The sequence below is a fragment of the Polypterus senegalus genome, chromosome 10 (genome assembly GCF_016835505.1).
Source record: "Polypterus senegalus isolate Bchr_013 chromosome 10, ASM1683550v1, whole genome shotgun sequence".
In the NCBI taxonomy this organism is placed as follows: domain Eukaryota; kingdom Metazoa; phylum Chordata; class Cladistia; order Polypteriformes; family Polypteridae; genus Polypterus; species Polypterus senegalus.
In genome coordinates, this window is record NC_053163.1 from 71,642,685 (window position 1) to 71,768,360 (window position 125,676).

The 125,676-nt window shown below is 38.3% G+C and overlaps 1 protein-coding gene across 2 annotated transcripts; it reads right to left on the reverse strand.

Annotated features, from left to right (window-relative positions):
- Window positions 1-37,242: 37,242 nt before the first annotated feature.
- LOC120537198 (transmembrane protein 182-like) lies at window positions 37,243-115,831 on the reverse strand. Of its 2 annotated transcripts, none has more exons than XM_039765956.1 (5): window positions 115,561-115,830; window positions 104,577-104,709; window positions 103,431-103,529; window positions 94,004-94,141; window positions 37,243-37,283 (listed from the first exon to the last, which is right to left on the reverse strand). In XM_039765956.1, exons 1-5 carry the CDS (start codon window positions 115,741-115,743, stop codon window positions 37,258-37,260), a joined length of 579 nt encoding a protein of 192 aa, XP_039621890.1. In that variant the 5' UTR covers window positions 115,744-115,830; the 3' UTR covers window positions 37,243-37,257. The 2 variants fall into 2 exon arrangements, with proteins under 2 accessions (XP_039621890.1, XP_039621889.1); XM_039765955.1 differs by lacking the exon at window positions 37,243-37,283 and adding an exon at window positions 82,329-83,107 and having other exon boundaries at window positions 115,561-115,831.
- Between the last annotated feature and the right edge of the window lie 9,845 nt (window positions 115,832-125,676).

Consider the following 125,676-nt stretch of genomic DNA (forward strand, 5'->3'; position numbering starts at 1 on the left):
TTTGGGTGCCTTTTCATCTGAAAGGATTTCTGCAGAGGTGCCATCTGAACTCAGAGTTACACTTTTGTTATCAGATGAAGTACAAACTGACCCAATTGATAGTAGAACCAAACTTCAGCCATTCACTTAGTGTTTACTCTGGAATGCTGGTGAGGGTGCAGCTGAATTTCTGCATCTCTCTTAAATCTGCTGTCTTAACAGGCCTTGTGTGCCACTAAAAGCCTTGCCAAATGGGCAATGCCTACTTTGTCCTACATCATCACGAATTGTTTCAATTTTCAAAAATATTTAACGGATAATTGTATTGCAATAAAATCAAAATGATTACTTATTAAAACACTCAATGCTTGTAATATATATATATACATATATTATGAAAATATTGTAGCACCCATTTTTATGTAAAATTTCCAATCCACTTTAATAAAAATTTTATATGAAAAAAAATCAGCACTCTACACTTAATCTACTATTTGTTTTAACACACGGGTCAGTAAATAAAAGAGCAAAAAGAATCAAAATAATTTGTTTATTGATATTTTATATTTTATTAAATTTAAGTTATTAAACCAATACAAACAGCTTAGCCAAGTACTGTCCTTTAATCAAAACCATTTAATTTAATGATAATGCTGATAGGGTTTTAACTGTATAGTGAATTAAATTTACTGATATATATAGAACAGTCATCAGCTGCCAGCAATTTAACTGTTAAATTATGGTCATTTTTTAATATAATAATGTTAATTTCACATTATATTCGAAATGAAAGATATTATTGTTAGGTTAATGTGCCCTTATCATTTTCTTCTTCTTCTTTCGCCTGCTCCCGTTAGGGGTTGTCACAGTGGATCATCCTCCTCTCTCAACACATTCATAAACGCCTTCCTCTTTTCCTCTTCCCTGGCAGCTCTATCTTAAGCATCCTTCTCCCAATATACTCAGCATCTCTCCTCTGCACATGTCCAAACCAGCGCAATCTCTCCTCTCTGACTTTGTCTCCAAACTGTCCAACCTGAGCTAACCCTTTTATGTACTCATTCCTAATCCTATCCATCCTCTTCACATCCAGTGCAAATCTTAGCATCTTTAATTCTGCCACCTCCAGCTCTGTCTTCTGCTTTCTGGTCAGTGCCACCGTCTCAAACCCATATAACATAGCTGGTCTCACTACCATCCTGTAGACCTTCCCTTTCACTCTTGCTGATAAACCATCTGTCACAAATCACTCCTGACACTCTTCTCCACTCATTCCACCCTGCCTGCACTCTCTTCTTCACCTCTCTTCCACAATGCCCATTACTCTGTACTTTTGATCCCAAGTATCTAAACTCATCCACCTTTGCCAACTCTACTCCTTGCATCCTCACTATTCCACTGACCTCCTTCTCATTTACAAACATGTATTCTGTCTTGGTCCTACTGACCTTCATTCCTCTCTTTTCTGGAGCAAATTTTCACCTCTCCAGGGTCTCCTCAACCTGCTCCCTACTCTTGCTACAGATCACAATGTCATCAGCAAACATCATAGTCCACGGGGACTCCTGTCTAATCTCGTCTGTCAACCTCTCCATCACCATTGCAATAAGAAAGGGCTCAGAGCCGATCCCTGATGTAATCCCACCTCCACGTTGAGGTATGGAAATCTGTATTTTTGTCTGCATATTGATCTGGCAAAATTTTATACCGGATGCCCTTCCTGACGTAACCCTTCCCATTGATCTGGCTTGGGACTGGCACAAAGAAACACACTGGTTTGTGCATCCCCTTTGGCTGGGTTTTAAAGTGCCCTTATCGAGTCTGCTAAAATAATTTTTATTTCTTTGATAAAAGAAAAAACAACAAAGTCTGCATGTACATAGGCTGTTATGATATGTAAATCTGCCATTGTTCCCTAGTATTGTTGAGACCGAACCAGTGTCCAGTTGTCTAAAAGGATAAGCAATGATAACAGACAATATTTTGAAAATGACTCTCCCCTTCAGGATATAATGCAGAAGTGAGGTGCATTCAGCCAGTACATCGTTACCTGCATCCGTGCCACAATGTTTTCCAAAATGTACTATACAGGTCATAAAATGAATAATTCCATCCATCCATTTTCTAACCCGCCGAATCCAAAAACAGGGTCACGGGGGTCTGCTGGTGCCAATCCCAGCCAACACAGGGCACAAGGCAGGAACCAATCCTGGGCAGGGTGCCAACCCACCACAGGACACACACAAACACCAAGTACACACTAGGGCCAATTTAGAATCACCAATCCACCTAACCTGCATGTCTTTGGATTGTGGGAGGAAACCGGAGCGCCGGAGGAAACCCACGCAGACACGGGAGAACATGCAAACTCCACGCAGGGAGGACCCGGGAAGCGAACCCGGGTCTCCTAACTGCGAGGCAGCAGCACTACCACTGCACCACTGTGCCGCCCCGTGAATAATTCCAAATATCATATTTACATATGTCTCTCTTTTTTTTTTTGGACATCATAGACCATAAGATGCATACAAATTCAGCGTGAGCAGGAACACTCAATGAAACTAAATAAAAAAAAAACAAGTGACGGTGAGATACGAAGAAGGCAGATTCGCCAGCGTGTGTCAGCTTTTATCCCTCCATATCAGAGAATGTCCAGTTCCATTGCCTCAAAACACCACTCACATCTACAGTTTTTCCCAGTTTCAAATAAAAACTAACAGCATCAGATCCCTAGGGTGTATCGTGATCGTGACTGAGAGAATAAAAGTGAGAAAAATAATGGTAACTTTCACAAGTACTATAAATGTACACCGTCTGTTGCAGACGCAAACCAAATGTATGTGTGTACTGTATAATATTAACAATAAGAGCAGCTTACTACTGAAAACAGCAAATATAGGAGACAGTCAGGATCGAACCGGGAACCCTTGATTACAAGTCAGCAAATCTTACCGCTATGCCACAGAAGCTATTGTCTTATCCTTGAACCTTTTGTGAAAGTGTTTATTTGATCTTTGGACTTCAGGCTTCACACATTATATAGTTTATGCCAACATTTTGTCATTTAGTGCTAAATTATGAAAAACGTTTCTTTTTAAACAATGTGTTTACATAGATTATTGTAGAAACGGAACACACATAAAATGGATGTGTTCCAAATAACGATCTATTATTTCCACTCTAAAACTCCAGCACTTCCCCCCAGATAATCAATCAAGGCATGAGCTGGGAAAACTTTGTGCACATTCTGCAGTGGTGGGGGGATGGAATAGCAGGCTGCTTTCTGCTTGTCTTAATCTGCACATATACAGGACAAAAGACGTTGGCAGAGAGGTGCGATGGGATTTAAGGTGAGCCGGATCTACAAGTTTTTTCGTAGGCTCTGGTAATTCTAGTGTTAAACTTAAAGCCTATTAAAATAATTTCAAGATAAAACTGGGTGGCGTAGTCAGATATTTTAACTGTGTTTAGGTTAGATTACCTATAATTGTGACCTAAACACCCTTCACATTATACTGTATACTGAAACTAAAAGAGCAAAATTCAAAACCCTTTGCTGTCTCTTTTTACTTTTTGTATCCTACTGCAGTAGAACACTGCACTGTAATATTATTAAAGTTACCCAATGATGTAACTCCAGAATCATCAGCCTTAGCAATTTCATAACAGAAAATGACTTGGATAAACTCTGATTTGACAGAATGCCTGGGGGGGCTCAGGTTTGGCTTTGTTTAAATAGTTTATGTATCCATGAACTACTAAAGACCACTAGCCTCAAGTCATTTACTTTCTTGGGATCATGTTAACTTCCTTTACTGTTGTAATGAATCTATTACTTGAGCCTTTATAGGATTAACAAGTTTTAACAACTTTTAAGTTAGTTTATAAAATTGTCGCGTTTAATTATTGTTCTTATTATTATTACTAGTTTTATATGATTTCTCAAGAAAATTTTAGTAGAACCCATTTTTATCTGTATGATCATTTTTAACTTAAGGTATATTCTATTGAAATTTTTACAAAATGCTTTGACTTTCATTCGATAGATAAAACGTCCAAAATAAATAAATTTATTATTATTATTATTATTATTATTATTATTATTATTATTTCAAGATTACTAAGAGAAAAGAGTCACAGGCATTAGCTTTTGCTTGTAAGAATTTGCAGACTCTTCTGCTCAAAAGAAAAGAGCTAATCAGGAGATGACATGAAAATACTGTACATTTAGGCTCTATGAGCTACCAGTTACATGGCACTCATCTCTTCTGTTTTGTCAGTAGCATTAATTTTACACACAAGACATCTTACCAGACTGTTCCAAGTATACAGTATTTACAGTTATTTTATTGTATCTAGCTACATCCCATGATACTTTTATTATTGTTATGTTGTGTGTTTTTATAAAATCCTATTGTCATAGAAGATATGGGTTGTCTGATATCCTGGCTGCTGTGGATGGTTCCTTACCCATAATAATAAAATGAAAATGATGGACAGGCATCCTGACTGGGTTGGTAAGTGGTACCTAAGGGAAAGACACAGGAAGACTGCCTCAAAAGGGCTTTGTGTTTCCCCAGTACATTGGGTGATAGTATCCCTCTGGTATTGCCTGCATTTAGACACCTGCAGGGCTGCAGGGAAGTTGTTACTATTCTAAACAATCAGTCTGTTTGCGCTGAGTTTTCAGTAACGCTAACGATGTTAATAGCAACGTTGAAAAATTTTCAGCTAAAGTAAGAGCTGCAGCTGACATACAGTAGTTGTCACTCAAAATACAATTAAGAAATCCTCCAGCATTGTTATACCCTGGAAAACCCAAAGAGTGTTTGATTTAAAGAGACCATGTCGGAGAGCTAAGCATAAATGGGGAAAAACTAAACTGATAGTCCACTATGAAATACTGAAGGCAAAAATAACTGAATATTACAACTTAGTCTGCCTTGAGAGGCAGTCCTATTTCTCTAAAATTATAAATGATCATGCTGGTAATCCAAGAGTTTTATTCTCGTCTTCTAAACCCTACTCACTCATTGGAAGGCCTCTTAAAAACGTTTAGTGAAACTTCTGAGACTTTCGCTATATTTTTTAAACACAAAATTAATGACATTAGAAATAATATATTACATCCACCAAAGTTAATCCGACTGAATCCCAGTATTCCATTTTAAGTGAATTCAATTATTTCTTCTCAAACTACGTAGAATCATTTCTCAAGTGAATCCCTCCCCCTGCACCCTTGACCCAGTCTTCCCTGACTGTCTTAAGACTGTTGTTGTCAAGCCCCTGCTCAAGAAAAAAATCTTGAATCCTCAATTTTTGACAATTTTAGACCAATATCTATCCTACCTTTTTAAATTAAAATTCTAGAAAAGGCAGTCAATATGCAGTTAAATGATTACTTCCATATTCATTTTGTTCTTGACAAGTTAAGTTTTAGAACAAATCACAGACCAGAACCACATTGGTTAACTGTGTTAATTTTGTTGATAAAAAGTTTTTTCTGTTAAGAAAATGTATCAAAAACTAAATAAAAATGCTCCTTTAATGACAAAAACTAAGATGAATGCTTTTAAAACCGCAGAATAAAAATGTTACAAACAGACAACCAGTCAAACATGACACTGTCCACCAACAAATAACAAGCATGAATGCTGTGGTGCAATTAAAAAAAAAAACTTCTATGCACGCTTGTGATTGGATAACATTAGTTTGGATATCATAGGGAAATCATCACATCAGCCAGAATCCTGCACCACTCCACTCCATTATATGTATGAACATACAGTAACTGTTGGGCGAAAAAGGTGGTCAGACATATGGACCAACTTTAATTACAATGCTGACCAAAATAAAACCCAGTGTAAGCCATGTGAAATGAAGCTTAAAGAAAGAACACCACAAACCTGAGAGGCTTCTAGGTGTTGATTTGCCTGACGCCAATACCATTACCTCCAGCACTTGTTCACCCTGGTAATACTAATGCGTCAAGTGTGATTGAGAAAAACATTCCTATTAAAGAGGGTTTAGAGTGGGGAGGAAGCTGGAGGAGAGGAGGAAAGTAAAGAGAGTGGAACTGAGGGTAGGAACTTTGAATGTTAAGGGGAGAGAGTTAGCAGATATGATGGAGAGAAATAAGGTTGATATATTGTGCGTGCAAGAGACTAAATGGAAGGGGAGTAAGGCCAGGTGGATTGGAGGTGGATTCAAATTGTTCTATCATGGTGTGGATGGGAGGAGAAGTGGTGTAGGAGTTATTCTGAAGGAACAGTATGTCAAGAGTGTTTTGGAGGTGAAAAGAGTGTCAGACAGAGTAATGATTATGAAGCTGGAAATTGGAGGTGTGATGATAAATGTTGTTAGTGTATATGCACCACAAGTTGGGTGTGCAATGGGTAAGAAAGAAGATTTTTGGAGTGAGTTGGATGAAGTGATGAATAGTGTACCCAAGGGACAGAAAGTGGTGATTGGAGCAGATTTCAATGGACATGTTGGTGAAGGGAACAGAGGAGACGAGAAGGCGATGGGTAGGTATGGTGTCAAGGAGAGGAATGAAAAAGGTCAGAGGATAGTGGAATTTGCCAAAAAGATGGACATGGCTGTGGTGAGAATGTATTTTAAGAAGAGAGTGGAACATAGGGTTACTTACCAGAGTGGAGGAAATACAGGAGAGTATACAGAGGAAGAGGATGGCAAAGAAGAAGTGGGATAGTCAGAGAGATGCAGAAAGTAGACAAGAATGTGGTGTTATGGGTCCACAGCTCGTTGAGAAAAGGCCATTCATTTTAAATAAATAATCACCGCACCCGAGGCGGCCGTGAGGGCGTTGTTTAGCGAGCAGCGGGGCAGTCGTCGATGTGGGCGTTTCTCACCGTGTGCACAGGTGAGGAACTGCCCACATTCGTGATTGCTCCCGTGGCTAATGCTACAGCTGTGATGGCCCCTCACGTTTTAAAAAGAAGCGCGAGTCGGTTGTGGGAGGTGTAAAAAAATGGAGAGAGGAGAAAGGAGATGAGGAAAGAGGACGGAGGTTACAGGGAGCGAGGAAGCATGCGGTGCAAGAGAGACGGACAGGCGGTGTGTGCGTGTGGTGAGCGCACGCTCTTGGACAGCTGCGTGGAAGCTGGGTGTTAGGCCGACACCCAGGTGTTTGTGTTGATGTCGCTCCCGCTGAGCGATCAGGTAGCGGGAGTGACCAAGGGAAGGCGACTGGCCGCAGAGAGGCCATGGAAAGGCAGCGGAAGTCGGAGACTTGGTGCTGGAATCCCCAACGTGGGCGACCTGGCCGTTGTGGGAAACCAAGTCTCGGGGACTGGGATGAATGCCATACCGGAGCCAGGGATCGGGAGGTCTCCAGTCTCGCGAAAGTGTAGAGGAGTGCAGCTGCAGAGAGCGTCTTGCCTGCTGCTTGGCCCAAACGGAATAAGCAGGTGAGACGCTACCAGAAAAGCACCGGATTTGTTATTGTTTTAAAGACTGCTTCCTAAAGAAGATTTTAACCTCTCGTTTTAAAGGATTGTTTTTTTCTATTTATTGTTATATTAACCTCCACGTTCTTTTATTGGATTATTTAATGGAAACTACTGCACTATTTATGGAACACTGTTTTGATTGTTTGTTTCTTTTAATAAAAGCACTGTTGCCCTTTCAACCATCCCCTTGCTCAGATGCTCAGTAATTTGCCTCCATTGACTAGCTCACTCGGTAACATTATCGACGGTGTTGGGTTCAAGGGTTCCCAAACAGCCATGGAAGCGTGGAGCCAGAACCCACATCGTCACAAAGAATACAAGGAGATAAGGCAGGAGGTGAAGAGAGAGGTGACAAAGGCTAAAGAAAAGGCATATGATGAGTTGTATGAGAGGTTGGACACTAAGGAGGGAGAAAAGGACCTATACCGATTGGCTAGACAGGGGGACCGAGCTGGGAAAGATGTGCAGCAGGTTAGGGTAATAAAAGATAAAGATGAAAACGTACTCACAAGTGAGGAGAGTGTGTTGAGCAGATGGAAACAGTACTTTGAGAGGCTGATGAATGAAGAGAATGAGAGAGAGAAGAGGTTGGATGATGTGGAGATAGTGAATCAGGAAGTGCAACGGATTAGCAAGGAGGAAGTAAGGACAGCTATGAAGAGGATGAAAAATGGAAAGGCCGTTGATCCAGATGACATACCTATGGAAGCATGGAGGTGTCTAGGAGAGATGGCAGTGGAGTTTTTAACCAGATTGTTTAATGGAATCTTGGAAAGTGAGAGGATGCCTGAGGAGTGGAGAAGAAGTGTACTGGTGCCGATATTTAAGAATAAGAATGCTTGAAGAACTGCAGTAACTACAGGGGAAATAAATTGATGAGACACAGCATGAAATTATGGGAAAGAGTAATGGAAGCTAGATTAAGAAGTGAGGTGATGATTGGTAAGCAGCAGTACAGTTTAATGCCAAAAAAGAGCACCAGAGATGCAATGTTTGCTCTGAGGATGTTGATGGAGAAGTTTAGAGAAGGCCAGAAGGAGCTGCATTGCATCTTTGTGGACCTGGAGAAAGCATATGACAGGGTGCCTTGAGAGGAGCTGTAATATTGTATGAGGAAGTTGGGAGCGGCAGAGAAGTACGTAAGAGTTGTACAGGATATGTACGACGGATGTGTGACAGTGGTGAGGTCTGCGGTAGGAGTGACAGGTGCATTCAAGTTGGAGGTGGAATTACATCAGGGATCGGCTCTGAGCCTTTTCTTATTTGCAATGGTCATGGACAGGTTGACAGACGAGATTAGACAGGAGTCCTCATGGATTATGATATTTGCTGATGACATTGTGATCTGTAGCAATAGTAGGGAGCAGGTTGAGGAGACCCTGGAGAGGTGAAAATATGTTCTAGAGAGGAGAGGAATGAAGGTCAGTAGGAACGAGACAGAATACATGTGTGTAAATGAGAGGGAGGTCAGTGGAATGGTGAGGATGCAGGGAGTAGAGTTGACGAAGGAGGATGAGTTTAAATACCTGGGATCAACAGTAAAGAGTAATGAAGATTGTAGAAGAGAGGTTAAAAAGAGAGTGCAGGTAGGTTGGAATGGGTAGAGAAGAGTGTCAGGAGTAATTTGTGACAGACGGGTATCAGCAAGAGTGAAAGGGAAGGTCTGAAGAATGGTAGTGAGACCAGCTGTGTAGAGGAGAGATGCTGGGTATATGGGAGAAGGATGCTAAGGATAGAGCTGCCAGGGAAGAGGAAAAGAGGAAGGCCTAAGCAAAATTTGATGGATGTGGTGAGAGAGGAAATGCAGGTGATGGGTGTAACAGAGCAAGATGCAGAGGACAGAAAGATATGGAAGAAGATGATCTGCTGTGGCAACCCCTAATGGGAGCAGCCGAAAGAAGAAGAAGAGTGGGGAGGAAGTGGACAAGTCTTCCTTGGAGGAGAGTGATGGTAGACGGAAAATGGAAAGGAATTGTGACATTAAATTACCAGGTGATAAAAACCTGTGAGAGGTAATTTGTTTAATAAAATATTTTTATTTGAATTTGTGACTGTGTGGTTTGATTGTGTCCAAGTTTTTAGGGGTATTGATGCACCTCCTACAGCTCACACTATGAATAGCAGAATACATCCATAATATTCCTGTATCGTAGTCTGCTTCACGTCTGTCACTTCAATATGGCTATATCTGTAGATTTTTCAGGAATTGATGCTTTCATTGCTTTTTATTTGATGATTCTGACATAAATAAGTGAAGGGAGAAGGGAGAAGTAAATCCCCAAAAATGAACATAGCTGCATCACTTTCTAACAGTAATTATATTGCAGCATTTCGTCAATTGCTTTGGAATTTTCTTTTAGCTTCCAATACATTTCCTGTTCGTTAGCTGCAAAGAGGTGAACATTTTCTTTTTTTTATAACCTGCTCTTGATGATCTGACTCTCATGTTTTCACTCCATCTTCTTTTCTTGTCTGTTTTTCATCTGCATCATTTCCCTCTTTTCTTTGGTGAATACAGTTTCCTTAGAGTGACAGAGAATGTTTTATGTTACCATTAACAGAACTATCTTTTTGACCATGTTCATTCTGTTTTTTGTAAAGTAATTTGAATTTTCTCTCTACTGTTAACCTTCAGTCTTTATTTTCTGCTAATCATCGTCTCACCACCAAATGTATCGATATTCAGTCTTGGTACTTCTGTCCAGCCAGGTTTATCATTAACAGCTTAACAGTACTTTACCATGCTGCAGTGCTCTGACTTTTCCTGGTGATATCCTCAACCTTCACTTCTTTTGAAAGTATGCACTTTGTGTTTTTGTTCAAAATCATCATATGTCATTCTAATATCCGATTGTATACTTGTAGTTCCCTCCACAATTATTGGCACCCCTGGGAAAGATGAATAAAAAGTATCATAAAAAATGTACCTTTTAGTGAATTTCTTTAATCTCAGAAAACAGAGGTTCTTCCTCCACTCTGCACAGCACTCACAGTACCAGTGTACTACTGGCCATGATATTCAGCAACATTTGGGAGATCCTGTGAAGTCTCAGGATGTCCAGCAGGGAAACTCGATTAACAAATATCAACAAAGGCTGCAAAGAAACTCTGTCAATATTTGCGTTTACACACCATGAGAACCATCAGTGCCAGCATGCGCTCAATGGTAAATGTCTTAGGTGTAAAACCAGACTGCTTCAGTTGCTGCTAGGTGAGCAAGTGCTCACAGATCCAACTGAGGGTGACCCTAGCTAGGACCTTACCCGGTGCTGAGAGCAGTTTTATCTCCCAGTAGTTGCCACAATCCAGGCGATCACCCATCCCTTTCCAGATAGGGACGACAAGTTGCAGTGCAAGGAGAACAGCCTTGCCACCAGCCTGGAGAAATTTACTTCGGATACCACAGATCCCTGCAGCCTTCCCTACTCTCAGCTTGCTCACCACCCGTGTAATCTCAGTCAGATTGGGTATGATGATATCCAGGGTGCTCTGTAAAATGAAACATCTCCTTCTGGGAACACCAACACAACCCTAAGCAACCTTCAGGGTCTTTCTAGTTGATTCTGGGTTTCATCAGGGGTGTGTTCTTGATCCTACTCTGTTCAGTGCTTGCATGACTGGGTGTTGGCCAGGGTTGTAATGTCCAGTGGCTATGGTGCATCTGTTGGTGATGAAAGATTCACTGATCTTGACTTTGCTGACGATGCTGTGAACTTCGCGGAATCAATGAAGATTCTGATCGGGGCTCAAAGAGAGACTTGGTAAGGAGTCTGAGTTTCTGGGCTTGTGAGTGTCCTGGGTGAAAATCAAGATCCTGGCCTTTAATGACCTCTTGGAAACATCCATCAGGAGTGTGTCTGTCAGCGGAGAGAGTCGACCTTGTTGAGAGGATTATTTACCTCAACAGGAACATTCATGTCCCTGGTGGCTCTTCCTATGAGTCAGTAGATGGATATATATGTGTTATATGTGATATATATATATTGTGAACATTGCCCTGGACACAGACAGGCTGACACGCTCAAGTCACCAAGCACACTTTTATTTTCCATTATTTTCACAGTTCTGTGCTCACCAATCCCCAACACCCCTCAGTCCAGGCCAATCCAATGCCTTTTCTCTCTCTTCTTCTCTTCTTCAGGCCGCATCTTGCCTCCTCCACAGACCTTGTCACTCTTCCACCTGTCTCTTCTCCTCTCTGAAGGGAGGCAGCCCCTTTAAATAAGGTGTGTTTCCGGCAATCTCCCAGAGACACGCCCCAGTGTGGCGGAAGTGCCGGTTGTCTCCCCAGAAGCACTCTGGGTGTCCCTGTTTCTCTTCCCCCCAGCACTTTCTGGTGTGGCGGAAGTGCTGAGGTCCAGGGTCTTCCTGGTATTGGGGTCCCCCTGGTGGTAACCCTGGGTCCCTACAGGGTTGAGCTTCCCAGTTCTTTACCCGCGGCCCCCAGGGCGGTCGCCCCCTCGAGGTCTGGGGAGGCACCAGCCCTCCTCCTGTCTTCTCAGACGTCCTGGGTACCACCTCCATCCGGGTATGACTATATATATATATATATATATATATATATATATATGTATACTGTATATATACACAGTATCTGACAAAAGTGAGTACACCCCTCACATTACTGCCAGCGGTTTAAACATTAATGGCTGAGTGTTAAGTTATTTTAAGGGGACAAGCAAATTTACACTGTTATACAAACTGTACACAGACTACTTTACATAGTATGAAAGTGTCATATCTTCAGTGTTGTCCCATGAAAAGATATAATAAAAAATTTACAAGAATGTGAGGGGTGTACTCACTTTCACACATGATGGAAAAAGTCTTAAACCTTACCAAGTAGATTAATTTCTCAAGCCAAAAATGTTATTGAGTGTTGATCCGCATCTTGAAATTATACACATATTGCAAAACAGTGTATCTATGAAAGAGAAAAGCAAAAAGAGACCGGCTCATACAGTATGTCTGCCAACTTCCCGGTTCATCTTGATCCACCCTATACTTGCTCTCTCTGCTCAGTAGACAGCTACACAATAATAATGGAAAAAAATCACGCTTGTGATTGCATTTATTCTTTCACTATAAGGAAGATACTGTCTGCTCTATCTGGACTGATAAAGCATGTGTGTGCTTCAATGAGAGAGAATACTGAGTTCATGTAGCAGGCAATTAAGCGAAAAGAACTGACCGGACAGGAAAAAGACAGTATACCTTAGACCAATGGGGGAAATAGATCTTAACACCTGCCCCCAAACCATAGGTTAAACATTCTGGCTTCCTTGCGGGTGGTTGAAAGACTTTAGCAGAGAAACACTCGCCAAACTGGTTTAAGACACATCTCCGAAATCCTGTCGTAACATTACAAAGAGACTTAGTCGTAAGGGTGGGGCAAACACGAATGCCTCTCACCAAAGTAACACTAAATTACATTGCTTTGCCTAAATTATATATAAAGACATACAAAACATTTATCAAGTTATATGCAAAATCTTACATCACAACAACTGATAATATATCTGTTTTTTATTTTCAGGTCAGCAAAAATCTAGTCAATTGCTTAAAACATCCCATACATGATCATTAGATTATGATTTTTTAAATATGGGAGCGGTAGGGTTTAGTGCGCACAGTTAACTCAAATCTTTTTAAGCCTCTGTGACCAAGAAAGGTGTCCTGCTAAAGGGTGTCAGTTTTTTTATTGACAGCATCACCACTTGACCAGTTATTGCTACTATTCCCTCTTCGGAACATCAAAATGTAAGTTTGTAATGACATTGAGGCTAACCACAAACCTTAACCTACAACATTTGACTAATTCATGAATTACTCATTAATAATTAATAATAAAGCAAAAAACTTCAACTTAATTATACAAGAAATTATTTTTTATTAACTAACTAATTAGGAATAATTGTAACACAAAGCTAGAATTATCCGACCAAAAGACATAAAGAGGAAGAGGAAAATAATAACTATTTTAGTAGCAAATGATCAGATGTAATAAAATAAATAATTCAAAACAAATGTAATTAATAAACAAAAGAAATGGCAATTACAAAAAATCAAAAAATAAGTACTTGGAAACTGTAAAAAAAAGTCAAAAACAGGTAACTAGAACAAAAATAACTGAGTGCTTAAACTCTAACCTTAGAAAGAATACGTTTGGTATTTTTCAAGACTAAATTATTCATAATTTGCCACATACAACTGTGTATTTTTTGTAAATTTTAATAATACTTTGTTCTTGCAGATTTCGATGGGGATCTATTAACCCACCTACAGTACAATATACACACATGATGGAAAAAGTCTTAAACCTTACCAACTAAATTAATTTCTCAAGCCAAAAATGTTATTGAGTGTTGATCCGCATCTTGAAATTATACACATATTGCAAAACAGTCTATCTATGAAGGAGAAAAGCAAAAAGAAACCGGCTTATACAGTATGTCTGCCAACTTCCCGGTTCATTTTGATCCACCCTATACTTGCTCTCTCTGCTCAGTAGACAGCTACACAATAATAATGGAAAAAAATCACGCTTGTGATTGCATTTATTCTTTCACTATAAGGAAGATACTGTCTGCTCTATCTGGACTGATAAAGCATGTGTGTGCTTCAATGAGAGAGAATACTGAGTTCATGTAGCAGGCAATTAAGCGACAAGAACTGACCGGACAGGAAAAAGTCAGTATAGTATACCAGTGCATACTGCCCACTTGAAGCCCTGCATGCATCTGTCTTCCCAACCCGCTTATCTAGGGTGAGTTTGTGGTCCAGCTGAAGCCTATCCCAGCAAGCATCAGACACAAGGCAGGAACAATCTCTGGAAAGGGTGCCAGTCACCACACACTATTGGGCCAATTTAGCAATGCCAATTCATCTAAATTTAGTCAGACTGAAGTTTAGAGAATTCAGGGCAGATGTTTGAATACAGTATACACAGAGTGGGATGTCATTCCTGCTACACAACGCTATGTTCTACATGAAGTCGGTATGTGTTTACAGATTGTTTGGCATGAAGGTCAATGAATTTATTCACTCAAAAACATTGAGTGTATAGTATTAGCAAGACTGGCTCATCAACTCTTAAAAAATAAAATTAATAATGTTTTGTGGTGCTTCGATCTGCTATGTTGTATACTCTGCCTTTTGCTGTGGGTTTTTTTGGTTATGCATGTGCAAGACATGAAATGGAAAAAGTGGCTTAGCTCTTTGCAACAAAATCTAAACCTTTTATTAAAGATACAACACATTGTAATTATTTCAGTTTAGATTTATTGTTTGTGAGGGACAGCCAGCATTCTTGCCAGGCCAGGACACCCATGAAATGGAAAAGATAGGGGAAGGTAGCTTCTGTTTGGCACTGCCCCACCACCCAAAGGGTTGCAAAGTTGTCCTGGATTCCCACATGGCATCATTGGACTTGTCTGAGCCTTTGTGTCTGGTGTTTGGGGAGCTGGAGCACACCCCTTGCTGTCCACAAGTATAAAATGAATAAGATGATTTATTTTGAGAATGAGTTTCCCACAGCACAGTCACGGTACAAAGCACCAGCAATAAAGTACAATACTGACTTCTTCTTCCTTTTCTCTTTTTCTCTCTCTGTCCTGGTCACTGCCTCCACTTCTCCCAGCAAGCTTCCTCACTACTCTGGCTCCTGGAGCTGAGGCAGCTGATCTGTTTTATGTAGCGCCCAGGAGTACTTCCAGCGTCCGAAACGATTGGTCCAGGAGCAATTTTGGAGGAACTGGGAGCACGACCAAATAAAGTTCCCCAGCTCCTGCAGCACGCCCAGGTGGCACCCACAGAACCCAACAGGGGTGGGGTGGCAAACTCTAAGTCCAATGATGCTGTGTGGAAATCCAGGGCACCACTGCCACCAGTAGAGTTGTCACCTAGCAGTTTGGGGGACAAAAGCTGCCTTCCCCCACATTATATGTACAAAGTGCAAGAAAAGCTCAATGTGGTTTTTTTTTATGACGCTGATACTCCCTGTGCATCTCAATTCATGGAATATATAAATAATTGCACATAACTGTAATGGGGGACGGGGCCAGCATTGCATTGTTATAACTCCATGGCCAATGCTAGCACACAAATGAGCAAGAAATGTATTCTTACCTTGAGAAAATAGAACCAAGAATCTGTGATAAAATTATTATTTCTTGTTTCCATCTGTTATCACAAGGATACCTCATAAACATGGAAGGTGCATTTTGCAAAATCAAAATTTTTGCCACTTAAAAGTGGAAGTATCTGATAAGTTTAAGGTTTTTTTTTATCACATATGGACATGGGATTCTATAGAGCCCTATGGCAAGCGGCAAGAACAGACAAAAGTACTTCTAAAATGTATTCAAAAGCGCTTATTTTTAAACACAGTTTTATGTGACAGATTAGTATATACCGTGATTGTAAAGAAAAAAGTTTGACTAGAAAAATACCAAATTTATCCTTTAACAAATTAAAACTATACAAAACTGGAATTTTTCTTACGAGTTAAGTCACTGCAGTGACACACAGTGTCTCAGTGAAGTACGGAGGCTGCAGGAACTTCGTTTAGAGGGCTTCAGGATGACTCCCATATGTGGCTGTTCCCCTCAACACTTAACAATTGGTGACATTATCCTTGAGCTCAATCTGAAACAAACACAGGAAAATAATGAAAAAACTAAAAGTATAAACAGATAAAAGAAGGAAAGACAAGAAGTGAGACGAAGCTCCAACCAAAACCTAACAGTTATTGCCAGTTTAAAATGACAAAAGACTTTCCTTAGACTATTCTCAAACAAAAGTATACGCAGATAATGAGGATGTTCCTCTGTAACTGTATGTACAGTGCAGTCATCTACAGTGCTAAAGGTAACGTTCTGCAAACTGATGGCATGATGAAGGGTATAACACTTCCCATTTGACATTGAAAGAAATATGGAACAGAAAAATATGTAATATCAAGTTGACTTACTTCAATGAACAGATTAGAGAAGAGAAATCTTCTGCTACGACAAGTGACTGATTTATCAATGCAATTATGGTCACATAATCAGACTTTCCATATATCCATGTAACTAACTTGCAAGAGCACATCTTATGACATATGTGCAGTGTCATGTGGTGCTAATGATGTTTCTCCTCCTTAGCTCTAGATCTCCTCTCAAACACGGGCATAACTCAAGTACACCTCACTTGAGCAACTCTTTGACATGAAGCAATTGACCACTATATAAGAACAGTTATAAAGCTATTTTTTTAAAAATACAGCATCAGACTGTATGGCGGGGTCAGTTACCTCCAGTGTTTATTATTTAACACAATCAGTGCGCCCATGTCTCTGTGTCTCTCATGTCCAGGTCAAAAAGGCACCTGCCGATCAGCACACAAAAATGTGCATTTTCTAATTAACTCTCCTACATTCACTAACAATTAAGATAAAAATTCAATTACCTTACTTGTACACAGATGACTTCTTTTTTGGGCAGTATTAAAGGGAATGTGAGGAAAAAACAAAATGCATGCTAGAATGTGGCACTACATTTTACAACACATGATGCTCATAGCATTGTCATTTGATTTTTTGCCTCTTTAAATCTAATTCCTTATGAGCTGTAAATTACAAGGAACAAAATATTAATGTAGATATCATACATTTAATTACAAAACTTCCTAGACGCTATAAGAGAAATGAGAGGATAACGATAAAGAGTTGGGAGTTTTTGCAAAGCAAAAGTAAAAACACTCAATAATTGCAGAGACATCTTTTCAGATATGAACTCAGGATAGAACTGACAAAGATGGCGGGAGCTTGCAGCATTCGGTCCTTCCCGCAGGATGAGGCGGGTCCACATGGGCACACAGCGGAAGTGACATCATAAGTGTTATAACCATCAATCATCCTGTCTGCAGAGGGAGGAAGAAAAAAGGCATTAGGACACAACGGCAACCACTGCAGCGGCGGTAGAATTGCAGTCCGTAGAGTCCTTCAGTTGTCTCCCTATGTGCATGCGTATGACAACACATATTGCAGTTCACTCTGTTAACATAATATTTTAATTTACATTTCAACGTAAAAGTATAACGTAATTTTTTTATTTCTTAGTAAATACAAAGTGCAAAAGTAAAATGAACTATCATTTAATGTCATAAAATGCTATGCATGTTTTTGTAAAGATCTGACAGCGTCGTAAATTCAGTTTATTTTATACCTGCATGAAAATAGAGCCAATGTAAATGCGAATCTGGCAAGGATGCAGACTGAATAACCACACTCGCCTCCTCAAATATTGTGTGAAGTGGAATGCATGCCCTTCAAAGACATTTAAAATATTTACATACTATTTGTTTAGAAACATCTAAGTAGCCAGTAGTCAGTAACTGCAATGTGATAGAATAATTTCACGTCTAATGCGTTACACTACTTCATTACTGGAAAATGTAATTAGATTACAGCAAAGTGTTACCTTCATTTGTTCTTACCAATTATTATACTGAACCTGACAGGATGACTCTAATATCAGTTTAGTACTCCTTACTGCTGTGAAATGGCAGTAGTCTGCACCATGTAAAGCCTTTTGAAATAATATAAGCAGTAGTACTCAGTTTGAAGTGTGTATTTTTCCTATTAGTGAAGGACATATATCTTGAAGGTGTACATGTGAACAGTCTTCTAGATAGATAGTGTGGGGTACAGCCCGGACACAGACAGGCAGACATGTTGGTTCACCACACACGTGTTTATTTACAATATATTTACAAATAAAGTGCACTAACCCAGTGCCGCAGCACCAATTGCCCCTTACAGTCCTGGCCGCACAACAATGCCTTACTCAGTCCTCAGACCGCCTCCACTCCTCTCCTCCGAGCTCCGTCCACTTCCACCCGACTCTTGCTGTCGACTGGAGGGAGGCAGCCCCTTTTATGTATGCCCGGATGGGCTCCAGGTGCTTCCTGAGGAGCTTCTGCCGACACACCCCTGTGTGGCGGAAGCACCAACCATGTAGCCGGAAGTCCTCTGGGTGTTCCTGGTCCTCTTCCCCCCAGCACTTCCTGGTGTGGCGGAAGTGCTGGGCTCCAGGCTTCTTCAGGCACTGGGGCGCCGCCTGGCGGTGGCCACGGGCCCCTACAGGGCGGTCGCCCCCTCACGGTCTGGGGAAGGTACAAGCCCTCCTCCGGTCCTCCTGGGCATCCCGGCTGCACTCCACCCCAAGCCGCCTGTGACAATAGATAGATAGATAGATAGATAGATAGATAGATAGATAGATAGATAGATAGATAGATAGATAGATAGATAGATAAGGCCATTAAATTAATAGAGATAGGATGGTTGTGCTTCTTGGTCAGAGTCATCCCAGCCAGAAGCAGAGTTCAGCAACACATACTGATGTGTAAGTAAAATCAGGAACTTAGGAAAGGTACAGTTTAAAGCCATGGAGCAAACTGAAAGCAGACCATGTACTTCAAAAAAAGTAGCCCAAAGCAGCAACGGCAGAGGTGGCTGTTGCAGAATCCCACATTAGAAATAAATGGCAGCAAGCTGAATTCAGCAGCATCATTGACTCAAGGATGTCAGGCCTAGTGGTACCTTTTAATTGATGACGTCCTTGTCACTAGTAGATGGTTAACAAGTGCCTTTAAAATGGAGAAATGACAAAGTAAATGACTCTACGTTAAGATCACAAGATTTAGAAAAGTAAAATCTTTATTCCAAAAGCCATAGCTAAAGATGTGATAGACAGTGAGTACCACAGTATGTTAGATTCCAATACAAGGCTCTAGCTGAATCATTGCCATCTACGTGTGTCCTTCCTTTAATACTGAACACCAGTTGTCACTTGATGGAGAGCCAGTTGGTAGCAAAGAGCAATGTCTGCATCATGCTGTGATAAATTTGATTTGACCTGACAGGATGTGAATCACAAGAAACCAACACTTCACCACTGACTTACCAGCTTATTTTGTGGTGTTCTTTACCAGATGTGTGTTTTAGGGCTTTTGAATTCTTTTTTTTTTTTGCCTGTTTTTTTTATTTTGAGCGGTTTTAGATTTTTATTTTGTTCCCATTTTGGTCTGGTTATTCTCTTTCTGAAAGTGTCTCAGAAATGATCCACCTCTCACTCATGAGGTGTGCATTCCTTCATTCTGCAGTATGTCCACTGGCTCAGTGAATCTAAACTGGGCACCACAGCACACAAGGGTCCCACTTCAATGTGAAGCCTCTGGCTGCTTACATTTGTTGAAGAGTTTGACGGAACAAACAACTAAGGATGGTCGTTTCTACCAATGGTCACTATACTTTACCTAAATAAGACTCCAAGATCTTTGTCATTCATGGTGTTCATTCATTAAAGAGCAAGTAATGCAGAGTCATGCTGTGATGGGTAATAGGAAAGAAGGGATTTGATCAGAGATGTATGACTGCAGATGAGACTCAAAGAGAAGCACAAAGGGTCAGCCTATTAGAAGCCAAGACATTCTATAAGGCCCAATACAATATGGTACTGTAAAGAGAAGAGGCTTGATAAAGAGATAATAATCCCTAACTCAGTAGTTTTCATACTCTGTCATCTCTCCCAGTACAGCTTCTGAGAATATTTGACAATTACTGTAACTGCTTAGATATTTCAAATGAATAGCAAATTAGTATCATTGTGTTTTGTTTTGTTTTTCTATTCTCACAGCAAAACCAATGCAACAAGTGTGGCCAAAAGTCTGTAAAATACTAAATAAAAAAAAAATTAAATTAAATTCCACTTGCCTTTGACAAGACTTTCAATGTCCTTAGAGTGCTTACTTTGGAGTACAACTTTATTAACGGTCAGAGTTGGTGATAATATCAACTGTTTTAACATTAGATAAATTATAATAACACCCTTACCATTAATCCTGACACAGCCTAAGTATTGCTACAGAGTTTCAGGTCTTTCCATGATACAGATTCCACTAATTCTGAAAAGAAGTTGTGAACTCCATTTCCATTCATTGATCCAACAAGCATAATCATGTCAGCACTGGAGACAAGGCATAAACCATGGAATTAGTGGCAGATCCTTCTCACTCACTTACATACCAAGGAAACTGAGACTGAGCCAGAAATCAAACCTAGAACTCTGGAGCTACTGTATAAGATAACATTCATAACTACTGCACTGCTGTGTCGCCGATATGGCACTAGAGAAGCAAGAACAACAAAGAATAAAACAGGTTTCTAAAATATATCTAATAATCCTTTCTTTCTTATGTACAAAAAGTGAATTCTTCCTTGAAACAGTTAAACTTAATTTCACAACCCTGTTCAGAGTCACAGGTAAATAGAGTCTATCACAACGGCATCAGGCACAGGGCAGTTACCAATCCTGGATCGAGAACCAGTCCATCACAGGCCACACTCATATATGAACCCATACTCATATGTACAAAGATAATTTGGAGTTACAGATTAATCTAACAGGTATTTCTTTAGGATGAAAGAGAAAAAAAAATACTGCCGACAGAACATGCAAAGTCCACATGAGCAGTACGCTGGTCTGGATTCAGAGCCAAGACCCGGGAGTGGTAAGTCAGCAGCAGCAGGCACTGTGAGAGAAACAGAAATGAAGCAAATTATATTTAAATAATATAGTGAAATATATTACTCAGACAATATTTATTCTGATACATAACCATCAATCCAAAGTCAAAATGTGAGTAATATGTATTTTTTCTAAACTTGTTTTGTCAGTCAAAACAGTGCATGCATTGAGCTGAGGCCTGAGGATGAGTGTATTCCTATCTATTACCCTGTGGTTTAGATCTTCTCCGCTTCATTTGTTCACCAGATGGGAAGAGTCCAAAGGTTGGGAAGCCGGAGGCAGACCAATGGTTGGAAAGACAAGTGTATTCAAAAAGGAAATTAAAATAATAATAATAAACATTCCATGCTATTGTCATTGCAAGAAAAATGAATGAAAGAAAAAAGGCTTTAAAAAAATTGAAGGGCTGTCCATTTGTCTGCCTGCCCTTTAAATGGTCAGAACTCACATTGGAAACAATCTGGCTAAAGATGTTTCTTACATATCCTATATGCATCCTTACTTAACTGAAAATTAAATGTAGAATAGCAGGAAAGAAAATTACTAGTAATGGTATAAAGCCATTTCAGGCCCTGCAAATGTGCTTACCAATTATGTAGTACTGGCACTGCCTTTCACTTTGCTTCGTCACCATTTGTCTTCTCTGAAAATCTTAGCATCTCTCAATATGTGTAGCTTTCGAAAAATGAAACAAATCTATCTATTATATTGTGCCTTTCACATCTATCTATCTATCTATCTATCTATCTATGTATCTATCTATCTATCTATCTATCTATCTATCTATCTATCTATCTATCTATCATAAGAACATCAGAGGTTTAATACGCAGGAATAGACCATCTGGTCCACACATTCATTTGTTAAGCTAAACTGTACCTATATCTCATTCAGATACTTTTTAAAAGTTGTCAGAAGGTTTCCATTTCTAGTAAATGACCTAATAGTTTTTCTTTATATTCCTGGGTGCTTCCTGACCTTGGTCTCACTGTAAACATAGTTCCCCCTATTTCCACTGATGTCTTTGAGTATTTGTTATTCACTATTAGTCTAAAGTCTATCTGGAATATAGTGCCCTTAACATCTGTCTGTCTCGTACATGACATCTGGAATATCCTGCCCTTCAGATCTATACATCTATCCATTTGGTATATAGCACCTTTCACATCTATCTGTCAGCCCATTAATCATGAACTGCTGAATATTTAAGAATTTATTTTGATAAAAACTCTAAGAAATTGATTTAGTAATCTATCAAAAGCATCATACAACCTTTAGGACAGCATCATCCCCTAGTGAAGGAATGTTTCTTGTAAAAATGTGTTAATTTATTTATTCTTTCACCACTATTAATTCAATGAAACATTCCATTTATTTCCTCTCCATCGTGTATATTTCACAAACTGTCACCCTTACATATACAGATGAATACAAAAACACATCAACATCACAAATACTTTTTTTCTCAGAGTGAATTTATGCATTTTATGACTTGTAGACCTTTTAAATATCATTAAATGTCTTTCTGATGAGAAAACACCACTTTTTGTCTAATTTTATTTATTTATTTTTTTTGTGGATTTTTAAAATCATATTTCCATTCTTTTTATGCATTTGAGTAGATGTTGTAGATATTTAGAAAGCCAAACCCTGCCCTGTAATAAATTAACGAATTTACATTATTTAACCATAAACTTGCCGGTAGTGCAAGATTACATACATTTACATTCTGTAATCCCCTCATTTCAGAGTTTTACCCTTACAGTTATTTTTTAATGTTGCATATACTGTACTACATTGCATATTATCTGCATTAAATTATAAAATCATTCTTGAAATAAAAAAGTCAGAGAAGTTGTCCACCTTCTCTAGCTGAAGTTATGGATGTGCTCTAAAAAGTCGTGTTAGTGATTAATATTTGGTAACTGAATTTCAGTAAGTGAGCTCACTATTTGGCAATGAATAAAGACCTGTTCATTTTGGGGTTCCAGCCAGACATTCTGACACGCAATGAGAAGAATCAATCAAGCAGTCAATCATCTATGCAAGGCCGTTTGCAGTGCACTTTGATTGAAATTAGAAAGGTGATGGCTGCAAATTCAGCAAAACGCAGGAGGTATCAACAAGCAAAGAAAAGAAGCACCTGAAGAACTTTTGCATGAACATTCTCATAAACATGACTATGTTTAGTATTTCTGCAGTTCAGTGTGCCTGACATAAATCTACTAGAGTATCATGTACTACAAAGGAAACTGCAGATCCTTTACAGTGGTCTCGGTTGTGTTCTGTTATTTCAGTCATCTGCCGTAAATAACCACAGGCCCTTTGGTAAGTTCACTGCATTACGTTTGTGATTAGTGACTGAATGGATGAACAAAATACAAAGCAAACAAACAGGAAAACATTTCTTGGCAGTGCACAAACCACAACTCGGCCTCCTCCCAGCTTTGAAATGACTCCTGGAAAGCAGAGCAAGAGAGCCCCCTGCTGGAGCTTGTGCGTCAGTTTGCAGAAGCAGATTTCCGAGAAGCTTTTCCACCTGTGCTACTGCTGACCACTACTGGAAACACAGGGCGACCTGGGAAGCCTAAGATCAGCAGTTTGGAATAAGATTTCTGGGAGCTTTAGAATTGGAATAAAATGTGTATTCTTAGGGTGAGACCTTCTCCTTTTATGTGTTTTTATTCTTTAAGTTACAAAAAGCATAGAGCTAAACTTGGCAAAGCTGTTTATAATTTAAAGTCAAGCCTTTTTTCATCAGGTCATTAAAACTGTCTTCTTAAGAAGATTCTGATCACTACTGTTATAATATAAAATCACTTAGATGTTATTCATTGAGATTTACAGTAATTAATGACACAAAGTATTGTGGACTACATCATTACAAAATCAAGTGTTTTAAGAAAGGTTTAATCATTTTGTTTGCATATAATCCATTTAAAACTTTCCCTAAATATAAAGTAATTTATTGAGTTTGTCTTCTTTCAATCGCATCTGCATGTGTTGTTTGTTAACAAAGTGATTTATTTAACTGGAATAAAGACCATTGCTAAATAGTTAATTAGCCAAGTTAAAAATGTACTGTCCTTATACGTCTTTCAAGATGTGTATTTTACCTTGCACTATTGCATAATTAGATCTGACAGTAAAAAGAAATATAAATGAATACACAAGCCCGCCACCATCAAAAGAAATCATAAAAAACAAAATGCATGAGCATAATGATGGATAATTTCCTACTGAAATCTGAAAACTGACCCTAGAAGGCATTCTATTATTCAAACACACGCTGCATTTTCAAGCTTCAAATGTCTGGCGTCTCACGTTATAATCAGGTAGTCCTTATTTTATGTAGCACCTTTTTGTGATACTATAAGTCTACAGCTCAAGTTTCCTTGTATATTTTTTCCAATTGCAGTACTAGCAAGTCCTGAGGATTAATTACGCTGGAACTATATTTAAATTATATCATAAAATGATACACTCGCTATTTATATCAAGTAGGTAGTACAGTATACATGTCTGTAAGGGAATGTACACTCACAAATTTAAAAGGACACCTGTACACTTCTTTATCCATGTATTTATCTAATCAGCCAATCATGTGACAGCAGCACAATGCATAAAATCATGCAGATACAAGTGTGGAGTTTCAGTTAATGATAAAATCAAACACCCGAATGGGGACAAAATATGATCTCAGGGATTTCGACTGTAACCTAATTATTAGTGCCAAACAGGATGGTTTGAGGGTTCTGTAAATGCAAGGGATTTTCACATGTAAACAGTTTGTAGAGTTTACCCAGAATGGAGTGAAAAACAAAAGGAATATCCAGTCAGTGGAAGATCCCAGACTGGTTTGAGCTTACAGATAGGCTATGGAAACTCAGATAACTACTCTGTACAACTATGTTGAGCAGAAACGCATTTCAGAACCCTCAATGTGTTGTACATTGAGGCAGATGGGCTGCAATGGCAGAAGACCATGCCGAGTTCCACTTCTGTCAGCCAAAAACGCAAAGCTGAGGTCACTGTGGGCACAGGCGCACCAAACTGGACAGCTGAAGACTGGAAAAACGTAGCCTGGTCTGATGAATCTCAATTTATGGTGAGGCACACAAATGTTAGGGTATGAATTTGGCCAACAGCATAAATCCATACACCCAATATGTCTCGTGTCAACAGTCCGGGCTGGTGGTAGTGTTGCAGGTGGGTGTAATAGTGTGGGAAATGTTTTTATGGCATTCTTTGGGCCCATTGATACCAATCAATCATCACTGGACTGACATAGTCTATCTCATTATCGTTGCTGACAATGTGCATCCTTTCATGACTGCAATTTACCCATCTTCTAATGGCACCATGTCACAAAGCAAAAGTGGTCAGAAACAGGTTTCATGAACATGACAATTAGATCAGTGTTCTTCAGTGGTTTTCTCAGTCACTGGATCTGAATCCAATAGAACACCTTTGGGATGTGGTAGGATGGGAGATTCACAGTGTAAATGTGCATTACAAGATGCAATCATATCTACATGGACTAGCATCTTAAATCAATGTTTCTAACATATTGTGGAATCCACATGACAAAGAATGGTGGGGGTTTTCAGAGTATAATTTGCTCAGTGAATGTATAAAGTACAGAATAAAGGTAGTAGTCTAGTGATAGTCCTTATTTTTTTGTGTCCTGAAACCTATTTGGATTTTTTACTATAAATTTATAGTGAAAAAATATTGACAATTAAGTCAAATATGTTTTTTATGTAAATGAAAACTAAGAAGCAGATAACTCAGTGCTAAAAGAAGCACAAGAAACTGTTTTAGTGTCAGAGCCACTCATCTGCTCATTGATATATAATGGACTAAATAATTAGAACATTTGGAAAATCAAAATAAAAATCATGGTGATGATAAAAATCTCAAAAACCAAGTTACAACTTTAACAACATGTAACCTTAAACTTAAAAAATCTGACCCCAAACCACAGACACTGGTAAATAACAGCTTGATCAATTAGACCAGGAGTCCAATTCAAAGCTGAAATTGGCTTGAACAAAAACCTGCAGCCAACTAGGGGTCACCAGGATTGAGTCTGAGAACCATTGAATTAGTGCTTTGGAAACTTTTATACCATTTATTTGTTTTTGTAACCTCAACTTGATTTTAACTTTTTTATAGATAGATAGATAGATAGATAGATAGATAGATAGATAGATAGATAGATAGATAGATAGATAGATAGATAGATAGATAGATAGATAGATCAGTGATTATACAGTTAAATGACTACCTCAATAAACATACTATTCTTGATAAATTTCAGTCAGGTTTTAGAACAAATCACAGCACAGAAACGGCACTCGTTAAAGTAGTAAATGATTTGCGGGTAAATGCAGACAGAGGCCATTTATCTGTTCTCATCCTCTTAGATCTGAGTGCTGCATTTGACACCATTGATCACAATATTCTTAGAAATCGCCTTAGTCAATGGGTGGGCCTCTCTGGCAGTATCTTAAATTGGTTTGAATCCTACCTGACAGGGTGAAAATTCTTTGTTAGCTGTGGTAATTACAACTCAAAGACACATGATATCCGATATGGTGTTCCACAAGGCTCTATCCTGGGTCCGCTGCTGTTCTCAATCTACATGCTTCCGTTAGGTCAGATTATCTCAGGTTACAACGTGAGCTACCACAGCTATGCTGATGACACACAGCTGTACTTATCAATATCACCGGATGACTCCGACTCTCTCGATTCTCTAACACAATGTCTGACTTGTATCTCAGAATGGATGAATAGTAATTTTCTCAAGTTAAATAAAGAGAAAACTGAAATTTTAGTGATTGGCAATAATGGATTCAATGAGGTTATCAGAAACAAACTTGATGCATTAGGATTAAAAGTCAAGACAGAAGTAAAAGTCTTAGGGGTAACTGTTGACTGTAATCTGAATTTTAAATCGCATATTCATCAGACCACTAGGATAGCGTTTTTTTTCACTTAAGAAACACAGCAAAAGTTAGACCTCTTATATCATTGAAAGATGCTAAGAAATTAGTTCACGCTTTTGTTTTCAGTCGCTTAGATTACTGTAACGCACTCCTCTCAGGACTACCCAAAAAAGACATAAATCGTTTGCAACGAGTGCAGAATGCAGCTGCTAGAATCCTAACTAGGAAAAGAAAATCCAAACACATTTCTCCAGTTTTGATGTCACTACACTGGTTACCTGTGTCATTCAGGATTGACTTTAAAATTCTGCTTATGGTTTATAAAGCCTTAAATAATCTCGCCCCATCTTAAATATCGGAATGTCTGACACCTTATATTCTAAATCGTAACCTTAGATCCTCAAAGTATCTCCTTATTATTATAATATTATTATTATTATTATTATTATTATTATTCCAAGAACAAAACTTAAAAGAAGTGGTGAGGCGGCCTTCTGCTGTTATGCACCTAAAATCTGGAATAGCCTGCCAATATGAATTCACCAGGCTAATACGGTGGAGCACTTTAAAATACTGCTGAAAACACATTACTTTAACATGGCCTTCTCATAACCTCATTTTAATTTAATCCTGATACTCTGTATGTTCATTTCATTATAATAACTATTCATGGTGGCTCTAAATTCCGTACTAACCCCTACTCTCTCCTCTGTTTCTTTTTCCGGTTTCTTTGTAGTGGCGGTCTGCGCCAACACCACCTACTTAAAGCATTATGATGCTCCAACATTGATGGACTAAAAGCCAGAAGTCTACATGACCATCATCATCAAGTACTTCCGTGAGAACCCAAAATACAAAGAAGACTGTGTCATTTATGTGAGGTAGAATGCCCAGAAGGGCATGGACGGTCTAATGGTCTGGAACCCCTGCAGATTTTATTTTTTTCTCCAGCCGTCTGGAGTTTTTTTTTTTTGTTTTTTCTGTCCTCCCTGGTCATCGGACCTTACTTTTATTCTATGTTAATTAATGTTGACTTATTTTATTTTCTTACTGTGTCTTTTATTTTTATACTAGCAGAATACCCGCGCTTCACAGCGGAGAAGTAGTGTGTTAAAGAAGTTATGAAAAAGAAAAGAAAAAATTTTATAAATAACGTAACATGATTGTTAATGCAATTGTTTGGTCATTGATATGAGTGTTGTTCTCATATCTATACATATATATATATATATATTTATTTATATATCTATATAGCAAAATACCCGCATCGCAACGTAGAAGTAGTGTGTTGTCAATGTAATTGTTTTGTCACTGTTGTGAGTGATGTGATGAGTGTTGCTGTCATATATATATCTATATATATATATATATATATACATATATATATATATACACACACACACATATATATACATATATATATATATACATACATCCACATATATATACATATCTACATATACACACATACATATACATACACACAAATACATATATATATACATAAACACAGATATATAAACATATATATACATATACATACATATCTACATATACACACACACACACACACATTAAGAAAGATGCGTTAGTCGTGAAATTATTACCGACATTAAAACACATTATCAACGTCGACAGAATAAAATAAAGTTTCACAGAATGATGAACGTACCTGAAAGTGATGCACGGGCTTCATCTTGGGCTTTTTTTTTTCTTTCGTTTCTCGGTGCCGGACTGTTGATATCTCTTTCCAGGACCAGGCATATTGTTCAATTATTATCATTTTTGGCCAAATAGGCAGCCGTAACAGAGGTGAGGGAGCGCCGTGCGCGTCATGACGTTTGCTCAGCCTACTCTGCATTCACCGTAAAATGCAATATATACATTTATATTTTTGTTTATTTGTATATGTATATTATTAATATTAATTTATTATTATAATATATAAAAATTATTTTTTTGAGCAGCTGCGATGGTGCCCCCCTGGGAGTTGGTGCCCTACACAGACTGCGTACTCTGTGTATAGGGAGCGGCGGTACTGCGAGCAACTGTTGCTGGGGGTGCCAGAATCCATCAAGGAAGAAAAATGAAAAACATTATTTGTACAAAATCTTAATTTATTATCCATTCCTAAATAATTAAATGGGCAGGCTATTTCGTATCAGTACAATACGCTGTTTGTTAAAACGGATGACTCCCGCTCTTACGTGCAAGTCTGCGTGGAAATTATGAACTATCATTTCTGTTCAAGTTCTATTTAAATTTTAAACAGAAGGAATTTTTATTTAGTCGACAGAAATATCTTTGATAGGAATGTAAGTTAAATGTAGGCATCATTGCATAAATTTTTCTTGGCCATACAAATGTAAAGAGTAGATTTGCCTTACATTCCAACCAAAGATATTTGTGTCGAGTAAATAGAACTTGAAAAGATATATTTTTTCGAATCTGATCACGCAATTCAGATCGAGTTGATGCGCACTACATTGAGCTCGCGTGCTATTGTGGTTTCACCTGCGTGCCTCAATAAGTCACCCTCCCCTCGCTCTTACTTTTTTACCGTTCATCTAATGAATACACTGAGTATGGCTTTACCAAAACAATCATTGATGGCGAATAAAGTATTAATTATTCATAAAGCTTCAATTGGTGATCTGTCTTTCTGCGTTAACCGCATATTTTTTCATACGTCTCAAACCAAGGGGATGCAAGGGTAAAATAAATTGGTAAGCGCGCGTACATACTCGGTGCACCCCTTCTCGGGAATCGAACCTCAGATGTCAGCGCTAGAGGCAAAGCCTCTACCACTGCGCCACGGCGTGTGGTTGTTTCTTAATGCATCAGTAAACAGCTCGTCTTCCTCTTTATCTGAGATGTGACACACTGCATGCACGGGTTTTTTTTTACACTGTCTTCCTTTAGCGTGACATTGACTTTTTCCACCCCACGGCTGTATTTAATGTCAGCTAAGTTTCTCTCGCAGTTTCGCCGAGTTTGTGCCAAACACCACCCTGACCATCTCATCTTCCCCTGCATAAGCGCAGTCCTTCACCCGTGAATATTTAGCGGCAGTGTTTCTTCTTTCTTTTTTTTTTTTATTAATTTTATTATAATCCATACAAAGCAATCAAGTTTTTACAAAAAAAGAATTAGTTAAGAACAGATCGATCCCCACCCTGAGAGAGAGAGCAAGCCAAACGTGTAAAATTTAAGGCTTGTAAAATACCTAAATTAATAAATTCTCTGTGCTTTATAAACTTATTTTAAAATATTACTGATTAGATCCTGCCATGTTTTGAAAAAGTCTGTACAGATCCTCTAACTGAGTATTTGATTTTTCCAATTTCAAATAATATAACACATCAGTTTCCCACTGACTTAAAAGAGGAGAGTTTGGGTTCTTCCAGTTTATCAGAATGAGTCTGCGTGCCAACAGTGTAGTGAATGCAATCACAATTTGTTTGTCCTTCTCCACTTTAAGCCCTCTGGAAGAACCCCAAACACAGCTGTTAATGGGTTAGGAGGGATTGTGAGTCCAAGGCTGTCTGAGAGGTAATTAAAAATTTTTGTCCAGAATAATGTTAATTTGGTGCAGGCCCAGAACATGTGACCCAGTGAGGCTGGGGCTTGGTTGCAACGTTCGCAGGTTGGATCATGCCCTGGAAACATTTTGAGAGTTTTAGTCGAGACAGATGTGCTCGATATATAATTTTGAGTTGTATAATTGTATGCTTTGCATATGGAGCTTGAGTGAATTCTCTGCATTGCTACTTTCCACTCCTTTTCTGATATATTAATTGAGAGATCTTTTCCCAGTGTCCTCTTGGATCTTTGAAAGGAAGGGATTGTAAAATGATTTTATATATTGTAGAGATGGAGTCTAACTCCTTGAAATTGAGCAATATTTTTCCAGCGTGGATGAGGGTGCAAGATGAGGAAAATCTGGAAGGTTCTGTTTAACAAAGTTCCTGATTTGAAGATAGTGAAAGAAATGTGTAGCTGGAATGTTAAATTTGGAATGTAATTGTTCATAGGATGCAAAGACGTTGTCTATATAAAGATCTCTAAGCAAGTTAATTCCAAATTTTTCCAGATATTAAAACTGCATATGTTTGTGAAGGTTGAAAGAGGTGGTTCTCTTGCAGGGTGCCACAGAAAGAAGCTTCTCCGTCTTAAAATGCTTTCTACATTGGTTCCAGATTCTAAGTGAGTGGAGCACAATTGGGTTATTAGTGTATTGCCGATAGCGTGTGTTTATTGGAGCACAGAGCAAGGAATACAAAGAAGTACTGCAGGATTTTACTTCTATTGCGGTCCATGCCTGTGTATGTTCTTCTATTTGTGTCCAGGTTCTTATCGCCTGTATATTTGCTGCCCAGTAATAAAACTGGAAGTTAGGTAGAGCCATGCCGCCTTCTGCCTTTTGTCTTTGTAGGGTCGCTCTTTTGATGCGTGGATGTTTTGAATTCCAAATAAATGAGGTTATTGTTGAATCTAATTGCTTAAAGAATGATTTATTAATGTATATTGGTATGTTTTGAAATAAAAAGGAGCTTAGGAAGAATATTCATCTTAACAGTGTTAATTCTTCCAGCTAGTGTGAGATGAAGGGTTGACCATCTATGCAAGTCTTGTTTAATTTTTTCCATGCAGACGCGAAATTTTGTTGATAAAGAGCTTTATGTTTACTTGTGATGTTTACCCAGGTATTTAAACTGTTCTGCAATGATAAAAGGTAGGGTGTCTAATCTAATATTATATGCTTGAGAATTCACTGGAAAGAGTACACTTTTATTCAGATTAATTCTGAGACCAGAGATTTTGAAATTCTGTGAGTGCTGCTAAGACTGCAGGCACAGAATTTTCTGGTCATATATACAGTACCATGTCATCTGCATATAATGAAATTTTCTGTTCCAGTCCTTCTCTGCTAATCCCCTTTATCTGATCAGTATTTCGACAATGTATTGCCAGTGGTTCATCCTTGTCTTGTGCCACGTTCTAGTTTAAAGTAGTCTGAGCAAATGTTATTGATGCAAACTGAAGCTTCTGGGTTAGTATACAGTAATTTAATCCATGCACAAATGTTGGGCCAAACCCAAACTTCTCCAAAATAGTAAAAGGTATTTCCATTCAATCATGTCGAATGCTTTTCTGCATCCAATGATAATAATATTTCTGGGGTGTTTGATTTAGTTGGTGAGTATATTACATTAAACAGGCGTCGAAGATTTGAAGATAAGTGTCGGCCCCTAATAAATCCAGTTTGGTCTTGTGATATTACGAGGGAGCACTTTCTCCATCCTTCTAGCTATGATTTTAGAGAGTATTTTAACGTCGTTATTCAGAAGTGAAATTGGTCTGTATGATGCACATTGTAATAAGTCCTTATTTTGTTTTGGAAAGACAGTGATTAGTGCTTGGCGAAAGGTTTGTGGAAGAGATTGGTTATCTCTGGCTTCTGTAAATGTTGCTAATAGGAGGGAGCTAGCTGAGCGGAGAATTTCTTGTAAAACTCTGCAGGGTAGCCATCAGGGCCTGCTGCTTTTCCACCTTGGAGTGACTTTATAGCATCTAGTAATTCTGATAATGACAGAGATTTATCAAGTTCCTCCACACTAAAAGCGTCAATTTGTGGTATCTGTAATGTATCCAGAAATGCATTAGATTGTATATTGTCTTCTTTAAACTCAGTAGTATATAGGGATTTATAGTAGTCTCTAAAGTGTGCATTATATTTTTGTGTTCATGATTTTATCTCCGTTATGTTAGTGATTACGAGATTGCGTTGCACTTCTTGCTTGTGAATTTGTTGAGCTAAAAGCTTATTAGCTTTCTCTCCATGTTCATAATAATGATGTCTGGATTTGTAAATTAGTTGTTCAGTTTCTTTAGTTGTCAAGAGGTTTAATTCTGAATGTAGAGCCTGCCTCCTCTATGTAGAGTCTCGCTTGGTAGTCTGGCATGTTCTTCATCTATTTTAGTAATTTCGCTTTTTATCTCTGCTACTTTCTTGCTTGGATTTATTTCTGTGGGAAAGATATGAGATAATCTGTCCTCTTAAGAAGGCCTTAAGAGTTTCCCAGAGTATTCCTGCAGAGATCTCAGGGGATGTATTTGTCTCTAGAAAGAATTTGATTTGTTTGGATATAAATTCAGTACAATTCTCGTCAGCTAATAGAAGCGGTTGAGGCCATCTGCGGGGTGAGTGTATGGGGCTTAGTAATTTCAGCTCCAAGATCATAGGTGCATGGTCAAATAACAATAGCATCGTATTTACAAGATTTAATCTTAGGCAAGAAGTTATTATCTATAAAGAAGTAATCAATCCTTGAGTAGCAATGATGTACTGGTGAGTAGAAAGAATATGTTCTTGAATTTGGGTTTAAAACCTCCAGGGATCTGATAAGTTGTGATCAGTTATAAACTTTGTAATTATCTTTGCGGTGTTAGTTGCGTTCCCCTGTGGAGGAAGTCTTATCTAAAAGTGGATTTAGAACACAATTAAAGTCCCCAGCCATTATAAGTTTATGAGTGTTCAGATTGGGAATGGATGCAAATAAATTTTGTATAAATTCCTTATCATCAACATTAGGTGCATAAACATTTATCAAAATCATTTTACAGTTAGATAAGTCTCCCATGACCATTACATATCTCCCTTCAGGATCCAATACTACATCTGATGCTACAAATGGTACTGTTCTATGTATGAGAATTCCCACCCTCTAGTTTTCTTTGTAAAACTAGAATGGAACATTTGGCCAGTCCAGTCTTTTGCAGCGGAACTGATCCTTGCTTAGTAAGTGGGTTTCCTGTAAAAATACTATTTTAGCATTTAGACCTGTTAGGTGAGAAAGTACTTTCTTTCTCTTTAATTCGTGATTCAGGCCTTTAACATTCCAGCTTACGAAGTTAACTGTCCCATCATGGAGACACTGATTCTGAGTTTTTGATGTCATTTTATAGTCTTAACTGGAAGTGAGATAGTTTAGGTCTTAATTTCCTATTCCCCAAGAGTTGTTGCCATGCAGCTTATTATTACGTTGATAGTTATAATTATAAAGATTGAGATGATAGATTAGGTATAGATCAAGCCTGCTCTCTTTCTCTCCCCTTAACCCCCCACCCTCCCTTTTTGCCTCCCCAGTGAGGCTAAAACCCACTTCACACAGTCCCAGTCCTCTGACATACCCAGAGACAGAGCACGTCCAAAGCACAACAAGCCACCATGCAGTGCGCTTTAGGTTAAAAGATAGAGATATCTGTTACCAATATAGTCTTTAAAAGAGAAAAAAAAAAAGAATTTTGCACTTAAAATATATATATAGTCTTCAGCAATTTTAGTGCATTAAGATGATACACCCAGATAATAAACCCAGGTGATGGTGTTAAAGATGTGTCCAAAATAAGCATAACAAGTCTTAATGCAGTAATAGCAATAACAGTAAACCAAGGGTATGATATTGAACAGTCTCGTTTAGGGTACACATGAAATAATTAGAAAAGAAAAAGAGAAAAAAAAAAGTAATTAAGCACAATAAAACATAAACAGATAGCGCCCTAGTAATACTAAGTAATAATAAGAATATATGAGAATATATGCTGATAATAAAACCCGCGGCAGTGTTTCTATTGGATTGCCGCTGACGGACGGCCTTATATGGGCAGGCACTAAATTTGGGAGTTACGCCTCCCACGGGCATCGAGCAGAAGTCTATTATAGTATATGGACAAAAAAATAGGTTCCAGTTATCACCATTACGCGTAGAATTTCGAAATGAAACCTGCCCAACTTTTGTAAGTAAGCTGCCAAATTTCAGCCTTCTACCTACAAGGGAAGTTGGAGAATTAGTGATAAGTCAGTGAGTGAGTGAGTGAGTGAGTGAGTGAGTGAGGGCTTTGCCCTTTATTAGTATAGATTCTTCATTATGTAAAACACTTTTAACTACATTTTTTGCATGAAAATGCGCAATATAAATAAATAAATGTTGTTGTTGTAGATAGATAGCTAGATAGATAGCTAGATAGATAGCTAGATAGATAGATAGATAGATAGATAGATAGATAGATAGATAGATAGATAGATAGATAGATAGATAGATAGATAGATAGCGGCCCGGACACACACAGGCGGACACCATTTGCTCCATCACCCATGTTTATTTACACAATTATATACAAAGTCAAGTGCACCTCCACCAAACCTCCCAAAGCCTAGGCTCTCAATAGCCACTCCAAAGTCTAGGCTTTCAATAGCCACTTTCTTCACACACACACACACAACACACGGGCCTCTCCTCACCTCCTCTGCCTCGACCTTGTCTTCCTCCTCACCCGACTCCATCCTTGATTGCAGCGTGGCGACTCCTTAAGTAGGTGGCTGATTGGTGACCACACCCAGCCACCTGCGACAATAGATAGATAGATAGATGTTCTCCTTTACATATAAACCTTTTCATAACTAATGACATTAGTAAAGTATTTATAATATTTATTGAATTTAATATCAGTTGCAAATTTGAAGTTTTCTTTTACTTCCTGTACTTGTTTTTTCTCACATGAATAGCTTTCCTAAAAAGTGCCTTATGCAATGGGAAGTCCTATATATTAGTGTTAAGGTTATGCTCAGCAGACCGTTGCTTCTCTTTGGCTGCTCAGATTAAAAGAACTGTCAAAATCCGACAACAGTTATCAAAACTGCCCTGCCGCAGGCTGCCTGTCAGTGATAGGATGGCCAAATGTTCCACATGCACTACAATCAAACCATTGGCGTTGGGTTTGAGAGCTTGCAAAGAAAACCTGTCAGCTGAGAAATAAGGCTGGAGTTGCCTGCAGCCACTGATCCAATTATAATGCCCTGCTCATATCGTTCACTTGTATTTTTTCCACTTCTTATTCTTTTAAAAAAAATCAATTTTCTTGTTATAGCTTAAGGGTTATTAGAATAAATGAAGGGCAACTCTTAAAAGTCTTCAAACATGTTGAACATACATTATCTTAAAAAGTACTAAAATTCAAGAGAAAAGTAAATGGGATTACATGACATACACTATGTACCCTACAGTATGTCCTGATGCTTAGCAAATGAACATGGCGGACTGTGTATGTATACTGTAAAGAGGTGGCAGACAAGGACTGGCACAGCAGGGCAGAGAGGTTGCCACATGACACAGTGAAATTCAGGGGGTCCTATAAACACCAGCATTTATTATCATGTTAAGGCAAGAGACAGAATGCAGCTGGACAGGTATATAGGAAAATGATGTTGGGTCAAAACAGGGCAGGCTGATTACCTGATGATGCCCAGGCCGCTAGACATAAGATCCTTCAAGTAATATAAGAAACTCTGCTACACATTGGAAAGGGGCAGCCACCCCAACAAGTGGAAAGTGTTTTCATAGAGAGGTCACAGTTGTTTATTAGTTTCCTTATATACTTTATATTATCTTGAATCTGTGTTTAATGTGTGTGTGTGGTATTTTTAAGTAAATCATTATTTTATGGTAATCTTTGCCTCCTTGGCATTATTTTGGATTCTTATCTATCATATTTACTGAACATTTATTTTGTGAATCTAACCAACCATTACTAAATCTCAAGAGCACTGAGTGTAAGACAGGTGTCAGTCCTAAAAGGGGTGAACTCAACCTCACTCACTCATTTCAGATTAATTTATATTCACCATTATCCTAACCTGTATTACTCTAGGATGTAAAATGAAATGTAGAGAAGATATTGAGACAATGCACAACTAACAGACAACCGTTTGGTTAAAGTTTCATGCCAGGACTCTTTACCTCTTTAGCTCTGATCAACACTGCACCTCTTGGTTGTCCTCCATGGAACACACTCATGTAAAAAGTGCACTTTACCTAATAGATTTCATTAAGTACAGAAATGCCATAATAGTGCTCTGTCATTATCTTTAAGACCAAGTGATGCTTCTGCTGTAGCATCACTGGATGTTGACTATTTGCAACATAAAACAGTATCATGTAAAGTAGGATGAACAGGAGTTCTCTAGACAGTGCGTACAAATATGGAGGGATTGTAGAAACTTCACACAGCTTGTGATGGAACCTTGAATTAAATCCCAGATGTACAAACAATCTGCATTTCACCTTTCTTTTATGCTGATATCAGCTGATGAACAATTTTTACAAGACATAAAGTCAATTGAAGTTTATGGACAAGCATGGATATGAACTTATTGTGGGAGATAACACTCTCTATCTTCTGACTGATACCAGTTCAATTTGCCCATGTTGCAGGTGTTGATCAAAGCTTCATGATGAAGTATCCATCTGTAAAAAAGTAACATTTCCAGTTTGGTACGTAATACAGAGTGCCTACAGTAATACTATGCATATGTAAATATATGATGCTGTTATGAATGTTAAGCTCCCATAATTAGCATGGATTCACATTAAAAGCTTTAGAGATTTCAAAGAATATTTGTGATTATTTTAGTGAAGAATGGGTTGAGGCACTCCACCTGACAGAGAGGGTTATCAGAACCTACACTGTTAATAAAAAGTATTCCCCACCCCTTATAAATGTTTTGTTGTTACTGTATACAACTTTGAATCACAGTGGTTTGGTATGGCTTTTCTGACACTAATCAACAGAAAAACACTTTTAATGTCAACGTGAAAACAGATCTCTACATAGCAATCTAAGTTATTCGCAAATATAAAACATAAAATTATTGATTGCATAAGAATTTAATACGACACACCTAAATCATCAGAAGTGCAGCTGACTGGTTTTAGAAATTGTTTCATTAGTTAAATGGAGATCATCTGTCTGTAGTCAGGGAGTATAGATCGATGGCTGCATAAATGACATGTCTGGAAGGTCCTACTTGTGGTGAGGCAGTGTCATGGCCTAACATGCACAATGAAGACAAAAGAATACCAAGCAACTACAGGGAAAAGATGACTGAAAAACACAAGTCATGGAATTAATAAAAGAAAACATCAAAATTACTAATTATCCATTTGGGACCAAGTAAATTCAATCATATAAAACTAAAAGATTATGGCACAGCTGTAAATCTGCCTAGAGGAGGCCATCCACAAAGCTGAATAATCCTGACAGAGCCCACCGAGAGAACTCTGATAACTGTCAAGAAGTTACAAGTTGCAGTGGTTGAGTCTGAAGAGCCTGGCCATGCAAGACATTGTTGCCCAGATGCTTCACTAGTCACAGCTTTATGGGAGAGTGGCAAGAGAAAGCCACTGTTAAAAAAATTCACATGACATCTTGGAGGCCCTGAAGTCACATGGGAGAAGGTTCTATGGTCTGATGAGATCAAAATTAACCTTTTTTTCAATTAGACTAAACTCAATATCTGAAGTAAGTCCAACTTCGCACATTACCAATAAAACACCCTCACCCCCATGAAGCACAGAGATGACTATATCATGCTGTGAGAATGCTGCTTTTTAGCAGGCCATGGAAGACTTGTGAGTGTAGCAGGTAAAATGAGTGCAACAAAATGCAAAGAAATCTTGGAGGAGAATGTGAAAAAAAATGCACCTTAGGAGAAGATTTGTTTTCCGGCAAGACAACATACCCACAGGAATGGCTTAAAAACAACAATGTTAATGTCCTGGGGCCTCATGCATAACGCTGAGCGCAGAATTCGCACTATAACTTGACGTAAGCACAAAAGCGGAAATGTGCTTACGCACAAAAAAATCCAGATACATAAATCTGTGCGAATGTCAGCTTCCACGTTCTTCCTCTCCATAAATCCCGGTCAGCATAAAAATTAACGCACGTGCAGGCGCCTGCTGTCCCACCCCAACTCCTCCCAGAGTTACGCATCTTTGAATATGTAAATCAAATATAAAATTATATTTTCGATCAGTGTCAAAAGACAAATTTAATCCACAATGATGTTAAAAGTTTTATTGTTGTATAACAATAAATTCTGAAAACTTTGAATACTTTTTAAAGACAATGTATATGGAATGTTTCTGTAAAGAAATGGATTTTAGACTGCTCATTCCCATTTATATGCGTATTGTAGTCCCTTAGTATTGCTCTCTCCACATGTGGTAAACGTCTCAAGTGTTCAAGTTAAAATTTAAATTAGACAATTGATTGGTATTCCACTTGTAGGTCTCTTTTTCCAACACATGTGGTATTTAATACGAAAATGGCATCACCACAAAACAACATAAGACATAAAATGAAAGGTTTATTTTTTTATGCTCCAAGTATTTGTTCGTCCTAGTTGTAAAGTTTCCAGTGATTTTGGAAACAACAGCAGTGTGTCTGCTTCAACAATATGGCCAGGCAGCCTTTCCAGACTCCTACCCCATATGTGTAAAGTATCAGTTCCCAATTTCTGTCTTTAAGATACCTCATCTCAGTTTTCACAAGTGTTCTCAAGTGCAAGCTTCAATATTTAGCTCAAATACATCTGCTGTATTCAATTTGCTGACGCCTTACAAAATGTTGAGCCCTTGGATTCTGTTTTCCTCAAAATTGAAGAACCTGAGTCCTTTAAACATGTTATTTTGAGGATACACCTGATCGCTTAGCACTGGGCAGATTTTAAAGCAGCACAATTATTTTCATTTGCAAACATACCTTTATTAGTGCTTTTCTTAATAGAGAAAACATGTTCAAAAGTTAAAGGGAAATGTTGTCTTAACATTTAAATGAATGTTATCAAGATGCAACCTTGTCTCAAAAAGGTTGAGTTAGATCCTGGAGTGTTAGCCAATTTTGCTCGGTTTTTCAGTTGCCTTATTTGGCCAAAACATTAGAAAGAATTATTTATGAACAATTGGTCGATCAATATAATTCTAAAAATGTACGTGAGATCTACCAATCTGGCTTTAGGCATTATAATGGGGTTGAGACTGCCCTCCTAAAAGTATTTAATAACATCTCTTTTATTACCGACTCAGGTCGGGCAGCAGTCCTTGTCCTTTTAGATCTTTCAGCAGCATTTCATACTCTCGATCCTGAGACACTGCTGTTGCGGCTTGAGCATGTGGTGGGGCTTAAAAGGGTTACTGTTGATTGGTTCAGGTCATATATTACTGGTAGATATTTTTCAGTGACTCTCAATTCCTCTTTTTCGTCTACTGCTCCTTTTAAAGGTGGTGTTCCTCAGGCATCCATTTTATTTTCTATATATCTTCATCCTATATAGGTTACTTTTAGAAAGCTTAATGTTTCTTTTCATTGTTATGCTGATGATACATAGGTTTGTATTCTTGTGTGTAATTCTGCAATGAATCTGTTGCATAGCTGTCTGGAAAAACTAAGATCCTGGATGGCTGACAATTTTCTTGATCGTAATCATAATAAAACGGAAGTGTTGATAATTGGTTGTGCAACCAAAGCTCATGTTGGATTTTAATTTCCTGGCACTTTTACTGACTTCTGTAAACCTCAAGTTTGGAATTTTGGGGTTCTTTTTGACAGTAACTTCACTTCTGAGAAACAGATTAATTGTGTCATCAAGAGTTGTTTTTTTCCAGTTTCGTCTTTTAGCCAAGGTTAAGCCTTTTCTATCTCCTAGGGAGCTTAAGAAAGCTACTCATGGTTTTATTTTTTTCTCAGTTTGATTTTTGTATTCAGAGATCAGAAAATCCCTGATACACAGGTTGCAGTTGGTTCAGAATGTAGCTGCTCAATTTTTGATTCAGACAGGAACGTTTGCCTCGACATCCCCATTTTGGCCTTGTTACCCTGGTTGCCAGTTAGTTTTAGAATTGATTTTAAAATTTTGCTGCTGGTTTTTAAATCTTTACATGGGCCTGCTCCCACCTATTAATCTAAACTGTGTGTTTTACGTCAGCCATCTAGAGAGTTTAGGTTTACCGGTCGGTGGTCTCTTGTTGTTCCACGCACTAAGTATAAAACTAAGGGTGATAGGGCTTTTGCAGCCACTGTGCCACATTTTCTATGCACTTTCAACTGATCTGTTTATAACTAGACTGAAGACTTATTTTTATCCTTTAGCTTTTCATGATCTTCAGTGATACTAGTAATCCTACCTTTTTACTTAGTGGTTTGTTTCAGTTTATTGCTGGATGTATTATGTTTTATGTATTCTATGTTCTATGTAAAGCATTTTGGCTACAGCATTACTGATGTCGTATTAAATGTTCTCTATAAATAAATTGACAGAATTGTATTTAATTTTTATTTTAAATTATCTCACATGTTCTGCATCTAAAGGATTTTTATTCTGATAACATCTCTAAAATCTAAATTGTACACTTGCACCTTCATCCTGTGGATCCTAGCCATCCCAGTTTGCACACATGTATGGATCGGAGGCAGCAAAAGGCATACTGCTGTTAGCTTCAAAAAACACATAGAAGCAATACATTTTTTATAATCTGCTGCATTTGTATGCTAAAATGCCAACAGTATTATTGATTGGTTTATTTATCTTTTTCTTTGCAAAAATGTACATTATCTGCTTCTGCAAGAACAGCACCCCAGTACAGTGACTTGCTGGCTGAATCACCTGGCCTTTTTAATAACATATTTTATGATGTCAAGGTACAGTGAGTAGGAGGTAGCCAGTTTTGATTTAAAATGAACTGAAGAAGAGAATATTTTCAATCAGGTAAGAACCTCACCTTCCACTCTTAACACTTCACACAGAAAATTGATATTGACTTGTGTGAGAGTGGTCTTGTGACATTTGAACCTGTTCCACGTGACTGGTTTCTTCTTCTGTTATTACTTCACTTGATGGTTTGTTTGTTATGAAAATGCTGAAAAAATATTTACTGCACCTATTGAACTGGCATCTTTCATATAACTGTCTTTTGAAAAACTAACATTTTGTGCAAATAGAGAACTCCACCTGCTGAAGTGGCATGAACATTGGTTAGTGATACAAAACAGTTTTGTGTATGTGAGTCAGAATAGTTGGATGGGAAATGACTGAGGAGCCAATTGGTGCAAAAATAAAGATATCGGATTATCATATCATGTAACAACACAGGCAAAAAGCCTCAAATAATGAATGGGCAGAATCCATAAAAATAATGGAAAAGAAAAGAAAGGTCAGAATCAAAGGTCCTAAACAAAAGAGGTTAGGCTGGAAGAAGAAGACAACTTGCAGGGATCTTAAGATAGTTGTTTCCTAAACAAATTACAAATGAGCTCTTGAACTTTGGTGACTTCTTGTTTACCAGATATGGTTGTTTAAAGAAGGCTGATTTGACACAAGGAGAAATTCAGGTATCTACAAGACTCACAAACCTTTGCCATTTATGAGTAACCCTTACAATGAGACTCTTTCAAGCAGTTATGTCATTTTCATGATTCCAGTAAAGTAGTATGCGTTTAAGAATGTGTGGCAAGAAGGCCTAACATTGCTGAGAGTTATTGCCTGTCTAAGTATGCCTTTGACTTGTTATGTTTTTCCATTTTTGACACTCACACAACTTATTTTTTCTATTGTTATTTAGTTTTTGTACTATAACAGTGGCATCATTTTATCACTATTTTGAATTTAACTTTTCTACTATTGCTGATATTCTGAGTGGTCCTAACACAGTCATTGCTATTTTGTGAATTGGATTAAGGGGCATCTCCATATTGTTTGAGGCAGTGGTAGTGTTGTTAGTCATGTGGCGTATGAACTGTGACATCATCTTACATCCGCTTGTCACATAAGCAAGTTGTGAGAGCTCTGGAAGAGCATGTATGGGGAATGTAAGTGGGGTTGCACTGTCTGTAACTGATTCCCATTTGTTTACCTCATCCCAGAGGACTGCTATGGAGATGAACCATGACAAAACATCTGGACTTGTGATCCTGAGCCTGCCCCTTTAACACTGGGACTAATTTAAGAGTCAATGTGACTAGAAGGCCATCGTCATTCCCTATGTGACTCTCAAAAATGTTACCTGCGAGAAGCAAGATAATACTGAGAACAGCTTTATTGGACCACCAGCCCTATATGTTTGTTCTGTTTAGCACCTGACTGTGTATTAAAGGGGACTACTAAGCACCCCAAACTGCTAACGCTCTTGATAATTCTCTGCACCATACAAAAGAAGGCGGTACCCATTGCTTTATGTCCAATCTTCGGATTTGCCATAAAATAATATCATAAAACAAAATAACAATTTTAGTGATAGCTTAAGGGTTAAAATAAAGTTATTACCTTTTGCTACAAAAAACCAGTTCACCTGATCGCCTGTGTCAAGCTTAAGGTATTAGTTAGTATGAATTTTCAGCCAGAATTATTGAGATAATAATAGTATCTGTTGGAAACACAGTGGAAAATTGGGCTAGTAGCAGTACTTGACTAAAAAATTCCATCAACAGAAAAATACATTTTGAGATGTTCTCCAGGAATCATAATAAGGTAAATAAACACAAGAAAATCAATCGTCAAATGCAAAACATAAGCCAAATAAATCATAGTCACAATTCAAAACCAAATCCCTAGTCTATAACCCTTACTCCAAATAACAAGTGCAAGAAGTTAAATTGAGTCTGTTACTTTTAATCAAACACTTGGGCAGCACAGACGAGGTGCCAGCATCGTTTTAAGCGTCAGCATCATGATGTCACACCTTGTCATGATGAAGACACATGACTAGCAACAGAGCCTGTTTCTCCAAGCAACATTGCTACAACTTCTCTAAAAAAACACTACCACAAAATGGCAACACAATGACTATACTCTCGTAATCATTAAAATAAACAACAGATGAACAGAATTTAACACTACATTAAATTAATCCTTTCAGTAATAACAATAATATTCCACCGATACATTATATAAACCATGCATTGAGGAAACATAGCCACAGCTAACGTATAGGTTATGACCATACAAACTCACATTTCTTATTGTAAGTACTGAGTACTTTGAGTATCATCTCTAGTAGTAATCAAATCAAGAAAAAAAAACATTGAATTGGATTTATTTTCCATTTAAAAAAAATGTCCACTTATAAAAGAGAAGAAAATGAACCAGAAAGTTTCACTACATACTATTCTCCTACCCAGAATGCCTCTGGCTCAGTCCTCTTCAGCCCTAGTGTACAATTCCTACTGTAAGAGAAAAGACCCTTACACCATCCTTTGTCATGACCACATCCACATCCTCTTCAAAATCTTTGCCTTCTGCTTTCTCCATTTTAGACACGTTCACACAACCGCCCACACTTCTCCAAACCATCCTGTCCACCAAGAGATGGAAAAGCATAATATTTCAGTATTTAACATTTAGTCTAGACGCATTACACAACTACAATAATTATTCCTGCTATTTCCATGTCTTTTGTCTACTCCTCCACATACTGCCCTTGTCTGGCCTATATTACAAAGTTTAACTTTTTCAGAAAACCAACCTGAAGGCATTTTGTAAGGATTTGTTTTCAGTTCACCCTACTTTTGATATTAGTTAAATTTTTATGCTAAAAAGAATTGCTTTTAATAAACAGTGTGAACTTACAAAATACTGTCTTACACAAAGATACAAATTAAATAAATGAAGGTCTGTATTAACCATGACCAGCAATGCCAATTGAGCAAAGGTGAGACGTGATTAAGGAGCAGAAAAATGTTGACTGTCCAACTTCAGGAAGTGCTCTGAACCAAATTAAAGCCAAAATGGAAAGGTTCAAAACAATCCTGTTTAGCTAAATGAGTTACAGGTTGCTCAGTACAATACAATACAGTTTATTTTTGTATAGCCCAAAATCACACAGGAAGTGCCACAATGGGCTTTAACAGCCCCCCAGTCTTGACTCTCTGAGAAGACAAGGAAAAGCTCCCAATAAAAACCTTGTAGGGAAAAATGGAAGAAACCTCGGGAAAGGCAGTTCAAAGAGAGACCCCTTTCCAGGTAGGTTGGGCGTGCAGTGGGTGTCAAAAGTAGGGGGTCAATAAAATACAATGCACAGAACAGAACAATGTGACAATCCTTTCCAGCACTTTTTCAAGGAATGGGGATTTTGAGATGGATCAAGATCAGGTTCCTTGAGAGAAGCAGTTGTAAGTTAAAATGGAACACATCAAAAGCTAGAGTGATATTAATAAGATGAGAAATGGGATCAGGACTAAATGAGGCACAGTGCCTAAAATGAGAAGTAGGAGTAAGATCAAGTTGTGAGATGGAGTTTCATTTAATGGTTAACTAAGAGATACAGAAATGATCAATAGTGGAAAAAAATCAATCAATAAAAGCTTAGAAACATCAGAGGGGTTGTTATGGGAAATTGAAAAGCAAGTAATTGGGAAGAACTACTGATGGATGTAACTGTCTCTGTCTCTTACAAAATCTCTGAGTAGAAAATTTGTTCTGTTCCTGTATGATTGGAGTCCATGATTCCTGGGTTGGAACCATAAACTCTGCTTCTTTGTACTTCCTGGTTTAGTGTGGTTTCATGAATTGATGCTAAATCCCACATTAATGAGCTGTGTGGCTTGCTGAATAATTGAATCCATGAACAGAAGGACTGGAGGAATTGGGGTTCACAGATATCGCTATAAGTCTCTATATTATTACAGGAGGCAGTACCAGTGGCCGTATTCTATAATGATATAATAACAAATTTAAAGTTCATTCATTCAATGTTTACAGTATGTAAAATTGCTACAAATCACAACGCTGCATTGGCATCAAGGCGTCATCATAAAATGGATCTACCTTCAAGAAACAGTAAAAGTTACTAACACTGGTTGTTCTCTTTTTATACTAAACAGTGACTTGAAACGAGATAGAAATGGTCTCTCATTCTGTTTTATTATGGCTTATCTGTATCACACTTTGTAATGATATGCAGGTGTCCAATAGCTTTGGCCTTTTTAAAATCTAAGGTTTTGCTTTGATAAAAAAATGTAGTGTCATCAACTCATTCAGGAGTTATTATGTCCACAGTGCAGTGAAATTCCTATCTGCGTGTTTGATGAACACAGAGTAGGCCGCCACTGTCTTTGTCCTGCAGCCTGCCTCTTACCCCATTGGTTATGTATAATATTCATACATAATTCTATTTTTTTAAACCCTTTTCTAATACAACATTACAATATAATAGATAGTGTGAGTGAAATAGTTTTTTTCTAAATTAATGCTAGACTTCATTTTGCATGCTCTTTTGGGCCTGTATATTTCCAAGCAAAGGAACAAACTTAAAAGAAACAGGAAAAAACTGTCTTTTGGAAATTCAACATGGCTAAAAACAGATTACAGTGAGACAAAATGACATGCTCTTAGAGACAAGCTGAAATTCAGCAAGACAATAAAATTATTATCAGTATTAGTTGAGAAGAAAACACTGCCCATAGTCTTACGTGAGATTCTGCTTTGGCTGGTACAAACGTTTTTGATAACGGTGTCCTCCCATGAGCCCTGCTGCCAGATGACAACTTTAGTCAACCGTGTCAGCACTGATTTTTGGGTTGTTCAACTCCATTACATCCCCTCTTTCTCGTACACCATTTAGCCTATTTTTAAGTTAGACTAGCCACAACGCACATTCAAAATTTTCAAAGAATTAAATTGGCTCTTTTTGCATGACTAGTGAACAAATAGACAGGCATACAAAGAGAGAATTAGCTTACGATTTTATTTACAGATAATAAATATATTTTTAAATTTACTTATTATTAGTAAATCAACAGAAAAGGGCTTCTATAGGCACAGTCTTCAGCTTAAACATTGTTGATTGTGTCACAGATGGAAAACAAATTGCATTTTTTTTCTATCAATGCATTTTTCAAGTATTTTTTTTTTTGGCTGCATTAAAATCTCATTACGCTATAACTTGACGTCATAGCAGCTCTTACTGAGTTTAATCTAACCCTCCATCCATCAATGAGATCCCAATGTTACTTTCACTTGTACGCATTATTAAACTACAGAGAGCATAAGCTCCTTAGATGAAGTATACTGCCTGGTATCCATTAAAGATAACACATTCAATTTCTCTTCATTCATGAATTCTGCAGATTGCAAAACCATATTGCAATGCTCTGGCTTTCTCTGCTTATTTACAACTTTCCTATTTCCCACTTTTTCCTATCTTTTTTTTTTTGTGTATCACCACAAATTCATTTTACTAGCTAGGGATACGAAGGTCCCAGTTTTCAGACAGAGGTGATAACAAATAATGTATCTGCAGAGTACATATTCATGCTTTATATTTTAATCAGGGATTATTATTGGCTCCATTTGTGAGACGTGACGACTCACAGCTAACATGTTTCCTTATTTACTGGAAGGCCAACAATTTAACGGAATTTATTCTTTAAAATTCCATGTTTCAGGTTTTATCTTGCACTACAATGACCTACACTGTTTAGTACTACTGTGCTATGTAATATAGGATGATAAAATAAGTTATGCCACGATTAAACACACAGCAGTTCGACAGTTTACAGATTTTTTTTCTCATTCAGTCTTGCTTTAATATTGCTGTTTAATGTAATAATTAAATAATTTTAAAGAGGACAGAAAAATAATACAGATTTAATACGAATGGATCCTTAAGAAATATTATTTTCGATTTTTCTCCCTTGGGCTTGAGTTTGCTACATTCCTGTAACTCTAGCTATATATATATATATATAGTATGTATTTACAGTATATTGTGAAATGAACAGACTCGACCCACACAAAAAGGTTTGGGGCAGCCTCCCATATATTGTCCAAGGCTGCAAAAGGGCTTTGAAAGAACACTTGTGCATTAGTTTTGAGTTCTGAACTGAACTGATAAGGTTAAGAAAAAAAGGCAAAGCCGAAAAGTGAAAGTGACGTCAGTCTGGGTGCCGGAACCGGAACTGTTGTTGAATTAGGCAGGTTTTCCCGTATTTGGCCTGCAGAGATAAAAGAGGTAGATTTAGTGTACCCCGCCACCGCCCAACCTGGCAGGTAATTATCTCCACTTGGTCCACTCAGCTCTCTCCTAGTCTCACGTGTATGACTATATATATATATATATATATATATTGTCAGGGATGCCAGGGGCAACGGCCCAGCCGGGACGCCGTGAAGGACCGGATTTGGGTCTGCGCCCACCCTGGATTATGTGGGGGCCGCCGCCCTGGTTGCTTTGGGGGCCACGGGTTGAGAGCATGGAAGCCCCACCCTGCAGGGGCCCGTGGTCACCGCCAGGAGGCGCCCCAATGCCTTGGGGACCTGTTACCTCAGCACTTCCGCCACACCTGGAAGTGCTGGGGGGAAGATAGAAGAGGACACCCGGTGAGCTGTCGGGAGAACAGCCGGCACTTCCGCCACGCTGGGGCGTGGCCAACAGGGGAGTGTCGGAAACACCTGGAGCTCATCCGGGACATGTATAAAGGGGCCGTCTCCCTTCATTAAGGGCTAGAGTCGGGTGGAAGAAGGACGAGGCGGAAGAGAGAGTGGAGGCGGCCCAAAGAAAGGCATTGTGTGGCCAGGACTGTGTGTTTTGGGGTTTGTGCACTGACTTTGTAAATAATTGTTGTGTATAGTTGTAAAATAAACGTGTGGTGGTGTTCAACAACATGTCCGCCTGTCTGTGTACGGGTCGGCTCCACAATATATATATATTGTGAAGGACAGCAGGGTCCCATGCTCAGCAGGGACTCCCCTGCTGCTTATGTTCCGGGGGAGCCACCATGGGCACTCCAGTACCTCCCCCGGGATGCTTGGTGGCAGCCTCCATGGCTGACGGTGATTCCCCAACCACCCGCAGGGCTCCATGGGAGATGGAGTCCTCCACAGCCTGGTTGGGGGCTTGGATGGCCGCTAGGGGGAGCTGCATGGACACAGCAGCCTGGCTGGACGAATCTTCAGCCCCACTCAGAGGTGCAATTAGGACCAGGTGGTCAAGCAACTGGAACACTTCTGGGTGGGTTATAAAAAGGGCCAGCCACCACCACTCGAGGAGCCAGAGACGGGAGGAGGACTAAGCTTGAGGAGGAGTGGTGGTCAAGGAAAAGGATTGTGTTTGTTGTGCTTTGGGACTGTGTTTGGGCTGTGTGGCACGGGGAAGACGTGTCCCACAGCTGAAGAAAAATAAAAGTCTTTGTACTTTTTATACGTGTCTCCGTGTCTATCTGTGTCGGGTCAGGCGCCTATATAGCGCCTTTCACAATATATATATATATATATTTTAATAGGCTAATCTCTTGTGAAAAACTATTCTAAATGAATTTCCTGACATGTCCTCAGTCCATTTTATAAATTTTATCCAATGAGAACTGGGGCAACTGATTAAGAAGTATCAGTTCTTCATTTAAGTTACATTAACGTTGTTTAAAATGCAGAAATTTAGTTCATTGTTATTAAAAAGATAAGACATCTTCACAAAGCTAGGCAAGTTTTTTTAAACCTGCATTGAGAAAGAAAAGTCTCTGTCTCCACCATATGGTAGGTTTTGTTATGTAATATTTAATTATAAATTACCTCCAGAGCAAGTTATGTTTATAAAACAATGGTGTCATGGTGAAGTTTTTCCTTTTTTAAAGAGCTGTACAAGTGTGATTAAGTTTGATGTGTTTACAAACCCAGATGCCATTTTTGTGACTTTTTCACTTCTCTATTATTTCTGGTATACTTCATTATGTGTGCATTGCTTTATGTGCTCTTGACCATAAGTCTATGTGCCGCTGTTTGCTCTTATTTGTACCACTTAGAAGTTTATTTGAGCTCAGTAGGAGCTACTTGAACTGAGCAGACACTCACACACTTATACAGTAAATGCTACAATAATACCATTTACAAGTCTGTTTTCAGGCTAGCATCTTTTTTAACAATGCCATTTTATTTTGCTTTAAGCTCCAAAGGACACGGGAAAAAAGGAGCTGTCTAAAACATACCTGGAAATAAAATACTGAGGCGGGTCAGGTTCTCATGACTTTGAAGATGAAGCCCTCAGTTTTGCAGTCTCTACACAATATTATGCAGCTCTTTTTATTAATAACCAAGGCAGCAGGACAAGATAGAAATATGTCCCGTTAAATATATGGAAAGATTTCCCTGTGGACTTTGGAGATCACAAGAAATTCAATTTAATAGAGCAGTTCAATAACATCAGTAAGTGTGGTAGCCAATATTTTCCATCCAAGTTGTTCTTTAAAAGAAGAGATCCAGTATTTTTCTCATATAAGTTTTTGTTTTATTATTTTTCTCATTACATTTTTATTTTGTAAGTGTTTAGCAAACATACTTGAAATTTTTGCCCTTACATCATGTATATTTTTCTAAACGTTTGTATAATTAAAATAAAAAAAAAAATGATTGTGGACACATCAGTAACTTTGCACAATATTTCTATGGATGGTGATCTACAAAATTAAGGAGGATTATAATTACATTTGAAGACACCCATCTTAACTGAATACTAAATATTTCTATACTACTTCCTATTATCCTTGTTACTTCTTTCTCTAGAGCTGTATTTTGTAATTTTTCAATTGGCATTATTGTTTTTTGCTTATCTTTCATTTTTTGTTGTTATTATGTATTCTGTGATATTTATGTATTTCTTTCATTATAATTTTTTGTGACTTTGCTGATGTCTATTTACTGTATACTTACTAACACATTTATTACGCCTTTTGAATTTCTCAGGTTTGTTTTCACATGTCTGACACACATATTTGAGAGAAATTTTATTTTGGTTCATTACTCTTTATGTTTAGCTTACTTTTACTTATGACTTCTTTTGTCTAATTTTTAAGTTAGTACCCTCTGTTAATTTTGGATTTTATTGTTTTTCTACCAGACTCATGTTGATATCTAAGAGGTTTTTGCATTGTTTTAAATTTTTTCATGTATTAAATTAATCCTGATATTCATCAGAAAGCTTTAACACCCTCAATTTTTCTGTTCCTTGCTTACTTTCTTCCATTTCCCATCATTCCTAGGCATGTTACTTTTTAAAATTGGAAGTTGCTTGTATCATTTCCTAACCATGCCAAACACAATGGCTTTCTGTGATCACCATTCTGTGCTACCTCTCAGTCTTCAGCAATTCACTCCTCCTTGAATTCATTGCACTCATGCTATCCTGTCACAGCATCACCTCACGCTGATTGTATATAATTGTGTCTCGGCTGAGCTGTAGCTCCTTTGCAGGTAAGCATCAGTGGTGAGTTAGCGCTGCAGTTTGGATGTTGAAATTAGTAAAGTGGAGAGGGTTATTAGGGCTGAGCTTAAAGGTCAGTCTTGGGCCATACCAACTCAGTACTTTTGAAGAGCTTACTGCACACATTTTAGAAAACTCAGCCTTTGCCAGGATTACTGGTTGAACCCCTCAATATCTACACCCAGGATATCAAAGCCTTTGTCATCCATTGTGTGAAAGGATTCATTAGTCTGAGATTGGTAGCCAGAAGATTGGGAGACAAGGTCAAAGCCAAGCAAAGCTGAGTAATCTGATGAGTTCAAAAAGGTAGATAAAAATGTGTCAACATAATATACAAGTCTAATATGAAATAAGTAGAAAAAATATTGCTGGGATTTAAAAGCTAGAGGTCAACACAAGAGAATTCTTTAAAGAGCACAAGAAAACTTACACTAGAAAGATTCAGCGACTGAACTGTACATTTCTATAGGAGACTAAATTACACCAAACATTAAAGAAAGCAGCACCAGCAGATTACAGAGCAGGTGCAATGAACAAAAGGATGTGTGAATAAAGAAGACCAGTATATGCAAGGTGAGCTCAAGGGCTTTATTGATAGTTACAGTGGGATGCAAAAGTTTGGGCAACCTTGTTAATAGTCATTATTTTCCTGTATAAATCGTTGGTTGTTACAATAAAAAAATGTCAGTTAAATATATCATATAGGAGACACACACAGTAATATTTGAGAAGTGAACTGAAGTTTATTGGATTTACAGAAAGTGTGCAATAATTGTTCAAACAAAATCAGGCAGGTGCATAAATTTGGGCACCACAAAAAAGAAATGAAATCAATATTTAGTAGATCCGCCTTTTGCAGAAATTACAGCCTCTAAACGCTTCCTGTAGGTTCCAATGAGAGTCTGGATTGTGGTTGAAGGTATTTTGGACCATTCCTCTTTACAAAACATCTCTAGTTCATTCAGGTTTGATGGCTTCCGAGCATGGACAGCTCTCTTTAACTCACACCACAGATTTTCAATTATATTCAGGTCTGGGGACTGAGATGGCCATTCCAGAACGTTGTACTTGTTCCTCTGCATGAATGCCTTAGTGGATTTTGAGCAGTGTTTCGGGTTGTTGTCGTTGTCTTGTTGAAAGATCCAGCCCCGGCACAGCTTCAGCTTTGTCACTGATTCTTGGACATTGGTCTCCAGAATCTGCTGATACTGAGTGGAATCCATGCGTCCCTCAACTTTGACAAGATTCCCAGTCCCTGCACTGGCCACAAAGCCCCACAGCATGATGGAACCACCACCATATTTTACTGTAGGTAGCAGGTGTTTTTCTTGGAATGCTGTGTTCTTTTCCTCCATGCATAACGCCCTTGTTATGCCCAAATAACTCAATTTTAGTTTCATCAGTCCACAGCACCTTATTCCAAAATGAAGCTGGCTTGTCCAAATGTGCTTGAGCATACCTCAGGCAGCTCTGTTTGTGCTGTGGGCGGAGAAAAGGCTTCCTCTGCATCACTCTCACATACAGCATCTCCTTGTGTAAAGTGCGCCGAATGGTTGAACGATGCACAGTGACTCCATCTGCTGCAAGATGATGTTGTAGGTCTTTGGTGCTGGTCTGTAGGTTGACTCTGACTGTTCTCACCATTCGTCGCTTCTGTCTATCCGAAATCTTTCTTGGTCTGCCACTTCGAGCCTTAACTTGAACTGAGCCTGTGGTCTTCCATTTCCTCAATATGTTCCTAACTGTGGAAACAGACAGCTTAAATCTCTGGGACAGCTTTCTGTATCCTTCCCCTAAACCATGATGGTGAACAATCTTTGTCTTCAGGTCATTTGAGAGTTGTTTTGTGACCCCCATGTTGCTACTCTTCAGAGAAAATTAAAGGAGGAGGGAAACTTACAATTAACTTAAACAACTTAAATATTCTTTCTCATTATAGGATTCACCTGTGTATGTAGGTCAGGGGTCACTGAGCTTACCAAGCCAATTTGTGTTCCAATAATTAGTTCTAAAAGTTTTGGAATCAATAAAATGACAACGGTGCCCAAATTTATGCACCTGCCTGATTTTGTTTGAACAATTATTGCACACTTTCTGTAAATCCAATAAACTTCATTTCACTTCTCAAATATCACTGTGTGTGTCTCCTATATGATATATTTAACTGACATTTTTTATCGTAACAACCAATGATTTATACAGGAAAATAATGACTATTAACAAGGTTGCCCAAACTTTTGCATCCCACTGTATGTCCAAGTGGATGGCATTCTACAACGGATCATCACTTTCGTCCTCTCAAGCCTAACTAACCTCATTCATATTGTGTCCGCTGCTGCAGGGGCCCTTCAGAAACCCTCTTTTAAACAGTTTTTCTATGGAAAATAAACACACTCTTCGGCTTCTCTTTGCAGGATCAGCTGCAGGCATGCTACACAAGGAGCTTTGAACATTTAAAAGACCGAGCCACAGCCGTCCTGTGTCTCACTTTCCTGTCTCTCTTCCCCCAGACTCCTTCTGCTCCTGCCGCTGCTTCCGAACCGCTGTACCTCATTGATAAAGAAGACTTTGTGTTCTTTTAACAGCTGTTCCTTGCGAGGCCAGATTGCCTCTGTAAGAGACTTGTGTTTGTATCTGCTTGAACAGCAATACAGTTTATAATCCTTGGAAAACCTTCTGTACTCTTCTGTGCAACTTTGTGACCCAAGCTTGAAAATATGCTTCTGCCTAACTGACTGCTGCAGGTTGCTTTGTCCATAAAGAAGCTACAGAAAGATATTGAACAAGTCCCTTGGAGCGGGTGGTCTGACCACCTACAGTAGGTCAGGTGTCTGGATTCAACAGTCATATCATGACCAGAGGTATCTCTACATTAAGGTCAGTTAGGTGACAGCTGCCAATCCCTCAAAGCAAAAAGTACTGTTGTTCTAAAATGAAATAAGAAGTGACACACATATGCGCTTGGAAGACATCTTCAGGGCTGGGCTTGTCAAATGGTAATACCACCTCAAGTTGAGGACTGGTGCAGTTACTTAAGGCCTCTTCGCTTCTTTTTTGTGCAGATCCAACAAGCGAAGAGATGATAACATCTGACATCACTTCTGCCTCCTGCCTCTTCCACTTCATAACCAACTTGGCTCTCATCTTATGGTAGTCTAGTGTTGGACTTGTTAATGGAAATACATTTTTGCTTCTATCTTGTCAATCCAATTTTGGGATTTTTGACAGCTGTTATGCAGGGATCACCAGCTGGTGCCCCAATCCTTTATAACCTTGTTTGTGTTTCATTTACAGTACCAAGCTTGCCTCAATAATTTAACGCATTGTTAAAATGATTATAGCAAACTTAACTTAGTTGTCATAATCAGATTTTTCTAATTTTCCATGATATGTGCAATGGAATTTCTTATTTAGGAAGGTATTTCTTTTTGGAGAATATGAGTTCTTCTGGCCCTTTGACCCTGCACTGCTGGAAAATTAATGCCACCAGCTCTGCCTCACTCACTTGGTCAACACCATCTGCACTCACTTTCTTAAAATCTGTGAGGCAATCTCACCTATGGCCACGTGCCCATGCCAATAGATTTAAGCAAAAGACCAGGATTCATAATTGCTGCCCTCTAACTGCTTGATTATCCCTCCCTCCATTTCTCTTTGTCTCTCTAACACATACCCTCTGCACGGCGTCTCAGGATGGATCAAATTTTCTGACAGTGTCCCTCTCTGCTAGGCTGTTTTGTGCAACGAAAGATGGTTTTGATGGTGTTGAGTTGCAGTCAATTCTCTTTACAACAAGAAACAAAATTCTCCACCCGAATCAAATACTCCTCTTTTTTCACTCTTGTCAATACACCCCATTAGAATAGGCATTATGAAAGAGATAGATAATTGCATCTTACACTCCATTTAGGCAAATTGTCCTATGGTCTAAGTGGTCTTTTACAAGAAGAATGATATAGTCCAGGACCAGTCTATGGTAATCATGATGTGGAACATAAATGCCACTTCTCTGTAGTCAGTAGATGAACAGGCACCTGCCTCCTTTGGAACAGGAAAAATGCATGTTACTTTCTATAGCAGCTGCACTTTCTGGGGCATTAAAGGTGAAAAGGTGACAGAGAACAACACAAAGTAGGTCAGCACGGGCCTTAAGATCTTGAGGTCTGCCTCCATTGGTTTCTGCAGCTTTTCCTGTGTGTAGCCTCCTCAGTTTTCTCCTTACTTAGTCAAGTTGATGGTCAGAGATGGACTCTTCACTGGCCACACCAGTTGAACTGTTAGTAAAATTCCAGCACAATTAATACTACCTTTATTTAGCCATTCTGACCTATGCTTTGAAAGTACCTTGTATTTACTCTTAAAATCTTAAAATGTGTAGTATAAGTGTGTTTTAAATTGAAGGGTCCTTTTGTTAGGTGTTTTACAGGATTGTAAAAGTTTCACCTTGTCTTGGGAAACACCCTGGTCCTGAGTTTATATAAAGCACCTTCTGCTGGATGGTTTGTTAGTTGGGGGTCCGCTCTGGAGCGGCATAATGGTCTTATTTGCTGCGGTGTAATTTAATTTGTTTTTCTTTGGTATTGTGCTTTACATCAAACTAAAGCCTTTAAATTCAGACTTGCTTCCTGTCTAGCAGCTTTTCCTGTGAGTACCGCACTGCAAAGGTTTTTCTTGTTATTTTATTATATTGAAGCAGAAACATGACAAAAAGAATGCTGTAGACACCACACATTTCTGTTTTTGCCTATGCATTATATCTTTCTAATATTTGAACAATACCTGTTTAACATATACATGTTAGTGGTAATGAAACATTTGTGTTATGAAAATATTAGAACAATAGAACAATCTAGACAAGAACAGGCCATTCAACCCAACATGGCTCGCCAATCCTGTCTATTTAATCCTTACAAAATAACACTGAGTGGAGTTTTGAAAGTTCAACTAAAGTCCTACTGTCTACCACACTACTTGGTAGCTTATTACAAGTGTCTATGATTCTCTGTGTAAAGAAAAAACTTCTAATGTTTGTGTGAAATTTACCCTTAACAAGTTTCCAAATGTGTCCCATGCTCCTGATGAACTCCTTTTAACACAACAGTAATGATCCACTGTACTACTTCCCTTCATAATTTTAAAAACTTCAATCATGTCTCCTCTTAATCTTCTTTTGCTTAAACTGAAAAGGTTCAGCTCTTTTCATCTTTCCTCATAATTCATACCCTGTAGTCCTGGAATCAGCCTAGTCTCTCTTCTCTGGACCTTGTCTAGTGCTGCTATGCCAAAGCTGCACACAGTACTTCAGATGAGGCCTCACCAGTGTGTTAAAAAGCTTGAGCATAACCTCCTTGGACTTCTACTCCGCACATTAGGGCGCTATACAACCTAACATTCTGTTTGCCTTCTAAATGGCTACTTAACAATGTCTGGGAAGTCCTCCTTATAAGGTGTACGTTCGATTTTCAGACCTCCTATTGTGCATTCAAACCTAACATTTTTATTTCCTACATGTAATACTTTACATTTAATTACAATAAACTTCATCTTCCATAAATCTGCCTAACCATGAATGCTGTCCAAGTCCCTCTGTAATTATTCAACAGATTCCAGATTGTCTTCCAATTTGCCTTGCTTGGTATCATCTGCAGACTTAACCAGCTTGTTACTTATATTTCTGTCCAAATCATTTATATATATTAATAATAGCAGAGGCCCTAGCACTGACCCCTGTGGAACACCAATCTGACAAGGTTCCTTGCACCATAACCATCCACTTCCTGTGTCTGAACATCCACTTCCTGTGTCACAAACATCACCCAGAACCCCCACTTCTTTTAGTTTGATGCCCAACCTCTCATGTGCCATCTTATCAAATACTTTCTGAAATGTTGTTAGATTCCTGCCTCACTTGCCTCTGTACAGATGGTAATCTCTCTCTGCTGTTTGTATGTTGCTGTGAACTGACCGATGGAATTCATTAAAAGGTGTGCTTGCAAAACAGTTTAGGTTACGCAAAAGTATCATCAGAGGACGCAAGTAAGAAAAATAGAATGGGATAGATTTACCTTTAGAAAGGTAAAAAATTATTGGAAGAGGCAGCCTCAGAAGTAGCTACAGTAAAATAACAAAGTTTCTTTTGTTTTATTTATCCAAAGAATTTTAACGTCAACAATTTAGATCACAATATATGCATTGGACATTAGGCCTTCACATGTTCTGCAACTTTGGGTTATATAAATTTAGTGACTTTATATCAGGCGGTATATGTTCTTTTTTAATTAACAATTTCATTACAAGGAATAAATTACAAATCAATGAGATATACAGTATTATATCTTATTTGAATGAGATCAGATATCGCACCCACCATCCATCAGGAGAACAGAGAAAGAAAATGATTTAATATGATGAAATCACTCAAAGCTACTGAAATATTCAAAAGGCTATCAGAGGTTCAGCTTGTGCAGTTAATTGAGGACAACATTAATAAATGGCAAGGAGATTCTAAAGATTTTTGAACTGCTTCTTGTAAAGTGAATCTAATCTTTTTAATTTTACATAATTTGTTAAATTTATCATAGTAGATGACTTAATATTCTTCCAACTAAGCAGCATAAGATGGTCCACTATCAGTTTGCTGTAAGTTACCCCAACAGGCGATTGACTAAGCAGTAATGTCACCATTGAGTGTTACACTAAAGAGTGCTGTTAAAGGATTTGTGTTTATTGTGATTCCAAGACTGATCAAGAAGTAAAGATTTAATTCTTATAGCGTCTGAGCTAGAACCTTTCCCAAAACACGAGCCAGTGAAACATGCGTCTGATGTCAACACTCTTAAGTTGGGTCCTGACCAAATCAATTTTTGGATACTTGGAGTTGAGTTACACCATGTTTCACGCAGACAGAGGAAGAACATATTTTCCCTAGGGTTGACTTCCATTCATGTCTGAAAATCCAGTTGAACACTCCTTCTTACAGTACTGTCTGAGATCTAATTAGTTGTTATTTTAAAGACTTTGATAAGGATTGGAGATACTGTCCATATCCTTATTGCATGTAGAAATTATAATTTCTTAGTGATTAAAGTTTTTTCTAGAAAAATTTGAATGTAGTAAAGAAATGTGCAGGTAAAAGGTAAAAGAGGCATAGTTGTTCAAGCAAAGTAAATATATTGCCCATCTTAATAAAAAGATTAGTGCCTGCCTGTGTGCCCATGCTGTGTCTCTTTCATTCCAACTGGTGGTCCTTCGCAATTGTTAACACTGCCTTTTAGGAATCCCATACCTGGCACTTAGGTCTTCAATCTGCCTCAAGAATGATTTAAGATGTGAAGAGGTAGGGGAAGTGACGGCGAAGGTGCTAGGGATGAGAATGGCATCCATACACATGTGTCGCATAGCCACCCTGCTGCCCACTGCTGAGAGTTGATTCTACAATAAAAAAAATAAAAGGAGGAATAACCTTGGAGGTACCAAATTTCAGATCAATAGTTCAAACGGTTTGCGAGCTACAGGTGATTTAAAATCCTGGACAGACAAACGGACTGTCACGGTCATGATTATATAAGAAGATTGTTGAACCATCTAATTTCTACTTCTTTGGTTGAAATTTATAATCATTGTTGCATAGAGCAAATTATTCAGGGATTTCCTTTGCATGGCTAACCAAGCAGGGGCAAGTACATTCTGTCTGGTGACTTTCCATATTTGCAGCCTGTGAGTTAAGTAGCAGTATAAAACTTCTGCTTTAAATCTCTGAGAACTCAACTTTTCTTAATCAATGGTGTAACCAGTAGGCCCTGTCGTCATAGTATAACTGGCCATATCTGAAGGTGAATGATGGAAATTTGCCTTATTAAAGATGTAGAGACAGCAGCTTTGATTCCAACAACCTACTTTTGTAGCAAATCTCTGCCATCTCAGGGAGAATGGCTAGAGAAAGAGTGCCAGCATTGTCCTGAGTGATTCCTCACTGGTAATTATTTGATTGATTGTCCAGGATCGCTCATGGAGACGATGAATGTAAATAGCAGCACACACAATGTGGCTCACAAAGAAGGAGCTACAGCTAGCAGAGCTCGATCTGCAGCTGGGTAATGGATATCTTTCTTAATTAAGGAAGTACTATAGAAGAAGCCATTTTGATTCCAGGGACCTGGGTTCACATCTCACCTCTGCTGTCTCAGGGAGGATGACATGAAGGTGGGAAGGTCCCTCTGAGTGAGTCCTCGTCTGTTGCAAATGACTTTTTTTGTGTTCTGAAGGAATGAAGTTACAAATGTGTCAAATTTTTTTGAAAGCATTTCTTAATGTTCATTGGTTCATTGTATTGAGGAGATTTAAAAAATTTGGGATTGGATTCAGACAAGGTAAAATTAAAGCCTTTTGAATTACGTGTTTTGCTTTACTATTTGCAGATTTTCCATCCACTAAAATAACTCCTGTTTTACTTAATTTAAAGACCAGAATCCTTCACTCGGGCATGACAAACTTTGCACACTTGGATTTAGGGACTTTCTGCCATTCACTTCTGTGGATCCTCTCAAGCTCTGTCAAGTTGGATGGGGACCGTTGGTGGACAGCTATTTTCAGGTCTCTCCAGAGATGTTTGATTGGGTTCAAATCCAGACTTTGGCTAGGCTAGCTATTCAAGGATAGAATTGACTCTGAGCTGCTTCGGTGTTGTCTTTGTGTTGTGGTTAGAGTCATCATCCTGTTGCAAAACGTACTGTAGCCCCAGTCTGAGGTTTAGAGCGCTCTAAAACAGGTTTTCATCAAGGATATCTTTGTACTTTGCCACCACAATTTTTCACTGTCCAAACAGTATTCCACAGGTGATGAGAGGTGCCTGGCTTTCTCCAGACATGACACTAATCTTGGTTTCATCATACCAGAGAATCTTCTTCTCAGTCTGAAAATGCTGTTTGTAAATTCCAATAGGGCTTCCATGTATCTTTTACTAAGTAGAGGCTTCTGTTATAAAGCCCAGATTGGTTGAGTGTTGCAGTAATGGATGTCCTTTTGGAAGTCTCTCCCATCTCCACACTAGATCCCTGGAGCTCAGCCACATTCCTTATTTGGTTCTTGGTCACCTCTCTTACCATGGCCCTTCTATAATGATTACTCAGTTTGGCTAGGTGGCCAACTCAAAGAAACTTTCCTGTTGAGATTTGTGTATTTTATTATTGCTTTTCTGGTGAGTTTCTGGCACATCTTGGTAGTTAAACTGGAGTTTAAGGAATCTGATTTAGCCATTTATTGTGCCCTACCTTATAACTTGAATGAAGTAATGTTTTAGTCTTTTCGGCCACTTTTGCATGTTGATAGGCAAGGCCACATTGAGGTATTTGTGTTGGCCATACCGAGGTAATGTGCATTGTGTGACTTTATAAATACTTGTATTATGTGCCGTTTAGGCATCCATGTTTGGATAAACAAATGACTTTATGTACATTTCACTTTGCATTTTGATCTGCTTTTTGACTGTGTTTTGGTGTTACGGTTCTGATTCTTCTCTACATTTATAGTCTGGTGAAAGATCAGAATGACTTTTTGGTTTTTAACTCTTGCATGTACTTCTTTATGATCACGTTACACCTCCAGATGATGTATCTAAAATTCTCTCTGCTAAGGCAGAACACTACCATTTAAGAATTGTGAAGGCAACAGGACTCTGGGGAACCTTCACCTTTTGTGTAGCATTCCCCAACCCCATGCTACAAAACAATTTTGTTTCTAAGCTCTGCTTGGCAATTCCTTCAACCTAAAAGTGTCCGATCAATTGACTCGAGTATAAGGTGGACTCCCAACAAGGTGTAGAGACATCTCACTGAAGATCAAATTCTAGTTTGTCATTTTTAATAAACTTAAAAATATTTCTAAAACCGTCTTTCCACATTACCATGCTGGGCTATTGAGTGTTACTCGATATGGCTAAAAACAAATTCAAACAATTTTAGCACAAGACCACAACATAGCAAAATATGAAAAAGATGAAGAGGTCATATTCATTTCTGGTACAATATGTGTATAAACCGACTCAACTCCTGTTGTTTTTTTTTAATTTATTTGTTTATTTAGTTTTGGTTTGGAGCAAACTTTTTACTATCTACTGATTTTTACTTCTAACTGAAGTCATTTCATTCCTATATGGAATACAGACAAAGGAACAGCACAAATGGCAAGACACCATGATTAGAAGTACTAATAGCATGATATCACAAGCTCCTGTTTTAGGTCCTGTGGTTCTTTTGCCTTTCCAGATCAGACAGGAACCTGTACTCACAATTTTAACTGAAGACTAAATACTCTCAAGCATGAATCACTGAAAGACATATAGCCTCTGTAGATTTCCAGAAAATGGTAAATGAGACATCTGATGAAGCTAGGAGTTCCGATAAAGTTTCGAAAGTATTAGTAGTATGGCTGAACAAATGCTGCAGACATCTGAAACAAGGTCTAATACCTTTGCACAAGGTTTTCCTTTTCTGAAATTTCTGCTCATTTATTTTAATATCTTTTAAAATCTCATAAGGCCATTGCATCCAATCAGTAACTGAAGTTTAGATACACTGTATGTAAAAATAGTACAAATGCATTCAATTTAAATAAACCTAGAACAAGAATGGCATCACACAGATAAAATATAAGAGAAACAAAAAAAAATAAATAAAATAAAATAAAGAAATTAGCAATTTCATTGTAACACAGTGTTTCTAATTCTGCTGCCAAGAGTGCTAATTCTCTTTAGCGTTTGATATCCAAATATCCAGGTGCACCTCTCATCTATCAGTCTCTTGCCAGAAGACAAAGTTGCAAAACTCAACAAAAGCTTTGATGTGTTCTCAACAAACAATTCTAAGCTATTGTCTGAATTTTTCAAATAATTATTCTTTTCATCTGATGCATCAAAACCACCCTTTTGATTCACCCTCTTCCTCTGTCACTCTCACCTTTTCTAAACTGGCAATCTAATTTGAGCTCATTTTGTGCAATAGGATAATTATGTGCTTTGCCACTTTTTTTCTAAAACAATGGCTCCAAATTTAAAAATAAATACAGCATATTTCCAAACTACATCTGCAGAAAAAAAGCTTCATGGCTACTTTTAATTGGTTGTGTATTCCTCTATTCATACATTAATTTCTTTACTGGCTAAGCTACTGTGTGGCACCACAAATCAAGGAGTACACACTAACCACACCTTCATAACACGCCCAAATTTTGAGAAACATCACACTAAGCAATTTATGAAGAATTCTTTCTGTTGACTAGCAGTGTCAGCATCAACTCAGGGACACAGGCTGATGAATTCTGAGTTTTATGATAACCTTCCCAATGGGATACTGTTCCAAAAATACCTTATGTGTCACTTTGAAGGTGTCTGTATGAACGAGCAGCTCCACAACTGAAATACGCTGTACCACTGACTATGACATGCTTTAATAAAAGCTTTACAGATGGTATACATTGTATAGAGTGCTGTAAAATGAAGTTTAATCAATCGGTTGATTGCAATAACAGCCAAAATTAATTATTGTATCATTAAAAATAGATTTTAGTAACTCAGAGTTAATTATTGTCACATGCTATAACAGTTTTACCTTTGACTGGTCTTTTTCTATATTTTGCCTGCTACTTAGTATTTTATGAGAAGATGAGGATACTTATTGTCCCCTGTTTGATAGACTTGAGTGAATGACAGTCCTGGGTCTGTTTTACCAACTCTAAACTTCACTCTTCAGCCTCAAGAATATTCTTTGTTTCATTCACACTAGGCAGTCATGACTCTATTACTGCTTACATGGTTTGGAACTAACATGTCAACACACTTCCTAAATAAAAGACTGTAAGGTACTTAATACTTTGTCTTAATGTCTAGATCAAGGAATCAAAAAACATGCAAGACTAGCTTAGACAAAGAAAGAATTAAGACCGGACTTAGAATTTTTGACTTCTCATTTACTCTTGATTTTAAATTTTGGTTACACTTTGGCTTTCATGATTTTTTTTTAGAAAAAATGTACATTAATAGGCCATTGCCTGAAAAAAATGTCTACTGTTTGGTTTTGAATCCCTGAAAAGTCTATAATTTCCAGGTCTGATTTTTCTGAATCATTTGTACTTTTGGACAATCGTTTCTTTTTTACAAAAAGAAATCATAACAACGATTGGGCCTAAATATGTGTGACCACAAGATAAGACAGATATTTCTAAGATAAAACTTCATCAGAGAGAGAATAAAGTCATGCAGACTCCATTCAGGAATCGCATATTTACTGTTTGTTAGCTGTGTCTTGTAGCAAATATTTAACGCATCCACTCCTATTCCCCGTGGTCCCAAATACAATATTATGAGCATGTTTTAAACGATCGCAGTAGTTACATATACTTATTAAACCAGTGCTCATTGGTTTTACACCAGTAGCCCAATACTTTTGCAACTAATAAGTTAAGATCACTTTAACTAATCCCCCACTAGTAGACACTATGAATTCTCAGCTCAAAAAACTCAAGACAGTACTCTATTATGATTACATGCTCAACTTGCTCCAAGAAAAAGTCAGATATTCTCAAAAAAAAAAACAAAAAACACAACAAGCCTATACTCCACAGAGGCCTAAAAAATACAGGCAGACCTCACCACAAAGAAGTAAGCCTACTTCAAGAAGTAGGCTTAGCAGCATGAATAAATCAGAAAGAGAACAAGCTTAGTATCATTAAAAAAGGAGAGCCTTTGCCATGAAGCTCAAAATTGAGCTCAGGTGCATCCTGTTTCCCCTGATCATCCTTGAGATGTTTCTGCAGTTTGAAGTTCTGAAGTCCACCTGTGGTAAATTCAGTTGATTGGACATGATTTGGAAAGGCACAAACCTCTCTATATAAGATCCAACAATTGACAGTTCATGTCAGGGCACAAACCAAGCACGAAGTCAAAGGAATTATCTTGAGGTACAAATCTGGGGAAGGTTACAGAAAAATTTCTGCTGCTTTGAAGGTCCCAATGAGCACAGTGGCCTCCATCATCTGTAAGTGAAAGAAGTTCAAAACCACCAGGACTCTTCCTAGAACTGGCTGGCCATCTAAACTGAGCGATTGGGGGAGAAGGTCAGGGAGGTGACCAAGAACCCGATGGTCACTCTGTCAGAGCTCCAGAGGTCCTCTGTGGAGAGAGGAGAACCTTCCAGAAGGACAATAATCTCTGCAGCAATCCACCAATCAGGCCTGTATGGTAGAGTGGCCAGACGGAAGCCACTCCTTAGTAAAAGTCACATGGCAGCCCGCCTGTAGTTTGCCAAAAGGCACCTGAAGGACTCTCAGACCATGAGAAACAAAATTCTCTGGTCTGAGGAGACAAAGATTTAACTATTTGGTTTGAATGCCAGGGGTCACGTTTGGAGGAAGCCAGGCACAGCTCATCACCAGGCCAACACCATTCCTGCAGTGAAGCATGGTGGTGGCAGCATCATGCTGTGGGGATGTTTTTCAGTGGCAGGAACTGGGAGACTAGTCAGGATAAAGGGAAAGATGACTGCAGCAAAATACAGAGACATCCTGGATGAAAACCTGCTCCAGAGCGCTCTTGATTTCAGAATGGGGCGACAGTTCATCTTTCAGCAGGACAACGACCCTAAGCACACAGCCAAGATATCAAAGGAGTGGCTTCAGGACAACTCTGACCAGACTTGAATCCGATTGAACATCTCTGGAGAGATCTTAAAATGGCTGTGCACCGACAGTTCCCATCCAACCTGTGGAGCTTGAGAAGGTGCTGCAAAGAGGAATGGGCGAAACTGGCCAAGGATAGTTTTGCCAAGCTTGTGGAATCCTATTCAAAAAGACTTGAGGCTGTAATTGCTTCCAAAGGTGCATCGACAAAGTATTGAGCAAAGGCTGTGAATACTTATGTACATATGATTTCTCAGTTTTTTTATTTTTAATAAATTTGCAAAAACTTCAAGTAAACCTTTTTCACGTTGTCATTATGGGGTGTTGTGTGTAGAATTCTGTGGAAAAAAATGAATTTAATCCATTCTGGAATAAGGCTGTAACATAACAAAATGTGGAAAAAGTGATGAGCTGTGAATGCTTTCCAGATGCAGTGTAAAAAAAAATCTGAACTGTAGAAAAACACTTAATAAAACATTTGTAAATACTAAAGAAAGGTAGCTAATAAATCATCCAAAATAAAATCACTAAAAAACATCAAAGCAAATAATCAAAGATTATGAAAAACTAAAGCCAGTGATGAAATCTCTTGCTAAACCATAATTTAAACACCAGGGGCCTCATGTATAAATGGTGCGTACGCACAAAAATGTTGCGAACGGCCATTTCCATGCTCACATCGCGATGTATAGAAACTACACTTGGTGTAAAGTCACGCACATTTTCACGCCAGGTCAAACCATTGCGTACACACATTTTGGCTCAGTTTTGTAAACTGGCGGCACCCAGCGTCAAAGTAGTGCTACTGTTCCTGTGTGGTTTCCCTTTATTTATTTGATTCACATCCCTGACGTGACTTTATCAAATCCACTGAAATTAACTGCATATCCTTTTTTAGTTTAAGGCATGTGATTGTTTTCAACCTGTAACAATATAATGATGCATGGAATGGTCAAACTAGCGTTCTAATATCTCTCCTTTTTTTACTTTAGCATTGTTACTCTCAGTGCAGCATTCAGAGTATTTTAACCCACTGCATCTGAGTGTGGAATCACAGCTGTACAGCAGCTGATTGGAAAGTTCTACCGCAGATTGTGTCAAGAGCAGAAAGAATTCTCAGTGTAGGGCATCTAGCATGCTGCCTCAGCCATGGAAACAATCTATTTGAACTTCTTCTATACGGCAAACACTTCAGACCCTTTTCTGCACAAACCTTGCAGTTCAGAAACAGTTTCATCCCAAGAGGTCTAAACACACTCAATCAGTCCATCAAGTGCTCCTGGTAGAACTGTTTGTACTTAAAAGTACAGTCACCTGACTGTAAACTTGCATTACAGTTGTAATATTGCACAACCTGAACCACTTATGCTTTCATATTGTATATTTTCATTGTTTTTTTATTGTATTATTATTATTATTGTTGTTGTTAATTTACCATTTTTTAGGAAAATAAGTTTATGGAGGATTTGCATATTGAATCTCATTGCACCATACAATAACAATAAAGGTATTCAATTCAATTCAACAGAAGAGACCGCATATATACAGATGATGAAGACTGGCTTCTAAGTCTTTTTAGATGTCCAAGCACCATCTTCTTGGAGCTCTTGATATCATTTTTAAGATGAAATGCAGTAAAGTATATATATTACATTATACAGATACATTTTCACTTTCATTTAAATAATTTATACTTTTATTAATTAAATGTGTGGACAGTGGGGACAGCAGTGGCGATGAGCTAGCGCCCCATTCAGGGATTGTTCCTGCCTCACGCTGTATGCTTGCTGGGATTGGCGTGACCCTGGATGGATAGATGGATGGAATAATTAAGCATGTACTATGAAGATATTACAATGTTCCATAAACTTTTTGATGAATCGGCATACTAAGCTTGCAGATGGCTTGACTTTTATTAAAGAGCCGATTGTGTGGCGATTGGTTACTTGGAGAAAGAAAAGAAAGGACAGGAATTGGGGGCTAGTATGTTTGAAAGAGACAGAACTGCTGCAATAAATTATTTAATCAAGGGTCGCGCACAACACAGAAAGCATCTTGTGGGATGCAGGAACAATCTCTGGACAGGGCATCAGCTCATCCCTACCCCTGTGCCACTGTGGCCCCATGTTTAATGCATGCTTTAATTCATTTCATCATGAAAATGATATCAAGTATACATCTTAGTATTTAAACTGTTCAGAGAGCTGTAATATCATGAATGTAATGTATTCTGTGTCATGTCGGTGTAAAAGGAAGCCTGTTTAAGAAGCATGTAGTGATTCACACACATAGAGCACGTAGAAGGACAAATAAAATATACCGCGTTTAACGTGCTACTTTATGATGGGATCTGAGAAACAATTGATTGTAAACTTAATCTTGAAATCAATGTTCAATCAGTCGTCTACTTCAATGACAAATAAACTACGAAAATAATATGGACATTTCAACCTTTTTTTCACTGTGTCACTATTTTTTCTTTTCTCCGTACCCTAATACACTTCCGAAAGACAGTCAGACGGTGGGCTATGACTCACCTTTTCATGACGACTTTGATATATGACTTCTTTTTTATTTCAGGCAGTGTGTGACTTTCTGAACTTGACATTTCAATCATCTTTCTTTTGTTGTTTATACAACTGCTTAAATCAACAAATAGTATGTTTTTCATTACCTCCATTTAGCATTCGCTGAAATTCTTCTTTTTCCCCCCTGCTTTTGCCCTTGTCTTTTCACAGAACGGGGTACTTAGGGGAATATTTATTGATTTGCATATTCAAAGAGGCGTAATTCTGGAAGGAGATGGGGTGGGCCAGCAGTGCATGAGTGTTACATTTAATGCAGACCAGGATTTATGTAGTGGAAGTGCGTGGAAGTTGGGTTACACATGGTTTTGTGTATCAGAATTTTTTTGTGCGTACACGTATTTAGACTTTTGTCCGTACACCATGTTTTAGTGTGAATTCTACGCATGGTGTTATGCATGAGGCCCCAGGTAGAGAGAGTTTCATTGACGGAAACCACTTGAATGGGCTTCTGCCCTCCATGATGCCAATTGCTTGTGATACAAAACCATAGAAAAACTCCTAAAGGAATTCAAAGGCATATATAACATCTCAGAAAGATGGGGAGTCACTTTTAATTGTTTAACATGAAGCAAGGAAGCAAATAAATTGGCAATTATGTCATGTCATTCAAAATCTTAGCGATTGATGTGTTTTGGGATGGAACTAAAATAAATTGATTGTTACTGATTTCCCAGTGTAATTTTCAGCATCCTTTATCTTTTCAGACAAAGAAATTCAAATAGATAAACATTCCTTTTAGTTTGGATGTATCTAATAAAATTGAAACAGAAACTGACAGTCATGCATTGGTAAATGATTTCATATGTTAGTATTTCTTTTTGAAAAGAATAAAATCATCAGGTCTTCATGTCCAGAATTTTTATTTTCCTGCAAAACAGATATGTATATAGATTGATAAACAGAAGGTAAGAAACACAGAGCCACCCAATACTCTGTCATCATTTGTTTGATTCCTGAATTTACAGTACATTTGTAATATAACGACTCGAGAGTGTTCTAACATGCATTTACTGCAGTTGTTGTGTGCTCACTATGTTGAATCAGCCATTTCCACAATCAAAACGACCTTTTTCATACACCTTTCATTGCCAAATTGCCATGAACAGTGTGTTTCTCATTAAATTCACAAACTTGTATTTACAGCATCATTATATTTAAGCTGTTTGTGCATTTCTTTATTTTTATGCTACCTACCAGCTACAAGGCATCAAGTACCTTCATCCCTCTCTTGATTTTGCACTGTATAATCTTACAGCGTATAGATGGATTCATTCATTTGTAAAATTATTCAGCATGCTGTCTCATATATCTAATGAAGAATCTGTCTGCATGATGAATTTGTTATAATACTCATAGTGATAATCTTATGAAAAAGGTCAAAATTAGGAGGAAATCATGTTTTGCGGTTATTACAAGAGAAAAACAAATTCTTTGCCAATTTTTGCCAGAATATGGTGACGTTCTTTACTGGCACACCTCATTAACAGCTCTGTATGCACTGCATGGGATTCACCGCTGTACAGTTTTGGGGTTGTTTTCTGAAAAAAAATTCCAATTGTATGATTTAACAGACTTCTGCTTTTTAGAATCTTATTTATAGTTAGATTACCAAAGTATTTATTTTATTTAAAAAAAAATAATAGATGAACTCAAAGGTATTCTTTGTCCTTTTTTACGCAGCGTAAATGTAATTGTATCTTAATGTCACAAGTGTCCAGCCCCTCTTATGAATCTGGAGAAATTTCATATACTACTTTTTGCCCCTAGGAGAATGTTTTACTGAGAACTGCCCAATATTTTTGAGAATTGCTGAATATAAGGAATATTTTCTTCCTTGGAGACTTTAATAACTGAATCCTCAAAACCGGAAACATAAAGAAGTACTGTGCAATTATTACTTTTATCTACATTATTAATGTAGATAATACTTTTATTATTATTATTGTAGATAACTCTAACTCCAACCCTAACTATTATTTGATTTATCTGTTATAGTCTATCCCCTACCCCAACCACAATTCTGAACTTAAAATTAGTTTTTAAGTAATTAAGTAAGAAATTACTTAAGTAAGTAATTAAGTAAGGCTAAACAGGCTCTTCTTGGGGATCTAATCTTAACCCTAATGTTAATTTTAACCCTAAAATATATTTATTTTAGTAATTAACATAATTTATTATTTTAAAGAGGTTTTAAACTGTAATTTTAAGATTTAACCAGTAGGTGGTGCTTTAGTGAATTCACCCTACTGAGTTAAATATAGATGAGCAGTATTACTCCCTAAGATCAAAAATATTGATTAATATTAACATTTGAAAGATAGGTTAATATATAGGTTTCTCTAATAGCCAAAATGGAGGACGGTAATTGGCAGTGAAAAGTACATTTTTAAGGAAGGGACTAAGTGTGCCAGAGCATTGCAGCAAAGCACATATCCCCTACCTTAACCCTAACCGTTATTTGATTTATCTATTCATATATTTTTGGACCTGTTTAACCAATTTTATATATAAAGGAAATAAGAGTCGATGAACACAGTGTTTGTATAAAGCTATACGTAACTTTGGAAGTGATACCAGTCCACTGCAGGGCACACTCACTTAACCTGAGACAATTCAAAGTCGCCAAATAACCTAACATGCATGTTTTTGGAATGCGGTCGGAAATGAGATTTCCTAGAGAAATATGCATGGACAAACATTTGTCGATTAAAAGGTGAAACAAAGTGATGTACTTTTAGAAAAGTTTTATATGAATATTTATTTTTGTTTTAGTGATTTGTTTTCTGCTTTTCAGCTTTTTTCACTTGTTGAGTATTCAGTGTAAAATGAATTGGACTTCACTTTGATAAAAGAAACAATCCTTTTCTGTTTGTTAAATACAAATAATTAGTACATTTGTGCAATAACAATATGACTTGTATGGAAGTTGACCTGGGGCCTCAGGTATAAACGGTGCGTACACACAAAAATGTTGCATAAGAACGTTTCCACGTTCAAATTGCAATGTATAAAACCTAAACTTGATGTAAAGCAACGCACATTTCCACGGTGCCTCATACCCTGTCGTACGCTAGTTCTCCGCTCAGTTTTGCAGACTGGCGGCACCCAGTGTCAAAGCAGTGCTACTGTTCCCGTGTGGTTTATCTTTCTGTTTCAGATCCATATTACTGACGCGGCTTTATAAATACAATGAAATTAAGCGCATATTGTTTATTAGTTTAATGCATGTGATTGTAATTAACTTGTAACAATATAAGGGTCCACAGAATGGTCAAACTATTCTAAATACCATAACTGCTTTAGCATTGTTACTCTCACTGCACCTTCTGCTTCTTCTTTCAGCTGCTTCCGTTAGAAGTTGCTGCAGCATATCATCTTTTTCCATATTACTCTCACTGCACCACTCGGAGCAGCTGAGCGGAAAGAGAATTATCGGTACACAGCATCAAGCACATGCTACCTCAGCCATGCTGTCTATTGAACTGCTTCTTACACGGCAAACACTTCAAAACCTTTAATGTACGGACCTCGCGGTTCAGAAACAGTTTCATCCCAAACGCAATCAATCAGTCCATCAACTGCTCCTTGTAGATCTGTTTGTACTTATAAGTACAATTACCTCACTGTAAACTTGAGATACAGTTACAGTGGAACCTCAGTTCACGAACGTCTCGGTTCACGTACAACTCGGTTCACGACCAAAAAGTTCGCCAAAGTTTTGCCTCGGTTTACACCACACACTCGGTATACAAACAAGCCAGTTTCTCTTTCAGTTTGTGCGTGCCGATGATTTCCTGTTCTCGGTCAGACAGCCTGCCTGCTGCAGAGAGAGAGAGAGAGAGAGAGATAGCGAGCGAGCCACGTGCCTGCTGGGGAGGGGGAGATTGCTGCACGTGTTTGCCTGCCTGCCTGTCTGCCTGTGCCGGGGGGTGGAGTTGGGGGATGGTTTGCGTGCACGTACTGCCTGCCTTCTGCTGAAGGGGGGGTGGGGTACAGCTGAGAGAGAGAGAGAGAGAGAGAGAGCGAGCCGAGTGCCTGCCTGGCTGGTTCATTTAAGCAGAGCCGCTCCCTTTTCATTGTTCTCAGTCAGACGTGCGTGCTTTACATGCACTCTCTTTGTGCTCTACAGTATTTTGTGTGCTTTTGCAGTTAACTATGGCTTCTAAGCAAGTGAAGAGTGGTGAGAAGAAAGTTTTGAAGAAAATTGAAATCAAAGTAAAGAAAGAAATTATTTTTGAAGTTTGAGCGTAGCGTTCGTGTTACTGATCTTGCCGCCGAGTACAAGAAGTCAAAATCTATGATTTTGACTATTCTAAAGCAGAAAGAATCTATTAAAGCAACTGATATTGCGAAAGGAGTTACAGCGTTAACCAGGCAGAGGCTTCAAGTGCTGGAAGAGGTGGAAAAACTGTTTACCAGTTTACCAGTTTACCAGTTTACTTTTTTAAATACATTTCAGATTTGTTCTAATGTTCCTTTTTTTTCTGCTGTGCTTAAAACTCATTTTAAAAAAAGTGTTTCCAGCGATCAGGCTGCAAGGCTAAAATACTGTAGCGTGATCTTGTTACTTTTTTGGTTGCTTGAGGTTGGTTTTTAAATTAAAGTTCGGATTTGTTCAAATGTTCCCCTCTGTTCAGAGAGAGAGAGCGAGCGAGCGAGCCAGCGCAGAGAGAGAGAGAGAGAGCGAGCGAGCCAGCGCAGAGAGAGAGAGAGAGCGAGCGCGTGCTGCTGACAGAGGGGTGTGTGTGTGTGGGGGGGTGTGCTACAGAGAGAGAGAGAGAGTGCGAGAGAGACTGCTTGTGTAGCTGAGCAGGGAGCCTGGGTGTTTAGTGTCAGTGTTATTCAATGTTTTTACATTAGTTTACTATTACACTGTGCATTCTATGGTGTAATTCACTATATTTGTGCTTAATCTTTACATATATTTACATATTTGCATACAGTTTGTACGGTCTGGAACAGATTAATTGTATTTACCTACAATCCTATGGGGGAAATTGCTTCGGTTCACGATCAAATCGGTTTTGGAACGAATTATTGTCATGAACCGAGGTTCCACTGTATAATATTGCACAACCTGAGCCACTTTATAAAGCGCGTATTTCCATATGATGACAATATCATTTTTAAGATGAAATGCAGCAAAATATGATTATTATATTATACAGATAGAACTTGAACTTTATTTAAATAATCCATATTGTTAATAATTAAAGGACACTAGCTACGCTAGCAAGGATCTGGAGCTCCGTTCACGGATTGTTCCTGCATGCCTCACACTGTATGCTTCACTGGGACTGGCGTGAAGGACAGAATAATTAAACATGTACTACGAAGATATTTCAATGTTCCTTAAAAGTTTTGAAGAATCAGCGTTATCACCTTACAGATGGCTTAACGTCTATTATAGAGCTGATTGTGTGGCGATTTGGTATTTGGATAAAGAAAAGGAAGGACAGGAATTTGAGGTTAGTATGTTCGAAAGAGACAGTACTGCTGTAATAAATTATTTTATCGAAGGTCGTGTACAATCACTGCACCATCGTATTTCCATGTTTAATAACATGCTTTAACTCCTATCATCATGAAAATTATATCATGTATACATCTCAGTATTTTAGTTATTCAGAGAACTGTAATATCATGAATGTAATGGATTCTGTGTCCTGTCGGAGGTAGAGAAAGCCGGTTTAAGAAGCACATAGTGATTCACACACATAGAGTACATAGAACATCAAATATAAAACAAAGCATTTTAACGTACTACTTTAGTTACAATGGAATTTGAGAAACTAGTAAATTAAATGATTTTAAGATTAAGTTTATGATGTTCTACTTTAATGACCAAATAAACTACGTGATTAAAGTGGAAATTTCGAGATTAAAGTTGACATTTCCTGTTTTTTCCCCACTGTGTGCCTTTTTTTTTTCTCTGTACCCTAATAAGCTTTCATATGACACACAGACAGTGGGCTACAACTCACCTTTTCACGGCGACTTAGATATGCAACTCTTTTTATTTCGGGCACTGTGCGACTTTGTGAACTTGAGCTTTCGAGTTTCTCAGACACACTATGTCACTCGATCAGCTTCCTTTTCTTGTTTATACCACTGTTTAAACCAACAAATAGTACGTTTTTCCTTGCCTCCACTTGGTATGCGCTGAAATTGTTCTATTTTTCTTCATGGTTTTGCCATTGTCTTTTCACAGAACGCTGAACTTAAGGGCTATTAATACTGAATTATATATTCAAAGAGGCGTAATTCTGGGAGGAGTTGGGGTGGGACAACAGGCACGTGCGTTACTTTTCACACTGATCTGGATTTATGTAGGGGAAGAACGTGGAAGTTGGAACAGATTCCTGCATCTGGATTTTTCTGTGCGTAAGCACATTTCGGCTTTTGTGCTTACATCATGTTATAGTGCAAATTCTACGCACGGCGTTATGCATGAGGCCCCTGGTGAAGCTCCTACAAATAAAATATCAATGCAAATGTAAAGACTACAATACCCTCTTGTGGAGGTGGGCCTCACTGAGATAATCCAGTATCTTGTTTAGATACAACATTAGTTATATTTCTTAAGTAAGAAGACCAGCCCTGCATTCTGTTCTCACAGACCAGGATACCTTGTAATGGTAATAGTAATTTACTTTTACATTTACTTGCTTAGCAGACCATTTTATCCAAAGCGGCTTACAAAAGAGGTAGCATCAGTCTGGGGGACTGTTTGGGGACAAGCATAATAGGACAAGGGTACAAAATTGAACATCACAAGCAAAGTGCTCAGAGCAAAATATAAGTGAGTTACAAGTCCCATATTTACAAAACCTAACAGCCAGTATCAGTTAGAGAGAAATTCTCTAAATTCTTTCCTTTTGCTGATTTTTTTTTTCAATATATGGGGTGGCCATCTCCAAACTTTTTTCTGTCTGCTGTCTGATTTTTTTTACCACAGAACTAATGAGTTTCTAAGCACAATAGTCCTCAAAAATACTGAAATGGGCTACTACAAGGGGAAACTGCCAAGCCTTGCTGAGATACGAAGGGCAAACACAGGATTTTCATGTATAAAAAAAATTGAACACAAAAATGTTTTGGAGACGCTGTAGCTCTGAAAAGCACAAATGACAATCCAAGGCAAATATATCTCCAGAATACAAGGTCAAAAACAGAGCATTAGGTCAAAAATCCAGCAACACCAGCAATTTTCATGTCCTCCTTGATCCAGTCCATCCAGCGTTTTTCTGGTCTCCTTTGTGGGCGTCTGCGTTGGGGGCTCAGATGCAGTGCTGTTCTGGTCACTGAGATCTCATCACCACGGGCAACATGCCCATACCATCGTAGCCTTGCCTCACACATCTTCTCCATGATTGGTGCAACCTCCATCCCCTTCCAGACGTCAGTGTTCATGACATAGTCCCATCTCATTAAACCAAGGCACCACTGCAGCATCCATGTTTCTATCACACTATGGGCCTGTTTGTGCTTTGGAGTAGCTGTCCAGCACTCTGAACCATAGAGGGCAACAAGCGCACCACTGTTTTGTATATCTTGGACTTAAGACAGTCTGGCATGCAGCGGTTGCATAGGACTCCGGTGACCTGTCCCCATTTCAACCATGCAGCGTTGATCCTTTTGATCCTTGCACGGATGTCAGGGAACAGGTTGCCGTTGCTGCTGATGACTGAGCCGAGGTACTTGAAGTCGGCAACCTTCTCCAGGTCTTCACCTCCAATAATGATGGCGCTGTTGGTCTGCGCACCACACTCCATGTACTTAGTCTTCTTGATTTTAATGGTTGTGTATGATTCACCTAATACAGGTATGCTCTCCGTTTAGAGCAGGAACTTCATGTCTGAATTACTATTACTGTATTTTTAAGAACCTTTTCTCATTTGAAAAGTTAATATAATCTGTAAATATTGAAACTTTTCATTTCTGGGCCATATTAATCAAATACTGATAAATAACATGACAAATATTAGAAAGTTGTTTTTAATACAAAGAGCCATTGACATATGAAATAAATTAATAAGCAATCTATTGGAGAGTAGGACTTGAGCGATCTTCAAATCTTGCCTTGATATTATTTTGGATAATCTAAGTGAATTGGATGGATGAGCTTGCTGGGCTGAATTCTAGTGTTCTGATTTTTCTACTTCCTCAAAACAAGCGTATATTCTAAATTGACTAATTATCACATAAACACAAACTTTATCTTAAACCAGCTCCAGTTTTGACATACTTTAAGGCAAATAACTCATTTTAAGCTGAAGCTGATAATAAAGCTTTTGATCAGACATCCTTGTTTTGTTTGCCATCTGTTGTGAACGCTTGAGGTCTTTCGGCATGCCAGACATGCAGACTATGAAAAAGGGTTTGTTCTAATGTTCTAACATACAGTATATAAGAGCAAGTCTAGGGATATATATTGAGTTTCACGCATTGCTTTGAAAGCATTTGGTTGTACTTGTTATGTTATTTTCATATGCTTAATTAATGCGTGTTTTGTTAGAATGTTTTGTTTTCAAATAAAAAGAAATACATGAAGAAGTAAAAAAGAAATCTGTTAAAAAAATTGGAATTTGGCAAAAAAAAGTGTAATCTCTCTTTAAGAGTAAATTGCATATATTGTTGTAGTCTTCTCAATGATACCACTATTTCCAGCTGATATTTAATACATAATGATGCATTTGTATTTTTAAAAAAATTTTCAAAATATAAAATTGTTTGACGTGAGTTGTAATTCCACTTTTACCCCATGTGAAAAATATGTAAAATTAGTTTCTGATGCTGTAAACCCAAACCTAAGACATTTTGTGATTACCTGAAACATTTTAAACTGTAAAAACTGTAGCCTTATCAACGTGAATGGTGGGTTTTGACATTCAGTATGTCATTAGCTACTAGTCTGATGAAGAGAACAGAGAAGAACCATGTAAGAGATTGCAGAAGAGGCTCTTTTTTCTTAGGAGGAGACACTCCTTTAATGTGGTCAGTGACATCCTTTCCATGTTCTATAACTCTGTGATGGCCCCTGTGATTTTCTGTACTGTAGTGTGGTAGGCTTTTAACATCACTTCAGGAGAGGCCCACCAAATCAACAAGCTGACTAAGAGGGCAGTCTCTTGACACTCGGTAGGAAAGAATGAAGACAAGACAATCTGAACAATGCTCTACATCCGCTCAGTAAACACTATCATTAAAGACTTTCAGCCAACAAATTATTCAAAAAACACTAGTAGGGCTCCTACATAAACACAGCAATATGTCTTTATAATGTCTCACTGTAACGTTTCTCTTCAGCCAAATCAGAAGTTTATCTTCTTCTATGAAATTCTTGTGTGTATTTGAGGGGTGTTTTATTGTTATTTATTATAATGTTTCTTGAGCTTCTGTAAAAGCTCCCCTTTTCCCCCATTGGAACAAATAATGTACTATCTATCTACACTCACCTAAAGGATTATTAGGAACACCTGTTCAATTTCTCATTAATGCAATTATCTAATCAACCAATCACATGGCAGTTGCTTCAATGCATTTAGGGGTGTGGTCCTGGTCAAGACAATCTCCTGAACTCCAAACTGAATGTCAGAATGGGAAAGAAAGGTGATTTAAGCAATTTTGAGCGTGGCATGGTTGTTGGTGCCAGACGGGCCGGTCTGAGTATTTCACAATCTGCTCAGTTACTGGGATTTTCACGCACAACCATTTCTAGGGTTTACAAAGAATGGTGTGAAAAGGGAAAAACATCCAGTATGCGGCAGTCCTGTGGGAAAATGCCTTGTTGATGCTAGAGGTCAGAGGAGAATGGGCCGACTGATTCAAGCTGATAGAAGAGCAACTTTGACTGAAATAACCACTCGTTACAACCGAGGTATGCAGCAAAGCATTTGTGAAGCCACAACACGCACAACCTTGAGGTGGATGGGCTACAACAGCAGAAGACCCCACCGGGTACCACTCATCTCCACTACAAATAGAAAAACGAGGCTACAATTTGCACCAGCTCACCAAAATTGGACAGTTGAAGACTGGAAAAATGTTGCCTGGTCTGATGAGTCTCGATTTCTGTTGAGACATTCAAATGGTAGAGTCAGAATTTGGCATAAACAGAATGAGAACATGGATCCATCATGCCTTGTTACCACTGTGCAGGCTGGTGGTGGTGGTGTAATGGTGTGGGGGATGTTTTCTTGGCACACTTTAGGCCCCTTAGTGCCAATTGGTCATCGTTTAAATGCCATGGGCTACCTGAGCATTGTTTCTGACCATGTCCATCCCTTCATGACCACCATGTACCCATCCTCTGATGGCTACTTCTAGCAGGATAATGCACCATGTCACAAAGCTCGAATCATTTCAAATTGGTTTCTTGAACATGACAATGAGTACTAAAATGGCCCCCACAGTCACCAGATCTCAACCCAGTAGAGCATCTTTGGGATGTGGTGGAACGGAAGCTTCGTGCCCTGGATGTGCATCCCACAAATCTCCATCAACTGCAAGATGCTATCCTATCAATATGGGCCAACATTTCTAAAGAATGCTTTCAGCACCTTGTTGAATCAATGCCACGTAGAATTAAGGCAGTTCTGAAGGCGAAAGGGGGTCAAACACCGTATTAGTATGGTGTTCCTAATAATCCTTTAGGTGAGTGTATCTATCTATCTATCTATCTATCTATCTATCTATCTATCTATCTATCTATCTATCTATCTATCTATCTATCTATCTATCTATCTATCTATCACAACTAAAAACATCTTTTTGACTAACATTTATTAACATATTATTTAAGCTGCTGTGTTTTTATGCTTAATTGTAATTATTTCTCTGTATTTCTTACCTTGCACTCTTCCATCTCCATTTCATTCTAAGAATAATTATTCATTTGGTTAGATTACCTTAGAGTGAACTCCCACATTTGGTCCTTTTATGTTTTGTAGCCTCACAATGCATCCCTTAGTTGAAGGCCACTTGTGCGTCAATCAGAGCTGACATCCTCACACTATAGTCTGTCACTAAATGGTGGGTGCTCCTTCTCCTTTCTATCCTGTGTCCAGTTGGTATTAGCACTAATTGAACAATAACATCCAACTTATTAGAGTAATTCTTTGTTGAGAACCTAACGATAATGAGGATGCTAAGTTGCAAATTGTCCCACAAATATCTTGTTTGTATGTTTTTGCCTGGCAAATTTGTGACTCAGCTCTGTGCATGTAAATCCTGTGGGGAGTTTGCACATTCTGTTAGTTTTTGTGATTTTTTTTTCCCTGTACGTATTCTAGTTTTATTCCCAAATCTCCAAACTGTGAATGTGTGCAGGAGTGTGAAGGAGTGGGTCCTGGAAAGAATTAACACTCTCTCACAAGCTGTGTCACAACATTATGTTGTGTTATGTTTGGTCAAGCCTATCATCGAATTTTATGAAAATGGGACTTTACTAACTTTATTCAAAAATCATCTCTTGCTCATTTAATGGAACAAATGTTAGTTAGATGGCATTGTGAGAATTTTCCTTTCAAGGCATAAATATTTTTGCTATGTCACTTAGAGACATTTTGCTAAAGATCACAAAAATGATCTTCTCGAACTTGATGAAAGATGACAACCTCTCTCAAGTTTTAGTGCAGATGTGCAACTGAAAATAAATATCTGGTTTCTCTAAACATTTACTTCGGCTTCCTTGTTTGGAGAGGTAACAACATTATCGATTTTATATAAATCCTGATAGTGAATCCTGAGATGTAAGAACCAGAGAGCACTGAAAAACTAACAGCATCCCTCACTCTATCTCTCATATCAGTCTAATATAAAATATATCGCGAATACAAACGGCAGAAATGAGTTTCCTCCGCAGGGTGTCTGGGCTTTCCCTTAAAGATAGGGTGAGAAGCTCAGTCATTCGGGAAGGGCTCAGAGTAGAGCTCCTCCGCATCGAGAGGAGTCAGATGAGGTGACTCGGACATCTGATCAGGATGCCTCCTGGACGCCTCCCTGGTGAGGTGTTCCGGGCACGTCTAACCAGGAGGAGGCCCTGGGGAATACCCAGGACACGCTGGATGGACTATGTCTCTCGGCTGGCCTGGAAACGCCTTGGGATTCCCCCGGAAGAGCTAGAAGAAGTGGCCAGGGAGAGGAAAGTCTGGGTTTCTCTGCTCAAGCTGCTGCCCCTGCGACCCGACCTCGGATAAGCGGAAGAGATGGATGAACTTTAGTTCATCATCCACCTCCTGGTTAAAAAACAAGTCAGAATTTTAAGCCAAAGGAAAGTTTTTTCCTAGCTATCTACCTTATCAAGAAACAAGTCAAGTGTTTGTTTTTCATCAGAGTGCTCGGTCCATTCTGATATTTCTTACAATAGACATTCGATCTTATTCATCTCAAAATCACATTATTGATGAAATGTTCATTTTTTCATAGGATTTATTTTACAGATGCAACATATTGCCGCATGTATTTCCACACTCAGCACCAGAATTTATTTTTATTGTTTTTAAACCAGAATTTAATATTTTCCTCAAGCGGGCTAGAAAATGACATAACTAATTGTATTATACATTTTTCCCAATTCCATAAAATCACATATTTATGAATATTTATTTAGTTTCCGAAACTCCATTTTTTGTAGTACATCATACTATTACACACTTTTCTAACTGGTCACATCACTTAATATTTTTTTTTACAATTATATTTTTTGCAGTTGTCCAACTATTCCTTTTGCTACTTTTCTAGTTCATGTTGTGACAGCACTAGGTACAAGGTGGAGACCACCACTAGATTGGAAGACTGTCCATGGTGAAGCACACTCATACACTTACATACTTTATGAACTCTGGCAAATAATTATTTCTGCGCTTCTAGTCAAATTTTTTTGGCCAGATTATCATTATTACTTACTTATTTGGATGGCGTCTTTATCCAAGGTGACTTGCGACGTTTGAGGTACAATTGGTTTACTGACTGAGGTACATAAAGATGAAGCAACTTGCTCATGGTCAGTGTCATTAGCAGGATTTGAGCCCCCAACCACTGACATTGAAGTCCAAAGCCTTAACCCTTACACCACACTGCCTACCAGATCATTTCTGATTTGTTTTTTTTCACTGTATTGAATTTTTTTCAAATTTTAATTTGATTACAGAACATAGATCACTTAATTTTTAAAAGTCATTACCCAAATTTTCCGTCCATTGTTAGTTATTTTTGTTAGCTGATCACTTGTTAAAGTCTTCGTTTTGTTACTGACTAGATGACAGCACACCATACTTTACAACAGTGTTTTTTTTCTGTCACTTAAGTATTCTATTTACTTGTGTTACTCTGCAGTCTGAGTCACTGGTCATTCTCTTTCACTGCCTACTCCATTTGTGTGAATTTCTTGGTTAGGAATAGGCCTTGCTAGTCTTTGGTTTCCTGTCTCGTGTAATTCAAAGCAGTCAGTCACTATTGTAACTGAAGACACTGGTTCATCTCTTAGCCTTTCTTCTAAAATCAACTTGTATACTGTATATCTTGTAATTTGTTTAGTTACATTTTGAAAGTATACTGGTTGTGTTAGTGCCACAGTATTGATGAACAAGAGACTACACATTAACTCATCAGTTGAGAGTATTAGTGTTGACAAAATGAACATCCACTCAAAGATTTGTATCTTTTTTCAGAGTATCAATCTACTGTATATATAAGCTGATTTTTGTGCGACCCGACATTTGCGCGATAGACATATGCGGGCCGACAAAATAGCGGCGATTAAAACGTGCCGACAAAATCGCCCCCACAAAATCGCGAATGTTTCATTAAATATGAATTACTAGTTTAAAGCATATATAATAATGTTTATTTTAGAAGTCAATATTATGAGACGCGGCATGCCATCAGCATGGCACGCAGATAGTCCTTAAGATCACGCGCTGCTTATGTAGGAAGAATTGCAGCAAGGGCGTCCCACTCTCTTGGCCTCTCGCGATTTTGTCGGCGCGCATTTGTCGAAAACCAGTTAGCGGGTTTGTCGGTGCTCATTTGTCCGTCGCGGTTTTGTCGGGGTGCATATGTCTATCGCGCTTTTGACGGTGAACCGATTTTTGTCTGTCCGATGGTTACACTTTGTTGGGTGTATTCAGCTTTAACATTTGCAGATTGCCATCTTTTGGCATTTAATTTGTAATGCCTGTAGCAAACAAAAATGTATTCCAACTTGATTGTACCTTACAAATGTTAACACTACTATTGAGTATCCTATAGAAAATGGTCATCAGACAAACCTATAATAAAACTTAAAATCATTTGTCCCACAGTCTATACATGCTGTATCTTTGAGGTTTGGGTAGAAACTGAAGATACGACTTTCCACGAAGCCACTCTGCAGCCTGAGTCAGTGGTCATTCTCTTTCACTGCCTACTCCATTTGGATGAATTTCTTGGCTAGGAATAGGCCTTATTAGTCCTTTGTTTCCTGTCTCATGTAATTCAAAGCAGTCAGTCACTATTGCAGCTGAAGACACTGGTTCATCTCTTAGCCTTTCTTCTAAAATCAACTTGTATGTATCTTGTAATTTGTTTAGTTATATTTTTAAATTATCCTGGTTGTGTTAGTGCCACAGTGCTAACGTGAAATCAACAAGAATGACTGATAAAGAATGGCATATTCTTGGTTTATTTTCCAAGGTGCAGAAGTTAATTATGCAAACCTGAAATCAAAACCTTAGGGGCTGAGTAAAGCTTTGTAAAGAGACAAAGCAAGAAATGTAGGAAAGAAAAGGGCTTTAATAGGAATCCTGACATTTTTATCCAAACCAGACTTGTATTTCTTTCACAAGAAAAAGTACTTCCTTTATTTTTAAAGGTAGAGTTAGGCAAACTTCTTAAGAATCATGTGTCTAGTATGTCTGCAAATTATATGATGTCAATATTGGCAAAAACGGTCAAATATAAATAAAATAAAAGACAGAGAAAATATTCCAAACTTGTCAAAATTAATTAAATTGAGGAGCTGGGTTTACGTCCAATGTTTTATTCTTTTTCCTTTACATCATTAAATTATAAAATATTTAATATTGAAGAGAACGTATTTTTATAATACAAGTTATCCATGTGTTTACTTCTATAGTTCTTGTAATCTTCAGCAAACAATAGAATGCTTTTAAAACAGAAGAAGCATTTCCATTAAAGAGCTGCATGTTTGTGTATCTGTAAAAAAAGAAAACTGAAACACACACAATTACACCCCTTCTCAAAAAATCAGATGTTTATGTAATGTAATTGTAGCTTCTTAGCTGGGATGGATCTCAGCTGTGGTGCATACAGTCAACTTCAGTTCATATCATTTTATTCTGAGTAAACTTATCATTGCTTTAGGTACTGCTTTACCTCCAGTGTCATGCTGGCATATGAACATTAAAGCAAATCCATTACAGAAAGGGGAAGACTCACCATATAGTCACAACAGTATGTACAACTTTCTGCCTTTTCATACATATAAAGTATATAAAGGACTATAATTTCAGTAATGTATACTAGCGATGACAATAATACAGTTTATCTAGCTTCTGGGCTCTCATTTGTTTCTTTGAATGTGTCGTCCAATTAGGTAAAACAGTAGCCCTGAAAGGAGAGTCAATGGAATTCCAGAAGAGGCAAACATGAAGGACCATCCATACTGCACTGATACCAACATCTCCTGGCAATCTTCACTACGTTCAAGAAGAATGTATTTATGCAGATCAGCAGCCACCTCCTTCCACACAACAAACAGGCTCACCACCAGGGTGAAGAGACTACCTGCAACAAGGGGAAATATTAAAGATTTAGTGAGGCAGTCTTAAAAAGTTGAATAAAACAGAGAAGCATGTATGCCATATAGGTCTTTTTAGGGAAAATGACTATATGTTTTACAATGGATGAACAAGAGATGATATATTAACTCTTCAGCTGGGAGTATTCGTGTTGACAAAATGAACATCTACTCAAAGATTTGTATCTTTTTTCAGAGTATCCATCTACTGTATATATAAGCTGATTTTTGTCTGTCCGATGGTTATACTTTGTTGGGTGTATTCAGCATTAACATTTGCAAATTGCCATCTTTTGGCATTTATTTTGTAATGCCTTTAGCAAAAAGAAAAATGTATTCCAAGAGACTGTACCTTACAAATGTTAACACTACTATTGAGTATCCTATAGAAAATGGTCAGACAAATCTATATTAAAACTTAATAAAAGAAAAATGTAAATAGATAATACAGGAAATAAAAAAGATGAATGACTCTTTCGAGTCCCTTACATACAGTGCATCCGGAAATTATTCACAGCGCATCACTTTTTCCACATTTTATGTTACAGCCTTATTCCAAAATGGATTAAATTCATTTTTTTCCTCAGAATTCTACGCATTACACCCCAAAATGACAACATGAAAAAAGTTTACTTGAGGTTTCTGCAAATTTGTTAAAAATAAAAAAACTGAGAAATCACATGTACATAAATATTCACAGCCTTTGCTCAATACTTTGTCAATGCACCTTTGGCAGCAATTACAGCCTCAAGTCTTTTTGAATATGATGCCACAAGCTTGGCACACCTATCCTTGGCCAGTTTCGCCCATTCCTCTTTGCAGCACCTCTCAAGCTCCATCAGGTTGGATGGGAAGCGTCGGTGCACAGCCATTTTAAGATCTCTCCAGAAATGTTCAATCGGATTCAAGTCTGGGCTCTGGCTGGGCCACTCAAGGACATTCACAGAGTTGTCCTGAAGCCACTTCTTTGATATCTTGGCTGTGTGCTTAGGGTCATTGTCCTGCAGAAAGATGAATCGTCGCCCCAGTCTGAGGTCAAGAGCGCTCTGGAGAAGGTTTTCATTCAAGATGTGTCTGTACATTGCAGCAGTCATCTTTCCCTTTATCCTCACTAGTCTCCCAGTACCTGCCAGTGAAAAACATCCCCACAGCATGATGCTGCCACCACCATGTTTCACTGTAGGAATGGTATTGGCCTGGTGATGAGCGGTGCCTGGTTTCTTCCAAACGTGATGCCTGGCATTGACACCAAAGAATTCAATCTTTGTCTCATTAGACCAGAGAATTTTGTTTCTCATGGTCTGAGAGTCCTTCAGGTGCCTTTTGACAAACTCCAGGCGGGCTGCCATGTGCCTTTTACTACGGAGAGGCTTCTGTCTGGCCACTCTATCATACAGGCCTAATTGGTGGATTGCTGCAGAGATGGTTGTCCTTCTGGAAGGTTCTCCTCTCTCCACAGAGGACCTCTGGAGCTCTGACAGAGTGACTATCGGGTTCTTGGTCACCTCCCTGACTAAGGCCCTTCTCCCCCGATCACTCAGTTTAGATGGCCGGCCAGCTCTAGGAAGAGTCCTGGTGGTTTTGAACTTCTTCCACTTACGGATGATGGAGGCCACTGTGCTCATTGGGACCTTCAAAGCAGCAGAAATCTTTCTGTAACCTTCCCCAGATTTGTGCCTTCAGACAATTCCTTTGACTTCATGCTTGGTTTGTGCTCAGACATGAACTGTCAACTGTGGGACCTTATATAGACAGGTGTGTGCCTTTCCAAATCATGTCCAATCAACTGAATTGACCACAGGTGGACTCTAATTAAGCTGCAGAAACATCTCAAGGATGATCAAGGGAAACAAGATGCACCTGAGCTCAGTTTTGAGCTTCATGGCAAAGGCTGTGAATACTTATGTACATGTGATTTCTCAGTTTTTTTATTTTTAATAAATTTGCAAAAACCTCAAGTAAACTTTTTTCACGTTGTCATTATGGGGTGTTGTGTGTAGAATTCTGAGGAAAAAAATGAATTTAATCGATTTTGGAATAAGGCTGTAACGTAACAAAATGTGGAAAAAGTGATGCGCTGTGAATACTTTCCGGATGCACTGTATACTGGTGATTGTCCCTCATTAGTGTAGCAAAATGAGATAAGGAGTAGATAACATAAATAAATAACAATTTCTATTAACAGTTTTAAAGAGCCTCCAAAAACCCAAGTCGGAGACCCCTGCGGTCATCAGCTGCTTCCCTCTGTGTGACAGTTAACTGACCTCAAAGTGATTAGCACTTTTTCAATTAGTCTTTTTTAATTTGTATCATTCTTTTCAATTTAAAATTCCCTTTCTTAAGTTATGAGTTAGATCTTCAGTGTGATTTTCCAGCAACCCATTTCTTCTGTTATATACAATTCAGGTGTTTTCCTAAAGGATACCTCTCAGCTTCCCTAACCTTTCTTTAACATTCATGTAAGAAGCTATTCTGATTTTAAATAATAAAGATATATGCAATATTTCTGCATTTTCCCCACTATCTCTCATTGTATTCCTTCCAGATGACCTGAATCAACATTGGAAACAAGACCTTTCATTTTAAATTTCACATAAAGAATGGAAATTAGCCATTGATAAAATACACTCCTCATCAATCTATGCAAACCATGGTATGCTTCAACTAAGTCATACACTAACACGTACTTGTCTCAACTCATACTATCTTCTTATATAATATGCTACCTTGGCTGTCCATTTGTTTGTCCAGGATTTTAAAGCACCTATAGCTTGCAAACCATTTGACCTATTGACCTGAAATTCGGTGCACCTATACAACGTGACCTCTACTTTCCACTTTTGAGGTGATGATTTTTATTCCTCTTTTTATTTTTAGATTGTTTTATTGTAGAATTGACTCTCTGCAGCAGCCAGCAGGGCATTGCCGTTCTCATCCCTACCACCTTCTCTGTCACTTCCTCTAACTCTTCATATCTTAAATCATTCTTGAGGCAGATTGAAGACTTAAGTGCCAGCTTAAGTGAAAAATTAAAGAAAACATACTAAGTAATTGCAACACAAAAACCGACTTAATCAGTTAAAATGCAAGAAGATGCCGACAGAAGACGAGAAGAAGCAGGCCGCTAGAGTGGAGAAAATGAGAGCTGCTCACGAAGCAGCAAGCGCATCAAATTCTGAGCAAATAAATGCTAAATGTACAGAGAAAGAGAATCAAAGCTACAAGTCAAGTGTATTTAGTGCACACTAAGAGGCTTATTAATCCAACCTTAGACTTCAGGAAAAAAAATGCCTATCTGTCAGACATTACTGGAATCAGTATTGCTCATAATCTGCTTCCAGCAGCAAGATGTATATTTCCAGATAAATAATATGACTTAACACTAGAATTACCAGAGCCTACGAAAAAACTTGTAGATCCGGCCCACCTTAAATCCGTTCGCATCTCTCCGCTTCACATTTTAGGGGTTATGCTCATAAACATTAGTTTGCCCTCAAAAACCAAATGAATTACACAAATTTAGTGTTTGCCGATTCATATTTAGGAATGAAGCAATGCTGTTTTGCTGCATCTTTTCTCTGCACATGTCCAAACCAACGCTATCTCGCCTCTCTGACTTTGTCTCCAACCCGTCCAACCTGACCTGGCCCTCTAATGTTCTCATTTCTAATCCTGCCCGTCCTCATCACACCCAATGCAAATCTTAGCATCTTTAACTCTGCGACCTCCAGCTCTGTCTCCTGCTTTCTGGTCAGTGCCACCATCTCCAGCCCATATAACATAGCTGGTCTCACTACCGTCCTGTAGACCTTCCCTTTCTCTCTTGCTGATACCCGTCTGGTCTGTCACAAATTACTCCTGTCACTTTTCTCCACCCATTCCACCCTGCCTGCACTCTCTTTTTCACCACTCTTCCACATTCCCCGTTACTCTGTACTGTTGATCCCAAGTATTCAAACTTATCCACCTTCGTCAAGTCTACTCCTTGCATCCTCACCATTCCACTGACCTCCCTGTCATTCAAACCCATGTATTCTGTCTTGTTGTTTTGCTGTACAGTACATGTACATATCATATGAATTGGGAGACATGCTTCAAGCACTGAATCCAGCAGTTACAAAATGGATGGATGCGCGGACGAACATGTGTAGACGTGCTCGTTACAGTCAATGAACACATGCAAAACTTACATTCCTTTATCAGGAATGTGCAGGGCACTCTGTTAAAAGTGATTAATCCTACCTGTCACTTCATCTGCTGTAAATAAATGTGTGACACTACAAGCTAAACAGTTGCCACTCACATCTGAGGCTGAACGCATCTCAAAGCTGCACACAACTCACAAAGAGATAAAACTGGTAGTAACAAAATCCTGTGTGTGTTCGTGTGCTCGCTTTTGTTTTTTTCCATTAATAAGTGCGTTTTCCCCGATTGCACTTGAAGCATTAGTGTTAGCAATGCGTGCTGAAGGTAACATTATTGTTGTCCGGCAAGTCGCCACCTAGATAACATTACATAACTTGGCATGAATCGCAGGATGGTGCACCTCTAGATGCACCTTCAGGTTTGGTGTGTTCTTTCCTGTGTGCTTCATTCCATATGGCTTACACTAGGTTTTATTTTTGTTGGCATTGTGATTAAAGTTGGTCCACATGTCTGACCACTTTTATTTTTTTCCCGACAGTCATGCTGGCCCATATAGCAGAGTAGAGTGGAGCAGGATTCTGGCTGACGTGATGATTTTCTGATGGCGCCCAAACTAGTGTTATCCAATTACAAGTGTGCTTATAATTTTTCTTAAATTGCACCACTGCATTCATGCTTGTTTTTTGTTGGCAGACCGTGTCATGGTTGACAGATGTGCAAAAAGCTTTACATCACTCATTGCTCAGTTGTCATTTCAACATTTTCTTTTTGTTTAATTTGTTTTCCATTTTTAAAACATTCATCTTAGTTATCATTATTAAAGGCTCATTTTTATTTAGTTTTTGTTACATTTTCGTCACAGAAAAAATGTTGATGAATATTTTCCGCCTTAGTTTTTGTCAACAAAATTAACACTGCTGAATATCAAGGCATTATGTTGTGATTCTCAAAATCGATTTCAGCTATGTAACTGTAATGGCAAGTTTCTGTAAACTAGAGGCCTTCTGCAGACAAGTGTAACCCAAAAAACGTAATCTCAGACACAGCAAACAATCGTCCGTCTGCACGTTGACTGGAAGCTGTTCATTATTTGAACCACAAAAAGTAAACTGCAAGCCCAGGGACTCTGGCAAGATTAGTGAACAATGTTTTATGGAAACAGTAAAAGCAAATTTAAAAAGGCATACTGGATAGCAGAGGAGGCCAGAAGGAGTTACAAATGTAGTCAGTTCCCAACTATCAACATGCAAAATGACATGGAGGTGAACTTGATGAAGTTCATGGTTTGACGTAACTTCTGCGCCATGAAAAAAGAGCATTTGGCTTTTCTATAGTTAGCAAAGGATTGTGATTGAAAATGATGGCTTTGTTGACAGCACTCTGATCCACTTATAGCTACAGGCCTCTAGTTTTTTTTCAGCTTTGACCAAGTTTGACAGCCATGTGGGTGCATTCCCTCTCAGTGCACTTTGTTTAGATACCAGCTTCTGTAGTTCTCTTATGACAGCTGCATGTGGGACTGGGAGTACATGTCAAAAAGGCTTGTTGGGTGACCAGGGTGATGCGCAGTGTATATCAATGTTTTCTGGTTACCTAGGCCACTAAACATGTTACAATGATGAGGTAATAGTTGAGGCACATAAGGGATGCTGCTTAACATTATGAACATCAGTCTAGTTCATGAATGGGAACCTACAAAGCAATGCAAATAAATCCATCCACCAATTAAAACACTAATAATTCGGCTTGCTCCACATTGTATCATGTTCACTATTACAGTTATATAGGGTATTACAGTCAATTTTAGAGCACTTTACAGCCACTTCCATTTGGCTTTACCATACATATAAGTGAAGAACTTGATTTCACTATGAATGTATGTATTGTCCAGTCTCCATTTACATTGCCAAAATTAAATGCTTGGTAATCATTCACAAAGACCTTTATTATTACTTTAACATTTCAAACGGTTGTTTTATAAAAGTGTGATATTCTTTTCCTTCCCACAGCTCCACACTCCATGCAATGCAACAAAACTGACTCCCAACACGTAATCTGCACAGCTCCTTATGGCTTTTGTGACGTGCATGGTATGAATCATCCAGATGGAATAAGAGATGCCCTAATGTAACAGGGGAGCCAGGAGTGTGCAATGTTGTTTTTTTTCTTTTCAGTCACTATGAATTAAAATGTCACCCATTCATTATTAGTTTAAAATTTCATGTGCAGCCAACTCTGTGTAATAAACTAAAAATAGCCGGACGTCACAGCTCAAGTATATAAACTGTGTGCCTGTGTACATGCATGAGGACTGGCGGGGGCAGGTGTCAAAAGAGAAACAGGCCTTTGACGGCATTAGGCAAAATAAAAGAGATAGATAGATAGATAGATAGATAGATAGATAGATAGATAGATAGATAGATAGATAGATAGATAGATAGATAGATAGATAGATAGATAGATAACCTAAGAAATGCTGTTAGCCATTTGTCAAGATAAGTAATTTCCAAACACTCCCTTATATTACAGTTTATGTTTACTTATTGTAAATTGTGAATATGCTCCCAAGAGAATTAAGGAACAGGAGTAAATATATGGCTGACCTGTAAGTGAGGCACTTTTTTTAATTTAATCAGTAACGTTTTCATTAAATAACTCTTTTCTGTGTTACGCTCAACTGTATTGGAGTCATATATATCACAGAACCCAAAGAATATGACACCATTGAGACTGACAGGTCCATTTCAAAGCAGGTAAAGATATTTCTCTTTAAGGGGGTCATCCCATTGCCATTACCTTTCTTTTTCCATTTTTTTAGGTTACTCATTTCAATGTTTGTATTTTTATAATTGTATCGGAGTGTAGTGAAACACCTTTGAGACCTTGGTGTCTTCAGTGTGTAAATGGAGTAGAAAAAAGACCAGAAGATGGAATGGTCAAAAGGGAAAAGCCAAAATCATTTCCAGCAGAACAGATTAAGATTAAAAATACGGGAAGAGACAAAATCTATGATTGTCCAAACCAATATTAGACCTGCATATCAAAGACTTAGTCATAAAGTGAAAACCAGATTAGCAGAATGTATAACCCTAACCAAAACTAATTAGCAAAAGCACTATGAATTATTTTGAATATCCCAAAGATACGATAATTCTGCCTAGCACAATGCTAACTTACATAGGTGGGCCATGATGACAAAATATGTATTTTGTATTGTGTGTTTTGTAACCGGCACCAGGCATAACAACAAAAAACAATATGGCTGCAACCCTGAAAAACAAATACAAAATGGAGGTGTCTGTGAAGACAAAACTCTAAAATGGCATCACATAACATTGTCATTATAATGATAAAGATGATTCTTAACCAGAATTAGGCTGGTATCCCGAAGGTTGCCAGTTTGAATCGCCGTCACTGCCAAAAGAGATGCTACTCTGCTGGGCCCTTGAGCAAGGCCCTTAACCTTCAGTTGTTCCAGGGGGGCTATACAATGGCTGACCCTGCGCTCTGACCCCAAGGGGTATGCGAAAAACCAAGTAATTTCCTTCTGGATTAATAAAGTATATATATATTTTTTTTTAAATATAGATCTCAATGGGGACCAGCACATTTCTATCTATCTGTCTAAATACAATATAATAATGAGCATAACATTCAGAAATGGTTGCTAAGAAGAAAATAAAAACAAAAGCAAGAACACAGAATTAATTTCTGTAAATCTACTTTGTGGAAATAAATATACAGATAGATAGATAGATAGATAGATAGATAGATAGATAGATAGATAGATAGATAGATAGATAGATAGATAGATAGATAGATAGATAGTGCCACACACTTGCACATAGACGGCACCTTGAAGGGTCTGTCATTTTACACACTACCACCACGGGCAGAGCGGGGTCACTGTCAGTAATTACCTTGCGTTTCCGTCCACAGCTCTGACGCGCTGCAGTCAGGGGATGCTTGACTACACCCCACGATCCTCTCAATCCCCACCCCTTCCGATCTTGGATGAATATAATAAGCGGCCTAACAGAAGTTGGTGTATTTCATTTGGACTCAGATGTGAAAGAAAGAAAGAAAAAGTGTAGCAGAGCCTTTTATTTGTTAACTGCAGTGGCTGTGCATTTATTTTTCTAACTTAATCACTTTGATTTTGTTACGTAAATGGGGATTACCAGGTTGATTCCCTAAAAATTTGAACTAGTGTTCATTCTTCCTTCCACGACAGATAGATGTGATCAATGAGAAAGTCTTTATTTTTAATATGCGTAATTGACACGCAAAAAACAAAGCCAAAAGTTATAATCATAAAACCAAAACCTTAAGACAAGCATGGGTGGATTGATTAGGCTAAGTGTTTTGTGGTAAAAATAAAAACAGGAAAGTAAAACTAAGATTATTAAGATAAACTTTTCATTCTTTGACAAGAGGTAGTCTTTCTTAAAACATGTTGTTGATGGCTTTCCATTTCAAGTGGCAGGGGTTATAATTCACAAAAACAGAAATAAAACCTTCAGATAAGCAGACATTTACTTACAGCCAAACAGTGGTCAAGAAAGCAGTTGGGAAGCTGGAATTCTAAAGCTACACTTCTAATTCCTTAACAAGCATGATTCTTTCCTTGATTTTTTATTTAAACTTCAGATTTGAAGTATCTGCAACCATTTTTTCTAAATTAGTATAGCATCCTGGCAGCCCTACAATGGAATGGCATTAATGTGACGATAACACTGAATGACATCAGTACAAGGATAAGGAAAAAAACAACATAAAATGTAAATAAGATGAAAGAAAGATTACAGTACTAATTTAAAAAAAAAAAAACTATCTGTGCACCCATTTTTAAATTCTGCTCAGCACTGCCAACATGTGTTTGAGCAGTAAGAAGGTATGATTAGAACCAGCCTAGAACTGAACATCAGACTTGCAGTTTTAGAGAACACGTAATGCCCAGTTTAGAGCCATGTCAGTGGATGGTAATCAGAAACGGAATTCTCTTGACAAAACCCATATGGACAATGAGGCGACATGCATGCTTTGCACAGAAGGCAATCCATTTTGGAAATGAACCAGAGTGTAAGCCGTGTCAGGATGAAACTCTACCCACTGCAACACTCTAGATATACAGTCAGAATAATGCTTACTGCTATTGTTTTTACTCATCATAATAAAATCATTAATAATTTGGTATTTGATATTCTTTGTAAACTTTCTAAATGTCAAATAAGCCACACAGCTCTGTGATTCTTAAGGATTGTATAAACGTGACAATTTTGAAATCCACAAAAAATGTAAAATATTGCTCGTATTATTTATTATAATAAACTGTAGAAAATGTGTGAATTAAAGCAGAATTTTGACCCACCATCCCCAATGTTTTAATGACCTGTTGTGTCTCCCAGAAACACCGTAGACACAATTGCCTGGAATAATTTCGTGAGTAGGCCTCAGTGAGCTTTAAAGAGAATGGACTTGTACTGCTGTGCTAATGTGCTCAGCTTGTTTGCCAAATGCTAATTTGTGTCGTACTTGCACAGAAATTGTGTTTAGAGCTGTTAATTATAGCATTATAAAAACAGTGCACAGTAATTACCATGAGCACATTACATCAAAGGAAGGCACACTCTGTTAAAGTCTCTGTATAACATTAGACAGATATTTTTAATATGTTCCTTTACTTATTTTTTCCCATTTCTTTGAATTCAAATTTATTTCTTAAATAACTCAGATTAAATGACACCATTCTTTCAGTTCATGAGACTAGAATTTTGTCTTTGCTACACTGTTCCACTTGGCCATTGCAGCACAACTTTTCTGCATAGCCTAGAGTCAGTCATTTTGAGATTCATTATAATACAATAAGAGACTGATGAGAACTAGCCATTCAGCCCAGATTGGTGTTTCTATTTGAAGCATTTTTTTTGTAAAATACTGTGAAGTCAGAATTTGAAAGTCCCCAAAGCACTACTATCTCCACCTATCCACGATTTTCCATGTGATGTAAAACTTTCCAGTATTTGTGCAAATGTTACCCATGGGATCTCTTCAGAATGTATTTGAGAACATTTCTGTTGTCACACACATGCACATGGGAGGCAGTCTAAAGGCTTAACTGGGGGTAAGATGCAGAGCCAAGGGCTGATGAATGGTATGAACGCCTTTCTCCCTCTTCCACAGACCACCAGAAGGAAGGCCCAGTTAAGACTCCACCCACTTCTATTCCTACAGACCTCATTTCCACCTGAGATCCCACCCCTTCCTGTCCTCCACCTATAAAACCCAAGCCTTCACTCTTCTATTAAGTCATTGTTTTTGGCTCCGTCATTTGTGCTACTCGTTTTCTCGTTTGTTTGATAGTTGGAGAGATTATATGAGGTCCATCCATCCATCCATTATCCAACCTGCTATATCCTAACTACAGGGTCACGGAGGTCTGCTGGGGCGCAAGGCAGGAAACAAACCCCAGGCAGGGCGCCAGCCCACCGCAGAGATTATATGAGGTGAAACCCCTAAATCTTTATTGTTCTCTGTCTGTTTCTTCCACACTGTCCATTGTAAATAAGCAGCGAGATTGCCAAATGCACTAATATGTATCGTAAAATGGCTTTTGATTATGGATGCTATTTAACATAGAATGGCACATATCAAGTAAAAAGTGACTACAGTTATCAAAGAAATTCTTAGTTACCTGGTCCTGCAAGCTTTATATTCTGGGGTAATGAGGCACTTACCAGCTGTAAGTAGGGAAACACCACCCCATCGATAAAGTTTAGCACTTCCGAAGGGCACGGCACAGACTAGGAAGAATCCACCAACTAAGCTGACGGTGATAGCCAGGACAATAAATGCTGTCCAGAATCCACGAAACACTAAAAAAAAAAAGATAAACAGTCAGTTATGTGCATCCAATAATTAACAAAGCATGACGTTTAGCAAAACAGAACATGTTAATCCTTTACTACATTTCCTCCTACTTGCTGTAGTAAGTGTTTTCCAAGTAAAAGAAAATATTTGTATAACACTTTATAATGAATGCAACCTCCAATAGTCACATCTACGAGACAATTACAGCTGTGGCAAAAGCGCTTTGTTGGCATCGACCCGACACAGACTGACAACGGAGGCACGTAAAAATGAAACAAAAAGATTTTATTTTCTTCAGCCGTGAGGCACATCTTCCCCATGTCCCACAGGCCCTACACAGTCCCCAAAACAAACAAAAGAAAAACACCAACACTCTTCTTCTTCTTCCTCCACTCCTTTCAGGCAGCTTTGTCGTCGTCATCCTCCTCCTCTTCCTGACTCTGCCGCTTCAAGTAGTGGCTCCTCTTACAGCCCACCCAGAAGCGCTCCAGGTGATAATTAACCTAATTCAGGCTGCACTTCCTGGTGTGGCTGCATTACAGCGCACACCGGCTCAGGAAGCCATGTAGCTCCCCCTGGCGGTGACCATGGAGCCCAACAGGGATGAGCTCCGGTGTTCCTGAATTGTGGCCTCAATGCAACCCAGGGGGCTCCCGTGTTCCAGAGGAAGAAATAAGCCTCCCATGGCTGCTCCCCCGGATTCAGTGCCAAAGGGGCATCCCGGCCAGGTGTGGGTCCTGGGTGTCCGTCACACAGCTAAGTTACAAGGCTTTATCAAACATTTTTTGGTGTTGGTAAGACATAAAGAGTCCCATATTACTTTAAAGTAGGGGTTACCAATATACTGCATGTATTATTCACTTACGTTAATGCAGCAAGACCTTAACAACGGGTTTCTTTGCATTACACAAGTATAAGCGAATAGCAGGTGCACTACAGCAAGCTCTTAAAAGTTCTATTCTCACCATGTTTTTCTGCATGGTCTGCCTTCATCTTTGTCTTTTAGGATGAAGCACATGTGCACAAGACTCAGTTTCAGACACCTGCTAATGAATCATGCTTGTAGCATGTGGGCCTCTGGATGTTCTGTAATTAAAGCAAAGACATCACACCACTGAATGTACCGACCTGCATCAGTCACTGCTTGTCATTAAGGGGGGGTTTCTCAATATATAGGTAAAAGTGCTCACACTTAAATCAGTGTTTCTTACATCCATCTGCTTTAGTAGCCAAGACCCTTTAATTCTGAGCAGGGTCACACTGAAAAAAAAATCAGGAGAATTTATATCCAGAATAGATGCTAGAGTAGCTTGTTATATTTGCAGTCAAATCAGAGCCTGTGGGCTTTATTTTGTTTAATTCTAAGTATAGGCTGAGCGAATGAAAAGCGGTGTTGCACAGGCAAGGATATAACATATATTCAGTCTTTTAACTACACTGGCTTTTCAGTCATATGATGGGGCATTCAATGAAATGTAAACTGTGAACTGACTTGGAATTGCTATACACAGTGCAAAGGGTGTGTCCATGTAGGTATGTCTAGCTGTACTAATCTATGGGAACAGAGAAATCACATCTCAGGACAACACAGGAAAAGCACTGACCACCACTGGACTTCATGTACCTCTCCGACTCCTGCCACTCTTGCCAAAACACCAAAAAGCTTCTTTCTACTCTTTACCTGTCTTCCGAATGATGAAAGCTGGACTTGTGTAGTTGCATCAAAGTGCAATATGCTTCACTGGTGAAGTTTTAATACAGAAATCTCTTCTACACTCAGTTTTATCTCATCTGAGACCCCAACACGTCGTCATCTCTGTGTTGTTCTTTACTACAGTTAGATTGCCAACAAAGCAAAAGATGGTACACTGTGTAATAAAATATCACCCTTTTAAAAAGCAGCAGAAAATGCACTTCATAATGTCACATTATACACATTTTTAACATAGCCCTTTCACCCAACATCTTAGTTCTCCTGTAACTCTACAGCTTCTCTAAAGTTTTCATCATATAGCCATTTCCTAGAGATTGAGCTTCACTAAATAAGTTTGAGTACTTTAACCAAGAAATATACCAAAAATATAACAAACAGTATGCACATTTTTAAATGGAATTCAAACTCTAACATTTGCAATCTAACTAATAATAGATAACAATAAAAATAATCCTCATGTACTGTTTAGGACAATATCTAATTTAACAAATGGAAATTCAGAAGTATAGTGCAAAAAATACCAACTGACATTAGCAGTACAGACTTTATAAACTTCTTTAATATGAAAATCAAAATAATAAGATCCCATATCTCAGCATCGGCTAGGTAAACCCTATCTCACTTTGCATTCCACACTTTAGAAATTTTAATCCTGTAACAGAACAGGAAGTCTTAGCTTTAATTTCTAAAATAAATGAAACCTATTACTTGTTCCCTAGATTGAGTGCCAACAAAACTAGTAAAAATCACAATGGATATTCTTGCAGCACCTATTCTAAACATTATCAATAGCTCATTATTGCATGGCGCAGTACCTGATGCACTCAAAGTGTCAGTCATCAAACCATTACTAAAAGACATAGACTGACCTGTACTATAATTATAGACCCATTTCAAATTTACCCATTCTCTCTAAAATACTTGAAAAAGTAGTCGCCAATGAGCTTCAGTCTCACCTTACACATTACAATTTATTTGAGAAATTCCTGTCTGGCTTCTGCACTGTCGTACTACAGAAACGGCACTAACGCATGTGGCAAACGACATTCTGATATCCTCAGATGAAGGAAATTGCACGGTAATTAAACTTAAGCACTGTGTTTGTTACTATTGACCATTCTGTTTTACTATAGCCAACAGGTGTGCTTACAGGCAATGTCCTTGGTTTAGTCATTATTTATCAAATCAACTCCAGTACGTACAGAAATGTGCTGACAGTACTCCGTAATTATGCAGAGAAATGAGATATGGTGTCCCGCAGGACTCAGTACTGGGATCCTTACTGTTTTCACCTTACATGCTCTCCACTGGGATCCATCATTAGAAAACATAATGTTAATTTTCACTCACACCCATATGACACCCACCTATACCTTTCTTTTAGACCAAATGATGTTTCTCCGGTGTTGTCCTTAATTAGATGTGTTAGTGAGTTAAAGTAGCGGATGGATGAGAACTACTTGCCCCTGAACACAGACGAAACAGAAATGTTCATTTTTGGAGGGAATGATGCTGATCACAACAATATTTTGTCATTGTTTAACTCAGTTGGAATCATCAGTTTTTTCACTGAATCAGCCCGCAATCTAGACGTTATCTTTGCTAATAGCATGTTATTTAAAGTGCACATTACAAAACTATTCAAGACATGTTTTTTTTTCATCTTAAAATTAAGTTGTTTTCTAAATATGCTGCTTATGATTCCAAGGATTAATAAAATAATAGTGGGAGGTCGAGCTAGTTACTGGGTCCCTAAACCGTGGAATGGTCTGCCTGCTACTATAAGAATTGTCCCTTCAGTCTCAGCTTTTAAATCCTGACTGAAGTCTCACTACTTCAGTTTAGCATACCTTGAGTAGAGCTGCTGATTCGTCAGATTGGCGAGCCCAGTACTGACTCAGCTATGGAATGGCTAGTAGTGGGGAGGCAGCTTATTGACTGAGGTCTCCACGACTATGAACAAATGTGTATCCTCATATGTGATATTTCTGTACTTACTGTGTGATTGTTTCATTTTCCTTTATAGTTTGGACAATTATTATTGTAATATTGTATTGTATTCCTGAGGTGGCAAGATTGGCCACCATCTAGTTCTGTGAAAAGGATTACTTGTGTTCTGTTATGTGTATTGTTTGCAAACCATTTTTTGACACCTATTGCACATCCAACCTACCTGGAAAGTGGTCTCTCTCTGAATTGCCTATTCCAAGATTTCTTCCATTTTTTCCCTACAAGGATATTTTTCTGAGAATGATACGTAATTCAGATTATCATCTTTTGTCATGAATTTGAATTTCATTTTATGCTACAAGACAGATTTAACTAATTCTGCTGTTACAACATTCCAGACATCTTTCATTTGGAAGTAACTGAAATCCACTGATAAAAATCAGTTTACAAAAGTTGCTTAATTTCTAACTATTATAGGTTACTCAGAATTTTGCAAGCATTTTGTGCTCATGGCATTATTATATGATAGCACATACATCTGCAAGCAGTATTTTTCACAAATTAAAATGATTAAAAGCAAGTTTAGATGTGTACTGTACTAACAGATACAAATCTTTGAAATGAATTAATTGTTGTGACGACCAGTATCCCAGTTGATATTAACAGTTTGTGCAGAAGCAAGCAGTTTCATATTCAGGACTAGAACAATGGCACAGAGAAATCCCTGTGCTTTGAAATGACTCTCTTGTTGGTGTTTGAGCTTTGCTCTTAATAGTTTAGTTGCTTAATTTCTTGCAGCAAATGTTAAAGTTTATTATTAACACATGTGATAGATCACCTGGGTTCATATTAACACACAGATTTTATATGGGAAATTATTATTATTATTATTATAAGGTCCATTGTATGAGTCATTACTGTGTGGCCTAAACTATGGGAACACAACGGGCCCTTGACATTTAAGAACATTGTGTGAATATCCCCATGGTGCACTAGAAGGCAGCGTTAAATAGCATATACTGAAGGTGTAGATTCATTACTACCTCTAGAAGTGACCCCTAAAATGGAATCTTTCATATGGGACACAAAAACTGAAAATCATGAGTCTGATGAGACAAATGCATCGTCAACACTTTGGTTAGAATAGTGTATCATGAAAGCATGGATAGTGGACATCTTAAAGGCTCCAATGACTTTAACACTTCAACCCCAGATCGAGAGGATGCTGCTACTGACTGTATGTTCCTTTTTACCTTCAATTTCGAGATTTATTCCAGAGAAGACCACTGATCCAGTTCCACTTCTTCCCAGTGGCTTCTCTCCTTCCAGCCAGACAGCATAAACCACCATGAAGACAGAAGTCTTTGCTCATTTTGGAAGTTGGAGTGCTCTTCACTATATTTGTTTTGTAATCTTGTGTGCCTGTTTGTTTGTACTTTTTTTCCACCAAATACATAGGGATCTCCTCCTAGAGCCTCAACACTGTTTTGTTGTAATGTTCTTTCCTTTGAACCCTTTTCAAGTGTTTGTAGGTAGGATGTAAACAGGAGCCCATAGAGGGCAGCCAGTTATTTTATTTGTGTTTTCCTTTTTATAAACCGTTTTGATTTTGTCAATTAAATAAACAACACAATGTACACAGTCATGTAATATTATTGCACTGTGTCATAACACTGCACTCTATTTCTATTAGCTACTCAGCACTAAATACATTAACCTTTCCATCCATCACTGGATACATGCATACATGTCGCACATTGTCTAAACAGCTAAATTCAGTCTGCAGTGTTGAGATCAGATTTCAACTAGCACCCTGTTTGTTGTGACAGGAAGAGTTAAAATTCACATTACACTGGTCTGCAACTAAATCCTCCCATGCAAACACATCAGTGTACTTTAAAGATTTAGATGTACTGAGTCCATTTCTCAAATTTGAATTTCTCTGCCTCAACCCATTTCCACTAGATATCAGATTCAATGAAAAACACTTTTTAGACAAAAATATTGATTTTTTTAAAAATAAATACGGTTGTTTTATAGCATAAGTATTTTTCATGCTCATAATATTAGTTGAAGTATATTTTGAGCTGAAACAATTTCAGTCTTGCTTGTTCTCAATGTGAAACAACCCAAAATCAAGTATTTGCTACACATTTTCTGCGCTCAATGAGCATTTTTCTGTCTTTTTATTCCTTCAAAAAAGCCAGTGATTTATATTTACAAAGTTATAAAGGTTAATTTAATACTGCAGTGTTCATTTGTATCATCCAGAAGTGGGAAGGTTTTAGATTAGGTTAGACTGTCTTTACAGAAATATGCAAAGTCAGGCTGATCCATTGGTTAGTTTGACTAGGTAACAGGTAAGCACATAGTAAAAGATTACAAACCAATCCTTTATTGAAACAAAAAATGCTTGGGCATGGAATACTGCAAGGAACTAATTGAGGAACTTCTGTCTTCCTACTTGGGTGCAAAGTGTCTTTAAAAATCCATTTCCTACACTCTCATTTGGATTTCATCTCCAAGAACATGGGAGCTGTCTCTGATGAACTTGAGGAGAGAGTCCACCAGGACATCACTTAAAGACGTTGTAGTGCAAGTCAATGCTAGCAGACATCTGTTGGTCATTCCACCATGAAACTACCAAATGACTAATTTTATACATAACAATTATATCCAAAACAACTATATGTGTAATTTATAAGGTTTCATGTCTAAATAGTTACATTTTAAAAATAAATTACTCTTATTCTCTATACATAGTGTTTTTTCTTTCATTTTAAAATTTAATCTCTCTCTCTGTGATAGGGAAAATTCTACTGCCAGATCTGGATTCAGCACCCTTAAATCTATAAATAACTGTGACGATGTGGGTTCTGACTCCACGCTCCCATTACTGTTTGGGAACCCTTGAACCCAACACCGTTGATAATGAAACCGAGTGAGCTAGTCAGTGGAGACAATAAACAATTGAGCAAGGGGATGGTTAAAAAAAAGTGCATAGTGCTTTTATTTAAAAGAAACAATCAAAAACAAAACAGTGTTCCATATAAAGTGCAGTTCTTTCTTCAATAAATAATCCAATAAAAGGTGGAGGTTAAAACCAATAGAAAAACACAATCCTTAAAAACCAGAGGTTAAAATCTTCTTTAGGAAGCAGTTCTTAAAACAACAAGTCCGGTGCTTTTCTGGTAGCGTCTCACCTGCTTATCCTGTTTGGGCTTAGCAGCAGACAAGACGTTCTCTGCAGCTGCCCTCTACTACACACACACACACGAGACTGGAGTCCTCCCGATCCCTGGCTTTGGTCTGGCACTCATCCCAGTCCCCGAGACTTAGTTTCCACCAATGGCCAGGACGCACACATTGGGGACTCCACCACCAAGCCTCACGACTACCGCTGCCTTTCCGCGGCCTTCTGCGGATCGTCGCTTTCCTCTGGTCACTCCTGCTACATGGTCGCTCAGCGGGAGCAACATCAACTCAAACGCCTGGGTGTCGGCCTAACACCCAGCTTCCTCGCAGCTGCCCACGAGCGCTCGTACGCGCGCTCACCACATGCTCTGCGTGTCCGTCTCTCTCCTGCACCGCCTGCTTCCTCGCTCCCTGTAACCTCTCTCCTTTCCTCTCCTCTCCTTTCATTTCATTTCATTTCATTTCATTTCCTTTCCTTTCCTTTTCTTTTCTTTTCTTCTCTTTCCTGATCTCGTTCTTTCCAAACTCCTCCCTCCATAACCGACTCGCGCTTCTTTTAAATAACGTGAGGGGCCATCACAGCTGTAGCATTAGCCACGGGAGCAATCACGGATGTGGGCAGTTCCTCACCTGTGCACTCGGTGAGAAAACGCCCACATCGCCGACTGCCCCGCGGCCCGCTACAACAACGCCCCCCTCACGAAGCCGCCTCGGGTGCGGTGATTATTTATTTAAAATGGCCTTTACTCAACGAGCTGTGGACCCATAACACCACAATAACACCTTACATATTTGTTCTCAGACCAGTGTTATAACTCTAGAAAGCATGAACTTACTAGAAGAAACTCATGCACACCTTACAAAATGATCAACAAATGTACACAAAGCTAGAAACGGCCTGAATATTAACTTGCACATAAAAACATAGAACACCATGTACAAAAACTCAGAACAAAAAATTTAAAAAGGGAATAAAACAAAAGCAAGGTAAATGTTAAGAAATAAACAAAGAGGAGGAAAAACAAAAAAGGTAACTTTCACTAAAAGCACACAAAAGAACAACACAAATAAGGAATCTGAAAGCTGCAAAAAAAGTAAGAAATTTGTCAGCTACAGATTGCCTCTTTAAACATCAGCTAACAACAACAACTACATTTATTTTTATGCACATTTCCATATAAAAAGTGTAACTTAAAGTGCTTTACAAGACGTGAAAGGAAAGAAACAATCAGTACTGTACAGATAAATGAATGCTTACATACACTATATAAATGCACAAATAACCAATAGAAATGACAGTCCTTAAATTTAGTGCGTATACAAGAATTACAGCAGGAGTGTTCCCAATAACACCTGTGGTGACACTAAGCAAAAACAGGGGGTAAAGTAGCAGGGATGTGCCATTGGCGCACAGAGAATGATTAAATGTATTAAAGTACAGTAAAGTGAAATAAATATCCTGGCTGATGCTGCCATGTGGGGCGCTGGAGCCTTTACCATTAGCATGAAGCACAAGATGTACCCAGGGCACCAGTCCACTGCAGGACGTACTCGTACACATGTCCACAAGGCCAACATCAGCACCACCAATAACTTGAACTACAAGCATTAGGAGATCTGGGAGAATGACTAGAATACCCAGAGGAAACCTACAACAGCACAAAGGCAACAACAGAATGTTGAACTTGTGAAGAAGCAGTGCTCACTAGTTCATCGACACTGCTGCCCACAGTGAAACAGTCAAATATTTTTTATCATTATAATGAAAGTACATGCAACCTGCAGAATTTTTGGTAGTCTGGACTGGTCAGTGGAGACTAACTTCAGTTCATGACATAGTGGACTATTGGGCAAGGCTGAGATCACTGTCAGTGGTAGCTTGTTCCTTCACACTGAGTCTTACCATTACATCATCTAAGCCACTGCACCTACTTTTCTCTTAAGAAACTGACTTAACCTACTTCCACCCTTCATGTTCATAATGCATGATTAATGGAGCATCAGTTGTGTTCTGTGGTTTCTCCGTCATGCTAAATGCTATCTGATACATTTTCCATCCATCCGTCAAATCTTTGTTTTAGTTATTATGGTGTTACAGTGAGCTCACGTCTATCCTGGCCACATTAAGATGCAGCTCTGAATGGGATGTCAGTTCATCATGGGGTACACTATCTCATTAGGTCATGCATGTCAACCAATTTTAAGCCACCAGTTAATCTAACACATGCATTGGATTGACAGAGTAAACTGGGGTACCCAGAGAAAACATACAGACATGTATACACACAAGATGAAGTATGGTGCTCTCTGTTTTGTAATCGATTAATAAGCACAGCATCAGAGTTCTAGATAGCTGATAGCTGGACATTTAGTCACAATGTAAGTAGATTTATAGACAACTACAGTTGGACTTAATTGTGCTGAGATTTACGTACCTGCGGTGGCATCATAAGAAGGATGGGGGACTGGCCCAATGGCAACTGGCAAGGGGAAGAGGTATCCATGTATGCAGAACTTATGGGAAGCTTGATTTGCTGTAAAAGTGAAAGACAAAGTATGGAGTTACGACACGCTCTGTACTTTCAAGATAAAACAAAACATGTCTCCCAGGTTAATGAAATGGTCCTTTAACTCAACAGGCATCAGAGCACTGAGAATATAGTAAACTCCATCTTAAGACAGATTGTTCATTTCTGAATATTTCCCAGAACATAACTAGCAGGTTTAATCCTTTGCTGTCTTTGTGTCCCTCTATCCACTCATTAATCACTAAGTGTCTCTTAAACTAACTGGCAGACATATGGTCACCAGACAGAGCACATAAATTCTCATCTTAAAAATTGTCCAGAAATTTAGAATATTTTAGAAACTGACTGTATTTGAGCTTATAGCGCTAGAATTTTATTCACAGTTCAGGTGAAAATATAATTGAGTTTTGAAACAGATGCCCTCATGTATACCATACATAACTCAGTCCAGCTTATTGTAATGGAGTTTATCTTGGCAGCACTGGGCACAAAGCTGGAACCTGCCCTGGACAGGGCACTAGTCCTTCAGAGGATCCTAAAACACACACACACACACACACACAACCCAGACTCACACTTATACAGGGCGAATTAAAAGTCACCAGTTAAACTAATCATAACATCTTGGGGGGTTAACCACTTGGAAAAAGTATATTTTATTTTTTCCAAGTTATTCTTTTAAGATATTTAATCTTTTAAAATTTTAGAATGAGGCTTGATGGTGTACAGGCTATGGTCTGCATCTGAGGCTTTTCTTAGAGTTCTCCTAGTTTTGTTCCACTTCCCATAAATGTGCGTGCTGAGATGACTGTCAGCGCTGGACTTACATAGTGCGTATGTGTAAATGTCACACAGGGTGCTTCCTGCCTTATGCCCCATACTACTGGGATGAGCACTGGTTCAAGTTCTTGTGATATTAAAGGGGAGTTTGAAAATCAGGCCTTAAGTTAAAAGAAAGAGAGGCCTTCATAAAGCTTGTGTGGTTGCCTTTTCTTTTAGACATTTTACAAACTGACATTCTCCTCTGATGAAATTATATAAAGAGACACTTACTAAAGAGGAAGTTCCATATGCTATCTTGGGAGTCATTTCTTTGGAACCAGCATCTCCAGAAGAAACCCTCATGGTGAAAATTGGTTTCTGTCAGGTCACGCACGACTTTTAAAGTTGTTTTCTTTACCAGGATCTAAGAAAAAGAAGACAAAATGTAGACCCGTCAATATGTGAATTTGAAACAGCGAGAGTAGTGTTTGTTCTGGCATCCAAAAGCACATTACCATTTGTCTAAGATCAAGTAGAAATATCATTTGGTCTGTGATGTGTCATTTAAAAGCAAGCTAGCAGGGTCCACCCCTTACAACATTCCCACAGGAGTGTCATCGAGGAGCTCAGCATTAAATGCCATCAGTTCAAGTTACAAAACTTGAAACTTTGGTAAGAGTAACAATAGTCATTTCTTTCTAGATCATAACATTCATTGGTTTGGCTTCACATACTGATACTAAGTTATGGGGAGCAATTTAGTATTTTCCAGGATGCCATTGGCTGTGGCTGCTTCTGCCTTCACATGCACAGTTTATGCATTCTCCTCCCGGCATTGGAATTAACAGTTAAATATAAACACAGTGGGAAGATGCTCTGGACATTAATGTTGAATACGGTGCAGCACATTGTGAGGATTACTAGGGTGATGACAGGGTGCCAAGGGTGAAGGAAGCACCTGCATAAGGGGGACAAAAGTTAAGTTTAAAAGGGGATTATAAGATAAAGATTAACCAACTTCCTGAAGAGTAGCAATAGGCCACTGGTGTTGATATGCCTTGGAATTGTGAACGATACCTCAAAGGGATTCAACTGAAAATAAAGTCATGGTGGACTGACAAGATGGCCGACAGAATTATTCTGGGATAGCAGGACAAAGCAGACACATTATAGGTGTAATATTGCTGACTTTGAGAGACAGATGACTGGAAAATATATAATACCAGTAATGGCGCCATGCACGATAACGTGCAGTGAATACACTTGACTTGATCATTCATAATTTTTATCCTCTTTCTCTGTACGTTTAGCATTTGTTTGCTCAGAGGTTGATGCGCTTGCTTCTTCCTGAGCAGCTCTTCTTTTCTCCACCCTAGTGGCCCGCTTCTTCTCTTCTTTCGTCGGCATCTTTTTGTGTTAAAACTGATTAAGTCAGTGTTTTTGTTGCAATCACTTAGTACGTTTTCTTTAATTGCTCACTTAAGCTGGCACTTAAAACTTCAATCTGCCTCAAGAATGATTTAAGATATGAAGAGGTGACGGCGGTGGTAGGGATGAGAACGGTGCCCATACACATGCACAGCAAGGCCACACTGCTGGCCGCTGCCGAGAGTTGACTCTACAATAAAATAAAATAGAAGAGGAATAACCTTGGAGGTCAATCATCACTCCGAAAGCAGAATGCAGATGTCACATAGTATACAGGTGCTGGTCATAAAATTAGAATATCATGACAAAGTTGATTTATTTCAGTAATTCCATTCAAAAAGTGAAACTTGTATATTAGATTAATTCATTACACACAGACTGATGTATTTCAAATGTTTATTTCTTTTAATTTTGATGATTATAACTGACAACTAATGAAAGTCCCAAATTCAGTATCTCCGAAAATTAGAATATTGTGAAAAGGTTCAATATTGAAGACACCTGGTGCCACACTCTAATCAGCTAATTAACTCAAAACACCTGCAAAAGCCTTTAAATGGTCTCTCAGTCTAGTTCTGTAGGCTACACAATCATGGGGAAGACTGCTGACTTGACAGTTGTCCAAAAGACGACCATTGACACCTTGCACAAAAGGTCATTGCTAAAGAGGCTGGCTGTTCACAGAGCTCTGTGTCCAAGCACATTAATAGAGAGGCGAAGGGAAGGACAAGATGTGGTAGAAAAAAGTGTACAAGCAATAGGGATAACCGCACCCTGGAGAGGATTGTGAAACAAAACCCATTCAAAACTGGAGGGGGAGATTCACAAAGAGTGGACTGCAGCTGGAGTCAGTGCTTCAAGAACCACCACGCACAGACGTATGCAAGACATGGGTTTCAGCTGTCGCATTCCTTGTGTCAAGCCACTCTTGAACAAGAGACAGCGTCAGAAGCGTCTCGCCTGGGCTAAAGACAAAAAGGACTGGACTGCTGCTGAGTGGTCCAAAGTTATGTTCTCTGATGAAAGTAAATTTTGCATTTCCTTTGGAAATCAAGGTCCTAGAGTCTGGAGGAAGAGAGTAGAGGCACAGAATCCACTTTGCTTGAGGTCCAGTGTAAAGTTTCCACAGTCAGTGATGGTTTGGGGTGCCATGACATCTGCTGGTGATGGTCCATTGTGTTTTCTGAGGTCCAAGGTCAACACAGCCATCCACCAGGAAGTTTTAGAGCACTTCATGCTTCCTGCTGCTGACAAACTTTATGGAGATGCAGATTTCATTTTCCAACAGGACCTGGCACCTGCACACAGTGCCAAAGCTACCAGTACCTGGTTTAAGGACCATGGTATCCCTGTTCTTGATTGGCCAGCAAACTCGCCTGACCTTAACCCCATAGAAAATCTATGGGGTATTGTGAAGCGGAAGATGCAATATGTCAGACCCAACAATTCAGAAAAGCTGAAGGCCACTATCAGAGCAACATGGCTCTCATAACACCTGAGCAGTTCCACAGACTGATCGACTCCATGCCACACCGCATTGCTGCAGTAATCCAGGCCAAAGGAGCCCCAACTAAATATTGAGTGCTGTACATGCTCATACTTTTCATGTTCATACCTTTCAGTTGGCCAACATTTCTAAAAATCCTTTTTTTGCATTGGTCTTAATTGATATTCTAATTTTCTGAGATACTGAATTTGGGACTTTCATTAGTTGTCAGTTATAATCATCAAAATTAAAAGAAATAAACATTTGAAATACATCAGTCAGTGTGTAATGAATGAATCTAATATACAAGTTTCACTTTTTGAATGGAATTACTGAAATAAATCAACTTTGTCATGATATTCTAATTTTATGACCAGCACCTGTATGTGTACCAAATTTCAGGTCAATAGGTCAAATGGTTTGCAAGCTACAGGTGATTTAAACAAACAGTCACAATAGCGTATTATATATAAAGATAATTTTACAGAATTGTCCACTAATGTTTTAAAAAGTACAGTCCATGAGATAAGTCCATTTCAGTGTTTACATGATTATGAACCTTAGTTACCAACTATAGATAATGCTAGTTGTTCAGTACCCGGCCTTATTGGTTTATTTCAAAAATTTAAGGGTAATGTGGACTAAGGTAGAAAGAATCTCTACTTGCTTATCATAAAGATAAACCTGCACCAGATCTAACAGTTTGCCTAAGATTTGCCTTTGCTAAACAGGAAATCTATCTAATTTTTCTATCATGTAAAGTTAAATAGACCCTTACACTATTTTGAAAAAGATGAGACCATTTTCTTTTAAATCTGAATGGTCCTAACATTGTAGAATACTACAATACTAGCCTCAGGTTAGAGCTGTCAATTGCATTGTCTAGAAGGGTAAAACCCCCACCCTGTCAGTGGCTGTAGATGAACGTGAGAGTTCACCAGTTTTGGACTCTTGATATTGAGCTTCATTTATGTATTACTTAGTTCACTGGAATGGATACGGTCTCAAGGAAAGACTCTGGGTTCTGGCTTTGGACACTTTATGCACCTTTTGTCGTATGTGAGTTTCATCTCGGGTTTCCTGCATGTACTAAGAGGGATGCTCTGTCATGATCATCCTGGCACCCATATAAAATGCTTTATTTTTTTTCTTTTTATGTTATTTTCAATACCTTTATCTTTTGTGTTTGCTGCCATTTTATGTGAATTTCATATCATCACTTTATTTGTCTCAATGACTGTTGCCTGTCATGTTACTGATGGCAATGTGGTGTAATTTTCGTATCCTATAAATAAAAGAAGCATATGGCACACATTCTCCATTTTTGTGGATAATCACAAACCTAATTTAACCAGTGCTTTGGTTTTGGATTTGGTTTCTAGTTTTAGTTTTGAGCTCCTAATTAACATTTCTTCAACTTTGATGTTTGTCTGGTATTTTGGTTTTGATATTTTTCATCTATGACATTGTGTTTCACACTGCCCTTTGCCTTACATTTTAAAACACCCTTTTTTCTCCAAGTTCTGTCACGCTGCTGTCCCTGGGACCTGCCATTCTTCCAACCGACCACAATAAATTGCTCTCAGTCGTGTATGATTTATTACATGGTTATTCATATATTATTTATTATTAGCCACTATTTGCTATTTATCCTCATTCAAAGGCTATACTTATAACAATCCCATTTGGAATCCAATGAAATCTACATAATGGCCACTGGATCTTCTATTACCTTTTATTTACCAAGATACATTGTGAGTGCCGCTAATTCCTCTAACCAGTCAGAAGACGCAGTATAACATTTAACACTCTAAAAAAACATTTCCCAACAAATACTTATTATTAAAAGCACACATACAAATAGGCATTTCACATAAGCAAATAAGAATTTAAAAACTTCAGTTTTTACTGTACATCGGTGTCCTCAAAATAAAATGATGCATATATTACCATGATGTAGGAGAATCTCGAGTCATGCCACTGTTCACATAGTACAGTTAGCCCTTTGTATCCACGGGATCTGCATCCGCAGATTCCACCAACCATGAATTGACATTTTCCATCCATCCATCCATCCATCCATTATCCAACCCGCTAAATCCTAACTACAGGGTCACGGGGGTCTGCCGACATTTAAAAAAAAAAAAAATCAGAAAGTTCTAAAAACCAAAACTTGAATCTGCAATGAGTGTAGCACTATGGTGAATCCATACAAATGAAGTGATATGTGGACATACCCTACTGTAGCCTCCCACCTAACTGAGGGATGACCACAAGCCTACAACTACTGAAAGATTTGTTTGATGTAAAGAAAAAGAATAAACAGCTTCATATAACAATGTTTCTAACTAAAGCGCCTGGAATTGTGAAGCCTAAGCCTTTAACTCTTGAACATCCTCAGCCTGACATTATAACTGTAGCAACCTCAGGGTCTGGACCTGTGAGGGACAAGCTCCTCAAGTGGCTGCAGACCACCCAAAGGGGTGGCAATACCTGGAGAAGCAAGTTATGAAGCAGCCAGAAATGGGGGGGTTGAACATTTAGAGAGTACATTGATCACATCTCCTGGCTGCTACAGCCCATCGGGCCGAATGCATGGCTGCCAGAAAGTCTCGAATTAGGACACTGGGCTTGGGTCACTTCACAGAGACTCGGGAGAACAGTGCAGTATGCAGGTTGCCTGTAACCCACGCAGTGAGGTGGAACTGGGGGGGCGTACATGAGGTTACAAAGGAACAAAGCAACTAGGAGTGTGTGGCACTTCTGAAGACCTAAGCAGCATAATCGAACCAGTGCTGAAGAAGCCAGACTTTTTTAGGGCCACTCACCATTAATAAGAGTAAAGAGACTAATTCCATTCTTCCATCTTAGTATTGTTATTCCATTATAATATTATTGAGCATCTTCCAAAGCATCAACACCTGCAACACTGTGTGTGCTTGTAAGAGAGAGAGAGCATACATTTACATTTACTCTATTTATAACTATATTTTCTATATATACTTGTATTTTAAATATCCATCCATCCATTATCCAACCCGCTATATCCTAACTACAGGGTCACAGGGGTCTGCTGGAGCCAATCCCAGCCAGCACAGGGTACAAAGCAGGAAACAAACCCCGGGCAGGTCGCCAGCTTACCACAGTATTTTAAATATTCTGTGTATTTATTTTTCAGGTCATTAAACGAAAGCAATCTGTACATGCTGGAAGAAAAGAAATGTTTTTTTGTGTCTAATGCGTGCTATGTAGCAGTGGCGTAGCTCGAGTTCGTGCCGCTCGGGGCGGGGCTCCAACATATCTGAATATGTTAAACTATTTAAATAGAAAATTAAAATGACATATAGAGAAAAATTAAGATACATTTTGCATAGATTTATTCATATACTGTATGAAGAAACAGCAATAATTTGTTATATACATTTATAAGCATCAACTAGACAAGAATATAGTATAGACGCACTGATAAGCCGTGTTTTAATTATTAGTTTAATATAATTACGCTACGAAAACCAGAACCAAAGTAATAGGTGGGGATGTTTTCTGCGCAGAGCAAGAACGCATTAGGATTAATAACGAAATGAAATTATAAATTGTAAATTAGTTGTTTATCTTCCTAGAAGTTATTATCGGTGTAATGTTTATGTTGATTTTTGTCATTGCCTCATACATTTCAACTGCTGTGTCTGATGCAGAAGGACAGTCTGAAAATTACTTTTCAAGCATTTGTGGTTAAAAAATCAGAGAATTTCACTTTTTTCATACATGAGTGATATTTTTACGAACCCTGCTGCTTACACACGAATTGTACTAAGCCTTGTGGCCAATAATGCCGCCCCCAAAAATGTGCCACCCGGGGCGGACCGCCTCTCCACAAGCTATGTAGTTAGGCGTAACCAAGGTTGTGTTTGAAATGAAAATATACAGACTTTTTTTCTTATCATTATTCCCTAAACAATACAGTACTATATAACAACTATTTACATAAATTTTACATTGTATTAAGTATTGTAAGTAATCTAGAGATTATTTAAAATATACAAGAAGATATGCATATGTTACATGCAAATATTACACCGTGGTATTTTATTAAATGGAACCAAATCTTCGCTGATTTGGAGGCTGATGTATATTCAATCAAGGAAATGCTGATTACATATTCTTATTACATATTGATTACATATTCACACCAATGGACAGTATTTAAGAAATACAGAGATAACAACTGGTAATTCAGACTCTCTTTCCAAGCAGTGAGTTTTAACATGGCCAGCTGAGTAGAAGACCAAAATCACTTGAGAGTGTCAGCTCCTTCTCTGGATCCAGATCACTTCATTCTCTCCCATCTCTATTATTAACTCGTCACCATAACTGCTGGTGAAATAACCTTTTATACTAAAACGTCTTTCCTCTTCAAAAACATCATTTAACCTCCTTTAGCATTTTGCTTAACCCCAGAAAAACAAGCGAAAAAATTACATTACATGTAACAGTATTACACGTAACAGAAAACTGTAAATACCAAAATGTCAACATCAATACAGAAGGAAAGGGATGTCTAGTGCCTGATGTTGCAGTTGGGACAGCAGAAGCGTTTCTTTGCACACTGTTCTTATATTTTTCTATTGCTTGCACATGAGAGTGTACAATGTCAGGGCCTGAACCACACGATCAACTCACACATTGGTGACTTCCACATTTCCTCTTCTCTTGAACATTGACCAGTACAGCATTGTGAACAGTGTCCTTGCATTTGATTGCAATCATTTTGCCTTTTTGCCATGCAGCTACTGTTGCACCATGGTGAACCTTCATGCAGCCGAATTCACTGAGCATATCTCAGCAGCTCGTACAGTGTTGTATGCAGCAGTTTTACTATCTGTGTCAACGTCTGATGACCAATTCACATTGCCATTACTGCTGCTCAATTCAAGCAATGGTTCAATTTCAGTTTGCTCTAAAACTGCCTTTACCACTTTTCATTTGCCATTGTGTTTTTGGTTGAAGGCTCTTCCCCACTCATGAATATTAAAAAAATGTTGATTTTCTTTTTTTAACAACATGATGTTATTTTGTCCACTAGATGGTAACTGAATACGGTCCTGACCGATATTCACGTCTGCGGTGGACTGGCGCCCTGCCCGGGGTTTGTTTCCTGCCATCCGCCCTGTGTTGGCTGAGATTGGCTCCAGCAGACCCCCGTGACCCTTCCGTTAGGATATAGCGGGTTGGGTAATGGATGGATGGAGATATTCAGGTCTAACACTTTAAAGCAGATCATTACATATCATATTTGCATAGGATTCTGAGTTAGCGCCAAGGAGGTTAAATGGCCAGATGCTCGTCTTTTACTGTAATTAGAGTCAGTGAGAAATCTGATTGCTTTAAATTTGCCTATAGAACTGTTATTATTGAAGTAAAAAAACACACATAAAAACACATCAACACGCTACAACTGGATAGACACCTTAACACAACTAACCAGTTATTTTAATGTACATCTGGAACGTTTAGACTGCTACTGACTTCATTCCTCAAAAAAAATTAACTTTCTTATTTGAAATCAGTAAAAATACCTTGCACATTTTTTTGCATATTGTTCCAGCCCATCCTATTTATTAACAGAATTATAACGAAGAGTCCTTGGAAAAATGTAAATAAAAACTGAAGCAAACAAAAAGTTTGTTGGTGTCATACAGCAGTTTTCAAACAAATGAACTTAGCTGAGCAGAAAAATAATTATGATGTTTTGGCAGAAAACCCAAACTGCGTGAAAGAGTCGATTGTAACACAACTTTCTTGCATAAAGTGGCAGTTGAAATTGACACTTATCTGGGATTTAGGAAAAGCTTTGTGTTCTTTTTATTATGTCAGTGTATATCATAACATGAAACTATAAGACAGATATATGAGGGACATTCAAAAAGTTTCCGTACTTTTATATTTTTGTTGGAAATGGTGAAGGCGGGAGGAGTAGTAAAAGCTGGAAAACTGCATCGCAAACGAAGGTGATTCTGTAGAAAGGTGATGTCATTTGTTTCTGAAATTCTTAATGAACAGAGTTAAAAAAAAGTGCGGAAACCTTTTAAACGGCCCTCGTATATAGATTCAAGTTGAGTAAAAATAATGACGAGAACTTTATTGTATCAGAAGAAATCTATGTCAGTTTTTCAGATGTTAAGCCGTTAGAGGATTAAAACGAGGTATAAAGGAGAACACGATTGTTTAAACGTGAGGCCTTGTCCAGGATTCTCCAGTGCCTTTGCACATCTCTTACTCATCCATGAAACGTTGATAGGCATCTCTACAGTTGGAGAATGAGTGAGTGGCACCTGCTAAGTTGCCTGTTTCTGTGCTGTCAGTGTGTTGTGTCTGTGACGCAGTGCTTTTAAATACTGTTCCACTATGCTCTTATGAATGTTTTTGTGAAAATGTTAAAAAGGATTAAATATCATTGAAGGTGTATGAATAACAGAAGTTAATTTTAAAGTTTGCTCAACTGAAATAAACCACCAAATGCTGTGCACCACTTTGACTTAAAGTACAACATGTCTGAGAAGTGAACATTCTGCATGAGACCAGCAATAAAGGTGCAGGGGCTGTTTGTTATGCAGCTCCTAAATTCCACATGGTATTAAATAACACCATTTTGGAATACTAAATGGAGGATGTGGTTTAGATGGGTGTCCAATTTTCAGCTATTCAAAATTCAAAGAGTTGTTGTAGGGTAAGTACTATGCAATGAGCAAAGTTGCCTCCTCAGTGAGATTCATTAACAAGAATTGTATTCATATTTTCCAGCATCCTACCTACTACACTATATGTTGTAATCCATTGAATTAAAAGAAATTGGAGAATTGACCTGGAAATTATCAGAGATGACCACAATTATGTACAAAGGCAAAGCCAAATTATTACCAATACTCTTTTATGCTTCCAAGTACCTCACATTACATACATTGAATCGATAAACAATACAAGGAGTGTAACTGCCGACATTATTGACAGGCAGCAATGCTAAGTAGGTGACTGAAGTGGCCCACACTGCATTTGTATACAAACTTATTTAAATAAATCTGGCTCCACTAAGCAAAGCATTTATCAGAAGTGATTAAACCAGTTGCTGCCGTAAAGACGTCAACTGCTGGGATGAGTTTGATTAATGAAGGGAATACTTAGAACTTGCATCCACTTGGTGCACAAGAAATTATTTTAATACAGAGGAGCCAGAAACATGCACGCTAGGTACAGCTGCTACGCTGTATTGCTTCCTGAAGCTTGCCTTCTCAATGATGTTTTAATAATATTTATCCTGATGTGATTCACCACGGAGCAGCTGTTTTAATTAAAACCTTCATTTGCAGGTATTTAAGAACTGTGTAGATCTTGATGGAAATCATTACAAGAACACTCCACGCAAGATCAACAAAGTGTAAAACTGAAAGCTAAAATGTACCGTCTTGTCTTACATGGCTGAGATGTTTTGTACGATAAGCAGTCACAGAGTGCCCGTTACAAGCTCAGCATGTTTTCTGTCAAACGTGATGCGGGCAGCCACCTCTTTGACTCCACATTGGTATTGGGTGTATTTTTGAGTGCGTTGGAGTATGTCTAGTGTAATGAAAAATTGTCAGTGGTCTGAATGGTCAGAAAAGGAAAAGATTGAAGCATCCCATATATCATTTTCACAAATCTCTATTTTTAGGACTTGTAAAGGTAATCATACTCGGGCATTCCAGAAAAGTTACATTTTGGCCTAAATTAAATGGGATTAAAAAAAAACAGTAATAGTTTTTCTCAAAGACTACCTATTCTTTTAAAAAGAAATCTTAAAACAATGGATTTAAGACTAAATAAAAATAAAAGTTTAAAATTATATATAACGTTTTAAAAATTCTTCCATATTTTTGGTTCTAATTAAATACTCTTCTATATTTAGAATAAAAAAAACCTTCTATAATTATTGAAGTCCTTTTAAGCTGCCAGTGTGTGTCCTATTTCTGTACTGACTAATTAATATGTCTGGGTATCAAAGATTTTAATAAGAGTACAGGGCTTCAGAAATTCATTATCTGCAACAGCATTGTTAAACGACTCTAATCCTAAGCATTTGCCCTCTCAGGGTCAGTCAATTGCAAAATCTAGAAGAGGAAAAACTGCAGAGAAATGGGAAATTTTTTTAATGTTTTAAAATCATCCACGCCCGTTTTATCCAGGAATACGCGTAGGTGGCATTCATGTGGTACCGATCCCCCTTAAGATAAAAGGTCACTCTTGGCCCCCATGTGTACTGTACCGTGTGACTACCTACAGTAATCAGCAATACACTGTGATTCAGCGCAGCCCGCTGCCTCGACTTACCTCTTCGCCATTAGATGACGCCCGGGCGCTGCTGCTACTGCTGCTGTCGGATATCGGATGGGTAGGTCGCCCACAGTTTTCGCTGGCCATCAGCCAATAATCAGTCCCAAAAGCTGTTAGAAAACAGAGCACCCCGAGTGCCCCAACGGTCCCGGCAATTAAGGCTGCGATCCTGACTTTCATGGTGAGTCCCAGGCAGCGGAAAGGAGGATTCTCCGCAGACGTCCTACTAAATAGACACGAGTAGTTCTGGACTGGGGTTGTCTGGGTTCTATTTTAGGACTACATCTCGGAGCGCCAGGGAGTGGGGTCGGATTGTGAGGGGCGGAGGTCTGCGGTGTCAGTTTCCAAACTCCGTAGGTAATTAAACACGCTGCCTGGCCACCGATGCGTAGTTTGGATAACTGAAACGCGTTTGGCTCGGCTTCAAAGAATCGCGCACAACAATTTGTGCCCCACTGGGTGCAGCAAATAAAGTGTCCACGGAATGCCAGGCGCATACTTGCCCTTCTCTAAATAGTTAGCAGTAGAGTGTGCAAGTCAAACAGGCGAGGGCGGTGGCCGGAGTGCCATTTCATTTATCTTATTAGGAATAGTTGGTCAGATTTTTTAAAAGACTGAATAATGCACACACAAAACAAATATTACAATTTCACAACTACCTTTAATTGGCTTTGATCAAAGTAAGCAGTTTCACAGCTTTACACGCCCATTTCAACTACAAATGACCACAAGAGCATGTGTGTGTTCGCCATGCGATGGCCTGGCGCCCGGTCCAAGGATTATTCCTGCCTTGCACCAATGCGCCCCCACCCGCGAACATGATCGGGGCCAAGCAGATTACAAAATGACTTATTTATGTAGGAGCAATGTGAACGAATTTTAGCACCACTCACAATAAGAGTATGATGCCATTCCCCAATTGGTTTAGGTGGACATTATTCCAAATGAACATATTTTAAAGATTTAAAAAATATTTTTGGGGAAAAATAGCCATTACACAGTTTCTAATCAGTTTCAACTCAAAATGAACACTTTTGTAGTCTGTATCTAATACAATTAACATATTTTTGTTGGCTTAATAACTTGGTTCATTTATAGTTAAACAAAGCAGGCAAATTTCATTGGTATAGAAATACTGTTCACATTGGATGGATTGCATGCTGCAATGTTGCCAAGTGGACAGATTCCCAAAAATCAGTTGATTTTTTTCCTGTGGGGAGAAAGATGATTGGGCATAGTACCGTTTTTCCAAGATATTTTCCAGAATTTTTTTTACAGTTTTTAGTATATTCCTAGGCAAAACATAGCATAACTTTAGTTAATTTGCATTATGGAACAACCATTCGTAATAAGAGATTTGCAGAAATTTAGTGACCCTCAAGGAAAAATAAACACCATATTTTGAGATGCCAATTTTTTTTGGTTTTGAAAGAGGTTTTTTGTAAAGTTTATCTTGGATAATCTAGTAAAGACATTGCATACCATCACAAAAGCATTTTGTTTTCTGTGTGATGATGGTCACATCTGTAATACATTAATTACATTGTTTAAACTGATGATGTGATTGGGCAGGTAATTACCAACTTTTATGAAGATTTAGGGTCAAATTGGCCTCACAGATTCATAATACATAAGTTTGGAGACAACCATGAGTGAATTCTGCTTAAATCTGGCTAGGAATAATTAGACGATTCACTGAGCATCACATTTCTAAACCAATCAAGCCTTTTGATGTAGGCGTTAACTCAAAGAAGGGCCGGTGATTTAAGCAGCAAAGATGGCGCCCTGCTCAAAGTTGTCTGACCAATACAAAGTGTCTGATTATGATGACAAAATCTTTCATAGCTGAAACATCATCCAAGGGAGACCACCGTGAAAAAATAAATGTGTACTGTGTGTGCAGAGAAAACAAACATAACCTGTGTTGTGGGGTACAAAATCTGTAAATTTTGGTATATATTTCCATTATATTTTGTTCAAGACAAGACAACAGATGAACTACATTCAGGACAAATCAAAGCATGTCTTCTTCCCAGTTATATCTTACTTTTAAAACAGCTGTTCCACCAAATAAAGGAAGATATGCTAGTGGCTCAATTACTTTATAACCTGAGAAAGGATGGACATCTAATTATTTTACAGCCTGGGAAATGAAGATCTGCCGATACCTCTGAGAACATCAAAAAAAGTTTTGTTTGATTGTATCTAACAATCATATCTTGCGAAAGCCCCCAGTAGAATTTTAGAATAAATATGCCTCGTCTGAAGAGTGATATAGTGAGTAAGGAAGTAAGGAAGGAGGGAGGAAGAAGAAGGGATAAAGACATCACTGGTTGTCAGAAAAGCATCATGAGGAACTACGATTGCTAGATCACAAGCCGCCTGCAACATTCATCCTTGTCATCTGAAACTTTTTCATAAGCTTTTTCTAAAGACTATATATATCCAGACTTTTCTATCAGTCCTATTTTCTATTATTCTTTGTTCCACTGGTATTATTATTCTTGTAATAAATACCATGCTGCTTTTAACTTTCTATGCTTTATCTTAATGTCTTTAGAGTGATTGAAGTAATAAGTTAGAATTCTTTGAGCACCTGGTGCAGCCGGAAATTTGACATTACCTCTGTGCTGTGAGGTTTATTAAGGCCGCGAGTGAGAGCTCCACTCAATAGTAGGGAACTGCACGTAAAGTAAGGTATTCTTGGCTGATAAATGGCCTGTAGTCAAGGATGCTGAACCTTTGTATGTTTATATATATTCTTGTAGACCAAAAGTAATAATTAGGTCTGAGATATCATTAAAACATTGTATGTTGTTCGTGCCAATAATAAGTAAGTCTCTTGAAGTGCAGAGAGAGTGACAGGCTGTGTTATTCCTAAAGCACTTGTGTGATTTAAAGTGCTAAAGTTTAATCAGCGTGTGTGTGTCAATCATGGAGCACTGTTGTTGTTAGGGTCTGTGTGTATGCGTATAGCTATTTATGTGTGTGTTAATCTTAAAATGCAACAAAAGACCAACCCAATAACGAACTTGACAAGTACACTTACCCTTGAAGAAAAACAGGTAAACGGTAAGTAGAGGCAAATACTATGATAATACAACCTGTTTTTTTCTGTAAAACCAGATTATACGAGGGAAGTTCAAAAAGTTTCTGCACTTTTTTTTAACTCTCTTTATTAAGAATTTCAAAAACAAATTCCATCACTTTTCTACATAGTCTCCTTCATTTGCAATGCAATTTTCCCAGTCACATCACACTCTCAGGCATTACTACTCCTCCCACCTTCACCATATCCAACAAAAATATAAATGTGCGGAAACTATTTGAACGTCCCTTGTACTTTAGCATTCAAGTAAATAACTTGACTTGTAGGAAAAGTGAATGATGCACTGGCTGTATGTGGTCACTATCATTCACAATTAAGATGGCACTGTTGGCGTCAATGTAAGGTAAAAAGAATTGGCACCTACATTTGGAAAACAAAAGCTGTACAGTATCTATTTGTATTTAATTGTGTGCTGTTACACCAAGTGAAAAGAAGGTGAAAACAGCTCCCATTAGGTGAAGCAATATGGTTCTTGATAATGAAGAGCCACAAGAGAAACGGATTGCCATACAGTTTATGCATCAGAAAAAATTGCAGCATTATCACAGACCACAGATGAGGCTGCACAGTTTACACAAATAACTAAAGAAAGTTAACATTACTCTCTAGTAGTAAGTGTCTAACCATTCATATAGTTGCAGCACTTTAACGCATACTATAGTGTGTAATGAATATACAGACTACTGTACTTCTCTAAGACTATAGTGCTGTTGTTGTACTTTGAACTGATGCAGTAGCCAAGATAACAGACATATATATATAAATTAATGTCTAAATTTCAGGTAACTTGAGTTACTGAGCTCTTTAACTGGTAGCAGCAATTGTAGCCCTTTTGTTTCCTTTTAGTGTCGTCTTTTCTTCAGTTTCTTTTTCAGTTTGCTGCAATTGCATTTTCAGTCACACCCCAGCAATTTAAAGGGGAAGAAATTGAGGTGGGCAGGTTTTTAGGAAGAAATTCTGTGGATGGTGCCTTTTCAGCAGGAGATTTTTTCTGTGATTCACTATAAACTTTTAAATGAGTTGTCCCCAGATGTGTAATGTTATGGTCATTAAGGAAACTGACCTTGAAAAGTTAAGTAATATTAATTAAGGCAGTAATTCTACCAAAACACTGTATAAAGCTGCAGTCTTTCACCTACCAAGTAAAGTTATAAAATGGATTACAAAGAAATGTTTTGTGATTTTTTAAGGCTTCATATGTGAAAAATGCATGAATCAATAATAATAGGAGAAAGTAAAGGAGAATAAAGGCTTCCCCAATATAAAAAAATGTACATTTGAAATGTACAGTGTGGAGGACGGCTGGTACCCATGCCTGGCCAGGACACCTCCTTAATGGAAGGACCGGGAGAGAAAGCATGCTTAGGGTATTGTCTCCCCCACATCACTAAGTTCCTCGGGTTTCAAAAGCACCCCAGAGTCCCACAGGGCATGCTGGTATTTGGAGTTTGGTGGCTCAGCCCTGTTGGGTTCTGGGGGATCCACCAGGGGTGCTGCAGGGACTGCAGAGCCCTACTTTATCTGGCTCCCACCTCACATGGAAGTGTTTCCAGACCAAGCCTATGGGACACATACTCCCGGATATTACATATAAGAAACCAGCTGGCACTGCTCCAGGAGTCAGAGTCAGGAGGAAGGTGATAAAGCTTGCTAGAGGAGGAGTGAAGGCAGACAGAGTCAGAAAGAAGAAGAGAAAGAAAAAGAAGACAAGGTGCTACTTTATTATTGTGCTTGGTGCTTTGTTTGTGCTGTGCTGTGTGTAGGTGGGAAACGCTTAGGTAATAGTTTCCCCTCAGCAAAATAAAAAGCCTTGTTGCAGAGGCTTGTGCCTGTGTCTATTTGTGTTAGGGTTGGAGAGCTGGAGCGCCCCTGGCAGGCCACAACAGCAAAAGCAGTTAATATTTTGTTAAATCAAGAATTTAAATTAAAAGAACTTATAAAATATCAAATAGTTAATGAGTTAGGGAGAGCAAAGCTGTACAACCCACTTAATAGTAAACCAGTGGTCCTTAGTGCTCCAGACCATTACAAGCAGGTGCTAAAATGTTTGTATAAATACCAATGTGGTAAACAAAAAGATATGGAAAAACTGGCAATAATTATTTAATTTTATAAACCAAAAAAATAGAGTAATAAAGTGGATTATCTAGGAACAGAAAAGTAGGAGATAATTTGACAATAAATATCTGAAAACGAATTAAGGAATAAACACAAACCTAAATTAGACCTAGGGTTGCTAAGTTTACAAAATGCCCTTTCACTCAGATTAGTGATATTTAAAGGAAAGATGTCACATGCCCTGGAGCAAACTGGCATGCTACAGAAACAGAAAGGCATGTTTACTGGGACTGTATGTAATGTTCAAGAAGTATGGAATAAAGTAAAGAAATATTTTTAACACCAGATTATTAGCCAAGAAAATTTTCTTGATGGATTAAAAATAGAAAGAAAAATAGAAAGGAGATAAAGGAAAACAAAATAAATACAGTAGGGTAAAGGATGGGATCTGGAGGTAAAGAAACCAATTAGTTTATCATGCAAAACAAAAACCTCTTACAGGACTTATCCAAAGAGCAGAAAGAGTAATAAGAGACTATACAATAAAAGAAAGAAGGTATGGCTGCTACACAAAGAAGCAATAGATGAATGGATTATCATCATCTAATGTACACTTTTTGTAAATAAATGTATAAGGAAATTGGCAATAAAGAATTGATCCCAAAAGACTAGACTTAGCAGTCTACGGCTAGGGAGAACTGAAAACAGTTAAGTAAGAGTGAGTGAAAAGAAGTCAGATGACCAATATCTGGCTTTAAGTAGTTGATTTTAGACAAGAAAAAAAAAGTTTGTTATCATAGGATCAGATCATCTTACACTAGGCTGACCCGCCTTTTAAGTTGACCACTTCTTAAGGCAATTCAATATGTAGATCAATTTGATATTTTATACAAACTCATTAATTTGGTTATATTGCATTTGAGCGGTATTACTTTAATACTTGTAGTTTCTGTTATTTTTGTGATGAAATTGAAACTTTTTTTCTATATTGAGGTCACCCTTTTGAACCCCCCTGATATTTACTATGCGGTGAGGCATTTGTACTCCATCAACATTAATTATTTCCAGAGACATCATTTTGTCTATTTTTCCAGCGCATCGCGCACAAAAGCAAGGGAACGATGGGAGCACCAGAACTCTGCTCACATCATGTCGCTTCGCACCGCAAGCTGCAAATAGTAAATCTGTGATAAGTGGAATACCGCTACGCTTTCCACTCACGGGACAGAAGGACAATCCCGACCGCTTTTATATTGTAAGAAAGAAGGAGAAGATATCGCACAGTCAGGAGTAGAAAATCATCTGTTACCTGGAAAAACGAAACTACAAATCCCATCGTGCATTGCAAAATGGACGGGGAGTGTGTGAAACTCCGCGCCTGCGTAGCACTCACAGGACGAAAGGACACCCGACCACTTTTATATAGAAGGATTAATGTGTGGAAATAAAGTTCCTAAAACCAAAAGTTTGTGTTTTTCAGTTTATTTAATTGAATAGAAGTTCATCACTTAATATGAGAGTATGCAATCAACACATCTAAATTTTGTTCAGTTAATATTTAGCTATTCGGTTTAATAGGACTGTTTTATTAAGTTATCAATAAAAATATGTTTGAGTAACTCAAATGAGTCAACGTATCTTATTATGCTGTAGCTGAAGTAACTAATTTGGCTATTGTTAGAGCAGACACAGTGATCTGAGTTTGAATTACCCAATTCATTTAGAGTTTTTCAACTTTATTGAATTACGTTCCTCCAACAATTTTTTTGAGTGTTTCTTTAACAATGGAAATATAGTCATTTGGGAAGAATCCGCTGTAATAAAACAACAAGTTTCTGTGTGTCTGTCTGTGTGTCCAACTGGCTGCTCTGTCTCTGCTATCCAAGCATCACAAACATTAGCACTTCTGTATGAATCCCGTACCAAACAGTAAGTAACACAGACATTGACACCAGTTGGACACACTGCACTGCACACGTCTACGTTGATTCCTTAGATTTCAACCTGCCTTAGACAGGTAGCACAACTAGAGCATAGTTTATCAGTGTTATAGATATGTGTGCACCATGCCTCAGTGGTTTTCAGTCCAAAGGCCCAGGTCTCGACACAGCCTGTGTAGAATTTTCCCATCTGGAGAAGCGGTTTACCCTCACTGTGCAGGTTGGATTGATGATTCTAAATTGAGCAATTCTGGGTCTGCTTTTCACTGGACTAGATTTGGATTAATCAGGATTAAGAGATGTTATATTATGTAGCCAAAGTGAATGATGTTGTTCTCCAACATGAGGCACAGATCAGAGTAGACCCATTCATTCCCATGGCGGTGAGGGATTTTGTACAACTAATTTGTCAACAACAACATATAGCACAGAAATTCAGATGAGAGTGCTTTATAAATAATAATAGAAATTAAAAGATGAAAAAGCCATTAATGGTTATGGTGTAACCCTCTCACTGTTGCCCTTATTCAAAAAGAACTTAGTAACTTCTCACCTAATGAGAGGGAACAGCGATATTTGCAAATAAATGGCATAAAGAATGGCTTCTGCTAAAAAAAAAAAATTAAACATTCAATTAAAAAAAAACATTATCTCATAAATATAAAAATGTATCCTAAATTTAAGCACATCCACCTTCTTATATAAAATAACTTTATCAACAAACAAACCAAAAATAGAAACCATTCATTGTTCAGCAGGAATTCCATTCTTAAATCCAAACCCAAACAGTCAGTCATTGTCCAACCCGCTATATCCTAATACAGGGTCATGGGGGTCTGCTGGAGCAATCCCAACCAACACAGGGTGCCAGGCAGGAACAAACCCCGGGCAGGGCGCTAGCCCACCGCAGGGCACACACACACCCACCCATACACTAGGGACAATAGGATTGCCAATGCACCTAACCTGCATTTCTTTGGACTGTGGGAGGAAACCGGAGTACCCGGAGGAAACCCACAGGGAGAACATGCAAACTCCATGCAGGGGGGACCCAGTTCTCCTTACTGTGAGGCAGCAGGGCTACCACTGTGCCACAGTCCCACAGTCTGAAGACATGCAGGTTAGGTGCATTGGCGATTCGAAATTGTCCCGAGTGTGTGTGTGTGAGTGCGTGCCCTGCGGTGGGCTGGCACCCTGCTCGGGGTTTGTTTCCTGCCTTGCACCCTGTGTTGGCTGGGACTGGCTCCAGCAGACCCCCGTGACCCTGTGGTTGGGATATAGCGGGTTGGATAATGGATGGATGGATATTATATTAATACAGTTATCATATTACAATAATAAAGTGACTAGTGTCTTTAAAGGTTGTGGTTGCTGCATACAGTTAGCACACGCTGGAAGCTCAGATGAAATGACAAAAAATAAAAATCTGTTACCTACAGTCTTATTGTTGCCAACAAGCCGCAATTAGACCAAGAGAATACACTAAAATAATCCCAGTCTGTTTAAGAAGCTCTTTTTTAACAAGGGTAAGCAGAATTAGGAACAAGTGTTTTAGAGGAATAACACAGGTACGACAGTTTGGTGACCGAGGGAAAGAGTGGCCTGATTGAGATGGTTTGGCCATGTGCAGAGAGAGATGAGGGGTACATTGGGAAAAGAATATTCAGGATGGAACTGCCAGTCAAGAGGAAAAGTGGAAGGCCAAAGAGGAGGTTTACGGATGTGGTGAGGGAAAACATGATGTAAAAGACAGGGATAGATAGAGACGAATGAACCACTGTGGCAACCCCTAAATTGGAGTATCCGAAAGAAGAAGTTTAAGAAGTTCTTTTTTATTCTTGACCTTAGCAGAACATGCCAACTGCCACTTCATCCAGGTTACCATGATGCCAAATCTCCAATCTGTTTTCAAATTGGTTCACCAAACACATTCATAACTATCGCGTCCTTCACCAAGACCTGCGACTGTCGTCATTTTTTTTCTTCTTAATCACAATTTTTTACTATTATACTTCCCATACTTTTACATTCACCCTCAACACAGTAATAATGACTCACACGCCTTGTCTCCATGCCGGCACGCATCCTCGTCTCCTGTTCTTTTTTCAGTTTTCGCACCTTCCTTGTCTCCGTTTACCCACCAAGCATAACTGCCTTGAAGAACAGGAATCAGTCTACAAAGAAACATTCACCCTCGTTTTAACAGTAAATCAGTTTCCTTGAAGCTGATGCTAATATAAATCAAGAAAATAATGTATATATATGTAAAATAAATAATACTTGGACCAAAGCTGTTTAGTTTTCATAACAAAGATACAAATAATCTTCTAGGGTGCTACAACAGAGACAAAAGTAGGTGACTGATGTGAAAATTTATGGTATAATCAAATGGCCAGGGGCAGAGGAAAACAAAAACTGCAGCCAGCAGTTTTTAATTATTTAATTGATATGTCTTTAAGCAAGTACATGAATATTCAAAATTAAACAGAGTACAGTAAAGGTCACTTATCTATGAATTAATTAATAATAAAATGAGTATCTATGTAAAATATGCTGTGCTTTAATTAACATCTGGCAGAAAATGCTTATTTTGAGATATATTGTCATTTAATCATACTTTAAATAATAATTTCATATTTAATTAACTTTAAAATATTATTTGTTATTGAAGCACTGTGGGACATTAAGCCTTAATCCATCCATTCATTCATTTTTACATCAGGGAGTGAAATCATAGCAGGAACCAACCACTCGCTGAACGCTCGCTTAAGAATCTTCAATCTAACATGCATCTCTTGAAGAGGTAGGAGAAAAACTCGAGAAAGAAAAACTGCACAGTGAAATAAGAGAAAAAGCCTTAATGGGAATAAACTTTAATTTTCATCTACGACCACAAGAGGGCTCCATTTCACTTCATTTAAAAAGCAGACCTGTTGAAAGCTGAGTCAGCCACACAACTGAACACTTTGGGCCAAATGAAGGAAGCAAGCAGCGCAGATAGTTTGG

Excerpts from the sequence above, each read along its gene's own strand:
- LOC120537198 (XM_039765955.1), bottom strand. The coding sequence starts at position 115,743 with ATGAAAGTCAGGATCGCAGCCTTAATTGCCGGGACCGTTGGGGCACTC. Across the intron at positions 104,710-115,560 it reads CGTCATCTAATGGCGAAGAG|ATCCTGGTAAAGAAAACAAC; the intron begins GTAAGTCGAGGC and ends TCTTTTTCTTAG. Across the intron at positions 94,142-103,430 it reads TTCTTATGATGCCACCGCAG|TGTTTCGTGGATTCTGGACA; the intron begins GTACGTAAATCT and ends TTTTTTTTTTAG.